The following is a 143,632-nucleotide window of genomic DNA, read 5'->3' as shown; positions in this document are numbered from 1 at the left end:
GGGGAGGCGGGGAGGCGGGGAGGCGGGGAGGCGGGGAGGCGGGGAGGCGGGGAGGCGGGGAGGCGGGGAGGCGGGGAGGCGGGGAGGCGGGGAGGCGGGGAGGCGGGGAGGCGGGGAGGCGGGGAGGCGGGGAGGCGGGGAGGCGGGGAGGCGGGGAGGCGGGGAGGCGGGGAGGCGGGGAGGCGGGGAGGCGGGGAGGCGGGGAGTCGATGCAGAGGGGGCGGAGCCTTAGCCGGACATGACGCATGCGCGGCCAGCTGAGCCGCCGTCAGAGAGGGTGGGCCAAGCTTCGGGAGGTCTCCGGTTCCGGTCAGTCTCCCTCGAAGACCAGCGGAGTCGGATCAGCCAGTGGTTAAGGGTGCCAGGGCTCTTGGGCGAGGGGACCGCGGCAGAGGCGGCGGTGACCCCGCGGGCGGGATGTTCGGAGGGTTGAGCAGTTGGCTGGGCTTGAAGCCGCCCGAGGGGGCGGCGGCGGAGGGAGAAGAGCCTCCCAGCCGGGACGGGGACAAGCTGTCCGCGGGAGCCGCGCCTTCTGAGGAGAGCCCCGAGCGGCCCGTGGAGCCCACTGAGGAGCAGCAGCAGCAGCCGCCGACGGAGGACCCACAGTTCCTCCACCAGGCCAAAGGCCTTGGCAGTGAGTTCTCTCTGGGACCTGAGAGTGGACTGGGAGGGGACGCGGGGATGTTGATGTACGAGGAGGGGGACGGTCCTCTCTGACATGGGCTAGTTGGCTAAGGAGCTGGACAACGCCAAAGTTCACCAAGCAGTCACTTCATCTCCTCGACGTGCCTAAGGACTTGTCGCTTTCCTGCAAAGTTTGTAAACTTGGGAAGCCGGAAAGCGATCAGTGTGCTGCTGTCTTCAGGGTTTTGACAAGGAATTCGGTTTGTTCAACTTGAAAACGTTCATTTGAATCTCCAACTCTGACTCCCAGCTAGAATTGGTTTAGAAAAATGCCTTTTGTCCCAAGAAAGGACTGAAAGGTATTGTCTAAAGTAACTTCGTTAAGTTACTCGAGCCGTGGTGGTGGCTCACGCCTTTAATCCCAGTACTCAGGAGACAGAGGCAGGCAGATTTCTGAGTTCGAGGCCAGCCTGGTCTACAGAGTGAGTTCCAGGACAGCCAGGGCTATACAGAGAAACCCTGTCCAAAAAAAAAGTTACTCGAGCCATAGTCATTCATGCCTTCTTTTGATTTTTTTGAAGCAGGGTCTCAATCAGCCCTAGATGGTTTCGAACTTGCCATAAAGTCAAGGATGACCTTGATCCTCTCACCTCTGCTTCCCTGTCGCTTCGCGATCAGTATTTTTTTTTCTTTTCCCCTTTCAGCAGGACCTTTTTCCCTTAAGGTGGGAAAGAAGGTGCCAATTGTCTGCTATACTCAAGTTCCAGTGCTAGATCTTTGGTGAATAATAAATCCCTCATTTCATCTATTCACAATCCCCAAGGGGTTGGGGAAACAAGTCCAGCGTTTTACTGATAGTAGTACAAGTAGATTTTGAGCCAAAAATCTACCTGATTTCACTTTCCAATTTTATTATCCAGTTGAACAAACAGTAGTTCTTAAGAATATAAATACCTGCTGTATTAATTCTCGAGAGACTTTGGCAGGCTTACATAGTTAAAGAATGTGATTTGGGGGGAGGTGGGCCCTAAGCAGAAGTAAACATAAGAGAATTGCAACAAAAATATCTACTAAATTTTGTGAGGCTTTTTGTTCTTTTTGAGATAGCCAAAGCTGGCTTCAAATTCATATGGCCAAGGCTGGCCTTGAACCCAGCCCTCCTTCCTCTCTCCCGATTACTGGAGCTCACCACCACACAGCCACGAAATTTTGAAAGTTTTAAGGACTTATCAAGTCAATTAAGGGTGTCAAAGAACAAAGACGCACAGACTTCAGCAGGAAAGGTCCTATTGTTCAAAATGTTTGACTGTAAGTTAGAGGCATAGGGGAAATAGCCACAGTATCAAATTTTAACAGTACATTATCTCAGCCAAGACTCCCGAAGACTGGACAAGGAAAATAAAACTTAGTGTGATACCATGAAATCACTAGAAAAAGAGGATGACTATTTGCAGCTTAGAAAATTGGGAAAGAGTAGATTTGGAATATTTAAGGAATGTGAGAAGGGTTCACTGGAGCAGAGGTTGTAGTGTAGTTGGGATAGATTAACGTGGGATAAAAGTCAAGTATGGTGGTGACATAGGCCTGTAACCCCAGTATTTTGGGGTCTTAGGAAGATCAGCAGCAGTTCAAGGCCACATGAGACAAAAAACAAAAAAGCTGGCCAGGTGATAGTGGCTCTTGCCCTTAATCCCAGCACTTGGGAGGCAGATGCTGGCAGATCAGGTCTACAGAGTTGGTTCCAGGACAGCCAGGATTACACAAAGAATCTTCTCCGCCCCTCTGTCACACATACCAAGCCAGCAATCCTAGCTATTTAAGAAGCTGAGGCAGGAGGCTCTCTGGATCTAGACCTGCTTGGAATGTGAGTTCAAGGCCAGCCTTGACAACCTAGACCTTACCTGTAAAAACAAGAAACTTCTGATTCTCCTGTTTGTGCCTCCCAAATGCTAAGGTGGACACCATTATGCCTGGCTAAAATTTCCTTGACTTTTTTTTTTCCAAGACTGAAGAACTTAGGGCCACACATATGCTAGGCCTCTGAGCAGTATCTCCTGCCATCTTTCTTCATAAGTTTCTCCAGGGTTTCTCTTTTGGTAGTGGTTTTTGTTTGTTCTTTACCAGATTGTCTTGATGTTTGAAGAAAGTGAGTTTAGATGGAACTCCCCCACTGCCAGAAGAAATTGTTTGGTAAAGTTCCAGGATAAATGAAAGCTCTTGCTTGCTTCTGTAATATATGTGACTTTAGGAAAATGTCAAAAGTGTTTAGAGAGGCGAGAGAAATTACTAGAGATGTTTTAATTTTCTTCATATTGGCCCTAAAACAAGTTTTTTTTTTCTCTAAGATCTATTTGTGGACTTTTCTTAGTTTGGTTTTACGGTTTTGTTGTTTGGGCTTGGTTCTGGGTTTTGGGGTTTGTTTTTTTGGTTTTGGGGTGTATCCCAAGGCTAGCCTCAAACTTCCTACATAGCTAAGGCGGACTTGAACTCCTGCTTCCACCTCCCAAGAATATTCACTGAACAGCAAATTTAGCCATACCAAGCCTGCTTCCTACCTGTGTTTTAAAAATTGAAGTATCTCTGAACTTGATTCCCAGTAAGTAGTTTCTTTAGACCTTTGAAATCTACTGGAATTCACTGAAAGTTCCATTTGTTAAGCAAACATTTGTTGAATCCTTACCTTCAGGGATGCTAAGTACTTCCTGTTTAGTAGTGTGGTTTGAATGTGCTTGGCCCAGGGAGTGGCACTACTAGGAGGTGTGCCCTTGTTGGAGTAGGTGTGTCACTGTGGATATTGGCTTTAATAACCCTCATCCTAGCTGCCTGGAAGCCAGTCTTCTGCTAGCTGCCTTCTGAACAAGAGGTGGCACTCTTAGCTCCTCCAGCCCCATGTTTGCCTGGTCACTACCATGCTCCTGGCTTGATGATAATAGACCTCTGAACCTGTAAACCAGACCCAATTAGATGGCATCCTTCTAAGAGTTGCCTTGGTAATGGTTTCAATTCACAGCTCTAAAACCCTAAGATTGGTATTGGACAGAGACTGAGGTATTGCTGTGATAGACCTGACCATGCTTTTGTTTAAAGGAATGTGGATTTGGGGACTTTGGAAAGCAGTGAAATGCTTTCAGTGGGGCTTAATGGGCTATCCTAGTAGGTATATGGAAGATTTTGTTGCTGAGGGTGACTTGAACTGTGGAAACCTGACTCCAAAGTTCTCAGTGGTGAATTTTAATAGGTTGCCAAGAGACTGTTCTTGTGATATTTTAGTGAAGAATGTGGCTGGTCTTTGCTCTTTTCTGAAGAGTCTACTGAGGCTAAAGTAAAGAGATTTGTATTAAGTGATTGTATTAAGAAGTCTCAAAAAAAGCCCAACAGAGACTTTGTTCTCTGGTTGTCTCATGAGTGTTTTGAACAAGCATAGCAAGCTTAGAAAGGAAAACTATAAAATATATGGTTCACATATTAAAGAGGTACCAGGAAGTAGAATGGAGATAAGTCCTATGTTCTACAAGATAACAGATTAACGAAGTGGGACTTTGGGGCAAGATCCCACCCAGCATGTGGTACACATTAAGTTTCAGGAGACAAAACCAAGCAGATCTCTGAGTTCAAGGCCAGCCTAGTATAGGACAAGTTCCAAGTAGAGAAAAGCTTAAATCCTGGCATGGTGATACACACCTTTAATCCCAGGAGACAGAGCCATGCAGATAGTTCAAGGACAATCTACAGAACAAGATCCAGGACAGCCAAGCTTAGGGAGTTGAGGGAGTTGAAAACAGAAAGCTGGTAAGATAATAAGGAGGATCATGTTCCAGCCACAGGAAGCAGAAGAACTCCACAGCTTTGACCATATGGCTCTGGCTTTAGAGCCTAGAATAGAAGGGACTACTGGAACAACTAATGCTGGTTAGCTGCAGTTAAGAAATTAGCAGTGATTAAGGAGAGACCATCGTGAAATCTTCTAGGAAGTGTTTTCTGAGCAAAAAGAAGCTATGTTCCAGAGATAGCCAAGGTTGTACCTCATGCTATAGCTGGATTTGGTAATATGTAAGAGTCACCGAGGTGATACTGGTTTTGAGGCTTGGCACTGTGAGAGGCCATGGAAGGCCACTGGTAAAGGTTCAGCCTCATTTGCAGTTGATGGCCCAGGACTGAAGGGGTTATGCAAAGGAGTTGATGTTTGGGACCATGAAGAGAGCCTATGAGAGGTGCAAGTTGGGGTCCAACTTTTAGGAGTTGGGCCCCTCCTACAACCATATGGAAGTCATTGTCTTGGTGACAAGTTTCTTTACCCACTAAGCCATCTAGCCCCCTCCTACTTTTTTTTTTTTGCAGAGGGTGACAGAATCTTAATATGTATCCCTGGCTGGCCTAGGAATAGCTATGTACAGAGGCTAGTCTTGAATTCAAAGGAATCCATCTGCCTCCCAACGGCCAGTTTAAGGGCATGTATCGACATACTGAGCCAGTTTGCCAGTCTCCCCCCCCCCTTGCTCTTGCTCTGTCTGTCTGTCTCTCTGTCTCTGTCCCTTCTGAGATAGTTTAGTTTCTCTGCATGACCCTGGCTGTCCTGGAACTCGCTCTGTAGATCAGGTTGGCCTCAAACAAACCACCTGCCTCTGTCTCTGAAGTACTGGGATTAAAAGCATGTGCCGCCACCACCCAGCTCCAGTTTGCCAGTTTTCAAATGTTTTCCTTAGATTAAAATACGGTGTATGGAGTAAATAGATGGTTCAGTGGTTAAGAGCTATGTAACTATGAGGACCGGAGATTGGGGCCCAGTGAAGATGATTTAACACACACAGGACTATATGGGCAAATAGTCATCGGCTTCGTGTTGTGCCACTATTACAAAAGGGACCTGAGCAAGTATAGATTTTGGTATCCAAGAGGGTGCTTGCATGACCTGGTCATGCGGCTACCACTGTGAGGATGCGTTAACCCATTGGACTTGGATGAAGGAAGCTCAGACCCTTTTTTTCTTTACAGATTATTTGTATAACTTTGCAAGTGCTGCAACAAAGAAGATAACTGAATCTGTTACAGAAACAGCTCAGACAATCAAGAAATCCGTGGAAGAAGGAAAAATAGATGATATCCTTGACAAGGTACACTTCGATAACTTGTAAAAGAAATATATAAAAGTTGTAAGTGGCAACTGTGGTCATCTCTTTAACTCAAGTAAAATCTAATGTCCTGATAGAATTTTTTTAGAATGCTTTTTGATTCTTGGACAATTTCACACATGTACACAATGTATAGTGACTGTAATTCTTACCTAATAGTAAACTTTCAAAGTAATTTGGCTTTTCATGTGTCTTTTTAACAGACTATTTTAGGAGATTTTCAAAAAGAACAGAAAAAATTTGTTGAGGAACAGAATACAAAAAAGTCAGGTATGTTGTAGGTTTGTCCTACTTTCTCACCCAAGAGTGTGTGTGTGTCTGTGTCTGTGTCTGTCTGTTTGTGGTGCTGTGTATCAACTCCAGGTCCTTGCACATGCTAGGCATTCTAGGCAAGCTTCCCTACCAAATTGTATTGAGCATCTACCATGTGCTAGACCTATACTAAGACTGCACTAAGACTATACTAAGAATATAAAAATGTATAATACTTGGGTGGAGCCCAGTGGTGGAACATGTGCACGGTGTATTCAAGGCCCTGGGTTAGATCCTCGACACCAAAGATTGTATACATATGGCCAGGTATAATGGTTCACACCTGTTACCCCAGCATCTGAGAAGATAAAGAAGAATTGCTGTGAGTTTGAGGCTATACCCCAGCCTGAGCTATATAGTAAACCCAGGCCACCTTAGGGTACAAAATGAAAATGAAAAACACTTTTTAAATTAAGAAATAGTCAGATGTGGCAATGCATACCTTTGATCCCAGCACTTGGGAAGCAGAGGCAGATAAATCTACGAGAGTTCAAGGCCACCCTGGTCTACATAGTTGAGTTCCAGAACAACCAAGTTTATGTAGAGAGACCCTATCTCAAAAAAAAAAAAATCAAACACATGTTGCGGGAGAGGGAGAGAAGGAATGAATGAGAATTCAGTCTTTTAGACACGTTAGAGAAGAGGGTCAATCAAAAACCAAAGCCAAGCTAAGCCTTGTGGTGCACACCTGTGATCCAGTACTAAAGAGGCTAAGGCAAAAGGATTGCCAGGAGTTTTGAGACCAGCTCTGTTTAGATTAACAAGGCCTAGTCTAAAAACAAAACAGGAAAATTAGAAATTAAAAAAAAATGAACCTAGCTGGGTCCTATAACTCTAGCATTTGAGAGGCAATGGTAGAAAGATGCATGCGTGGGAACTGCCTCTTTATAGAGTGGATTGGTCTGGGTTGCCACGTGTTGGGAGTTAGTGGAGTTAGAGTCTATTATAAGGAGCAAATGGTTGCTTGAATGGAGGCCTAGGTTCCCTTCCTAATCAGCTAGGTGTATATCATCTTAGTATTTATTTTATTGTTAATTATGTATATGTATGTTAGGGTTTGTTCCTTGGAGCCGAATTATAGGTGGGTGTGAGCCACCTAACAATGGATGCTAGCTAGGAACTTAACCTTGGGTCCTCTGCAAGGGTAGTATGGCACCTGAGGGTGTCAGAATGTATCAGAGTCCCCTGGAACTGCAGTTACAGAAGTTGTGAGTCGCTACTTATGTGCTGACAATCAAACCTGGGTCTTCCCAGAAAAGTAGCAAGTGCTTTAACCACTGAGCCATCATCTTCTACCCCCTAGTCATGAAGTCTAAACCACTAAACTATCTCTTCAGCTTTCTTTTATTTTGAGTTAGGGTTGTACTATGTGTTTTGGGGTGGCCTAGAACTCATTGTGTAGTTCAGGATGGCCTTCATTTGACAGAGGTCTACACAGAGAACTGTTGCTATAAATCTCCAACCCAAATATGCCCTGGCAATGAAAACACAACACAGTTAATATGATTACATGCTGTGTACCTGGATTGGGCAGCTCTACCGCTACACTACCATCTTCCACATCTATGAGACCCCTTATACTTACAGACTCTCCAGACCAGGTGCTTCTCCTCCTTCTCTCCCTCACCTTCAGCTCCACCTTCCCTTTTATCTGCCCAATCCTCAGCTCTCTTTTATTTTACAAGTTAAGGTAGGAAGCAGGTTTAGAGGAAATCACCTGAGTGCTGACTCACTCCTAGTTCACAACCTTTCACAGGAGAACAGAATTAACATCAAATATAATTAGCCCCAGGGCTATCCACAACAGAGAACTGCCTGCCTCTGCCTCCCAAGTGGATTAAAATGGATCCTCATGCCCAGCTTTTTTTAAAACAGCATTTCTCTCTGTAGCCCAGGCTGTCTAGAACTTAAAGCAATTATTTGCCTCGGCTTCCCAAGGATCAAGAATTACAGGCATGTACCACTATGCCCAGAGACATATAATTATAATACATTACTCTAACACTTATTAATTTTGCTAGTTGACCCAGTGATGTCTTTTTATAATATTTTTACCCAGAATCTAGTTAAGTTCAAAAACTAGTTAAGGATATGATACTATATTCTATCATTTCTCTTAGCCTTCTTTAATATGGAATGATTTAACCTTTCTGTAGTGTTCTGAATATGTTTGGCCCAGGGAGTGGCACTATTAGGAGGTGTGGCCTTGTTAGTGGAAGTGTGTCACTATGGGGGTGGGCTTTGAGACCCTCCTTGCCTTAGGGTTTTACTGCTGTAAACAGACATCATGACCAAGGCAATTCTTTTTTTGTTGTTGTTGGTTTTTTGAGACAGGGTTTCTCTGTATAGCTCTGGCTGTCCTGGAACTCACTTTGAAGACCAGGCTAGCCTCAAACTCAGAAATCCACCTGCCTCTGCCTCCCAAGTGCTGGGATTTAAGGCGTGTGCCACCACACCTGGCCTCAAGGCAACTCTTATAAAAACATTTAGTTGGGGCTGGCTAGTTCAGAGGTTCAGTCCAGTATCATCAAGGTTGGAGCATAACAGCATCCAGGTAGGCATGGTACAGGCTGAGCTGAGAGTTCTACATCTTTATATGAAGACTGCTAGCAGAATACTGGCTTCCAGGCCGCTAGAATGAGGGTCTTAAGCTCATGCCCACAGTGACACACCTACTCCAACAAGGCCACACCTCCTAATAGTTCCACTCCCTAGGACAAGCATATAAGAACCATCACACTCTGTTGCAGAATTTTCCCTGTCCAATCACATTAGGGCAGTGGGAGGCTTGTGATTGGACAGGAGAAGGGAGGCAGAGCAAGGAGTTGAGGACACAGAGAGAGAGGTCTGAGGAAGGGAGGGCAAACCAGAATGGAGGCTGACGTGGTGTTATCAAAAGGTTAGAATACAGCCAGGAGGTGGTGGCGTATGCCTTTAATCCCAGCACTTGGGAGGCAGAGGCAGATGGATTTCTGAGTTCAAGGCCAGCCTGGTCTACAGAGTGAGTTCCAGGACAGCCAGGGCTACACAGAGAAACCCTGCCTCGGAAAAAAAAAAAAGGTTAGAATACCTGTGTTAAAGCTTCATCATTATCATTTGGTTCTGAAATTATTGTATTGGCATCTTGTAATTGTGTTGTTACACAATCTGATTGGCTAATTAAGCATTAAAAATCTTGATTCTAAGCCAGGCGATGATGGCGCCCTCATAGACCTCAACACTCCTCATAGCTGCCAGGAAATGGTCTGCTCCTGGCTTCCTTTGGATAAATATGTAGAGCTCTCAGCTCCTTCAGTGCCATGCCTCCCTGGCTCCTGCCATGCATACTGCCATGATGATACTGGACTAAACCAGAACCTGTAAGCCAGCCGCAATTAAGTGTTGTCCTTTATAAGAGTTTCCTTGGTCATTGTGTCTCTTCCCAGCAACGGAAGCCCTAACTAAGACACTTTCTTGGTCTTTTTTGAACAGGCTCTTGGCAGCCCTGACTGGCCTCATATTTGCTATGTAGCTGAGGTCGTCCTTGAATTTCTGGTCTACCTGACTCCACCTCCAAGTACTGAGTGAGGGTGGACTGCTCTTCCCTTAATTTATTTTTGTATATTTGAGCTTTGATATTTCCTCATGGTTAGAATTAGATTGTGTATTCTTGGTATTTTGTCCTTTTCAAAATAACATATTCAGGGATCCTCAGTTTGTTTCTCCCGTACTCTTTGTGTATATGTGTGCATACATACACACATGTGTACCACTTTGTACAAGTGGAGGTCAAAGGATTCTTCCACCATGTGGATCCCAGGCATCAAATTCAGGTCTTTTATGCACTGAGCCCAGTGATATCAAGTTTGATTATCTGATTAAATTGCTGTCAGATTTCTGTACTATGTCATTCAAGTAGATTATTGGCCAAATGCATACATGCCTAAAGTTTACAAAATGAGCGTGGTTATTTATACTAAATAACCATATTTGGATCTTATTGGTAAATTGCAATTGTGGTCTTGTAATAACCTTCCTTGTTTATTGAAATGCAGATTATGATAAAACTATATAGTGCCTGAAGAAGCCAGAAGTGTATATTGGATCCCCTGGAACTGAAATTAATATTGGCATTATGAGCTGCCATGTGGGTGCTGGGAACTGGATCCAGGTTCTCTGCAAGAACAGCAGGTGCTCGCAACCACTGAGCTATTTTTGTAGTCCCTATAAGCTTTGTGCTTTCCTCCTGTGCAGAAGCAGCTGTGCCTCCGTGGGTTGAGAGTCATGATGAAGAGACAATTCAACAGCAGATTTTGGCTTTATCAGCTGTAAGTACCCTGTAAATAACCGTGTACTTAACACTTGTCTCCTGTCATGCTACATCTCTGTCCATAGGACTTTATCTTTAGCTGAATTTGTCTAATATCCAATTTTTACGTGTTCTTGTATGGGTTTGAGTATCTTGTCTTTTGGGACTGGTTTCACTATGTAGCCTAGGCTGGCCTTAAACTCCCACTACATAGACTAGGCTGGCTACAACTATCTGTTTGAGCTACCCCAGTACTAAGGTTACAAATATATATTACCATGCCTAGCTTTTACACTTTGGTTGGTTGGTTTGGTTTGAGACAGGGTCTCTGGCTATCCTAGAATTTACTATGTAGACTAGGCTAGCATGGAACTAAGAGATCTGCCTATCTTTGCCTCCTAAGTGCTGGCTAGAATTAAAGGCATGTACCATTACATCTCACTTTTTTTTTAACATAAATCCCTGAGCACCAAGCTGTATCCCTAGCCTTTGTTGTTGTTGACTCAGTGAGTTTCATTAGGATTGCGAACAGTATCACGGGTGAGACATTATTTACAGGAACATGTCCAACTTACCAATGGCTATACCACTGAAGAAAATGTTTAGATCTTCAGGCAAGAGTGCGGTCATTTGACAGTTTCTCACTGATAACTTTCAGTTAGTGCATGCTTTTCTTTTTTCCTTATGTTAAAGTATAGCCTATTACGCCAAATCATTGTTTTAGCCTTAAAAAGATAGAGGCTGTCCAGGCAGTGGTGGCGCATGCCTTTAATCCCAGCACTTCGGAGGCAGAGGCAGGCGGATTTCTGAGTTCAAGGCCAGCCTGGTCTACAGAGTGAGTTCCAGGACAGCCAGGGCTACATAGAGAATCCCTGTCTCAAAAAACAAACGGAAAACAACAACAAAAAAGATAGAGGCTTATACTTGCAATCCTAGTACTCAGAGACTGGTGAAGGAAGATTGGCACTAGCTTGAGGTTAGGCTGGGCTATATGGTGAGACTGTTTCATAAAAAGAAGAGGTTCTTTTATATGATTTAATAATTTTGAGATATGGTAGCATATGAAGTTTTAGTGCAGTATTATAGTAGCTCTTGTGGATAGAATTATTATATTCCATATTTTCTGTTTACCTACATATGTTTGTTGGCAGTTGACATTGATAAAGACAGAATTCCATTTACTGGCCCACAAAACTTTATCTCATGACTTGAAGAAATATAGCCAAAGCAGCCAGTAATAATGTTGCAGATGATAATAGCTAGTGCTTTTACCCCTCTGGAACACTGAGGGGGCTGAGACTATGATGTTAACCCTTACTTCTCCATGCTGTCTCAGAGAACAAAGGCCAACTTGATCAAAGCTCAGAGCATGGCATATGACTTCATGAATCCATATTTGCTTTGTTTTAATCTATATGTGTATTATACGCCTGCATATATGTCTATGTGCCATATGTGTGCCTGATGTACTTGTAGGCCAAAAAAGGTGTAGGATCCCTGGAATGGAAGTTGCAGGTGATTACAAGCCTCTCTATGGGTGCTGGGAATCAAACCCAGATCCTCTGGAAGAGCAGCCAGTGTTTTTAACTGCTGAGGCAAATGTCCACAACTTCCGTTATTTATTTATTTATTTATTTATTTTGGATTTTTCGAGACAGGGTTCCTCTCTGTAGCCCTGGCTGTCCTGGAACTCACTCTGTAGACCAGGCTGGCCTTGAACTCAGAAGAAATCCACCTGCCTCTGCCTCCCGAGTGCTGGGATTAAAGGCGTGCGCCACCACCGCCCCGCAAACATTCTCCTTTAACCTATCCTCCATCCCTTTTGGGCCTGAGGGAATGAACTCAGGATTGCCTTGTGGATTGTATAGCTTATGCATGCGCTCTGTTATCTCTGAACTGTACCAGCAGCACTCTCGTCTCTATTTTTTTTTCTAGTAAAAATTTGTGAGTCGGGCTGGCGAGATGGCTCAGCAGGTAAGAGCTCTGACTGCTCTTCCAGAGGTCCTGAGTTCAAATCCCAGCAACCACATGGTGGCTCACAACCACCCATAATAAGATCTGACTCCCTCTTCTAGAGAGTCTGAAGACAGCTACATTGTACTTACATATAATAAATAAGTAAAAAAAAATTTGTGAGTCTTCCTTGACTTCTGCCTCCTCCACAGGAAAGCCTGGGCAATGGTCATTGAAATAACTGTACTCATGGAGTCAAAACTCCAGTTCTAGGAATTTCTTCTAAAGATATTATTTTATAAGCCAGCAAGATGTTTCAGTGGGTTAAGAAAATTCTTGACTTAGCCAGGAGAGAAACCCTGTCTCGAAAAAACAAAAACAACAACAAAAACAAAACAAACAAAAAAAACAAAGAAAATTCTTGACTCATACCTGAGTACAATCCTTTGAACCCTCATAAAATGGAGTAAGAACCAAATCCCCTATGTTGTCCTCTCACTTCTACATACAAACTGTGGCACAGGGGTGTGTGCCTCTACCTCCCCCCAACACACACAATAATGATAATAAATATATATTTTTTTAATTTAAAGTTCACTTTACAAAGGAATACAGACTCTCCTTTTTTAAAAAAAATAAGGTCTTATTCTGGAACTCAATGTGTAGCCCAGTCTGGTCTCAAATTCTAAGCAGTCCTCCAGTGTTAGCCTCCCAAGTGACAGATGTATGCCACTATACCCTGCTTTCAGAATTCTTTCAAAAAGTTAGAAACTACTAAAATGACTCTGGAAACAGGTCTGGTTTAGTAAGTTATGGTAAGTTAGTGCTCATTTAATATAGCCATTAGAGCTGGAAAGTTGTTCATGACCTTGAGTGAGAAAAGAAAGTCGGCTTTCATGCTTGTCATCCCAGCAGTCAGGAGGAGCAAGAGTTTAGGGTTATCCTCCAATAGAGGATGTAAGGCTAGTCTTTGCTATAGGAGACTGTTTTTAAAACAAAAACTTAGGACTGGAGAGTTGGTCAGTGGTTCAGAACACTGGGTTCTCTTTCAGAGGATTCAGATTTGATTCCCAACACCCACATGGCTGCTTACAACAATTCATAAGTTCTAGTCTCAGGCTCTGACACCCTGTTCTGACCTCTGTAGTTACTAGCCACACATGTTGTGCACAGGCATAGATGTTGGCAAAACACCCATACACATAAAAACCTACAAAAAAGAAAGAAAATATTTTTTTAAAAAGATTTATTTATTTTTTTATTATATGTAATAAGTACACTGTAGCTGTCTTCAGACACACCAGAAGAGGGAGTCAGATCTCGTTACAGATGGTTGTGAGCCACCATGTGGTTGCCGGGATTTGAACTCAGGACCTTCAGAAGAGCAGTCGGGTGCTCTTACCTGTTGAGCCATCTCACCAGCCCAGAAAATATTTTTAAAAAGTGAATTGTCTTAAGCTGGAGAGATGGCTCAGCAGTTAAGAGCACTGACTGCTCTTCCAGAGGTCCTGAGTTCAATTCTCAGCAACCACATGGTGGCTCACAGCCATCTGTAGTGGGATCCGATGTACTCTTCTACTGTGTGTCTGAAGACAGCTATAGTGTACTCAGATAAAAAAAAGAAATAACTTTTTTTTTAAAGTGAATTGCCTTATGTATCAAACAAGATATTTTTTAAAAAGTGGTAGCTATCACAATGTATGGACTGCCTGCCTTCCTACGTATGGCAAATCTTACCTGCTGGATTCTCTAAAGGCATAGAACTAACAGAATAGGGCTGAAGAGATGGCTCAGTGGTTAAGAACACTGACTGCTCTTCCGGAGGTCCTGAGTTCAAATCCCAGCAACCACATGGCTGGCTTACAACCAGTGTACTCCAATACGTTAAATAAATAAACCTTTAAAAAAACTGACAGAGCTGGGCGTGGTAGCGCACGCCTTTAGTCCCAGCACTTGGGAGGCAGAGGCAGGCAGATTTCTTCTGAGTTCGAGGCCAGCCTGGTCTACAAAGTGAGTTCCAGGACAGCCAGGGCTACACAGAGAAACCCTGTCTCAAAAACACCAAGGAAAAAAAAACTGACAGAGTAAATATGCATATTGAAAGTAGATGTATTAGCCTGGTTCAGATAGTTCAACAACTGTCTGAGTGTAAAGCTTGAAAATCTAGTAGTTATTTACTCCACAAGGCTGGATGTCTCTGCAATCCCTGTCTGGTGCTACAGTCCCAGAAGATTCCTGGATAGCTGCTAGTCTCAGTCTACATGGGAATCCTAAAGCAGTTTTATTTAATACCAGCTGCAGCAACAGAATAGATGAATTTGCCGTAGAGAGTAAGGACAAACAGGCAAAAAGAAGGTTTTTCTTGTGTCTTTATATGTGGGCTGCCAGTTTTAGGGTGGGTCTTTCTGCTTCAAATAGTCTGATTCATAAAATTGCTCACCGAAGTGCCTGCCAGCTTGGGTGTTAGTTGATTCCAGATGTTGTCATGTTGACAACCAAGATTTTTCATCACTAGCAGGGACACCACATATATTAGACATAGGGACCCAAGGGAGTGTTACATTGAACCATAAATTATCTGTAACTAGTAGGATTCTGTGTTGTATTGTGTTGTTTTACTTTGTTGAGGCTGGCCTTGAGCTCATTCTATAGTAGAGGCTGCTGGCCCTAAATTTCTAATCCTCCTTCCAGGTACAGAGATTACAGACATCAATACTATACCCAGATCTTCAATTCCATGCTTTTCTGAATGTTTTGCAGAGGTTCATGTTGCTGGTGATGGCTTTCTTTTTTTTGTTGCTTTGTTTCTGGTATTTATTTATTTATTTTCATTTTTGGTTTTTCGAGACAGGGTTTCTCTGTGTAGCCCTGGCTGTCCTGGAACTCACTCTGTAGACCAGGCTGGCCTCAAACTCAGAAATCCGTCTGCCTCTGCCTCCCAAGTGCTGGGATTAAAGGCGTGCGCCACCACTGCCTGGCCTGGTTTTTAATTTTTATTTTCCGTGTAGGGATGTTTTGCCTGCATGTCTGGATGCAATGCCTGAGGAAGCTGGAAGAAGTTGTCGGATCACCTAGAACTGCAGTTACAGACATTGGGAATTGCCCTGGGGGTGATTTTAGTGGGACCTGGGTCCTCCAGAAGAGCATCCAGTGCTCCTTAACCATTGAGCGATCACTTCAGCCCATATCCTCGCTTTCATTCCAAAGACCCTAGGGATTAAATTCAGATCATCAGGCATGGTGACAAACACCTTTACCCACTGAGTGATCTCACCAGCTTAGGTTTTGTCTTTTTGAGACAGTCTCATGTAACCCAGGCTGACTTCCAAACCTCTGTACAGACGATGCTGACTTTGAAGTCCTAATCCCCCTGGCCTCTACTGCCCAAGTGGTGGGACTACAGGCATGTTCCACACTGTGTTTTGGCCTTGAGTTAGAATGTTTCTAAACCTAAAGGTGTTTATATGATTATTACATGTTTATATGATTTTTAACTATGTTGTTTCAATCAACTGAGTGAACTGTCTGGCTTCCTGGGAGCCTCTGTCCAGGTGAGTGTTAGAAAAAAACATGAAAGGATGGATTGTTCTCCTATCTCATTTAAGTGGGCCAGTCAGTGACAGCTCAGTGGACTTTGTGACTGAAGACTGTTAAAATTCAGTATATCGATCCATGATACTTTGTCATAAAATGCAATTAAGACACCCCCTTTAATGGTTTTTGCCTCCATTTCTCATCACAGGACAAGAGGAATTTCCTCCGTGACCCACCAGCTGGTGTGCAGTTTAACTTTGACTTTGATCAGATGTACCCTGTTGCCCTGGTCATGCTCCAAGAGGATGAGCTACTAAGCAAGATGAGATTTGCCCTTGTTCCTAAACTGTAAGCACCATGTTTTCTAAAGAAACACTGCTCACTCCTGCAGTGGTAATTTCTATTTCACAGTAGTATAGTGATTTCACTTTCCTAAGGGCTCTAGTTATATGCATAATGTTAGGGAAGAGTCACTGAATGAAGGCCAGAACCCTCCCTACACTATCTGTTCATCCAAACAGGCCCTGCAGCCCTTCAGAGGCCCTGTGAGCTTGACTGCGTGCCCAGAATGGAAGGAGAGGGCAGACTTGGCAGGAAAGTCAGGTTGATATGTGCTCTTTTGCCCAGTTAAACAGTAGAACATGTTTCCATCAGAAACAACAAATAGACCCAAATCAAATCGGGTTTGTAAAGGCTTGCCTTTTCCCTGAACTCCCATGGCTTGTATTCATGCTCTGCGACAGCTGTGCTTGCTTGTTTTGTTTTGTTTTGTTTTGTTTTGTTTTGTTTTAAACCAAAGAAAGGCCCATCCCAATTCATAAAATCCCAGGTGCCCTTTAAGCTCCAAAGCAAGCAATATTCTGTGATGCTTTGTCACTGGTCTGCCAGCAGAGGGCAGTCTTCCCTGCTGCAGCGTCCCTGGGGCTTTGTGTCCCTCTGACTTTCCTGGAGGGTTTTTGTTGTGTTTGCAGTACTGGAAATTGAATTTAGGACTTGGCTCATGCCAAGCAATTGTTTTAGCATTGAAGTATAACCCTGGACCTCTTTTTGACTTTTTGACAGAGTCTTACTAGATTGCCTAGCTGGGCCTTGAAGTCACTGTGTATCCTCAGCAGGCCTTGAATTTTCAGTCCTGCTCAGGCTCCTACATGAGTGGGTTTACAGGCCTGAGCTCTCAAGCTTAGTCAGAGGGAAGGGGAAGAAGATGATGATGATTGTCATTGCTATTATTTTGTTTATATTTTTGAAGCCAGCTTTCAAAACAGAGCTTGGCTCAAGACTATAATTTTAGTACTTGGGAGGCAGAGGCAGGAGGGTTGTAAGAGGCCAGCCTAGGTCATAAGTGGGAGAGCCTGTTTCTAAACAAAGCCAAAGACAGGCCATGATGACTTGCACTTGTCATCCCAGTATTTAGAAAGTTGAGACACGAGAATCACTATGAGTTTGAGGACAGCTTGGGCTATACAGTGAAACCCTATCTAGAAAAAGTAAAATTAAAAAACAACGAAATCTGGTATTCTTTATTTTGTGAGTGTCCCCCTTCTAGAGTGTCCTTAATCCTTATTTCATGGTTGCAAAATTTTACCATTCCCCAAGGGTACAATTTATAGTTCTCTCAAATATCTTCTTTCTGTAAACTTTCCTCAGAAACTGGTTGGAGCTCTGCCTTCTGGGTTATGGGCTCCATTCCCTTGCCTTCTGCAGTAATGGCACTGTAATGAGGATACTTAATCACCTTATGTTGAGATGGCCTTTTACAGCTGGAGAGACTTAACTATCTGTGAGTAGGTAGCTTCCCGCTAGAGGATTCTTCAACCTCCTTGCCAGCTGCAGGCAACACCACAAGGGCCTGGCCTGGCCTGGCCTGCCACGAATTCGTGTGTAGGCTGTGCCCCACAGCTTCAGTATGGCATCACAGCCCCAGCCTCAACTGCACCAGGTGAGCCTGTCTCCCACATAGGAAACTGTTAGGCCGATCTCATAGGAAAGGCAGAAGGTAGGAGAGAATAGAGCCATCTCCCCACTCCTCATGAGCACTTGTGGCCTCTGTTCCAGGGCCTGTCCAAACTCCTGCCCAGTAAGCAGACCTGCTTCTTGCAGGTCACTCATCCCATGGGTAGCACAACTCCATAGAATACATTTTTGTTTGCATGTTGACTTTTCAACTTCCTCAGTCCTGCCTTCTCCTATTCCCATCTCTGTAGGATTTATCTGTGCAATTCCTCTTCTGTGATTTCTGGGCTGTTTTCAGAGGGATCATACATTAGCTTATGTTCATTATTTAATGTTTAGCTAACCACATAGGGGTTTTGGCACGTATTTCCTAGTCCTTGGGACCCTATGGCAGCTCGGGTCTGTTGTCTTTATGAGAATACTTCCTTAGCAAAGTTATTCTAGCCTCAGGAAGCCAGTGATATAGAACCTTTTCTTTGTGTTTTCCTCTATAGTGAAACTCTTCTCTCTATAACTATCAGTATACTGGTGGTAAATTAAGTTTTATTGTCACTTGGCAAATTTTGTTGAGCTAGATTGGCCTCAAATGCTGTATGTAGTTGAAGATGACCATGAAGTTCTGATCATCCTACCTTCACCTCCCAAGAGCTTGGTTTACAGGCACATAACCACTAGAGACAGTCTCTTAGCAAGTTGCCCTGGCTTGCCTGAGACTCACTATGTTATTTATTGACCAGTCTAGCAGCCTTAATTTTTTAGGGATCTTCCTGCTTCTGCCTTCCATGTGCTAGCTGCTGAGATTGGAGACATGAGTCATGACAACCAGCCTTTAGACTATGGCTAACATAGCTATTTATAATTAAGGATACAAAGAAATGTGCTGCCAGGCAGAGGCAGGCAGATTTCTGAGTTCAAGGCCAGCCTGGTCTACAGAGTGAGTTCTAGAACAGCTAAGGCTACACAAAGAAACCCTGTCTCGAAAAACAAAAACAAACAAACAAAAAAAAAGAAATGTTCTATCTACTCCTCTGCTGCATATGCTTACAAAACCCTAAGAATTGACTTTTTTATATATTGTTTCAAACAATGCAGGGATGAATAAAACACATATTCTGTCCTGACAGATGGTACCAATTATAATTTCTAACTGGGCATGGTTGTGTACCCTGATCCCAGTATTCAGGAGGCTTAGGATACAGTCGAAAGCCAGCCAGGGAGAGAAAGTGTAAAAGTGTGTGTGTGTGTGTGTGTGTGTTTTCATTGAGGAAACCCTATATAAAAAAGTCTACCTTGAAAGACTGGAGAGAGCGGGGCATGGTGGCACACGCCTTTAATCCCAGCACTTGGGAGGCAGAGGCAGGTTGATTTCTGAGTTCGAGGCCAGCCTAGTCTACAAGATGAGTTCCAGGACAGCCAGGGCTACACAGAGAAACCCTGTCTTGAAAAACCAAAAAAAAGAAAGACTGGAGAGATGACTCAATGGATAAGAGCACTGGCTGCTCTTCCAGGGGACCCAGGTTTGTTTCCCAGTGCCTTACATAGTGACCCACAACCCTCTGTAACTCTAATTTCCAGGGGATCTGATGCTCTTTATGACCTCTGTGGGCACAGGCATTCATGTGCTGCACATAATACATACATGTAGGCAAAATACCCATACACATAAAATATTTTTTAAAAAAATCTACCTCGACCTGGTGCGATGATTCAGTGGCTTAAGGCACTTGCTGCCAAGATTGAGGGCCTGAGTTAAGCCCTTGGGGTTGCATGGTGAAAGAAAACTATGAGACTTGGGAGAACTAAAATTGGCCCTGCTTACCTTTCCCAATGTCTTAAGCCATAATGTGAGAGCCAGGTAAAAGGGGAGTTGCAGCTGAGTGTTTAGGAGCCTGAGGCAAGAAGACTGCTATCGTGTTTGAGGCCAGTTGGGGCCTCATAGTAAGTTCCAGACAAAGCTTGTGTTACAGACTAAAGAAATATTGAAGTTGTGAAGAACTGGGCTGCATATGTATCTTCAAGGCCACTTTTAATTCTGAGCTCTGTGAAATCATCCCACATGAGCTAACCTTGGGTTGTATCAATGTCTCTGTAGTGACTCATGGGCTCTGTTTGCTCTTTTCATGAACAAAACATTTGGGCTGTTTTCTTTGCCAGATTCCCTCCCCCCTGATGGAGAGAGGCAGGCATGTTGCAGAAAACTTCTGCATCGCCCTCTAGGAAAGACTCACTCCAGATGTCATTGTAAAGTTCTAAAAGGTCCTCTGACAACCCTATTGGGCACAGCTGTAGCTCCCAGACTGCTTTTTCTGCTTTTGTGGCAGATCCTACTGCTGAGGCATTAGGAGCCTGTGGCTAGCCCCTGTGAGAAACACTCAGCCTTTGGCTGGAAAACAGGTGGTTTCTCTCCTGCTATCAGAGGACCTCAGGGTGTGTCTGTGATGCAGCCACAGTGCACTGGCTGGGTTCAGACTACCGCAGGGAAGTGCTAACATACTCGTGTGCATTTTGAAATATAGGCCCAATTCTTCATTTTCTAAATGAAGTGACTGTTTTTCTTCAGAAAGAGTATCCCAGATGATCAGTGTGACACCCAGAGAAGAAAAGTCTAGAAGTCCTATATTTGTTTATAATGGCCTGTTTTTGCTTTTATGTTGAGGGTGTCTCTTGCTTTTTTTTCTCTCTTCTTGTGCCTTTGAGGTTTCATGGTTGTGGTGGTTTGGGTTTTCTGTGGTCGGTTGGCAGTAAGGTCTCACATACCCAGTGTTGTTGTTCTGAAATGCTATATATAATGGAGGAGAACCTTGAAATTGTGATTCTCCTGCCTCCACCCTGGAGTTCTAGCATTATAGATTTAGGGCATTATACCCAGTTTACATGATGCTGGAGTTAGAAACCAGAGTTTTGTGTGTGCCAGGGTAAGCAAGTAGTCTAGAGGCTTTGCTCTGTCTGCAGATGTTTACGCTTTCTGATTTGGGTTAGGTTTGTCTTCCAAACTAGAGATTATAATTGGAGAAAACAGTCGTCAATTTTTTTCTTTTGGTTTTTTGTTTGTTTGTTTGTTTTTTGGCTTTTTTTGAGACAGGGTTTCTCTGTGTAGCCCTGGCTGTCCTGGAACTCACTCTATAGACCAGGCTGGCCTCGAACTCAGAAGAAATCCGCCTGCCTCTGCCTCCCAAGTGCTGGGACTAAAGGTGTGCGCCACCACGTCCGGCATCAATTCTTTTAATTAGTATTTTGAAACAATGAAAAGTTAGAAAGATTTGAAGTGCAATACAAAGACCATTTGTAACCCAAATTTATTTGTGTTTGCATGCACACACAATTTGTGTGTGTATATTCGTACTGTACTTCCGTCTTTACATGGGTCCTGGGATCAAACTCAAAGTTTGTATGGCAAGTACCCTTCCTTACCTGAAGGGGGAGTCCAGGAGACGGCGTCAGATCCTTGGGACCTAGAATTACAGGTCTACCCAGTGTGGGTGCTAAGAACCAAACTCAAGCAGCAGTGGTCTTGACCACTGACCCATCTGTCTAGCCTCCTGTTGTTGTTCTTATTGATGCTTTTCTACTAGTTTTGAGACAGTCTCCTATGTAATCCAGGCTGGACTTGAACTCAGGATCCTTCTGCCTCAGCCTCCCAGAGAACATTTTTTGATTTCTCAAGTGAAGACGTTTGTTTTCACCTGATGTCTCATGATCTTAGATTCTTTTTTTGTGGGGAAGGAGTACTGGAGATGGAATCCAAAGCTTTGCACATGATAAGCAACTGCTCCATCACTGAGCCCTCAAGTCCAACCTGTTTGTTTGTTTGTTTGTTTGTTTGTTTGTTTGTTTGTTTTTCAAGACTGCGTTTCTCTGTGCAACCCTGGCTGTCCTGGAACTCACTCTGTAGACCAGGCTGGCCTCGAACTCAGAAGAAATCCGCCTGCCTCTGCCTCCCAAGTGCTGGGATTAAAGGCGTGTGCCACCACCGCCCAGCAAGTCCAACCTTGAATATTTTGTTTCCTATGGACATTCTCTCACAACCTCAGTGTGTCCATCAAATTAGTCCACATGTGACCATCAGATCACCCACATTATTACAATCTAGTTTCCATGCCCTATTTTAATGTTTTATTTGTTCTGGTTATGTTTTTAGCAAAAGAATTCAGTTAATGTCACAGACTGCATTTAGTTCTTCTGTCTCATCAATCTGCTTCCATTCTTTGCACCTGTGTGGGGCACACTGCCATCTGTCCCTGCACAGTTCACACTTTGTTCACTTGAAGGTGGTGTCTGGCAGGCTTTTTAACTATAAAAGTACAGTTCTCCTCTTTGAAGGTAATTGGTGGCAGGCATTATGGTAAGGTCCAAATAGCAAATTCAAGACTAGCCTGGGCTATATTTTGAGACCATGTTTCAAATGACTATAATAATAATAATAATAATTTATTACTACTACTACTATTATTATTATTAGAGATTGGCATAGTTGTGCACATCTGATCCTACTACTGGGGAGGAAGATTACTGTGGGTTGCATAGTGAGTTGAAAGCCAGCTTTGGATACACATCTGTTTTAATAAACAAGCAAAGGCTGGAAAGGTGGCTCAGAGGTTAAGAGAACGTGGTGCTTTTGCAAAGGATTCACATTTGGTTTCTAACAATGTTGTATGGCTCACAATCACCTGCAGCTCCAGCTCCAAAGGATCTGATGCCGTCTTCTGGTCTCTGCAAGTACTGTAAGCACTTGATAAGTTTAAAAGGCTGGGGTTAGTGGTAAATACATTTCATTCTAGCACTTAAGAGACTGAGACAGAAGAAGAGTTCATAGCCAGCTTGGGCTAATAATAGATAAAGGTGAGCTATAGAGTAAGACCTTATCTCAAAGGGAGATGGAGAGAGAGGAAAGAAAAGCTAATTTTTTTGTGAGTAGAGACCTTGATGGGGTGTGTGAGTGTGTGTGTGTGTGTGTGTGTGTGTGTGTGTGTGTGTGTTGAAACGATGTCTCATGTATCCTGCCTGGAACTGGCTGTGTATTCAAGGATAACCTTTGACTTGGGATCCTCCTGAATGCTGTGTTTTATAGCCATGTGCTCCACCATGTCTAGGGATCAAATCCAGGTAGGACTTTATACATATTAGGCAAGTATTCTACCAATTGAGCTATATCTCAGCATTAAAGACTTAATAAAAACATAGTATCTGGGGAGTGAGAGGGACAACTTGTGTGAGTCAGTTCTCCTTCCACCATATGAAGCTCATGGAGCAAACTCAGGTCATTATCAGCAAGTGTGTTTACCCACTGAACTATCTTATGGGCCCTTCAGGGACTTTGAAATTTTATTCTGCTAATCACAGTTCCATATATTCTTGTATTTATATCCATATAAGCACATGCATTTGATGCAGTAGGTTGTTACTTGTTATTTTGATGCTCACATCATCACTTTGATGGGTGGGGACTCAGTGAAACATATTTTTAGCCTTTGGTGATTGCTCTGTTTGAGACAGGGTCATACTATGTATCCCTGGCTGGCCTAAAACTTACTATGTAGATTAGGCTAACCCCAAATTTAGAAATCTGCTTGCCTCTGCTTCCTGGGATTGAAAGCATGTGCCACCATATCAAGCTCCAAGCTCATTTTATTCTTACCTTTCTCTAACCCTATGACCCACCATTTATGCAGAAAGTGCTGGTACCTCTTAGTGGAAAATAAGAGTTATTCTTCTTTATTAGCATATATTAGTTAAACGTAATAATGGGTTTCAGGAAAAGACATGTAGAAAGCAAGAACTGAGCAGCATTGTGATACCTTTTCCAGTAAAGATCACTCTCGTGTTCTTCTGCCATGTTTGTAACTCCCTGCTCTGGCAGATAAAGCCTAGTTCTGTGACCTTTAATGTTTTTATTTTTCAATTTTTTCCATGTAACTAAGTTCTCGTTTCTGACTCCTCCCTCCTCCACTCTCTTTCTGCCTGGTTCTTATTGTCCTTCTAGGCCACCTATTGTGTGTACTCACCATACCCCACTTGGGCACCAATGCCTCATGCCAGGCAAGTCCAATATGCAACCAAGTTTGAAGACCGCTGTGAGTTCTCAAGTTGAATAGAAAGAACTTCAATATTTACCAACCATCTCCCAGATGGTCATAGGTATAATTTGATAGTAGAGTGCTTGGCTAGTTTGTACAAAGCCCGGGTTCTTTCCCCAGATTTGCTCCATACCCAAAGACTTTATAACCATCTCTCATTTTGTTTCTACTAGTTACTAGTTATTTTAGCAAGCTGCCAGCTGATGTATTTTCTGAGGAATAACATCAAGCCATGTATGGTACACCACATGTATGCAAACACCAGTAATCTTGGGTGAAGCAGGAGGATAGTGATCTTGAAGTCAGTCTGTGATAAGTGGGACTCGGTCTTTAAAAACAAGCAAGGGCTAGGGAGATGGCTCACCAATGAAAACACTTACCTGCAAGCATGAGGACTAGACGTCAAATGCTTAGAACCCATGTAGATTTCATGTGGGCGTGATGAGTATGAAAAGGGATACTGGAAAGGATCCTTCGAAAGAGGATGAAGGGGATGCTGGAACCAGCTGAGCAACTAGACTAGCAATATCTATACTGGCTGTATCAATGAGCTCAGGGTTTAATTGTGAGATGCTGCCTCAGTACATAACAAAGTGGAAGGGCAGTTGAGGGTTGTTCCCAGTATTCAACATTGAGCCTCCACCTACACATGTACACATGTGCTCACACATTCAGACATGTATACACAACAAACCCATGACAAGTAGAGAACAAAAAAATGACACCCACAATAGTTTCTTCCCACTGCCTAAAAGCAGATACTCCTTCAGAAAATAGCAAAGGACTCATATTGTCCTGACTCTGCTTCCAGTCCCCCTGGTTAGTCATACTGCCACACAGGAATGCTTTATTTTCTTCTGCCAAGGACCATTTGTGTGTGTGTGTGTGTGTGTGTGTGTGTGTGTGTGTGTGTGTGCGCGCTCGTTCACGTGCAAGAAATAGGCCACCAAGATAGCTCAGCAGGTAAAGCCACTTGATTATCACATGAGTTCATGCCACACCTGGCAGAAAAAGAAAACAGGCTCCTGAGAGCTGTGCTTTGCATGCATGCACATACACATAAAGAAGTAAATATAATTTTTAAAAAAGGACTGGAAAGATGGCTCAGCAGGCAAGAGCACTAGCTGCTCTCCTAGAGGACCCAGGTTCAGTTCCTAACACCCACATGGTAGCTCACAGCAATCTGCAATTCCACTTCCAAGGGATCCAGTGCCTCATTTTGGCCTCATAGGCCTTGCATACATGTGGTGCACAGGTATGCATGCAGGCACAACATCCATACACATAGAATAAAATAAGAAACAAAAGTAACAAGAAATACTGAAATTCCATAAGCATTATATAACCTATCTTTTGCTGCTGTGGAAAATATAGTTTGGTTTATCCTATTATTTAGCTTTCACTTGTAAATGATCATTTCCTTTGGCCCTCACAAGATCTGGAAAGCACTCAAGGAGTGCATGCACCTTTAGCTTGGTAGGAAAATGCCGGCTTGCCTGGCATGCATGTGGAACCCTAAGTATCACCCCTGGAACCAAATAAATAGATGATCTATTCTAGTCTCTGCCATGCTAATGTGTGTACCCTTGACCCTCTCACTCTTCCATGTGTCACTGTCTATCAAAAGTGTGAAGGAAGAAGTATTCTGGAGGAACTACTTCTACCGAATCTCCCTGATTAAGCAGTCGGCCCAACTCACTGCACTGGCCGCTCAGCAGCAAGCCTCTGGAAAGGAGGAAAAAAGCAGCAACAGAGATGATAACTTGCCTCTGACAGGTACATTCTGGGGAGAAGAAATCATGCTGGAAGAAAAGAATATTCCTGACTTAGATATGCTAATGAGCTTGTCATCTTGTATGTATCAAAAATGTTGACATCTGTACAGAAAAATTATTTCCTTTCCAAAGGAAATTTTTTCTTTGGTGCCCTTTCTGACCCAGCTTACATGTGTCTTCCCCAAATGTTCTTTTTCTTTACTATCTCATTGTTGGTTCTTGGGATTTTTTTGTTGTTGGTTTTTAGTAGTAGTGGTAGTAGTAGTAGTAGTTGCACTCTTGAATGACAATCATCTTTTCTATGTCTCTTTTCTTGCCCTTTGGGCTGTTTAATTTTGGGGGTCCCATGCAGTCCAGACTGGCTTTGAGCTCCTGATCCTCCTGCCTTCAAATCTCAAGTGTCAGGGTTACAGGCATGCGCTACCATGTCCAGATGTTTCTCAGACTTCTAGTCATCATAATTTCCTTGGGACTTGTAGTTGTAGAGTCCAGTAGTTCTTATTCCAGTTAAATTATAAGTACCCAGCTCTGAGCTAAGCTCTTACCACCTGGTACTTGCCTCCTATTATATAACCCTGCTCTAGGGAACAAGTTTTATATATAAAAGTATTTGATGATACTGATTAACAGTAGAGACGACTCAGTTAAGAACACTTCCAGAGGACCCAAGTTCAATTCCCAACACCCACATGAATGGTTTACAGTTCCTTGTACTTCCACTTGCAGGGGATCTGACACCCTCTTCTGACATCCATGGGTACTCAGACATACAAATAAAAACAAAGCTGGGGGGCTGGTGAGATGGCTCAGTGGGTAGGAGCACCCGACTGCTCTTCCGAAGGTCCGGAGTTCAAATCCCAGCAACCACATGGTGGCTCACAACCATCCGTAATGAGATCTGACTCCCTCTTCTGGAGTGTCTGAGGACAGCTACAGTGTACTTACATTTAATAAATAAATAAATCTTTAAAAAAAAAAAAAAAAAAAAACAAAGCTGGGTGTGGTGGCACACACCATCAGTCACAGCACCCCAGAGGCAGAGGCAGTCAGATCTGTGTGAGTTAGAGGCCATCTTGGTCTACATAGAGAATTCCAGGCCAGCCTGGGATAGATAGTAAGACCCTGTCTCAAGTAAATAAATAAAAATTAAAATATATATTGTATTTTTATTTTGTGGCACTGAGACTGGGTCCTGGAGCCTTACAAATACTAGGCAAGAACTTTACTGAGCTATATATCCCCAGCCTTTCATACTTCTTCATTTTTCATGAATGCCTGCGATATGTATAGATATGTTCTAATTACAACTAGAACCATCTGACAAGTGGGACAATTTAGTTTGTGAAATTTTAGGTATAAGAAGTTGTACAGACTACTAGCAAAAGCTCTGAAACTACACTCAAGGTCAAGATGTCTCATGAAGCCCAGAGAACATTCATTCTTTATCATATCCTTAAATTATGGTTGGTTTTTGGCTTTAGAGAATAGCTTTTTGAGACAGGGCTTCACTGTGAAGCCACAGCTAGTCTTGAACTCCTAATCCATCCTCCTAGCTCTGTCCCTGAAATGCTAAGATTGTAGGCATGAGCTACCATTCCTTGCTTTCTCAAATTAATGATATTGGAGAATTCTGGACTGGGAATATAGCTGAGTGATAGAGCACTTACCTAGCATAGTGCACTGCCAAAACAGAAAAGAAAGACTTCTTTTCCAAAGACTGCCTGTTTAACAAAATGGACTTAAAATATTCAGTAAAGACAGTTGGCCAGGCGTGGTGGCGCACGCCTTTAATCCCAGTACTCGGGAGGCGGAGACAGAGGCAGGCGGATTTCTGAGTTCGAGGCCAGCCTGGTCTACAAAGTGAGTTCCAGGACAGCCAGGGCTACACAGAGAAACCCTGTCTCGAAGGAAAAAAAAAAAGACTGTTTACACATGGATAATATGATAAGGAACAGTTAAGAGTGAATGTTGCTCTTTACAAAGGACCCAAGTTCGGTCCCCAAAACCCACATTCTTAGGCAGCTCACAATTGCTTGTAACTCCATCAACAGGGGATTCAACACCCTCTTTTGCCCTCTGAGGACACCACATAAAGGTACACATACACACAAACAATTAAATTTTTATAAGCTAACCAGCAGAATGCTGAGATGGGGCACTTTGTTTTCCTTTGTGCTATCTAACCAAGTTGATAACAGGGAAGCTTGAGAAAAAGCTTTATTCTTAGCACCCTAAAGGGAAGAAGAGACTCAGTCTGCTAACCCTGAAGTCCAAAGATGATGGAAAGTGACATAAGGGACATTGAATGTGCTTGCACTTTTGTTTTTTGTTGTTGTTGGGTTTTTTGCTTTGTTTTGTTTTGTTTTGTTTTGATTTTTCGAGACAGGGTTTCTCTGTATAGCCTTGGCTGTCCTGAAACTCACTTTGTAGACCAGGCTGGCCTTGAACTCTGCCCCACCCCCACCCCGAGTGCTGGAATTAAAGGCGTGCGCCACCATGCCTGGCTTGCAGGGTTTTTTTTTAAAGATTTATGTATTTATTATATATAAGTACACCGTAGCTGTCTTCAAACACACCAGAAGAGGCCATCAGATCCCATTACAGATGGCTGTGAGCCACCATGTGGTTGCTGGGATTTGAACTCAGGAACTCTGAAAGAGCAATCAGTGCTCCTAACAGCTGAGCCATCTCTGCAGCCCCTGTGGTTGCAGTTTTAAAGACATTCCTGCCTAGCATGGTGGTGCACACATTTCATCCTAGCACTCAAGAAACAGAGAGGCATGTGGATCTCTCTGAGTTCTAGGGTAGCCAGGGAACATAATCAGATCCTGTATCTAAATAGGCATTCATCAAAGTAGGAGGTTGATACAGTTGTGCCTGGCTGTGCTTGTCATATCTTCAGGAGAGCTAAAAACGCACCATAAAAGCTCATTTCTGAAAATGATTTAATATATTTTAGCTGTTCTTTTTTTATAATTTATTTATTTTTAATTAGGTATTTTCTTCATTTACATTTCAAATGCTATCCCAAAAGTCCCCCAGACCCTCCTCCCTCCCTTTAGCAGTTCTTATAATATGTATTTAGAAGTAAGTCAAGCAATTATTGTCTCTTTTATTCTCACTTCATAGAGGCAGTACGGCCCAAAACACCACCTGTCGTAATCAAATCTCAGCTTAAAAGTCAAGAGGTAATCCAGTTTTATATTATACATGGTAGATGATGTCTGAAAATAAAGTTACTGGGTTAACTATCTTCTTAAGGGTGTCGGTCTTCTGTCTGCTAGATAAGGAGGAGCGCAGGACTTGATTGAATAATGGCTGAGAGCTAAGGTGATTTCCTAGCATAAATAATTCTAGATGTGCTCAGGAGAAATCAGAGAGAATGGTTTGAGTAACTAAACAGTGAGGGAGAATAATAGCCTCAGGTGGTAACTCACTCTGTTACCAAGCAACTGCCAGTTAGAAGGTTGAAGAGCAGTGAGGATTGTCTTACAGCTAGCAGAGAAGAACAAAAAATGAGAATGTGTTAAATTGTGAGACAACTATTAACCATAATTCTAGTACATAGGTGTCACTTTAGAAGCCATTGCAAGAGCTCTTTGGTTGCATTTCAGGATGAAGAGGAAATCTCTACTAGCCCAGGAGTTTCTGAGTTTGTTAGTGATGCCTTCGATACGTGCAGCTTAAATCAGGAGGATTTAAGAAAGGAAATGGAACAACTTGTGCTTGATAAGAAGCAAGAGGAAGCAACTGCACTAGAAGGTAACACATACACACAGAGGTTAACTTTGTTCTTTTAGCTTCAATTCCAAAGTTGGTCGAATAAAAATCTCATTTTAAAACCAGTGGAGCTAGAGACGAAAAGATCAGAAATTTGAGGCCAGTCTTGGCCACATATGACCCTGTCTCAGGGGCTGGAGAGATGGCTCAGTGGTTAAGAGAATTGACTGCTCTTCCAAAGGTCCTGAGTTCAAATCTGAGCAACCACATGGTGGCTCACAACCATCCGTAACGAGATCTGATCCCCTCTTCTGGGGTGTCTGAAGATAGATACAGTGTACTTACCATATAATAAAAAAGTAAATATTTTTAAAAAGACCCTGTCTCAGAAAAATAATAAAGCCAATCAACAAACTATGTGTGATAGTATATACTCCTCTAATCCCAGGGAAAGTCAGAAAAACTGACATGAATTTAAAGCCATCTTGAGTTACATAGTGAGTTTCAGAGCTACATAGCAATATCCTGTCTTCAAAAAACAAACAAAAAACTAAAAATGAAATTTAGCTTTACTTTTTAAACAGTGGCGGGAATTGAACCAGTGACTTTGCAGATTTGCTACACCTCACTCACATTCCCAGCCATGGTTTTGTGTTGTTTGAGACAGGTTGTCATGTAGCCCAGATTTGTCTCATTTTCATTGTGTCGTCTGCTGGCTTTGACCTCCTGTGAGCTGGGATTACAGGTATCCCACCATGCTGCCTAACCTTCCTTTTTAAATAGCAGTGTTTTGTTTTCTCACTCTTCTTTTTCTAACACTTTGCAGTTTCTACATACTGGGTTTAAGGTGCTGGTTTCTATATCAGGCATCAAGTGATCAAGCTGGGTACGGTAGCCGCAACTATAGTAGGAGAACGTGGTGGTAGAAGCAGGAGGATTGGAAGTTCAGGGTTATCTGCCAATAGTGAGTTGGAGGCCAGCCTAGGATATGTGAGACCCTGTCTCAAAGACAAGGGCTAGAGAGATGGCTCAGCAGATAAGTGTGCTCACTGTCAGGCCTGATGGCCTGGATTGGATTCCTAGAACCCACAAGGTAGGAAGCAAAGACCAAATCCTAGAAATCTGGAAATTATCTTCTGACCTTGACTAGCTATGTCTGCTACTACAAAAAGGGCTAGGCCTTTGAACCAGGTCCTCTAGAAGAGCAGTCAGCACTCATAACCACCGAGCCATCTCTCCAGCCCCAGGCTAGGCCTTTGTTAGGTACCTACAAATTGAGTGAATTGTAGTTCAATGAGCACCTTTTTTTGTCTCTCCCTTTGTTTCCTATAGAAGATTCTACTGATTGGGAAAAGGAGCTACAACAGGAGCTTCAGGAATATGAAGTGGTAGCAGAGTCTGAGAAGCGAGATGAAAACTGGGATAAAGAAATTGAGAAGATGCTTCAGGAGAGTTAATAATTGTCTCCGCAAACCAGTTCTTAACATTGTGTGACATGAAATTCTCATGATCGCTGAGTCAGAAGGCACAAAAAAAGGGTGTAACTTTATGCAATTTGAAATGATTCTTTTTCTAGCTAAAACTTGCCTCTTAAATGAACAGCTATTGTAATAATCAGAAACAACAGGATATTGTATGTAACATTTCATACATATAAAATTAGCATTCTTATAAGCAGCAGAACTATCTGTGCCACAGAAACACAGGTAAATACTAGAGTCTTTTTTCTAGAAGGTTGGCAACATAATTTATTCTTTAGTTATGTTTTTCTATATATGCCTTTTTGTTGATAAATGGTTAAAGTACTTACTATCAGAAAGTAATATCTTACTATCAAAATGACCAAATTATACCAAAGAAATCAAAAGAAAGCACTTTCAAAATATTTTCTTGCCGGATATTTTCTAAAATTCTATCTGAAAGACAAAAGCTGAGATATTTCTGTTCACTTGAATGACATAAATATCACCCAGTTTGACATGCTGAAACACTTTCTGTGCAGGACTAGGGAGGGATGTGGTGAACACTTGTTGTTCACAGTGCTCCAGGTTCCATTTCCACTATCTCAGCTAAAAGTGCAAGCCAGATTTGTTTAAATAAAGTTGAACTTCTCCCTAGAGCCTTCTCATTTTGCTTTGTTAAGTATACCACAAATTCAACGTTGTGCTTTTTGTAGGAACTGAGGTCTTCAGTCCTTTTTGTATTAATAACTGTCAAGAAGCCTGTTTACCGTAAGGTTTGTTCTCCTGGTAATAGTCACTATGTATAAATGTCTTAAATAATTATCCTTTATAGAATGGTCTTCCTTGATCTAGAACCTACTAATTAATACTTCTTGTATTCTGCTATGCCATCAGGCAACTGTTCATAGAATGTGATGATTTTAAAAGAGCAAGGTGATTTAATGTTAGAAAACTAACTACCATTCACCTTTCAAGTTTTCACAGCACTTTTATTTCATAAGGGAAATAAAATCAAGACATTTCTTTATAAGAGAATTGTACGTATTTATATTCTTGTACTCGTAAAATTCGTCTCCGGGTCTTCTGGCATAGGTAATCAGTGAGAGAACTGGGTGTGGATGTAAACATCACTTTCATGTTCATTGTTTGAGATATGTACTGGTAAACTGAACCAGACTGCCTCACTTCATGTTACTTCATTTTAGCAGTGAACAGGAGGATTTTCTGAGGCCATTAACCCAATATGAAAGGATTCCCACTTACAACATCAGAAACCACCCTACTAAAGTAAAAACTGCTCCATTGGCTTTGGTTTGGAGACAGGGTCTTCTGTGATCCTGGCTGGCCTCATGGCCTATGACCTCAAACCTAGTTCTCCTGTCTCTGCTTCTGCCTTGAGTGATATCTTGTTGATTTTTTTTATTTTAGAGTTTTTTGTTTTTATTTTTTTTTTCGAGACAGGGTTTCTCTATGTAGCCCTAGCTGTCCTGGAACTCAGGCTGGCCTTGAAGTCAGAAATCTGCCTGCCTCTGCCTCCCAAGCGCTGGGATTAAAGGCGTGTGCGCCATCACTGCCCAGCTATCTCCCACTTTTAGCATTCCTCAGTATTTGGAAGGTAGAAACGGAAAATTCAGGTTCAGGATAACCATAACTTCATAGTGATTCAAGGCCAGCCTAGGCTACATTAAACCCTAACTCAGATTCAAAACAGAAGCAAATGGAAATTCCCTCACAAAGTGGGAAATCTCAGTTAAACTTCCAAGAAGTTGAACTTAAGAAGATGTTGGCTCATTGGATAAAAAGCACTTGACACACAAGCCTGAGGCTATCATCAAATCCCACGGTGGAAAGAGAGAACCAACTCCCAAAAGTTGTTCTTTGACCGCCACCTTCTCACCATGGTGCACATGTCCATACACAAACAGACACACACACACATATATACACATACACACGCATATGTGTGCAGGTACCCACGGAGGGCAAAAGAGGACATCAGATTGCCTGGAGCTGGAGAGATGGCTCAGTGGTTAAGAACACTGACTGCTCTTCCAGAGGTCCTGAGTTCAATTCCCAGCAACCACATGGTGGCTCACAACCATCTGTAATGGGACCCAATGCCCTCTTCTGGTATGTCTGAAGACAGCTACAGTGTACTCACATACATAAAATAAATAAAATCTTTAGCTGGGCAGTGGTGGCGCATGCCTTTAATATCAGCACTTTGGAGGCAGAGCCAGGCAGATCTCCGAGTTCCAGGCCAGCCTGGTCTACAGAGTGAGTTCCAAGACTGCTTGGACTACACAGAGAAACCCTGTCTTGAAAAAAAGAAAAGAAAAAAAAAACATGGAAGGATGGAGTCACCAACCAAAAAAGAAAAATAAATAAAATGGTTTTTTTCCTTTCTATTTAAAAAACAAACAAACACAGCCAGCTACAGAAGGCAAGATTTTCTGTGCTTCTGAAGCCTAGAAAGGCTCAGGAGTTCTGGAGGCACACTGCCTCTGTCCCTACACTTCCATAGCTATGTGATGTCAGAGTAGGCTGACTCTGCTGCAATCCAGAGGGAAGCCAAGGCTGAGGCCAGAGCTAAGAGTTGAAACGGCTCCAGTGGGGCTGGGAATTCCAGGGATGACAATGGTTACAGGATCTCTTGTTTTCAAAACTTTGTATGAAGCCAGACGTGGTGGTGTACGCCTTTAATCCCAGCACTTGGGAGGCAGAGGCAGGTGGATTTCTGACATGTGCACCATGGCCAGCCTAGTCTACAAAGTGAGTCCCAGGACAGCCAGGGCTATATAGAGAAACCCTGTCTCAAAAAAAAAAAAAAAAAACTTTGTATGACTTGACTTCTTTTTTTTTGTTTGTTTGTTTGGTTGGTTTTTTGAGACAGGATTTCTCTGTATAGCCCTGGCTGTCCTGGAACTCACTTTGTAGTTCAGGCTAGCCTGGAACTCAGAAATCTGCCTGCCTCTGCCTCTGCCTCCCGAGTACTGGGATTAAAGGCGTGTGCCACCATGCCCTGCATGACTTGATTTCTAAAACTACGGGTATCATTTTGTTTGTTTGTTTGTTTTTTAAAGAAATCAGTTTTTTCCCTTTTAGACAGGATTTAACTCTTTAGCCCAAATTAGCCTAAACTGCAGTTTTATGTATTTTGCCTGTGTGTATATCTGTACCATATGTGTGCCTTGTGTACAAGAAAGCCAGAAGAGGGCATTGAGTTCTCTGGGACTGGAGTTAAAGATGGTTATGAGCTACCATGTGGGTGCTGGGAACTGAACCTCAGTCCTCTAAACGTTTAAGTATTCTTAACTACTGAGCCACCTCTACTTTTGACAAAGGTAGGAGTGGAGAAAAAAAAAAAACCAAGAGGTCTAGGTGAGGTGACAAATGCTTTTAAGTAACTTAGCACTTAGTGTAGTGATTTGAATAAAAATGGCCCACATAGGCTTATAGGGAATGGCATTAGGAGATGTGGTCTTGTTAGAGGAAATGTGTCACTAGGGGTGAGCTTTGAGGTTTCAGATGCTTAATCCAGTTCCATTGTCACTGTCTTCCTGCTGCCTGCAGATCCACATGTAGAACTCTCAGCCACTTCTCCAGCACCACATCTGCCTACTGCCATGCTTCCCACCGTGATGATGATGGACTAAACCTGAACTATAAGCCAGACCCAATTAAATTGTTTCCCTTTATAAAAGGTGCTGTGATCATGGTGCCTCTGTGCAGCAATAGAAACCTTAACTAAGGTAGCTCAGGTGGAAGGAAAGCAACCTGCCTTACACAGTGAAACACTGTTAAAAAATAAATAGGTTGCCAGGGAGGAGGCTGGAGATGTAGCTCAGTTTGTAAAGTGCTTGCCTGGCAAGTGTGAAGTCTAGGTTTGATACCCAGCATCACAGAAGCAGGGTGTGGTAGCATATGCCTGTAATCCCAGCAAGAAGATCAGAAGTTCAAGATGGTTTTTGACTACTTAGCAAATTGTATTCTAATCTGGGCCACAGGAGAGCCTGTTCAAATGTATTTTTTCAAATTAAAGATTCCCAAGCACTCACAAAGGCAGAAGCAGGCAGATCTCTGTGAGTTCCGGGCCAGCGGGTATGCAGCGGGTTAAAGGACAGCCAGAGCTACATAGACACCCTTACTCAAAAAAAAGTAGAAAAAGGAAATCAAAATTTAAAAACCTATCCATTAAACAAATAAAAGAAGGGCATGTCTGAGAGATATAGTTTAGTTACAAACATGAGGACCTGGACTTAATCCCCAGAACCCACCATTAAAAAAAAAAAAGAAAGAAAGAAAGAAAAAACTCAGCATGAACCAGGTATGGTGGAGCACGCCTTTAATCCTAGCACTCAGAAGGCAGAGGCAGGTGGATCTCTGAGTTTGAGATCAACCTGGACTACTTAGTGAGTTCCAGACGAGCCAGGGCTACATAGTAAGGCCTAGTCTCAAAACAGCAGTGCCCCACCCAACAACACTGAAAACTAAAAAAGTTAGGCATGATGGCACACTCTTTAATGTTACTGCTGTAGACATGGAGACAGGAGGATCCTTAGGGCTCACTGACCCACAGCCTCGCCTCCTTGCCAGCTCCAAGTACAGGAGAGAATGTGTCTCAGATAACAAAGTGAATGACTGTTGCCTGGGGAATGACATTTGAGGTTGAATTCCAGACTCAACATGAATGTACACCTCCCCCTCCCTGCACACACACACACAAATTAAAAAAACTAATTGTGGGCTGGTGAGACGACTCAGTGGGTAAGAGCACCCGACTGCTCTTCCGAAGGTCCGGAGTTCAAATCCCAGCAACCACATGGTGGCTCACAACCATCTATAACAAGATCTGATGCCCTCTTCTGGAGTGTCTGAAGTCAGCTACAGTGTACTTACATATAATAAATAAATAAATCTTAAAAAAAAACTAATTGTAATTGGGAAAGTAAAACTATTCGATGCCTCCAAATGGCAGGAAGGTAATATAGGTGGAAAGGTGAAATGTACAGAATATTTAACTTAGCATGTCCACTTAGAACAAGCACTGCTTCACTTACAAACTAGTCGTGAGTCCTATCCCAGAATGGTGATTTGAACAAGTGGTGACTCAGCCACACCATTATATGCAAATATTTTAAGTAATGGTTTCTACACCCACCATGGACAAAAATATAAGTGGAAAAATGGCAGAAGTTACTAAGTGGGCCAATAGAATGGATCAGAAGATAAAGGCACCTACCACCAAGCCTGATAAACTGAGTCCAACTATCAGGACCCACATGGGAGAAGGAAAGGACCTCTGCTCTCCACAAGCACATCGTAACACAATACACACGATGAATACAATTGTTTGTTTGTTTTTTTTTTTTTTTAAAAAAGGGCTGGTGAGGGCTGGTGAGATGGCTCAGTGGCTAAGAACACTGACTGCTCTTCCAAAAGTCCTGAGTTCAAATCCCAGCAACCACATGGTGGCTCACAACCACCCATAATGAGATCTGGCGCCCTCTTCTGGTGTCTGAAGACAGCTACAGTGTACTTATGTATAACAGTAAATAAACATCTAAAAAAAAAACCTGTTTATAAAAAAAAAAAAAAAAAAAAAAAAAGGGCTGGTGAGATGGCTCACCGGTTAAGAGCACTGACTGCTCTTCCTAAGGTCCTGAGTTCAAATCCCAGCAACCACATGGTGGCTCATAACCATGGGTAATAAGATCTGACGCCCTGTCTGAAGACAGCTACAGTGTACTTACATATAACAATAAATAAATTTTAAAAAAGGTGAAATGACAAGAATGTTTGATATTCTGCCGGTGATAAGAGAGATTGGGGGATTTATCTTTGGGAAATGTTAATACTGGAACTCTTTAAAAGGAAAGTTGACTACATACCTCTCTTGAACCAACAGTTCATCTTTCAGGGACTATAAAGCAGTATAAGAAAATAACTACGTGGTAAAGTTAAAGACAAATCGATTCTGTGGCAAGTACACTGGATGGCATGTGTAGCCATGCTCACAATAGTGGTGTCCTAATGACCTCAGTCTACACCCAAACCCAAAGTCTATCACCAGTAGAATGAAGTCATAATTACAGTATGATTCTACAATGGGTGCCAAAAGCACGAGCAAACAGCTGCACACAGTGATAGGAATAAGCTTAAGTGTCACAAACAGAATCTAGGTAGAACCAGGCATGGTGGCACATGCCTGTAATCCTACCTAACTCAGTAGGCTGAGGTAGGAGCATTGCCTCAGATTGGAAGCCACCCTGTGGTATATAATTCCTGGCCAACTTGAGCTTCAAAAGAACGTCTAACCATACATACACACACACTATATTGTTTGTTTTTTTTTAAGATTTATTTATTATCATACATAAGTACACTGTAGTTGTCTTCAGACACACCAGAAGAGGGTGCCAGATCTCATTACGGATGGTTGGGAGCCACCATGTGGTTGCTGGGATTTGAACTCAGGACCTTCAGAAGAGCAGTCAGTGTTCTTAACCGCTGAACCATCTCTCCAGCCCTGTTTTTTTTTTTCTTTTATAGAATCTCATATAGCTCATTCTGACCTCAAAAACTCTATGTAGCCCAGGCTGTCTTTGAACTTGTAGTCCTCCTGTCTATGCCTCTAAGTGCTACAATTACAGGCATACACCACCAAAGCTCTATTTTGAAAAGAAAAAAGAAAAAACAACAACAACAAAAAAACATGGTACCAAGAATTGTTCGTTTCTGAGATCAAGACCAACATGCTCTCTATAGTGAGTTGCAAGACAGAGCTACGTGATGAGACCTTGTCTCAAAAACACACACACCAAAAAATGTTAAGTAGGACTTGGAAAGACAGAATGCCATCTGTCTTTCTGTCATACATACACAAGCTTCAAATGCAGGCAAAAGCAAGCTGTGTGGTTGGTTTAAAATTGAGATGGCTACTGTAAAACAGCATTCCGTACAGTGCCGGGGGTACACACCTGCAGTCCCAGAAACTTAGAAGGTATAGACTAGAGAATCACAAATTCAAAGGCAGTCTGGGCTCCATAGGGAGTTCAAAACCAGCCAGGACAACTTAGCCAGACAGTCTAAAAACAAAACTTAAGAGTGCTTGTTTAGGGGCTGGTGAGATGGCTCAGCAGTTAAGAGCACTGACTGCTCTTCTGAAGGTCATGAGTTCAAATCCCAGCAACTATATGGTGGCTCACAACCATCTGACTCCCTCTTCTGGAGTGTCTGAAGACAGCTACAGTATACTTACATATAATAAATAAATCTTTTTTTTAAAAGTGCTTGTTTCGCAACACATAAAGATTGGAACAGCCAGGCAGTGGTGGTAGATGCCTTTAATCCCAGCTCTTGGGAGGCAGAGGCAAGTGGATTTCTGAGTTCACGGCCAGCCTGGTCTACAGAGTGAGTTTCAGAACAGCCAGGGCTACACAGAGAAACCCTGTCTCAAAAAACCAAAAAAAAAAAAAAAAAATTGGGCTGGGTGGTGGTGGCACATGCCTTTAATCCCAGCACCTGGGAGACAGAGGCAGGCAGATTTCAGATTTCTGAGTTTGAGGCCAGCCTGGTCTACAGAGTGAGTTCCAGGACAGCCAGGGCTATACGGAGAAACCCTGTCTCGAAAAAAAAAAATTGGAACAACACAGAGAAGAACATGAACATGGTCCCCGCACAAGAATACCACACAGTTCGTGAAGCAGCCCATTTTTTGTTTTGTTGTCTTTTGTGGGTTTTTGTTTTTTTGTTTTTTTTTTTTTTTTTTGTGAGACAGGGTTTCTCTGTGTAGCCCCGGCTATCCTGGCATAATTTTTAAGTAAGATTTTTAGTTCTATTTGTATGTGTGTCTCTATGTCAGTTTGTACATGTGAGTGCAGTGCCCACAGAAACAGAAGAAGGTACTAGGTCTCCTGACAGTGGAGTTGCAGCCAGTTGTGAGCTACATGATGTGATGTGGGTGCTGGGAACTGAACTCCAGTCCTCTGCAAGAGCTAAAAAGTGTTCTTAACTTAACCACTGCACACTGTAGCTACCTTCAGACACAGCAGAAGAGGGCAGCAGATCCCATTACAGATGGTTGTGAGCCACCTTGTGGTTGCTGGGAAATGAATTATTTATTTTGAAAAAAAGGGCCGGGCGTGGTGGCGCACACCTTTAATCCCAGCATTTAGGAGGCAGAGGCAGGCAGATTTCTGAGTTCGAGGTCAGCCTGGTGTACAGAGTGAGCTCCAGGACAGCCAGGACTACACAGAGAAACCCTGTCTCGAAAAACCAAAAGAAAAACGGGGAGAGCTATATCATAGAGAATTAGAAAATCGAGCTGAGAAGTTACTAGTTACCCAAAACAAGGAAAACAATATCTGCCACATTATTCATAAATATTTGGCCAAACACAAATGATCTGTAGGACCTGAGGCGTTAGTAATATCAAAGAACTCTGGAAACACCATAGTCAAGTAGAGCTGTTTCCTCCTGATCCGCTGATGGTGAAGGGAAACGGACCTATGCTTGGGAAATAAACTCAGGACCTCCAGGAAGGGCAGCCAGTGCTCATAACCGCTGAGTCATCTCTCCAGCCCCTAAAATTGAGTTTTGTTTTTTGTTTTGTTTTGTTTCTGTTTTTTTTGAGACAGGGTTTCTCTGTATAGCCCTGGCTGTCCTGGAATTCACTCTGTAGATCAGGCTGGCCTCTAACTCTGTCTCCCAAGTGCTGGGATTAAGGGCGTACACCACCACCGCACGGCTAAAATTGAGTTTTTAAAGGGAGTTTGAGACTTGCTTTGAGTTCAAATCCCAGAGTGCCACCTCCACCTTATTTTTTTTTTCCTTTGTGGGACAGGGTCTGACTATGTAGCCCTGGCTAGCATGAGTTCCCAGCCAAATGTCTATCTTAAAGTTTCATCCTTCCAAAACATACACTGAAGGAAACATACAGCTTTTACTATAAGACCCAACTGTTTGCACTGTCATGATTATGTAAATGGAGAGCTGAGTCATTGCCTTCCCCATTAAAGCTACTGCTCCATGTATGACTGAGGCTAGCCTACCAGAGGAAGGCCCAATACAGAATCTGTCCGGAGAATAATTAAAGTTTGATTTTTTTTGTTGTTCTTTGTTTTTTGTTTTTCAAGACAGGGTTTCTCTGTGTAGCCCTAGCTGTCCTGCCTCTGCCTCCTGAGTGCTGGGATTAAAGGCGTGCGCCACCACGTCCAGCTTGATTTTTTTTTAATTTTAAAGACAAGTACTCTATGTAGCCCTAGCTGTCCTGAAACTCACTAGACCAAACTCACAGAGTTCTGCTTTATCTCTGCCTCCCAAATGCTGGGATTAAAGTCCCGTGTCACCCTGGCAGTGATTTGAGATAAACAATTCTATTGAGTGCTTAAAATGGCAGGGCTGGAGATGTAGCTCAAATGGCCTAGTTGGTGCTAAACCTGCAGAAAGCACTGGGTTTAATCTCCAGCATCAAAACAAAACTCTAGGCCTTTAATCCCAGCACTCAGGAGGCTACAGCAGGATGCTTGCTTCACATTTACATTTATGACTATCAATGGGGCTGGTTAAGAGCACCCTCTGCGCTTGCAGAGGGACCCAGATTCTGTTCCCAGCACTCATAAGGCAGCTTACAAAGGTTGGTCTGTCACTCCAGCTCTGCAGATTCACCAGCTCTCCTGACACCTTTTCTGACCTCTATGGATTCTTGCGTGTACACGGTGTACCTGCATACACTCAAGAACATACACTTAAAATTAGGTATTCTTAAAAAAAAAAAAAACCCATGTGGGGGCTGGCTAGATGGCTCAGCAGGTAAGAGCATTGACTGCTCTTCTGAAGGTCCTGAGTTCAAATCCCAGTATCATATGGTGGCCCACAACTATCCGTAATGAGACCTGACACCCTCTTCTGGCACATCTGAAGACAGCTACAGTGTACTTATTTATAATAATAAATAATTTTTTTAATCCATGTGTATGCATGGACGAATAAATACCATAGTACATGTGTGGAGGTCAGAGGATATCTTGTATACACATAAAATTTTTTTAAATTAATGCTAAAGCTGGGTGTGGTGGCGCACGCCTTTAATCCCAGCACTTGGGAGGCAGAGGCAGGTGGATCTCTGGGTTCGAGGCCAGCCTGGTCTACAGAGTGAGTTCCAGGACAGCCAGGGCTACACAGAGAAACCCTGTCTCGAAACAAAACAGTCCAACTAAGAATCAAAAAAAAAAAAGAAAAGCTCTGTCAGTCACAATGTCACAATAAAGATGAAGAGATAGAATGTTGGACTGGAGAGGTAGATTGTTCGGTAGAATGTTTGCCTAACACTCAGGAAACCCTGAGTGCCGTGTGAAACACAGAAGAGCAGGCTGTGTTGGAACAAGCCTGTAATCCCAATACTTGGGAAGGGGCAGGAAAATCCAAAATTCAAGGTCTTTCTTTGCTACATAGTACATTCCAGGCCAGCCTGAGCTACACGATACCTGGGCTATCGTGAGACTCGGCCTGTCCTAGTTTGATTCTCTTCTTGCTGTGATTAAACCCTGATCAAAAGCAACTTGAATGAGGAAAGGGTTTATTTGGCTTATAGGTTTACAGTCTGCTATTGAGGGCAGCCACGGCAGGAACTCAAACAAGGAGCCTGGAGCAGACACCAATAGAGGAATGCAGCAGTCTTGGTGTTACTATTCCTGTGATGAAATGTCATGGCCAAAAGCAAATTGGGAAGGAGGGGGCTTCTTCACTCACTGTGGGACAGAAAACTTGATAAGGTCAGGTGGAGTCCGAAACCCCTGCAAATTCTCATATACCTGCTCATCACCAGCGGTGGTGGCGCACACCTTTAATCCTAGCACTCAAGAAGCAGATGCAGGCAGATCTCTGAGTTTAAGGCCAGCCTAGACTACAGAGTGATTTCCAGGACAGCCAAGGCTACACAGAGAAACCCTTGTTTAGAAAAACAAAACCAAAATAGCATTTCGTCATCAAAGGCAAAGAGGGCAGGAACTCACAAAGGGTGGCGACCTGGAGGCAGGAACAGATGCCCAGTGTTGTGCCCAGATTACAAAAACCCCAAAGAGACCACCACGAACCACAACTCGGATGCAAGCACACGAGAGTCTTTATTCAAGCTCTTGAGCTTGGGCCACAAACCTTCCTGATGCAACAGGAGAGTTACCCCCAGATCTAGGTGAAGGGTGTTTATAAAGGAAAAAACTGCAAGTGGTGGTGGGAGACAGGCGGTTTCCAACCCTTGGCATTACATGAGAGGGTAAATGAATGTTGGCCTTCAAGCTACACATAATTTTGTTTATAGCACCTGGTTAAATCACAAGGAGGAAGCCTACATCAAGAAAGGACTATCTTGATCTTAGCCCACTCTGTGGTTATCAGCCGGCTACAGCTTCTGTGTCTATTTTGCTATTGCCAGAGGCATTCTGTGATTTTTCTCAGACCTCAAGGGTGGGGGGGCATGCCTCTCTAAGGGCAAGTTAACTTAGAATGGAGTTTTTTGGTTTTGAGTGGCACCATTAAAGCGAGGAGGAGGAAAGAGTGGCCGCTGCTATTCTTTTTTAGTGCAGCCCAGGAGAGTGAGAGTGTGCACTGCGCAAGAGTGGGAGGTGAGGTGGGCAGGCCAGGGATGGGCACAGGAACCTTTGCATCTTACCTTGTGTGAATCTCGAGAGGTAGAGTGGGTGTGCCGGTTGCTCTGCAGCCAGGAGGCACCGAAGGAGGAAGCCCCAAGGCAGAGAGGGCCAAGATCAACCCTAGTAAAAAGGAGGAGGATGAAGGCCATTCAAACTCCTCCCCATAACACACTGAACCAGCGAGAAGAATGGAAAATGTTTATAGGAGGCCTTAGCTGGGACACCACAAAGGAAGATCTGAAGGGCTCCTCTTCCAAATTTGGTGAAGTTGTAGGCTGCACTCTGGAGTTAGATCCTATCACAGGGCAATCAAGGGGTTTTGGCTTTGTGGTGTTTAAAGACTCAGAGAGTGTAGATAATGTCTTGGAACAGAAAGAACATAAATTGAATGGGAAAGTCTTATACAGCCTTGACCTATCCAAAAGGGGCTAGGTCTTCCTACATCAGTTAGCAATTAAGAGAAAGCTTTATCAACATGCCCAGAGTAATGGAGGCAATCCTTGGATTGAGTGTTCCTCTTTTTTTTTTTTTTTTTTTTTTTGGTGTTTGGTTTTTTTTTTTTTCCGACAGGGTTTCTCTGTGTAGCCCTGGCTGTCCTGGAACTTACTCTGTAGACCAGGCTGGCCTTGAACTCAGAAATCGTCTGCCTCTGCCTCCCAAGTGCTGGGATTAAAGGCATGTGCCGGCAAGGATGTCCTCTTTTCACAGCAGCTCCAGGCAGGTTCATTCCCTTCTTGCTGCCCAAGGAGCAGCCATTCTCCACCTCTGTCACCAGGAAATCAGCACCTTTCTCCTTTACCTGCAGCGAAATGAGCCCATCGTCCACATAGAGGAACTCACTCTGTAGACCAGGCTGGCCTCGAACTCAGAAATCTGCCTGCCTCTGCCTCCCAAGTGCTGGGACTAAAGGCGTGCGCCACCACGCCCGGCTGCAGATGTTCTTACAGTCCAGCCACAGAATGTTCTCGTCACACTTCTCCATGTAGGCATTGTCCAGGGTCATCTTCAGAGTGGCTCCCTTCTTCAGCTCCACCTCTGCAGTGCCGCTGCCCTTGATGAGTCCAGTCCCGGATCTCAGGTCTCTTTGTGTCCAGAGCAACCGCAACCAGGCGGTAGAGAATAGAATCAGATACAAAGCTTTCTGTGGGTTGCACAGACATTCTTAATGGTCTCTGCATGGTACGCATGGGTTCCATGAAAGAAAAATCGGCTGAGCACATTCACTCCAGACTTAATCATCTCCTTCAGCATCTCCACAGACCAGGAAGCAGGGCCAATGGTACAAAAGATGCCAGTGTTGCTGGCTGTGTTCCAGGAAGTTGTCAGCCATGACGGCATGGAGCTGCTGGCTCTGAACTTGGCCATGAATGTTGGCAAGGCCCGAGGCTTCTACAAGAAGAAAGATGTGGACGTTGTGTTGACCAGGTGGCGCCCTGGCTCTGGCTTCACCAACACCATGCGTATAGTGCCTGTGCCTTGATGACCCTATGGAGTCCTTCTTCTAGCCCCTGTCCCATTCCCTCCCCTATCCCATCCATTAGGCCAGCAATGCTTGTAGTGCTCACTCTGGGCCATAGTGTGGCGCTGGTGGGCTGGGACACCAGGAAAAATTGATGTCTCTGAAACTTGTACTAGATAGAGCCCAGCTATTTTTCATGGCCCTACCTGAGTGAGGGGTGGAGGAGGAATGCAGGATTGGAAACCCTCTGACTTTATCACAGATGGGCAGCAGCATCTCTGTGCACTTTGCTTCTGTAGAAAGTTGTCAGAGAATTCCCAGCCCTGGCCCGGAGTCAGGAGACAAGCAAGAATAGGTGCTGAGGGTGTGGGGCCTAGGGGCCCAGTGTAGATGACTGACGTTTGCCCCTGGCCCTGACCTGCTTTCTCAAGAGCTTTGGCCTCCCCACTCCTTGTGCATCCACTGCTGTCACTGCACACACTCCACTCTCTACCTTGTATTCTGCAGCATCTCTAGCCTGTTGCTATAGTCCCACCTGAACATCAGTAAACAGCAGCTAAAGCATAAATGAATGAATGGATAGATAGATAGATAGATAGATAGATAGATAGATAAATGGAAAGAGGGAAATGGCTCAGTGGGTAAGAGCCTTTACTGTTTGCAAGTGGACCTGAGTTCAAATCCCCAGCCAGGTATAGCCATACACACACACACACACACACACACACACACACACACACACACAACTTTACTTTTTTCAAAGTCTATTTTTTTTGGTTTTTTTTGTTTTGTTTTGTTTTGTTTTGTTTTTGAGACAGGGTTTCTCTGTATAGCCCTGGCTGTCCTGGAACTCACTCTGTAGACCAGGCTGGCCTCGAACTCAGAGATCCACCTGCCTCTGCCTCCCAAGTGCTGGGATTAAAGTGTGCACCACAATGCCCTGCTTCAAAGTCTACTTTTAATCATCATTAAATACTAAAATTTTTAATATTCTTTTTAAAAATTTATTTATTATATGTAAGTACACTGGAGCTATCTTCAGACACTGCAGAAGACAGTCATATCTCACCATGGATGGTTGTGAGCCACCATGTGAACTCGGGACCTTCGGAAGAGCAGTCAGTGCTCTTAACCTCTGAGCCATCTCACCAGCCCCTAAATATTAAATTCTTAAACACTTTAACCTCCCTTATAGCCCACCACCTACCAGAGGTAGTGGGAAAGCGAGGATGGGCGGGGGGTTGGGGGGAGTGGACCTATTTAGAAAGGTCCTTTGGAGCAACTCCCATCTGTGTTGTCTGGAAATCAGCAGTTCAGTTCACAGGAGTCAGCAGTGGCAGCTCAAACACAAATCAACAGTGGTGGCATGACCTAGCAGGGACAGCCAGAGCTCAGCCTCAGTACAAGTCAGCAGAAGGGATCAGGAGGGACAAGTCCTGGAACTCACTCTGTAGACCAGGCTGGCCTCAAACTCAGAAATCTGCCTGCCACTGCCTCCCGAGTGCTGGGATTAAAGGCATGTGCCACCATGCCCAGCACTTTCAAGTCCTTTTTATATACTCTCTCTAAGCATCTTGTAAACACACTCGTTAAACAAGCCTGATGACCTGAATCTAGTCCCTGAAACCCATGGTGCAAAAAGGGAACCAATCCCCATAAGCTGTCCTTTGACCTCCACATATTTGCTGTGGTAAACACATGACCACACATACACAACACATCATATAGACACATACTAATGTAAGGGTCCATGATTCACCAAAGAATGACACCCCAGACTCAAATAGTATGTAAATGCAAAGAGTGTTTTATTCTGCACAAGTCCAGCATGTTGGGTCTCCCCATTACCGAGAACCAAGTGAACTTGCAGACCTGATTTAAAGCACACTAGGGAATCCCAGGGTACGTGACCTCTATGTTAATTTGCTGGGTCCATCTTCTGGATATCCCATTACTGGGGTGTTGGGGCTGGAAACTTGCTGGGGAGGTCTGGAAACTGTTACTGAGGAAGTAGATGAGGAAGTCTGGAAACTGCTGCTGACCCATTCATTGTTCTTACCTCAGGCCAGGTGACAGGGCAGCTTCTGAGGCCTGAACTTGCCCAGTTCTTTGAAACAGAGATTTAGGCCTAGTCTCCTTAACTATCAATTTGAAGACTATCATGGAATCAGCCTAGCCTTCTCTTTTATTTATTTATTTATTTTTGGTTTTTCGAGACAGGGTTTCTCTGTATAGCTCTGGCTGTCCTGGAATTCACTCTGTAGACCAGGCTGGCCTCGAACTCAGAAATCCACCTGTCTCTGCCTCCCAAGTGCTGGGATTAAAGGCATGTGCCACCACTGCCCGACTCAGCCTAGCCTTTTCATTCCCCCTGAAATGGTCGGCCCAGGGAGTGGCACTATTAAAATGTGTGGATCTGTTGGAGTAGGTGTGTCACTGTGGGCATGGGCTTAAGACCCTCATCCTAGCTCCCTGGAAGCCAGTATTCTACCAGCAGCCTTCAGATGAAGATGTAGAACTCTCAGCTCCTCCTGCACCATGCCTGCCTGGACACTGCCATGCTCCTACCTTGATAATTGACTGAACCTCTGAACCTATAAGCCAGCCCCAATTAAATGTTCTTTTTAAGACTTGCTTTGGTCATGGTGTCTGTTCACAGCAGTAAAACGCTAACCAAGACACCCCCCTTTCAGTAATGGGCCATCTCAAATCCTTAAGATGTTACTGAGGCCTCTACACTAGCAGCTCCAGCCAGCCCTATGTCAAGGAGAGAACATAGTAACACCGAGGAAATGGCCACCCTTTTGATCTGATTGTTTGGAGGTTCTAGCTACTTGATGACATTGTCCCCAGAGTAGTAAGTCATTCATATCTACAAACCAGGCCATAAATGCATGGAGTAAGCCCCAAGGTATAAGCTCACCGAGCATTCTCTGGGGGTAGCATGTATCCTGCAACAGTAAGGGTTACAGTGTGGTCGCAGAGGTGGGAAATAGGCTGGGGGTACCTTATTTCCAATGCAGATTCCCAGTCTGGTAACTAACAGTTCTGTGTTAAGTCCAGGGAAAGAGGAGTGAAGAACCAGCCATCCAATCAGCCTTCTCTCCAGCCACTGTGAACTTGATGACAAGGTTGTTTCATGGCCCCCTTGGGGGCACCCAGATAGTAAGGGGGCTAGTGGCTGGTGCAGCAAAGATGCAAGCAGGATCAGGAGCATGTGAGTCGCAGTTTCAGTGGATAAACAGGGTGTAGGGTGACTTTCCATTGTTCCTGTGGGATCACAACTAATGGTCTTTTTCCTGGTAGACTTAACATGGGAGTGTAGTTTATCCACATTCTGACCCCATCCACCTTAACAGCTATAGACATGGTCAGGATCCTGGTGTGAGGTCCTTTCCAGCAAGGTTCCAGAGTCCTGTGGAACCAGGCTGATTAGAAACCCAAGGTCACCCTATATTACTATATTACTGAGGGTTTCTCTAGAGCAGTGGTTCTCAACCATCCTAATGCTGTGATGTTTTAATACAGTTCCTCATGTTGTGGTGACCACCACCCATAAAATTATTTTCATTGCTACTTCATTACTCTAATTTTGCTATGGTTATGAATGGTGATGTATGTAGTTGTGGAGCTAGAGGTTTGACAACAGGGTGACAACCCACATGTTGAGAGAAGTGCTTCTCTGGAGCAACAGAACTGATAGAATGAGTATATGTTGATAGAATGGATATATGTTGATAGAATGAGAGTATCTGTTGATAGAATGAGTATATGTTGATAGAATGAGTATATGTTGATAGAATGAGTATATGTAGATAGAATGAGTATATGTTGATAGAATGGGTATATGTTGATAGAATGAGTATATGTTGATAGAATGGTATATGTTGCAGGGTGGTCTGGAGGGATGCTTCAGAACCCTAGTTTTTGATTCCCAGCACCCACATGAGGCCTCATAACGATCCATAGCTCTAGTCCCAGGAGATCTGACTCATAGTGCATAGATACACATGTAGGTCCCACATGCCTTTAATCCCAGCACTTGGGAGGCAGAGGCAGGCGGATTTCTGAGTTCAAGGCCAGCCTGGTCTACAGAGTGAGTTCCAGGACAGCCAGGGCTACACAGAGAAACTCTGTCTCCGAAAAAACAAAAAATTAAAAATTAAAAAAAAAAAAGATACACATGCAGGCAAGGCACCTATCCCCATTAATGTTTTTAGATAGGGATGAGTATTAAATTGGCTTACATAACATGGTCTGGGTAGTCCAATACTAGTGGTCTTCACACTGAAGAGACACAATCTACTGCCTTAGCAATTCCAGTCTTGTGCTGAGGAAAAGCCACTGGTCTTTAGTTCATATTGCAAAGCGAAACAAACTGAGTTCCAATGACAGGAGAGAGTGGCAGCAACAGAGACAGAAGCAGAAACAGGACAGATAATCTTGCCAGCAAGACATGAACATGATAGACGAATTCACCAGTAAAAATGGCAACAGTAGTCAGGCAGTGGTGGCACATGCCTTTAATCCCAGCACTTGGGAGGGAGAGGCAGGAGGATTTCTGAGTTTGAGGCCAGCCTGATCTACAGAGTGAGTTCCAGGACAGCCAGGACTGCACAGAGAAACCCTGTCTCAAAAAGAAAAAAAATTTTTTCGAACTGGAGCAAGCCTTGGACTCTGGCTGTCAGTTTCCAGGAAATATCACTGAGCTGTATTTTATTTTATTTTATTTATTTTATTTTTTTGTTTTTTGTTTTTTTGAGACAGGGTTTCTCTGTGCAGTACTGGTTGTCCTGGAACTCACTCTGTAGACCAGGCTGGCCTCAAACTCAGAAATCCACCTGACTCTGCCTCCCGAGTGCTGGGATTAAAGGCATGCGCCACCACGCCCGGCTATTTTATTTTATTTTATTTTTGTTTCTTTTTCTTTTTTTTCTTTTTTTTTTTGTTTGTTTGTTTGTTTGTTTTTTTCAAGACAGGGTTTCTCTGTGTAGCCCTGGCTGTCCTGGAACTCACTCTGTAGACCAGGCTGGCCTCGAACTCAGAAATCCACCTGCCTCTGCCTCCCAAGTGCTGGGATTAAAGGCTGTGCCACCACTGCCCAGCCAACTCACAAATTTTGTCCTTAGGTTTTCCCTTCTTTTTCTATTGGTATGTATTCATTATACATACTCACAGGTTTCATAAACATATATTTAACAAGGCATAGTGGTTCATGCCTGTAATTCTGGCACTTGGGAGGCTGAGGCAGAACGTGTGCCATGACTTTGAGTCTGGCCAGAGCTCCATAGTGAGTTCCAGGTCAGCCTGAGTTACTGAGTACGACCTTGTATCAGAAGAAAATGAAGGAGGTCGGGACTGGCGTCATTATCATTTCAGTTTTTTTAAAGTTATGTTTTACAAAAAGATAAGGAAAACAAGCTGGCCAAGATGGCCCAGCGAGTAAAGGTGCTTGTGGCCAAGCCTGATGGGCCAAGGTTAGTCCCTGGCACCCACATGGTAAGGGAGAGTAGCAACTCCTGAAAGGTTTCTTCTGATGGACACACGAGTGCTCCCCAACCATAAATAAATAAATAAATCATTGTAATGATAAAACTATAAATAATACATTTTCCTAAGTATGTTCTGCATTTTGATCCCATTCATCCCTCTTTTTCTTTCCTTTCCTCTCCTATTAGTTCTTTTCCCAAAGACTCTGTCACAAATATATAAATGATTATACATGCACATAATGCATACAAATATATATGTGTACATGTGTGTGTGCATTTGTATAATATGCTGACTATGATGGCTCAAACCTGTAATCTAAGCATTCAGGAGGCTAAGTGTAAGTCTGAGGTGGATCTGGGCTACATAGTGAGTTAAATACATTAATAAAATATAGGATCTGCATATAGGAGAAAACACAAGAGATCTGTTTAGGTCCAGTTTATTTCCATTAAGATGAGAATTTCCAGTTCAATACATTTCCTGCAGACAACATATTTTCATTCTTTTTTAAATGGCTGGGTGATTCTCCAGTGTGTGCACATGATTGCTGGGACCCAAACACAGGTGGTAGCTGTTTCTCATCAGGACACAGAGAATGCTTACAGGTTTCCTACCCATAGGAACCAGGGTTTTTTTTGATGCTCATATTTATTGACTTATGGGAGGGAGGGCGTGCATTGTGAGGTCCTTTTTCTAAATGATGAGAATAGTAAAATGTGCAATAAAAAAGCCATATCCATGCATGTGTGCTATTTGCTGGTATGTATAAAGGACAAAGAGTAATGATACAAAGTGCTAATAATGGCTATATCTTTCGAGAAGCTTATAGATGATCATGTCTTACTGTATCTGCAATTCTTTTACTTAATAGTTTTATAATAGGGATCAGCAATAAATCAGTTTCATGATGGAGCAAAAAAAAAAAAAGTAGAAAAGAGAAAATAAAAAGGATAGTAGAAACGCATTAATGAAATAAGCCAAAATTAGCCTCAGTGGACGAAGGACAGAAAGCCTTATCAGGAAAGCAAAGAGAGATGGAGAGAGCTGGGTTTAATAATATTAGAGATTAGAAAATGTCACAGTTGCTGCTGGCTGCCTTTCCAGTATCATCAATGTTATATCTGTATATCTGAAAAACATTATGCTAAGTGAAAGAAACCAGACACAAAAGGTCACATATTGCATGATTCCATTTCTATGAAATATTCAGACTCTGTAAATCCATAGAGACAGAATGCAGATTGGTGGTTGCCAAGGACTTGGGGGGGGGGGAAGGGGAGTGGGAGAAACTGCTTAATGGATTTTTATTTTAGAATGATGGAAATGTTCTGGGACTAGTCAGAGGTGGTAGTGACATAAATTCTGAATATAGTAAAGGCACTGAATTGTTCCTAAAACGGTTAATTTTATATTATATAAAATTCATATCTCAATAAATTACAAAAAAGTTATGAGTCTGTATATATATATGTGTATATATATATATATATATATATATATATATATATGCTTTCTCTTTGTATATAAAACACTCTAGATATTCTAGAGACAATAAGCAGTAAGTTTGAAAATGGACTCGTTAGTCAGTATTACCAAGGAATTATTGTATCAGCATTGATGTACACTGTAAGTATGTCCCTCTGTCCTTTGGGCCACTCAGACCCCTTCTCTGAGAAGCCTGCCCAGGTTACCACAAGATCCAGCCATTAAGCTTTGATGGTTGGATGAGGGCTGTCTCTAGGACTCCTTGGTAAGTAACCATGAATGCTGGCTGCTCCTGTTTCGGTTTTCGGGTTTTTTGTTTTTTGTTTTTTTGTTTTCCCGAGACAGGGTTTCTGTGTAGCCCTGGCTGTCCTGGAACTCACTTTGTAGACCAGGCAGGCCTCAAACTCAGCAATCCCCCTGCCTCTGCCTCCCAAGTGCTAGGATTAAAGGCGTGCGCCACCACCGCCCGACTTGGTTTTCGTTTTTTTTTTAATCCAAGACAGGGTTTTACTTTGCAGCTGAGTCTGGCCTGGCCTGGCCTGGCCTGGAACTCACTACACACAGCCCAAGTTGGCCTGGAACTTTTAATCCTCTTGCCTTAGCTTCTCAAGAACTGGGGTTATGGGAATTTGTCACCTTATTGGGATCCCAAGAGCTTCAAAAGGCAGCAGCTTCCATGTGCTATTCTGTAAAGCCAGGTTGGGATTCAGATCTAATGCTGTTTTACTGGCTGGCTTTTTCCCAGGGAAGCTGTGACATCAGGAGACACTAGAGAGAGATGAGAAGGCAGGAAGAAGGCAAGGAGTTCCTTTCTGGGTTTTTGTGAGCATATGGACAACGGTCTTCACCTGGCTTTTTGTTGGGGTTAATTGCTATTTGCAGCTTTCCTCGGATGGAAGGTTCTGGTGCCATTAGAGACTCAGTATTAACAGCACTTCCTTCAGAGAGGTCTGGGTCTCCACTCCTCCCTACCCAGTGCTAAAGTGAACCAAAGATTCTCAGCATGCTAAGCAAAAACACTATGGCAGAGCTACACTTGATCCCCCAAATTTAGCAGTTTTAATTAGTCCACCCTCTTCTTTCCTCCTACAGTTCCATTGATAATACTTGTTTCTAGACATTCTTGCACAGGAGCTAATTAGCCTTGTTGTTTCTTTGCTTTGAGTTTTTTTTTTTCTTTCTTTTATTTTTGTTTTTTTGAGACAGGGTTTCTCTGTGTAGCCCTGGCTGTCCTGGAACTCACTCTGTAGACCAGGCCTTGAACTCAGAAATCCGCCTGCCTCAGCCTCCCAAGTGCTGGGATGAAAAGTGTGTGCCACCGCGTCCGGCTGCTTTGAGTTTTGAGACAGAGTATTACTATGTAGATCAGATTGGCCTAAAACTTGTGGCATTCTACCTAAGTGCTGAGATGAGAGATGTGTGTTACCACACCTGGAGCTGCATATACTGATTTTCATTCAAACCTAAGTCTATTAGCAGTTAGTGGGGATTTTTTCCCATTGTCTTTTTTTATTTGTTTGTTTGGTTGGTTGGTTTCTCTGTGTAGCCCTGGCTGTCCTGGAACTCACTCTGTAGACAGGGCTGGCCTTGAACTCAGAAATCTGCCTGCCTCTGCCTCCCAAGTGCTGGGATTAAAGGCGTGCACCACCAATGCCCCGCTCCATTGTCTTTGAAAAAAAAGATTTATTTATTATATGAAAGTGCACTGTAGCTGTCTGTCTTCAGACACACCAGAAGAGGGCATCAGGTCTCATCACAGGTAGTTGTGAACCACCATGTGGTTGCTGAGATTTGAACTCAGGACCTTTGGAAGAACAGTCAGTGCTCTTAACCTCTGAGCCATCTCTCCAGCCCCTCCATTGTCTTTTTTAAATGCTTGGGTTGGCCTTGGACTTCTTTTGTGATCCTCCTTCCAAGTGCTGGGGTTACAGTATACTAGCCTTTACCACTCTCTTTTCATTTCTTGCTCCACCCCCATCTCTCTCTTCAAGAACAGGATCTCTTTATAGATCCCAGGCTCACTTTGTACTCAAGACAATCCTGCCTAAATCTCCCAAATACTGGGATTACAGGCTTAGTGAGAGATTATTACATTTTGTGTGTGTGTGTGTGTGTGTATAAGTACAGCTGGGCATGTGCCACTATGCAAATATGGAGGTTAGAGGGCAACTTTTAGAAGTCAGTTCAGTCATCCCATCATGGGTTCCAGGGATAGACTTTAGGTCACCAAACTGGCATGGCAGGCCCTTTTACCTGCTGGGCTATCTTATCCTTCTGTCTTCTTCTTTTCTTCTTCTTCTTCTTCTTCTTCTTCTTCTTCTTCTTCTTCTTCTTCTTCTTCTTCTTCTTCTTCTTCTTCTTCTTCTTCTTCTTCTTCTCCTTCTCCTTCTCCTTCTCCTTCTCCTTCTCCTTCTCCTTCTCCTTCTCCTTCTCCTTCTCCTTCTCCTTCTTCTTCTTCAGCAGAGTTTCACAAAGGTCAAGGGTGTCTTGAACTTGAGATACAGGATACAGAAGAAGATAAACTTGAACTCCTGATCCTCCTCTCTCTCTCTCTTTCCTCAACCCAGTGCTGGGATTACAGGTAGACACCCTCATGCCCGGGTTGAGAATTCTTTATTCTACAGAAGGCCATGGTCAGTGCTCACTCAGTGGGAGAGGTGCTCAGCCAGTGTTCAATTGATGAATGTGTAAATACAATGCTGCTACCAACTTCATCCTAGGGAGAGCTTTGAACTCCAGGCTGCCTGGGCTCCTCCCAGTGATAGAGAGGAACATCATTGCCCAAAACAATCCAAGAAGTCCAAAGAAAGGGACTTGAGGAACCCTTTCTGGCCCTCATCTGAACGATTTAGAGAATATATTACCATTGAATTTTACTGATTTAGGGGATCTCTCCTTCCCATATGTGTGAGGGGTGTGTACATGTGTGTATGTGTTTGTAGACCAGAGGACAGCTTTGGAATGCCATTCCTCTTCAGGCATCTTCATCTTGTTGTTTGAGTTAGGATCTCTCACTAGAACCTGGAAGTCATTGATAAGGCTAGGCTGGGCTGCTTAGCCAGCAAGCTCCAGGATTCACCAATCTCTTCCTCTATCCCTCATTTACTGGCATGTGCTGTAAAGCCTGGCTTGCTTTATTTACATTTAGATTATATATACAGGAGTGTTTTGCCTGTGTGTATGTATACCACATGAGTGGCTGGTGCCACTCAGGAGAGAGCATCAGGTCCCCTGGAACTGGAGTTATGGATGATTGTGAGCTGGAAGCCCAACACAATTCCTCTACAACAATAGCAAATGGTTTTAGTGGGTAAGTCATCTCTCCAGCCCAAGCCTAGTTCTTCATATGGGTGCTGGGGATGAAACTTGGGTCTTTGTGTTTGTGTGTTTGCCTACCAAGCACTTTTTTTTTTCCGAGACAGGGTTTCGCTGTATAGCCCTGGCTGTCCTGGAACTCACTTTGTAGATCAGGCTGGCCTGGAACTCAGAAATCCGCCTGCCTCTGCCTCCCAAGATTAAAGGCCTGTGCCACTATGCCTGGCGCCTAGCAAGCACTTTATCAACCGAGCCATCTCCTCAGTTCCTCCTCCTTCTCCTCCTCTTCTTTGAGACAGAGTCTTACTTTGAAGACCAGACTGTCCTCAAATTTTGGGCAATGCTCTTGCTTCTGCCTCCAGAGTACCAGTATTAAAGTCATGAATCACCATGCCTGAGTACAAGGGATCTTATCCTCCCCCTTTTTTCTCAGCAAGTACGTGTTGAGAGCTTTCTCTATGCCTGGCATTTTGTAGGTATCGAGGATACATATATCCCATGCCCCATCCTTGCCCTCACTATCACAGAAGTCCAAAATTTGTAACATGAGCACCTAGGACACTGCCTGGGATTTGGGCTTCCTGGAGGGGAAATCCAAGTTACCCTTTTTCTCTGGGCAGATATCAATTACCCAAGCTCTCAGATCTGACATATAAAGTAAACAAAACCAAAATGAACAAAAATGGTTCCTTATTATCAATGTGTATCACAGAATACAAATATCTCTCTCTCTCTCTCTCTCTCTCTCTCATCAAACCCACACAGCCTGATGCAATTTGATGAGAAGTTTAAAACTAGCTGAATATGGAAGTGCATGCCTTTAAAAACAGTGTTTGGGAGGCAGAAGCAAGTTGGTCTCTATGAGTTTGAAGCCAGCCTGGTTTACATGGACAGGCTAGCCAGCTAGGACTACAAAGGAAGATCCATCTTAAGAAAGAAAGAAAGAAAGAAAGAAAGAAAGAAAGAAAGAAAGAAAGAAAGAAAGAAAGGAAGGAAGGAAGGAAGGAAGGAAGGAAGGAAGAAAGAAAGAAAGAAAGAAAGAAAGAAAGAAAGAAAAGAAAAGAAGAATGAAAGACAAAATAAATGGTAGGAATGGAGGTGTGGTGTGGCTCATAGCTATACTCATAGCACTTGGGAGGGGGAGGTAGAAGTATTGTTGCCAGTTCAAGCTAGCCTGGACTCTAGAGTGAGATGCTATGTATTCAAAAATAGCCTCAAAAGTTAAAATTTTAAACAAAACCAAGGGAAGAAGAATATCACAGTTTAAATATCTTAATAGTCTTGCCTCCAGCTATGAGTTCTGAGGGTGTCCACGTCCTAGATACCTAATGCAGCAGCAGCAGAATTCTCCCTCTGCAGTAGTGATGAGTCTGTCTAGAACGCTTCCTGATTCGCAAAAATGATGGCTAGAACATATGAAAGCTCAGAACTGGGCTTCATAGGCACAGGAGCAGTTTTGTGCCACATGTCCAAGACTAATAAGGTTCTGAATGGGCCTGGAACGTGGCTCAGTCGTTGAGCCCTTGATGGCATGCAGAAGTCCCTCTGGGTTCTGTCCTCATCACTGGAGAAAAAAAGAAAAGAAAAATTCAAGATTTATTTTTATCACGATTAAAACTTTCTTATATGTACTTGTGTGTGTATGTGCCTGTAGTTAGCATGTGCACATGCATGCAGATGCCCTAGGAGGCGATAAGAAGGTGGGTGATGAGCCCGGCATGCTGGCGCACGCCTTTAATCTCAGCACTTGGGAGGCAGAGGCAGGCGGATTTCTGAGTTCAAGGCCAGCCTGGTCTACAAAGTGAGTTCCAGGACAGCCAGGGCTATACAGAGAAACCCTGTCTAGAAAAACCAAAAAAAAAAAAAAAAAAAAAAAAGAAGGTGTGAGATGCCCTGAAATTTTAGTTACAGGTAATTGTGAGCTGCATGGCGCAGGTGCTAGGAACCTAACTGCAGTCCTCTGCAAGAGCCCCAAGCACTCTTAACTGGGAAGCCACCTCTTCAGCTCCTTCCCCCAATGAAAAACAATGCAAATAATAAATAAGGTCCTTTGAATAAACAGACCACTTACCAAGGTCAGAGCTCCAGCCCTCTGTGAGCCCTAGAGAATTCCGGCTTGCTGGGAGCTGTGGTTTGCACGGCCTTTACTCTATTGTCAAGCAAATTTACAAGCACTGTGCTTTAAACAGATACTTCCTGGAACAAAGGTGAAAACAATCACCGAAGACTGTATGGAGTGCCCCTTTAAGACTCAGAAACAAAGACTTGAATCTGTTAGGCCTGGAATCTGAGCTCTCAATAGAATACATTAGCTAGCAGTGGCTGGAGGGCAATGTGGGGTGGTTGGGAAGGTTTGAAGGAAGGGAAGGGAAGGGAAGGGAAGCATTTTGTAATCAAATTATACTTTCAGAAATAGAAAAGGAGCCAAGTGGCAAATGCCTTCAATCTCAGCACTTAGGTTGCAGAGAAAGGCAGATCTTTGTGAGGTCTAGGTTAGCCTGGTCTAGGGAGTTCCGAGACAGTCAGAGCTATGTAAAGAAACCCCTGTCTCAAACAAACAAACAAAAAATCAAAACAAATTGGTTTGATTCATGAAGGGTGTGTGTGTGTGTGTGTGACCTGGCAAAAGCTATCTTTTGTATAGTTTTATAAGTTACATTATCATTGTTGCTACAGTTTATTCTTTGTTTGAGCCCAGGTTTCAAGTACTTTTATCATTTGTGCTACAGTGTATCCCCCGCCCTACCCCCCTTCTCAAGTTACTTTATCATTTGTGCTACAGTGCATTCTTTCTTGAGGTGTGTGTGTGAGAGAGAGACAGGGTCTCACTGTGATAGCTCTGGTTGGCCTGGAACTTGGTATGTAGATATTAAGCAAGACTAGCCTTTTTTTGTTTGTTTGTTTTTCCAGACAGGGTTTCTCTGTATAGCCCTGGCTGTCCTGGAACTCACTTTGTAGACCAGGCTGGCTTGACCGCACTACTCTGCCTGGCCTTGTAACTATGTAGCCAAGATTCTCTTTTCTAGTTGTAATTTTGACTCCCCCAAAGCTGGGATTACAGGCATGCCTAGTTGGCATACTAAACAATCAGAAGTAACTATACTCTCAAATCTCCTGAAAAAATTAACATATTGAGGAGCAATTTTCTTTTCTTTCTCCCTTTTTTTCCCTTTTGTTTTTTTGAAATAGGGTTTTTCTATGTAGTCCAGCTGTCCTGTTATACACCAGTGCCAGGCTTCTTTTCTTTTCTTTCTTTCCTTTTTTTTTTTTTTTTTTTTTTTGAGACGGGGTTATGTAATACTGGCTGGGCCTGAAACTCATTAAGTAGGCCAGACTAGCCTCAAACTCACAGAGATGCACCTGTCTCTGTCTCCTGCATGGGGGTCTCCAAAGGTTGCAACACCACAGCAGGTTAAGGAGTAATTTTCTGACATCTGTTATAAACGTATGAACTGTAAATGAGATTTTCTTTCTAAGTCCAAAAAAACCCCCAAAACTTTGGGCTGGAGAGCACTGACTGCTCTTCCAGATATCCAGATTTCAATTCCTAGCAACTACATGGTAGCTCACAACCATCTGTAATAAGATCTGATGTCCTTCTGGTGTGTCTGAAGACAGCTACAGTGTACATATTTGTTATTATAAATAAATTTTAAAAAGAAGACAGCTACAGGGTACTCATCATATATAATAAGTAAATAAATAAATAAATAAATAAAATCTTAAAAATTTTTTTTCAGCATGGCTGGGTGTGGTTGCACACGCCTTTAATCCCAGCATTTGGGAGGTAGAGGCAGGTGGATTTCTGAGTTCAAGGCCAGCCTGGTCTACAGAGTGACTTCCAGGACAGTCAGAGCTACACAGAGAAACCCTGTCTCAAAAAAACCAAAAAAAAAAAAAAAAAAAAAAAAAAAAAAGAATTTCTTCAACTGAACTGAGCTGGAGTGTAGTTCAGTGGTTGAGTGCAGGTGTTGTATGTATGAGATCCGTGGTTTGATAATGAGCACCACAAAAAAAAAAAATAACAATAAAACCCCCAAACAACATTAATAACAAAACCAACCCTATTTTCTCCTAAGAATTTGCTCATTTGAAATTTTCAGTCCCTCAAGTTATTTAAGTTTTGGCTCCTGGTATCACTGTTTTGTGTTCAACTGTAGGAAAGTATATTTGTACAGATTTTCATAGTGAATTATTTCAATTCCGGATTTTGTGATGGTCAGTGACTTCTAGACACTAGGCCACTAAGGATCTGGTTCCATTAAATAGAAAACAGGGGATATTTCTGAGTGACCTTCTCTAACATATCAAGAAAAAAATAACTGTTTTAGTAAACAGAGTTCGTGATATTTTTAATTAGCAAAACATATGGTGCAAAAAGCAAGACATTTTAAATACGAATTAATCTTGAACTAACATGGAGAACTGTACTTGAAGCCAGATCAGTTGGGCAAAGGTGAATAGGCTTCCAGCCCAAAGGAACTCTGGACAGTTAAACCTTGGGGAGAACTCTGGTAGAGAGGCTGTACTCTGGGCAAGTGTCCAATGTTCCAAATTCTGAGACTGCATCTCCCACCTCGAAAATAGCGAAGTTAAAAGAGTCTCTTATTCTCAAATTATACTTGCACAATTATGAAGAAGAGCAAAAAAAGCAAAACCACAAAGAAGTGTCTCTGATTCTATTCCTTCTCAAACTCTGGAAGATTTTAAAACTTTTCTTGTAGGTTAATAACGACTACTTTCCGGTACCGCGACATTGCCGCTCAGAGACTACAAGCCCCAGAAGGCTGCACACTCAGCACAGCGGGTACTCTTCCCCCAGGACGCTCCTATCCGGATTCATGGCTGGACGCCGGGGCCGCACATTCTTCTGGGACTCGTAGTCTACTCCCTTTCCCGGTCCGCGCAGACTCCAGCGGCCTCTGTCTGCCCTTCGGCCCTAACAGAAGCCCAGCCCAAAATTTTACGCTCCCCACCCCCAACAAACTGCCTTTCCTCAGGAGCCAACCTCCTCCGGTCACGTGAGAAGACTCTCACGCTACGATTGGTTGGGGTGTAAAGGGGGCGGGGCTGAAGCCCCTGAGAGGTTCCGTGCCCCTGGTCCAGCCGCTTGTTTGGCTGCTGCCGTCACCTCATGGCGACTCGGCTTGAGGAGGTAACGCGAGGAAGAGGCGGCGGTACTGAGGAGGCTAGTGAGGGCGGACGGGGCGGACGGCGACGTAGCCCCCCGCAGAAGGTCAGTGGAGGGGACGCCTTCGTTGTGGTTGGGTCGCGGGGATGATTGGGTTACCCTTTTTGGGGTTCACCTCTTCACTTACCCCTTTACCTTTAGCTACGGGACGAACATCCGGCCCGTTCCCCCTTTTCCTTCAGAAGAGTGACGATAGTTGGGGAGCAGGTGCGGGGTGGTTGTGACTGAAATGGATCTGGTGAGAAGGGACGGTGGTTGGGACTTGGGGACACTACGCCTAGTAGGGGGCTGAGGGAGGACATGGTGGACCCCGGTCTGAGAGGGTGAAGGGGTGCTAGGCAGGGGCGCTCCAGGTGTGACAGCCACGTGCGGCGGGTGCTGCCCCGGGTGTTGAGTCTTCAGCCTGTGTGGTCACCGGGCACTGGGACTCCGCTGCCCAAGGAGGTGACGGGGTGGGGGTGGGGGCTTATCGGGGTACGGGGTAGCCCTCTCCGTGTTGGGCAGGTGCGTAGGGCGCGCGCTGCGGGGTGCTCCCCGGCCTCAGAGCTGAGGCTGTTGCGCAGTAAGATAACAGCGCAGAAGCCGGGGCTGCCTTTCGCCCCTTCCCCCCTTCCCCTTGCCCCCCCGCGGTCCCCCGCGACACTGCGCGGGTGGCTACGCGGGGGACGCCGCGGGGCTCCCGGGATCCACAACGGGGCTTGGTCTCTGGGCATCATGGACCTGCCTTGAGTGTGAGGCTGGGGATGAGGTGGTGATGCTGGGGAACCAGCATCATCTTCTGATAGCTGTCTCCGGCTTCCTGCCACTACCCTCTGTTTCTTTTCTTTCTTTTTAATTTGATAAGTGGAAACTTGAGTTTCCTCCTGGGCTTCGGTTTTGGTCTTTCTTAATCTAGGAGAAGAGCTGGACTGTTTGTTTCCCCTTGCCTTACTTGACTCACGTCAAGGAGTTTTCAGTGTCTCCCTGGATACAAGAAAATCGAGATCTCTTTCAGAATGGGAGAAATCCACTTGTTCTGGAGCTCAGTGGGTGGAGTTTTGACAATGATTGCACAACGAGTAGGGTACAGGGCTTTCAGGCCCAGGAACCAAGAACTGGGGTGTATGGTATTGAAAAAGTGTAAATTCCATCCCTTTGCCTTGCAGGAGAACATACTGAAACCGCTTGACTTGTTGGACACCCTGCTTGACCACTGAGAGCTATTTAATATTACTTAATTATGTATTTGACTAATCTTAAAAGCCACTCCTGTATGAAGTTACGAAATAATATTTTTCTAATGCGATTCATGAACTTCAAAAGGGAGAACAAAGGTCTGGTTTACATTTGAGCAGTGTCAAGAATTGGCTTTTTGGGGCCTGTTCCTTTTTTCCCTCACTTTTTTTTTTTTTTTTTTGTGAAATCGGTTACCCTGTAGCAGGCTGGCCTCATTTGACTATGTAGCCCAGGCTTGTCTTGAAAGTACCATTTTCCTCTTGCCTTTGTTTCCTGAGTGCTGAGATTACAGCAGTGAGCCACCACTCTGGCCTGGGGTGCTTTATTTCTAAGGTCCGGTATTTTCATGTTCTATTCTGTCTCATAAAAGAGGGACCTACTGCTTGGGACACTGGAAAAGTTGTGGCCCAACAGTTCTTTAGGGATTCAGCACTGTCACTTTGGACATTTATTCCCTGAGGGTGGGGAGCCAAACTCAGTGTTTGATTTCATAGGTTCCCCAGGGGAAACCTCTGATGATAAAAAGCCACTGCAATTGAGGACATAAGTTCCCTTTTATGCCACTGGAATAAGGACAGAAAGTCACTGAATTAGGAAGTAAGGTTTAATTAACTAGTATTTTAACCTATGAGGCTAAGACTCTCAGAGTTCAGAGCTTTGGTTAATGGCTGTATATGAATAGTCTTGTATGTCTTTTATTTTTACTACCTTTGTATTTCTTTGCTCATGCTCTTTTGGGACTCTTGGTTTCTATCTTACTATAAAATGGAATAGAAGCTAACATTACATTTTGAATCATCAGTTCAAAATTGGGTGAACATCTTGTGTCAGTAAACATTAATTTTTAGTTGCTCATTCATGATCTTCAGTTTATTGATTCTAGGTGAGGAACCTAAGAAAATGCTCCTTTTTCTAACTTAACCTCTATATTTTTGTTTTTCAGGAAGCAGAAATGATGTTAAACAATTTCAGTTGTTTTTAGAGTATTGGAGGAATTGAGAAACGTGATTTCTTGTTATTATTTATATCATAGGACTTGAAGTGAAGAAATGTGGAGATGGGCTCTCTTGGTCCCTGGTTCAAATCATCTGCCTGGTCATTTTTATTTTTCTGAGGCAGAGTTTGGTCTGGCCTCCCAAGTGCTATGCAAGTAAAAATACTACACCCACTTTTTTAAAAAGAGAAAGAATCTTGCTTTGTTCATCTGGCTGGCCTTGAACTCCTGGGCTTAAGTGCCTAGTCACTCTTGACCTCCTCAGTTAATTATAGCATGGTTTCATAACTATATTCACTTGAACAGGCTCTTGAGGTGACTTTTCTCTTCTAAAGGTAATATTGCAGTATATTTTTAGGTGTCATTTGAGAAATTGCCTTAAAACTGCTGGTATTATAGGCACTAACCACATGTAGCGATCTAATTTGCCTATTTTTTAATACTAGGGATTGGGTGGTGGGGATTACAGGTTTGTACCATTAGGCCCAGCTTCAATTTGTTAAAGTTAAGTAAAGTTTTAAACTTTCTTTTTCAATTATACTAGCCTAACTTCAAGAAGGCAGGCAGATCTCTGAGTTCAAGGCCTGCCTAGTCTACAAAGTGAGTTCTAGGATAGCCAGGGCTGCTACACAAGAAAAACTCTGTCTTGAAAAACTAAACCAACCAACCAACCAAACTAGTTATAAGCATAAAGTACAGAGTTCTCCTCTTCCTGTTTACAAATACCCCTTCCCCTTATTTACATGTTGCAGTAATGTGTTACAATTTGTTATAGTTGTTTAGACAGGACAGATACATTATTACTGACTAAACCCATGGCTTACAGGGTTTGTTATATAATGTATGAATTTTGGCAAGTATATAACATGTGTCTAGGGTAGCCTATGCTCCAACTAGTCATCCTTCCCATTGCTGGCACCAACTGATTTTTTTTTCTTACTTCGCTGATATTTGTGTGTGTGTGTGTGTGTGTGTATCTGTATCTGTCTGTCTGTGTCTGTGCCAGTCATGACATGTGTATGGTGGTCAGAAAACAACATTTACCATATGTGTCCCTATAGATCAAACTCAGGTTGGCAGCGAGTGCCTTTACCCTCTGAGCTATTTTTGCCAGCCTGTGGTATGTTGTTTTTTGAGATCGTATTTCACCATGTAGTCCAGGCTGGGCTCAAAATTCTCATTCTTCCACCTTAGCCTTCTGAATGCAGGGATTACAGGCATGTGCCATCATATCATGTCAAGTTGCCACTGTATGTATGTGTTTATTAGCAGACAGTTTCACTATGTAGTCCAGAGTGTCTGCCAAATTGGTCATTTAACTGTCTCCCTAGTTTAGTCTTAAATGTCTCTGTTTTTGTTTTTAACTAAAGTTCTGCTTGGGAGTGTTTTGGTTTTTCCAGACAGGGTTTCTCTGTGTAGCTCTGGCTGTCCTGGAACTCATTCTGGAGACCAGGCTGGCCTTGAACTTAGAGGCCTGCCTCTTGCCTCCCAAGTGCTGGGATTAAAGGCCTGGGCCACCACTACCCAGTGGGAATGTTAAAAGATGATTTATCATCATTGAATAAAACTATTTGGACAGACCTTGGAAAGATGTCTCAGCCATTAAGCTCTTTTAGAGGACCAGAGTTCAATTCCTAGCACCCATATCACCTGGCCGACAACTTCAGCTTCAGGGAACTCTTAATGCCTCTGGCCTCTATGGGTATCTGCACATACCCTCACACATACAGATAATTAAAAATAAAAGTCTTGAAACATATGTAACGATTACTAAATTTGATTTTAGGTCTACAAACCATTTTGATACTTGGATTCACCTTAACAAAAGCTTTTATATAGTGTCCTATCATTTTTATAGCATATTTGCAAATGCATTCATTCTTTTAGCATCACTCAGATGCTGTAGAGAAGGTTGGGCAGCTGACATTGCCCTCATTTACTGATGACACACTGCTATGTAAGGTCAGGTGATTTGCCCAAGGGATGAAGCTAAGTCTGGAACCCAGTGCCCTTTCATCTATCTTATGGTAATAAGTAGTGTAGCAGTGGGTAAATAGTATGGGTTTTAGAGTCAAGACTCTTGGCTCTCTGCCACATAATAGCTCTGTAACCTTGGGCATATTTCTCAGGGTACAAGCCTCAATTGGATTGTTGGGCAAGTGGGGTTGCTGGTTTTTTTACACCATATTAGCATTATTGTGAGGAATGAGTTGGTTGATGTGACCTTTTGCATAGTGTGGGGTATATAAAATTTTATCTACTTTGGAAGGGATAACATATGGTAGATCAGATTCTCTTGCTCTTATGGGTGCTATTAATTTTGTAATCTGTCTTCCAGGCTTTGTATGTTCTTCCATTCCCAGAATCTATAATAAAGCAGTCAGGGCTAGGCAAGAGGAAGGAATCATTTTTGTTATTTTTTTTCTATTTGCCAAGTTGATGAAATTCCACTTTTCTGGCATAGATAGTATTAAGTAAAGTGAGCTAGTTACATTATTTTAAGGATTGCTGAGGTTTCATTTAAATTTTTTTTTTCAACACAGGGTTTCTATGTATAGCCCTGGCTGTCCTGGAACTCACTTTGTAGACCAGGCTGGCCTCGAACTCAGAGATCACCTGCCTCTGCCTCCCAAGTGCTGGGATTAAAGGCGTGCGCCACCACTGCCTGGTGGTTGCTTTTTGTTTTAAAGGAAGATCATTTGAGCTCAGCAATTTCACAAATTGAGACCAACCTTTATAAGACTGCAGGACTCTTGTCAAGAAGGGGCAGAGTGAAGCTAGGTGTGGTGGTGCACGTCTTTAAATCCCAGCACTCGGAGGCAGAGGCAGGTGAATTTCTGAGTTCCAAGGCCAGCCTGGTCTACAGAGTGAGTTCCAGGACAGCCAGGGCGATACAGAGAAACCCTGTCTCGAAAACCAAAAAAAAAAAAGAAAAAAAAAAAAAGCAGGGCAGAGTGGGAAACTGAAGGAGTGTAACTTCTAGATTACAAGACTGCCTTCTCTCTCAGGTTGGCACTCCTTGGCTCATGCTGAAGAAGCTGGCTATCATGTTTTTAAGAGGTTGATGGAAAGACCTAAATGGCAGGCAACCAAGGAAGGTCTTGGCCAACTGCTCATGAGGAACTGAGGCCTCAGTCCAACAGCCCATATGGAATTGAACCCTGGCAACAATCATAAGAGTAAGCTAGGAAATGACTCCTTCCCAGCCAAGACTTCAGATAATTTCAGCCTATGGAACCCTGTCAAGGACCCAGTCAGGCCACACCCAAATTGCCAAACTAAAGAAATTGAGATCATAAATAATTTAAGCTACCAAAGTTTTGTGGCAGTTGTCACAAAATCCATTTTCTTTTTTTTTTTAAATCTTTTTTTTAAAAATTTTATTTATTTATTATATGTAAGTACACTGTAGCTGTTTTCAGACACTCTAGAAGAGGGAGTCAGATCTCGTTACAGATGATTGTGAGCCACCATGTGCTTGCTGGGATTTGAACTCCGGACCTTTGGAAGAGCAGTCGGGTGCTCTTAGCCACTGAGCCATCTCAACAGCCCCAAAATCCATTTTCTTTTTGAGTGAATTAGATTTAATTTAAATTTTTCTGGTATAATTTATAATATGGTAAATATTATTAGATATAGCCTATGGCAACAAATGTTTCTTGAAATTCTCAATCACCTACTGCCTCCGACCTTCTCCAATTTCCCCCACTCCCCCTCCAGTTCTGGTATTAAAGGTATGCTATACAATAACTTTTTGTTTTGTTTTTCCAGACACGGTTTCTCTGTATAGCCCTGGCTGTCCTGGAACTCAATTTGTAGACCAGGCTGGCCTCGAACTCAGAAATCTGCCTGCCTCTGCCTCCCGAGTGCTGGGATCAAAGGCGTGCGCCACCACGCCCAGCTTGGATGCCCAGTTTAAAAAATATTATTTATTATTTATATTAGTACACAATAGCTGTCTTCAGACACACCAGAAGAGGGCATTGGATCCCATTACAGATGGTTGTGAGCCATGTGGTTGCTGGGAATTGAACTCAGGACCTTTGGAAGAGCAGTCAGTGCTCTTAACCATTGTGCCATCTCTCTACCTTCCCCCATTGACATTTTTATTCATGTTTCTTTTATTATGAGCAAAGTTGAAATGTTTTTTCTCTGTTGGGCATTTTTAGTTCTTTAGTGGTGATATACCTATTCACAACCCCTTGAAAACAAGGGCTTCCTGTGGCTTTTGGGTTAGTCCAAGTTTTTCAGTTACTATTTAGTGACTTGGTTATATACCCCTCCTCCTCCCTGGGGTTGTGGTTTTCACTCTTCTCTTCTCTTCTCTTCTCTTCTCTTCTCTTCTCTTCTCTTCTCTTCTCTTCTCTTCTCTTCTCTTCTCTTCTCTTCTCTTCTCTTGGTTTTCACTCTTCATGGTTCAGTTTTGCTTCACCCACTGGTGCATGAACACCACTTTGTCTCCCTCCCTCCATCCCCTCCCAATATGGTTTAGGATATGGTGTAAATTATTTGTTTTCTTTACAAATTTAAAGTGACACCATTTTTTAAAAATATGTCAATATTTTTATTTCTGCTAATTCAATTATTTTTAATTTCTTTTTTTTAACGATTTATTTATTTATTATATGTAAGTACACTGTAGCTGTCTTTAGACACTCCAGAAGAGGGCGTCAGAACTTGTTACAGATGGTTGTGAGCCACCATGTGGTTGCTGGGATTTGAACTCCGGACCTTCGGAAGAGCTGTCGGGTGCTCTTACCCACTGAGCCATCTCACCAGCCCCTTTAATTTCTTTTTCTTTCTTTTTTTTTAAATTAGGTATTTTCCTCATTTACATTTCTAATGCTATCCCCAAAGTCCCTCATACCCTCCCCCCCACTCCCCTACCCACCCACTCCCACTTTTTGGCCCTGGCTTTCCCCTGTACTGGGGCATATAAAGTTTGCAAGTCCAATGGGCCTCTCTTTCCAGTGATGGCCGACTAGGCCATCTTTTGATACATATGCAGCTAGAGACACGAGCTCCAGGGTACTGGTTAGTTCAGAATGTTGTTCCACCTGTAGGGTTACATATCCCTTTAGCTCCTTGGGTACTTTCTCTAGCTCCTCCATTGGGGGCCCAGTGACACCATTTTTAATGTTTGTGTGGTTTATACTGAATATTGTGAATATTGTGCAATATAATTAGGAACTCTCAGATAAGCATCTCATGAGTGAAATATAAATTCAATATCACATGTCGTTTTATATTTTGAGACATGAATAATTTTTTAAAATTTATTTTGTGTCTAGAAGTTGACATCAGGTAACATTTGATAATTCTTCAAACTGGGATTAAAGGGATGGTGGCGCACGCCTTTAATCTCAGCACTCGGAGAGGCAGAGGCAGGCAGATTTCTGAGTTGGAGGCCAGCCTGGTCTACAAAGTGAGTGCCAGGACAGCCAGGGCTATACAGAGAAACCCTGTCTCAACCCCCACAAAAAAAAAAAAAAAAGATTTGAACTTTGAACCCAGGGCCTTGGACATGGTAAACCAAGTGCTCTACCACCAAGCTGTACCATGCCCGTCTTTTAAGTAGTAGTTTCAGATCATTTCTTTCCATTATTAATGGTTTTTGATTTTTCGAGACAGGGTTTCTCTGTGTAGCCCTGGCTATCCTGGAACTCACTCTGTAGACCAGGCTGGCCTCGAACTCCCAAGTGCTGGGATTAAAGGCGTGCACCAAGCACCCAGCCTTTTCCATTATTTTTTATTTTTGTTGTTTGTTTTGAGTCAAGGTTTCTTTGTGTGCCTTCTACGTGCTGAGATTACAGATATGTCAAGTTTCTCCTTATTACTAAGACAGTTAGGATACAGTACAAAGATGTTTGTATAGAAGTGGATAGAGGATAATTATAAAGCAGTCAATTGTTGAGGTTACCAGCATGAACTGAGAAAACCTTGTCTCAAAAAAAATTTTTTTTTTTTTGCTAGGGTTCAAATCTTTGACCTGCAATATACAGTGACCTTTGACCATATACTTTGCTAGGCTACAGTTTGTTTATCTGTACAAGAAAGTGATAAAACTTTCTTCATGACCTTGTCTAGATGAAGTTAGTTAATAATAGGAGGTGCTTACCATGGTCCCTGGTGGTCCTATTCACTATGTTAGCTGCTATAGCTACTGTTCATAGAATAGACAGTGTGAACGAAACAAACCTAGAATGCCTAGGAGACAGGAAGAAAGCAAGTTTCTTTTTTGTTTTAAAGTTGAGGTCTAATATATCCAAGTTAACCTTGAACTTCTGATCTTCCTGCCTCCAACAAAAGTGTTAAGTGGCAGGCATGCATTGCACCTTCGAGCCAGGTTTAAAACTGTCCCGGGAACCTAACCCAGGACTTCCTACAACCCCAGCCTCTGAAGTAAGAAAATTCATTGACTGCATGATATAGAATACTCTTGAAAAATAAGGACTAGAAAATCATTCACATGTTGGCATAAAAATTTGTTTCCTCCTTAATGATCCAGTATAGAAGTTGAAGAACATTGGTAAGTTAGAAAATGCACTTGCTAGTTTAGTAACATTTGTTGATTTCAACCTTGGTGGAACTAGGCTTATTCAAAACCAGAAAGTCTTTCATTAGCAATTAGAAAAAAAACCCACAATACTACTGCATCAAAATTAGTTACTAGGAGACAGGGGAGAGGTAATCCTGCCTTGTTTAAAGATAAAAAAATAATAGTGGCATGTTTTTGATACATGACAGGAATTCGAGGTAGAAGTAGCTACAAAGATTGAAAAATCACCAGACAGTGGTAGCCTACCTCATTAAACCCAGCACTCAGGTGGCAGAGGCAGGTAGATCTCTGAGTTTGATACCAACCTAGTCTACAGAGTAAGTTTCAAGACACATAGAGAACCCTGTCTCAATAAAACTGAGTTCGAAGCCAGTCTGGTCTGCAGAGTGAGTTCCAGGACTATACAGAGAAACCCTGTCTCAGAAAAACCAAAAAAAGAAAAAATAATAAAAAGAAAAAAATTGAAACAATAATTGGAAGTATTAAGTACATAGGTAATGACAGCATGAAATTAGAAGTGAAACAAGATGTGATGGTGCTCTGTAGGACATCCTTTTGCTGAGTGCCACTGGCCATTTTGGTTAGGTGATTGTTTATAGCATTTTAAAGTTTATTTTTATTGTGTTTGTGTATGTATGTGGATGTGTCATGTGGATGTAGAGGTCAGAAGAGAGTGTTGTGGAGTTGATTCTCTCCTTGTGCTTTGGTGACATTAAACTCAGATTGTGAGGCTTATGCACCAAGCACTTTTTACCTTCTGAGCTATCCTCCTTGGGTTTGTTTGGCCCTTTTTGAGGCTTTTTATTTTTATTTTTTTGAGACAGGTCTCATGTAGGCTTGTCTAGCCCGGGACTTGCTATGGAGACCATGCTGGCCTTAAACTCCTAAGAGGTCTGCCTGCCTCTTGTCTCCTGAGTGCTGAGATTACTAGTGTGTGGCACCATTTACCGCTTTTCTTAAGTACTACTATTTTTTAAGAAGGTTTTCTCAAGACAGGGTTTCTTGTGTAGCCCTGGCTGTCCTGGACTGGCTTTGTAGATCAGGCAGGCTGGCCTTGAACTCACATAGATCCACTTGACTCTTCCTCTTGAGTGCTGGGATTATAGGCATGTGATACCATACTCAGCTAAATCTTTTAAATTACCTTTTCTATATATAGTAATATAAGTTTTATATACACACACACTATTAGTCTGAAAAATAATAGCTGTATGTGGGTATATATATATCTACATACACACATATATATGTGTGTGTGTATTTTTATGTGCAAGCATGTGCTGAGGCAGGGGCCAATATTGGATATCTTCCTCAATCATTCCTCGGATCCTTCTATCTCTGCCTCTCCAGTGCTGAAATTACAGGCAAGCTGTGGCCAGTTCTCTCTCTCTCTCTCTCTCTCTCTCTCTCTCTCTTTCTCTCTCTCTTTCTCTCTCTCTCTCTCTCTCTCTCTCTCTCTCTCTCTCTCTCTCTCTCTCTCTCTCTCTCTCTGTGTGTCTTCCCCTCCCCCCGTGTGTGTGTATGTAGAGGTCAGAGGCTGTGAGATGATCTGTTATAGCATCTTCCACTTATTCATCTGAGATGGGGTCTCTCACTCAACCTGGAGTTACACACCAGTGATTCTTCTGTCCCTACTCTCACAGCTCTAAGCTTCCTGGTGTAAGTCCGTGCCTATCTTTCTTATGTGGTTGCTGGATTCCTAGCTCAGGTTCTCATAATTTCAGCAAGGACTTTACCCACTAAGCCATCTTCCTTCAAGTGTAACTTAAATTTATTTGTGTATTCAGTTAGTTTTCAGGTTTCTTTCTTTTTTTTTTTTTTTTTTTGGTTTTCCGAGACAGGATTTCTCTGTATAGCCGTGGCTGTCCTGGAACTCACTCTCTAGACCAGGCTGGCCTCAAACTCAGAAATCCGCCTGCCTCTGCCTCCCGAGTGCTGGGATTAAAGGCGTGCACCACCACACCTGGCTTGGTTTCTTTTTTCTTTTCTGGTTTTTTTATAGCCCTTAGCTGTCTTGGAATTCACTCTGTCAACTGACCCTGCTGGAACTCCCAAAGATCCTTTGCCTTCCACCCTGATTAAAGGCATGTGCCACCATCACTGCTTTAATTTTCAAGGTTTTGAGACAGGGCCTGCTCTGTAGACCAAACTCACCTGGACCTTGCTTTGTAGACCAAATTGGTCTAGAATTTGTAGCAGTTCTGCCTCTGCCTTCTGAGTGCTTGTATTACAGACATGTACCACTATACCTGATAAAATTGATTAGATATATTTATTTAGTGTTTCTCTATATGGGCATGGAACATGTGTGGAGGTCAGAGGACAACGTTCAGGACTCAGCCCTTTCCTTCTCTGGGACCTGGAGATTGAACTTGTGTCACCAGGCTTGTGATTGATTCCTTTTACTTGCTGATTGAATAACTTTTAATTCATTCTCCTTTGGCATTTTGAAATAGCCAAGATTGGCCAGACATGGTGGCACACACCTTTAATCCCAGCACTTGGGAGGCAGAGGCAGGCGGATTTCTGAGTTCGAGGCCAGCCTGGTCTACAAAGTGAGTTCCAGGACAGCCAGGGCTGTACAGAGAAACCCTGTCTCAAAAACAAAACAAAAAAAAGAAATAGTCAAGATTGTGCCCTTTGTTCAAATTATGGCAATTAAAAAAATCAGAAATGGGTGCTGGTGAGATGGTTCAGCGGTTAAGAGCACTGACTGCGCTTCCAAAGGTCCTGAGTTCAAGTCCCAGCAACCACATGATGGCTTACAACCATCCGTAACAAAAATCTGATGTCCTCTTCTGGAGTGTCTGAAGACAGCTACAGTGTACACACATATAATAAATAAATAAATCTTTAAAAAAATCAGAAATGGGTGAAAATATTTGGCAATCATATATCTGATAAGGGACTTATATCTATATAAAGTATAATAAAGTAAAAGGTAACTAGATTACAAATGGGTAAGGGATCTGAATAAACTTTTTTCTAAAGAAGGCGTACAAATGCTTTAATAAGTAGTAGATACAAAACATTCTTAGTCCTCAGAGAATGCAAACCCAAATTACAGTTGATTACTATCATAGCACTCTTGATGTGCCGGGTCAAAAAGACAGATAGTAAGGCAAAGCTGTAGAGGAATGAGAACACTTACACATGGCTGGCAAATTGAAATTTTACAGTGGGCTTGGGAACCAGTTCATTAACTCCTCAGTGGTTAAGTGGAATGGCTATGGCCCTCACAGCCTTTCTGTTATATATTCTCAGGAGATGTAAATGCATGTCCACGAAAATAGACATCTCATAGCAAAATTAGTCATAGACAAAAATTGGAAATATTTAAATGCCCATTAATTGGCAGTGGATAAATAAAAAATGTTTTGTGCGTCTGCAGTGAAGTAGTTGTGCTCAGTCCACATAAGTGAAGTACTAGTAGTTGCTGCAGAGTGGAATACATACATGTTAAATGAAAGAGGTCAGAAAGGCCGCAGACTTAGACTACTTATAGAAAATGTCCAGAATAGACAAATGCATAGAAAGTATATAGGAAAGAGGATTGGTTACCTAGGCCTGGGGTTAGTGGGGGAAGATAGAAGACTGATAGCTAAAAAGTACAGGGGTTTGTTGTTGCTGCTGCTTGCTTTTGGTCTTTGAGGAAGCGTCTCTCAAAGTTCAGGGTGGCCTTCTACTTCCTTTTTTCTTTTTTTTTATTTGTTTGTTTTTTGTTTTATTTATTTATTTATTTATTTATTTATTTATTTATTTATTTATTATAAGTACACTATAGCTGTCTTCAGACACTCCAGAAGAGGGGGTCAGATCTTGTTACGGATGGTTGTGAGCCACCATGTGGTTGCTGGGATTTGAACTCTGGACCTTCGGAAGAGCAGTCGGGAGCTCTAACCCACTGAGCCATCTCACCAGCCCCTACTTCCATTTTTCTAAGACTGGGATCATACATTTGTGCTACCACACTGGGTTCAATGTTTCTTTTCTTTTCTTTTTTTTTTTTCTTTTTGGTTTTTTGAGACAGGGTTTCTCTGTGTAACCCTGGCTGTCCTGGAACTCACTCTCTAGACCAGGCTGGCCTCAAACTCAGAAATCCACCTGCCTCTGCCTCCCAAGTGCTGGGATTATAGGCATGCGCCACCACTGCCCAACCGAACTCAGTGTTTCTTTAAGTGACAAAAGTCCATCTCACCCACCTGCTACAGATTGAAAAAGAATAACAACACCGCAGCATGCTTAAAAAGATACTTTGAATTGTGCTTATATTTTCCTATATGCTGTTCCCAGAGATGCTCAAGCCTCTACTCAGTTGGAATTGCTGGGAAGGGATAGAAGACATGGCAAAAAGAAAGAGGCTCCTCAGAGCAAGCCTCTGACTCTAGGCCAGCTTTGGAGCTAGCTTCAGATGGAGTCAAGATCAGAGGGAGGAATCCAGTAATGGGAAGGCAAGGCATCTATCTCATTAGGGTCAGGCAGAGTCAAAGACCGCATTAGGAGAATCTGCTGTTGCAGAGGACTAGGTTTGGTTCCCAGAACCGACATGGCAGCTCACAACCATCTGGTCTGATATTCTCACCCAACTTGTCAGTGGGACTCTGCCAGCTCAGCTTGTTCCACTGTTCATTCCACATCTCCTTCAATAAGCAGCAGCATACACGCCACCTCTCCATACTTCATATTTGGCTCTCCTGCAGTAGGCTTACTTTCTTGGGCCAGATTTCTTGAAGTTCCATTGTCTTAGGGTTTCGTTGCTATGCAGAGATACCATGACTAAGGCAACTCTTATAAAGTGACAAACATTTAATTGGGGCTGGCTGACAGGGTTAGAAGTTTAGTCTATTTTATCTATTATTGAGGCTGGAAGCATGGCAGCATGCAGGCAGGTATGGTGTTAGAGAAAGCTGAGAGAATAGGATAGCTCAAAGCCTACTCCAACCAGGCTATACCTCCTAATAGTGCCACTCCCTATGGCTAAGCATTCAAACAGATGTTTCTATAGGGGCCATACCTATTCAAACTACCATACCATGGAACCTAGGTCTAGTGCTAAGTCTCAGCCATGGTGCCCACCATGGCTGACTCTTATACTCAGGTACCTGCTTCCTTCAGCACTATAACTGCTTTTCATAGGAACTTATTTTTAATTTCCTTAGGGAAAAAGATTTATTTTGTTCCTTATAACTCTTAAGTAAGATCGGCATGGTGACACACGCCTTTAATCCCAGCACTCAGGTGGCAGGGGCAGGCAGATCTCTTGAGTTCAAGGTCAGCCTGGTTTATGTAGTGAGTTGCAGGATAGCCAGGCTATATAACGAGACAATTGTTAATGTGTGTGTGTGTGTGTGTGTGTGTGTGTGTGTGTGTGTGTGTGTGTGTGTGTGTGAGTGTGAGTGAGAGAGAGAGAGAGAGAGAGAGAGAGTGAAGGAGAACGCACATACCCACAGAAGCCAGAAGAGGGTAAGAGCTCCCCTGTAGGTACAGTAGCAGATCGTTGTGAACTATCTGACATGGGTTCTGGAGGCAGAACTCAGGTCATTCGAAAGAGCAGCATATAATTGCTAAGCCCTATCTCCAGCTCCCCATTGTGAAACTCCCTGCTCATCCCCAAGCAGGATCTCATCTGACTCCAGAGTGCTGGGGTTAAAGGGGAGTACTACCACAACCAGCTTCCCTGTGCAGCTTTTAACTAACTTTGAAGTTAAGAGTACGCCTGGCCGGCCGTGGTGGTGCACGCCTTTGATCCCAGTACTTGGGAGGCAGAGGCAGGCGAATTTCTGAGTTCGAGGCCAGCCTGGTCTACAAAGTGAGTTCCAGGACAGCCAGGGCTACACAGAGAAACCCTGTCTCGAAAAAACAAAAAAGCAAAAAAAAAAAAAAAAGAGAAAAGTACACCAATTATTATGAATGTTTTTAGGACGTGAACATGTGTGTTATCTCACCTACGTCAAGAAATATTACCAAACACTAGGAAGCCCATCCAGTGGCTCATTTCTTTTTTTTTTTTTAAAGATTTATTTATTTATTTGATGTGTATGAGTACACTGTAGCTGTCTTCAGACACACCAGAGAGGGCATCAGATCTCATTACAGATGGTTGTGAGCCACCATGTGGTTACTGGGAATTGAACTCAGGACCTCTAGAAGAACAATCAGTGCTCTTAACCTCTGAGCCATCTCATCAGCCCCCCAGTGGATCATTTCTAGTACCATCTATTCACCTAGCTTCTTTTTATACATAAATTGTTCTCTTCAGTATATATATATAGGTTTTTAGAGATAGGGTTTCTCTATATAGCCCTGGCTGTCCTGGAAATTACTCTGTAGACCAGGCTGGCCTCAAACTCAGAAATCCGCCTGCCTCTGCCTCCCGAGTGCTGGGATTAAAGGCATGCGCCACCACTGCCCGGCCAGTAAATATTTTTTGAAGCCTTCCTCTTGATGTTAGGTCTGTGAAAGCCGTGCTGCTGTGTTTGCACTGTGTTCATTTTCATGGCTCAGTGCTCTGAACATATTGCAACTGATAATTCTTCTGTTGAGTTGATTTAGTTTTAGGACCGTTCCAAGTAGTGCTGCTTTAAACATTTTTTTTTTTTTTGGCCTTTCAGTGCACCTATGTACACACTTGGGTGAAATCCTAGCAGTGGAATTAAGTGGGTTAGAAGCTATCCATATTGCCAAAGAATTGCAGTGCCAATTTGTTCTCCAGAAAGTAGTGTCACTAGCCTGTAATTCCAACACTTGGGACATAGTATCTGGAAGACCAGGAGTTCAAGGCCTTTTTGGAGATACAGTCTATGCTAGGCTAGTTTGGGTTACAAATGACCGTGTCCTAAAAAGAGGAAGATAACACCCTAAAAGCATAGTAATGGATTTATATCAACCTTAGATCATATAAGATAAGTAGTAGTGGCCTTAATGTCTTCATTTCCTTGTACACTGATCCTTCAATTATTTTTAGCTCTTCAGTTTGGATATGTTACAGTTTGAAAACTTTTTTTTAAAGACTTATTTATTTATTATATGTAAGTACACTGTAGCTGTCTTCAAACACTCCACAAGACAGAGTCAGATCTCGATCTCGTTACCGATGGTTGTGAACCACCATGTGGTTGCTGGGATTTGAACTCCAGACCGAAGAGCAGTCGGTGCTCTTACACACTGAGCCATCTCACCAGCCCTTGAAATACTTTTTATTTTAAGTTGTGTGTGTGTGTCTGTGTGTGTAGGTGGGTGCATGTAAGAGTATTGCCTCTATAGGATAGAGGTGATCCCTCTAAAGCTAGAGTTCTAGGCAGGTGTGAGCTGCATACATTACATGGCTTTTAGGAAGCAAACTTGGGTCATTTAGAGCAGTAGTATACTCTTAACTGCTGAGCTGTTTCTCCAGCCCTGGTTTGTTATAACTAGAAATAACAGGTGGCACAGGGGATTAAGGCAGTTGCCACCAAGCTTGAAAACCCAGGTTCAATGCTTGGGACCCACAAGGTGGAAGGAGAGAACCAACTCCTACAAGTTGTCCTCTAATAACTTGTCACATGGATTGTGGCATGCTTATTCAGACACACACATGCACTCACGCTTGCACAATGCACATACTCAAAAAAAAAATTGGTGTAATGAAAGAGTTAGGAAGCAGCTCTTGTTAATTGCTGTTCTTGTCTTTGCTCAGGATGCCATCAGACTCAGACGCCTCTACCTTAGTTTTCTAAGTGTCTGACTCCCACTAATTTTGTTTTATTTATCTTTTTGAAGATTTTATTGGGTTAGAGAGATGGTTCAGTGGTTAAGAGCTCTGATTGTTCTTCCGAAGGTCCTAAGTTCAAATCCCAGCAACTACATGGTGCCTCACAACCATCTGTAATGGGACCTGATGCCCTCTTCTGGTGTGTTCGAAGACAGATACAGTATACTTTTTTGTTGTTTTTTTTTTTTTTTTTTTGGCCTCGAACTGAGAAATCGGCCTGCCTCTCTGCCTCCCGAGTGCTGAGATTAAAGGAAGGAATGTGCCACCACGCCCGGCTAGGGTTTTTTTTTTTTTTTTTGGTTTTTTTTTTGGGGGGGTATGGATGCCTTCCATATTACTGATGTAACCGTTTAACATACCAGTCTCAATTCTTATGGTTTAACATGATAGAGGTTTATTATTCACCTACCTAATATTCTAGTATGTGTTTTCTTTGCAGGTAGAGTGCCATTCCTGTGTGTGTACATGGATTTTGGGCCAGGCTGCTTTTGTCCTCTGGCCCTGCCATCTTACAGCACCTGGTGACCTCTGTATTTAACCAGAATGGGGAAGAGATGGAGGACAAAGACTACATGTCCTTCTAAGAATAACAATCTGGTTCCTAAAGTGACACTCGTAGCCTGGTCTAACATGGGGGTCAATGGGCTGGAAAATATAGTGTGCTACTACTTGCACTAGATACTTTGGGAGATCATTTTTGGTGGATAGCCACCTAGCTAGCTAGCTGTACTGTCTTATCATCCTTAAGATAACAACAGGATAGTTAACATTTAATCAACTTGGGACAGTTTACTGTTTAAAAGATAGTAATTATTTTTAAATATTGAATTTGTATAGGGAACTAAGTTTAGATTTATTACTAACTGGCATTTTTGTCTCCTTTGGTTGCATATAATCAGGCTTTATTTTAACTATCTTTTGGCAGTGCTATGTATAAGACCCAAGGGCTCTTGAAGCAAGGCACTGTTACCTCAGAGCTATACCCCAGCTGTTTGACTTTAATAGCTTTATGTTCAACAGTTTAGATCATGTCCAGTGAAACCTAAAAGCTCCCTTGTTTACATTGAACACACAAACCACTAAGTAAAAGAACTGTTAAGCTATGGCATGCCATTGGTTATAAATATTGATTCCATTCAATTTAACTCTTTCCATCTTTCTCCCCTCTAGTTTGAAATTGGCACAATGGAAGAAGCTAGAATTTGTGGGTTAGGAGTAAAAGCAGACATGGTATGTAACTCTCAAGCAAATGATATTCTTCAACATCAAGACCCCAGTTGTGGTGGCACAACTAAGAAACATTCACTGGAAGGGGATGAAGGCAGTGACTTTATTACAAAGAACAGAAATTTGGTGAGCTCAGTATTCTGTACACAGGAGAAAAGAGAAGAAATTCCTGGACGAGAAGCTCGAACAGGTCCTCCTGATGGCCAGCAAGATTCAGAGTGCAGCAGGAACAAAGAGAAGACCTTAGGTAATAACTGTTCATTAGTTGCATGTTTTCATCTATTGCTCATTTGATTCACATTGTGTCCAACACAGGTGACCATGAACAGTGCTAGGTTGGATATGCTTAACTATAACACTTGTTATGGACCAGTGAGGTGGCTCAGTGGGTAAAGGTACTTGGTGCTAAGCCTGAGTCTGATCCCTGGGGACCCACAATTGTCATGTACTCTGGCGCGCGCGCGCGCGCGCACACACACACACACACACACACACACACACACACACACACACTAAAATAAATACCTATTACCTCAGGTTAGTCAATTTGTTTGCTGTAGTTATGTACAGGAGGTGGGAAGAACAGAAGGAAGCTTAGTTAGCTCTCTATATAATCAAGAATTAACTTGATAAAATTTGAGGATGGAGTAGCATTTGACTGGCATTATTTGCATCTTTACTAGGCTAATCAAAATGTATATGAAAACTATGTAATCTGTTTAAGACTGGACATTCAAGCACTCAAGAGACCGAGGCCAGCCTGGTTTAAAGAGTTCCAGGACAGCCAGGGCTACACATAGAAACCCTGTCTTGAAAAATAAAATAACAACAAAAAAAGACTAGACATAAAATTCTTTTTTTTTTTTTTTTTTTTTTAAATTTATTTATTGATTATATGTAAGTACACTGTAGCTGTCTTCAGACACTCCAGAAGAGGGAGTCAGATCTCGTTACGGATGGTTGTGAGCCACCATGTGGTTGCTGGGATTTGAACTCTGGACCTTCAGAAGAGCAGTCAGGTGCTCTAACCCACTGAGCCATCTCACCAGCCCTAGACATAAAATTCTATAGACAGTATGTTAACTGTACTTCAGAAAGTGGGTTTTTTTTTTTTTTTAGGTTTCAGAGGTATTTTTGCTTTCTTCTACATAGCTTGTGATTTAGATAAAAAATGTGATATGCTTAATCTTTTTTGCTTTTTTGAGACAAGGTCTCAAATAGTTCAAGCTTCTTGTTTCACTGAGGCTAGCCTTTAATAAATCCTGACCCTCTTGACTTCGCTCCCAAGTGCATCAAGGCCTGCATGCCTGGCAAACCATTAAACTGTGTTGTTGTGTATTGTTTCATTGACCTCCATGCCAAGGATTGAACCTGTGGCCTCAGGAATGCTAGACAATATCTGGTGATATGCTGAAGCTCATGATTGAAATCTCCTTTTAGTCTCATTGGTTGGCCCTTGATTTTTTTTGTTTTTTAATTTTTGAAGGTCTATGTAGACCGGGCTGGCCTGTAATTTGCTATGTAGACCAGGCTTCCTCAAACTTATAACCACCTATCTCTGTCTAAGTGCTACAGTTAAGTTTACCACCACATAATTTCCATCTATGATTGGTAAGGGGTATTTTTTTCTTTGCTTTTGTTGTGAGATGGCCTCACTATGCAGCCCTGGCTGTCAGGAAATTCAATATGTAAAGTAAGCTGGCCTTGATTTTTAGCTAGGATTAAAGGTGTTTGCCACAGACCCTGCTCTATAGGGGTTGTACATATGCCTAGAGTTACCTTTCTTTTGGAAGGGGTTTTCTTTTTTGAGACAAGGTCTTCAATGTAGCCCAGGCTGACCTTGAAATCAATATGCAACCAAAGATGACTCTGACCTGAACCTTTTGTCTTCACCTCTCAAGTCAAATTGGTTTGATTTAGAGATAATTAAAAACACTCAAGCCGGGCGTGGTGGCGCACGCCTTTAATCCCAGCACTCAGAAAGCAGAGGCAGGCAGATTTCTGAGTTTAAGGCCAGCCTGGTCTACAAAGTGAGTTCCAGGACAGCCAGGGCTACACAGAGAAACCCTGTCTCGAAAAAACAAACAAAAAACCAAAAACCAACCAACCAAACAAACAAACAAAAAAACCACTCCTGGGTTGGGGATTTAGCTCAGTGGTAGAGCTCTTGCCTAGCAAACACAAGGCACTCAGCTTGTCCTCAGCTCCGAACCAAAACAAACAAACAAAAAACCCAAAATTCTCAATTAAATAGTTGTCATGATTGTACAACCTTGTGAATATACTAAATTGTGTATTTTTCCTTTTCTTAGCCTTTTTCTAGACAAAAATTATGTATTTTAAAAATGAATTTTATTCAGGTAAATAGTATATATTTATAATCCCAGCTACTCCTCAGGCTGAGGCAGGAGGATTATTTGAGTCTAGGAATTCAAAGCTAACCTGGGCAGAGTTTCTCTAAAAACAAATAAATTAAAAATAAATTAAAAGTGAATTGTAGCGTGCAAACTCTGTTTCACACAAAAAAGTCCTAGCACTGAAAACAAACATATAACAATATGTGTTTGAGTTTATAAATTCTCACCGTGTAATTATTAGTCTTAGGCCAAATGGCTTTTGGGCTATACTAGTAAAATCTTATGTAACTAGAAAAGTGGCACACATCTTTAGTATCAGCACTCAGGAGGCAGAGGCAGGTCAGTTCATGGCCAACCTGGTCTACTACATAATGAGTTCCAGGACAGCCAGGGCTGCTGAGAAACCATCTCCAAAAAATTAAAAGAAAAAAGAAAAAAAATGACCTATTTTGAAGTACAGTCCTTACCTGATTTTCCCTGTCAGAGTCCTTAAAATACTGTTATGCCTTCCTTCCATCCCACCACAGGGAGCCGTCGTCTTGCTCTTCTTTTGCTTTTGATAGCATTGGCTAACACAGGAGTAGCAGAGTCAATTACTAGACAGTAAGTTCCTTAATTGCACATAGGAGAGTATGTACATTTGAGATAGGCAAAGCATATGTCCAACTGAAACCAACTGAAAGTCTGTCTAAATTTATACTTGGTCAGATTGAAGCTTTTAAAAATATTCTTTGCTGGGCTGGTGAGATGAGATGGCTCAGCGGATGAGAGCACTGGCTGCTCTTCCGAAGGTCCTGAGTTCAAATCCCAGCAACCACATGGTGGTTCACAACCATCTGTACAGCTACAGGATACTCATATACATAAAATAAATAAATAAATCTTTAAAAAATATTCTTTGCCGTTTTTTAAAGGAGTTATTTATTATATGTAAGTACACTGTAGCTGTCTTCAGACACCCCAGAAGAGGGTCTCAGATTTCATTATAGATGGTTGTGAGACACCATGTGGTTGCTGGGATTTGAACTCAGGACCTTCGGAAGAGCAGCCAGTGCTCTCATCCGCTGAGCCATCTCACCAGCCCCTCTTTGCCGTTTTTTAATTTGCCATTTGACTTAACATAGACATCTAATGGTTAGACAAGGGAATATTTACTTCTTCCATAAGAATTCTTAGCAGTGTTAGTGTAGAAATCTAAGATGGGAATGGGTGAGAAACAGAGGAGGGTCTGTTAATCCAGAAAGTAAAAGTAGCTCCTCACCTTCCTGAGAATCAAGCCCAGGACATGGTAAGCAATTGTTCTTCCCCTTAGCCGTATCATTAAATAGTTTGTTTGATTTGGCTATGGTCTTCTGATACAGGGTCTTACTCTGTGGCACAGGATGGTCTTGAACTTGAAGATCCTTTTGCATGTTGCAGCTAGTGGTTTGAGACAACACACCCAGGTCAAAATACTTACAAAATTGAACTGACAAATACCATATTTCTTGTTGTAGGTAGAAATTACTTTGTTATGAGATTAGAACATGGGAAGTATTGGTAGACTTCACAGGTCATATTTGATCTTATCATTCAGGACTTATTTCTTACCTTGTTAATCATTAGGAAAAGAAGTTTTATTACTGATGCAAGCGCTAAACACCCTTTCAACCCCAGAGGAGAAGCTGGCAGCTCTCTGTAAGAAATATGCTGATCTCGTGAGTATTCAATCACAACCATGAGGGCCATAAAATATAACAATATGTTGTGTGTGCTTGATAAGCTTTTTAAAATACAATTTTGGTGTAGCTTAAAATGTAAAATACTTTATTCAAAAAAAGAGAATCTGATCTTTTAGTCTTTTGTGATTTTCATTATTTTATTTTATTCATTGCGTGAGTGGTTGATTGGTTTTTAGAGGCAAATTCTTGCTGTGTAGCCTAGGCAGGCCTAGAACTTGCTATGTAGACCATGTTAGAAGTAAATAATTCCTAGAAGTTAGCCTGCCTCTTTCTCTGCCTTTCCAGTGCTGGGATCAAAAGTATATGCCAGCACACTCAGCTGATTTTTCTAGCACATAGTGAACACCACAGTGCTAAGCTGTGGTATAGACTGTTTCCTTTCCTTTGTATTTGAAACAGGGTCCGGTTTTATTGTGGATGCAATGCAGTCTTCAGCTTCTGCCTGAGTCTTTTTTTTTTTTTTTTTTTTTTTTTGAGACAGGGTTTCTCTGTGTAGCCCTGGCTGTCCTAGAACTCAGAAATGCCTGCCTCTGCCTCCCAAGTGCTGGAATTAAAGACACGCGCCACCACTACCCAGCTCTGCCTGAGTCTTTTTTGGTTTTTTGAGACAGGGTTTCTCTGTGTAGTCCTGGCTGTCCTGGACTCACTTTGTAGACCAGGCTGGCCTCGAACTCAGAAATCCACCTGCCTCTGCCTCCCCAGTTCTGGGATTAAAGGCGTGCGCCACCACGCCCGGCCTTTTTTTTTTTTTAAAGATTTATTTGTTTTTATTTATATGAGTAACTGTCTTTAGACACACACCAGAAGAGTGCACCAGATCCCATTACAGATGGTTGTGAGTCATCATGTGGTTGCTGGGAATTGAACTAAGGACCTCTGGAAGAGCAGTCAATGCTCTTAACCGCTAATCCAACTCTCCAACCCCCCTGCCTGAGTCTTAATAGTTAAAATTAAGCTTGTGCCATTGTACCTGGCTAGCATAGATTTTTCTAAAATTCAGTGTTAGGAGTTGTTTATTTTATTTATGGAGAGAGAGGGAGAGGGAAGAAGAGAGAAAGAGAAAGAATATGTTTGCGTGCGTGTTCCCATGTGGTGTGTGCCATGTGCCTATAGTACACCTGTATGCATGAAGCTCTGGGTTCCATCCCCAGCACTGCATAAAATAATGGTTTGGTGCACGCTTGTAATCCCAGGGGCAAAAGGCAAGCTTAGCAGCAGTTCAATGTCATAGTGTCATAGGCAGTTTGAGACCAGCCAGCCTGGGATATAAGACCTTGTTTAAAAAAAAAATCTTTGAGATAGTATTTAGATTTGTTAGTAGTTAAATATTTTCCTAACTTTGGAAGAAAAGATCTATTTTTCTTTTGTTTTTGTTATTTTTGAGATAGAGTCTTATGTAGCCTTGGTTGTTGTGTCACTTACTATATGGACTAAGCTGGCCTTGGACAACTCCTTCTGTAACCCATTTGTTGAGATAGTAAGTGGTAAAGGCTCTTGACCTTCCCCCTTATGTGTGGGGGGCATGACAAAAGTTAGTGGAAGGACATTGGGTCTTTCTATCTTACTTTTTTAAAAGATTTATTTATTATGCATATAGTCTGCTTACATGTATGCCTGCTGGCCAGGAGATGGCAATGGATCCCATTACAGATGGTTGTGAGCCACCATGTGGATGCTGGGAATTGAACTCAGGACCTCTGGAAGAGCAGCCAGTGCCCTGAGCCATCCCTCCAGCTCCATCTTACTGTCTTGAAAGGGTTTTTTTTTTTTACTAAAGCTGGAACTAGTGATCCTCATAGCACACACCCCTCCCTCAAATGACACAGGGATAACAGGTATTTATGTAACTATGCCTGGCTTTTTATATGGGTACTGGGGATTTGAACTCATATACTCAAGCTTGTCCAGAAAAGCAATCTTACCCACTGAGTACCTTTGGGATGGGTTTCTTAGGCCATGAAAAGCATTATCAAAATGGACAAGTTGAGCTCAACAGTAGAATGTGTACTGATCTGGCAGAGGACATGGCTTGGAATCTCAATACAGGTCTCTCACAACCACCTGGAACTCCAGTTCTAGTATCAGGAGGTCCAAGTGCTGGGATTAAAGGCATGCACCACCACTGCCTGGCTAATTAAATAGTTTTAAAAGCATTTATACAAATCATCTACATAGCCGGTCTACAAAGTGAGTGCCAGGACAGCCAGGGCTACACAGAGAAACCCTGTCTCCAAAAACAAAAACAAAAACAAAACAGAAAACAAAAAACAAATCTAGGTATGGCAGTTCACATTTGTAATTCCAACACTTGGGGGGCTGAGGCCAGAGGATTTCTATGAGTTTGAGGTCAGTTGGGCTATACAACAAGACTTTATCTTAACAAAACAAAACAAACAACAAAAAACAGTGGGCCAGCAAGATGACTGAGTTAGGGGCTGGAGAGATGGTTACGTAGTCTCTGCTGCTCTTCCAGAGGTCCTGAGTTCAAGTCTCAGCAACCACATGGTAGCTCACAACAATCTGTAATGAGATGCAGTGCCCTCTCCTGGTGTGTCTGAAGACAGCTACAGTGTAATCATGTAAATATACAAGAAATAAATCTTAAAAAAAAAGGCTAGTTGGTAAAGGTACTGCCAAGCCTGATGACCTGGGCTGGGTGCCTAGGACTCACATGGGAGAAGGTGTGAGCTATCTCCTAACTCCACAGTCATATCACGGTACATAGACATGCAATAAGTAAGCAAAGAAATACAAATTGTGCAAATCAATATGTGCCTCCAGTAAATACCTTAAACACTGGGACCTGTTAGTGCGGGCCTATAATGCAAGCTATTGAGGAGGCCGAGGCAAGAACATTACTAGTTCGAGGGCTATATGGGCAATTTAGTGAGAGAGACCCTGCTTTAAAATAAAAAAGGGCTAGAGATATATCTCAGTGGTAATATGCTTGCCTAGCATGTGCCAGCCCCAGATTGAGTGTATACCAGGAAAATAGGGATTCAAAGTACCTTGAAAGATAACATTACAAGCCTGGGACCTTTTCAACACAGGTAGATTTAGTATCAAGAATATGTGAAGGGGGCTAGACATGGTTTAGTGGTTAAGAGTGCCTAGCTACTTGTCCAAAAGACTCAGGATTAGAGTCCCAGCACCCACATGGCAGCTAACAACCTACTATAATTCCAGTTCCAGGGGATCTGATACCCTCTCTGGCCTTTGGACTAGGAAAGTACCATAAATGTGGTACACATGCAGGCAAGATGCCCACACACATAACATTTTTAAAAGATACCCATGAAAGAACACCTAGGACTGGGGATGTATATATATCTCAGTCAGAGCATTTGTCTTATATGTATATACAAGGTCTTAGATTCAATTCCTAGCACAAGAGAATAATAATAATATGGAAAAATAAAATAATATCTACAAATATGAAAGGAACAACCAACCAGTGGAAAACAGGGCAGAAGATAGGAAAGAGGCATTCCATAGAAGTAGAAAACCAGAGATAACTTGCCCTAACGACCCATAAAGATAGATAGAGAGAGGTATTAACTTCATGTAGTGGTCAGAAAAGAAGATCACAATGAGATGTCATTTTCCATCCCTCTCTCTTAAAGACTGGCTTTCACTCTGTAGCCCTGGCTGTCCTGGAATTCAGCAAGGATCACCAGTGTTTGCCACTGCCTCCTGAGTGCTGGGAGTAAAGGATTGGACCATCATGCCTGGTCCTTTGTTGTTGTTGTTTTGTTTGTTTTTGAGACAGTGTTTCTCTATGTAGCCCTGGCTTTCCTGGAAAGTTTCTCTATGTAGATCGTGGCTGTGTAGATCAAGCTTGCCATGTACTCACGGACTTGCACTTACTTACCTTTGCCTCCTGAGTACTGGGATTAAAGGCTTACACCATCACCACCAGGCTGGCTCACAAGGTAGCACTGGTACAACTACAAAATCTTCTTGAAATTTTATTTATTTAAATATAGGAATGCTCTGTCTGCATATACACCTACATGCCAGAAGAGGGTATCAGATACTTTATAGATGGTCATGAGCCACTTTGTAGTTGCTGGGAATTGAACTCAGGACCTCTAGAAGAGTAGCCAGTGTTCTTAACCACTGACTCACCTAACGAACCCACATGCCTGGTCCATTTTATATCTTTTATGTGGCATAAATTAAGAAATATAATCTTTGCAGGGCGTGGTGGCGCACGCCTTTCATCCCAGCACTCGGGAGGCAGAGGCAGGCGGATTTCTGAGTTCGAGGCCAGCCTGGTCTACAGAGTGAGTTCCAGGACAGCTGGGGCTACACAGAGAAACCCTGTCTTGAAAAGCCAAAAAAAAAAAAAATCTTCATATACTTAAAAAGAGTAGATTTGCATGGTCTCTTGTCTTTATTTCCCACTTTTTTTTTTTATTTTCAGTGTTGGTTTTTTTCGAGATAAGGTTTCTCTGTATTTCCCACTTTTTAAAGAAATTACTGTTAATTACATATGTATCTGTGAGTCTTTGCGCATTCATATTCAGAAGCCAGAAGGAGGGTTCAGATCCTCTGGAGCTGGAATTATAGGCAGTTTTAAGCTTCTCTACATGGGTGTTGGGAACAGAACTTGTGTACAGTGCTGTTGGGTATACAGATTTGCCAGCAACTCTGGAAAAAGTTTAGTAATATCATATGAATTGAACATCTAGAAGCCAGTACCTTGGAGAATTTCATTTATGTGTATACCAGGAAAATACACGTATTATGTACCCTGTGGGCTAAATCCAACTAAAACCTGTTTTTTTCTGAACTGCCCACAAGTAATAGTGGGTTTCTCTCTCTCTTTTTATTTTTTAAAATTTTAAAAAATATTTACTTATATGAGAACTCTGTAGCTGTCTTCAGACACACCAGAAGAGAGCATCAGATTTTATTCCAGATGGTTGTGAGCTACCACGTGGTTGCCGGAATTTGAACTCAGAACCTCTGGAAGAGCAGCCAGTGCTCTCAACCACTGAGCCATCTTTCTAGCCCTGGGTTTCTTTTTTGTTTTTTCTTTCTTTTGGGGGGATGGGGGGGGGGAGTTGGTTACAAGACAGTTTGGTTTCTCTGTGTAGCCCTGGCTATCCTGGAACTCATTTTATAGGCCAGATTGCCCTCAAATTCAGTCCTCTGTCGTCTTCTGCCTTCTGAGTCCTGGGTCTAAAGGCTTGCACCACCACACCTAGTTAAGAGTGGGTTTTTTTTAATGCATTCCAAAAATACACAATGGCTGGTGTGGCAGCATATACCTTTAATCCCAGCACTTGGCAGGCAGGTGGGTCTCTGAGTTTGAGGTCAGCCTGGGCTACATACTAAGACTCTGCTCAAAACAAAACAACAAAAAAACCAACAAAAACATGGCAAGCTTTGAAAATGGGGGGGTAACGGGGGCTCGTGAGATGGCTCAGTGGTTAAGAGTGCAGACTGCTCTTCCAAAGGTCCTGAGTTCAAATCCCAGCAACCACATGGTGGCTCACAACCATCCATAACGAAATCTGATGCTCTCTTCTGGAGTGTCTGAAGACAGCTACAGTGCACTTACATAAGATAGATAGATAGATAGATAGATAGATAGATAGATAGATAGATAGATAGATAGAAAATGGGGGGTATCTTGTCATTGGCACTCAGTAATTCTGATACTTTCCAAAACCTATACATAAACCTATACATATTTGACCAGACATGGAGCATGTCTTTTGTACTATGGTGAGTGCAAGAAGCAATCAGAGATTTCCACAGAGGAAGAATACAGGCTGATGTGTGGGATGCACTTCTGATTCATTTGTCAGTGTCTCTGCTAGACATGAAGCTAACTAGCCGCTAGAATCTCGGTTACTATGACATTGCCATGAATACTGCCAACGTAGATGTGGGTTCCATCTGAGATGTGCTGTACTACATGTACAGTGTGTTATATGTGGAGCTGGTCCTGAAGAACCCTCTGTGCTGGGACTAACTCTGAGCTCTTTTGTTCCTGGCTAGCTTCTTTTGTCTGTTCTTTCCCCCTTCTCAGTTGGAGCCAGTTGAAACAACTAAATCTCTCCCAGAAGAATCTCTGTCTACCTGGGCCCTTCTTGGCTTGTGGCATTATACCTACCTGCCTGCCTCCCCAAATTTTCAACCTGAAGGTCCCCACTTCTTACCTTCAAATTGTTAAAATGAAGTCCATAGGAGCCTTTTTCCAGTTTTATCTCCATGTGACTCTGAGAGAAGCATAGAATAACCTTTTTATATGACAAAGCCTGTGGCCCACAGTGTCCCAAATAAAACCTCAACAATATTGATGAGTTGTAGCAATATAATCTAGAATCTGACATCCTGGAGTCACAATGTAGCTACTTAATTAATGTAGTGTAAATTATGGAAATTATTAAAGTAATACCAATTCCTTGGTTGTACTAGTCCATCCTAAAGTCACAACAATGAAAAACAAAAGGGTGTTTGCTTTTTAAGAATTTTAGGACTATACAGATGAAATAACATAAAAGGGGCAGCAAAGGATTAGTGAGCACAGGATTGTGGGAACCCTGGAGCAGGGATAGTTGCAGTAGTTCAGTCTGACTTCAGCTTCTCAAGTTGTAGTACCATGCCTAGTCCACACTTCACATATGCCAAAGCAGCAATTCTTCCCATAGGAATTCGAATTCCTACAAGTAGTGCCTGTAAATAGTTTGGAAAGTTTTTGTTTGGTTGGTTTGGTCTTTTACAGACAGCCTTATTTATCCAAGGTCACTCTGGAACTCATTGTCAGGTATGACCTTGACCCCCTGATCTTGCCTTTATGACCTTCCCAAGTATTGGGATTGCAGACTTGACCTACCATATCCTGCAGTGATACTTTTGGTGGGTTTTGATGGGCCACAAGGTGGCACTCTTGCTCTTTGTGACTCCACATCAATGTCTTCAGTAAAAGCTGTTCAGAAAGGTTAGGAAGGTAGCCATCTTATCTGTTAGTATAGATGTTACCTTGAAAGGGATTCATTTGCTTCTAACCTAAAATTGCAGGATTCCTGAGTCCTAGTTAGTTAAAAAAAAAGTTCTATATTTAGTTCAGTGGTCTGTGAGTATTTTTAGAAAAATAAAGTTGAGTATTAATTTCTAAATAACATACACATTAATTCCAGCTTTTATATGTATGTATGTGTGTGTTTGTGTGTGTGAGAGTGCTGACACTTGAGTGCCACAGTGTGCGTGTGGATGTCAGAGGACAGGGTACAACTTTTCAGAGTGAGTTCTGGGGATTTGAACTCAAGCCATAAGGTTTGTATGGCAAGCTTCCCCATAAGCCATCTGATCTTGTTAACACAACATCAGCTTCTTTTATAATAAAAATAAAGACAAAAGCACAGTAATCCCATTTTTTTTAGATTTATTTATTTATTATATGTAAGTACACTGTAGCTGTCTTGAGGGAGTCAGATCTCATTACGGATGGTTGTGAGCCACCATGTGGTTGCTGGGACTTGAACTCGAGACCTTTGGAAGAGCAGTCGGGTGCTCTTACCCACTGAGCCATCTCACCAGCCCGGTAATCCCATTTTTTAATTACAGTGTTTTTATTTTATGTATGTGGGTATTTTGTCTACAAGTATTCCTGTGTACCATATGTGTGCTGGTGTTCGGAGACCAGAAGAGGGTGTTGGACTCCCTGGAAGTAGATAGAGTTACAGACTGTTGTAAGCTGCTTCTACATGCTAGAAATTGAACCAGGGAGTTACAGAAGATTATGAGAATCATGTGGATGCCAAGAATTGCACCCAGGTCCCCTAGAGGAATAGCCAGTGATCTTAATGACTGAGCCTTCTCTTTAGTCCCAGTAATCCTGTATTTTATGTTTGGGTTTCAGCAACTTGTTTTTTTTTTTTTTTTTTGGTTTTTCAAGACAGGGTTTCTCTGTATAGCCCTGGCTGTCCTGGAGCTCACTTTGTAGACCAGGCTGGCCTCCAACTCAGAAATCCGCCTGCCTCTGCCTCCCGAGTGCTGGGATTAAAGGCGTTTTTTTTTTTTAAAGATTTATTTATTTTATGTATACAAGTACACTATAGCTGTCTTCAGACACACCAGAGGAGGGCATCAGATTCCACTACAGATGGTTGTGGACCACCATGTGATTGTGTGGTTGCTGAGAATTGAACTCAGGACCTCTAGAAGAGCAGTCGGTGCTCTTAACCTCTGAGCCATCTCTCCAGCCCTTCAGCAGCTCTTAATAGCTAGGAAGTAGTCTATAGACAGCTAACTAACAAACAGAAATTCAAGAGATATTGGCCTTACCAGTTCTGGCCAGGATAGGGGTTAGCACATTTTGCAAAGGGTTAAACTCAAAAGATGAAACTCTGACAGAAGAAATGGATTACAGACAGGCATGGTGGCGCATGCCTTTAGTTCCAGCATTTGGGAGGCAGAGGCAGGCGGATTTCTGAGTTTGAGGCCAGCCTGGTCTACAAAGTGAGTTCCAGGACAGCCAGGGCTATACAGAAAAACCCTGTCTTGAAAAAAACAAAAAAAAAAAGAAAAGAAATAGATTACAACTGGAAAATGAAAAGCCTAAATTGCCCATGAATCACTGACTTGAAATCAGGAATAGCTATAATTAATCTCTGAAGTCAGGCAAAGGTGACAAATCAAGGTCCCCAGGTCAATGTGGAAGGTTTCAAGATTCTAATCTCCATCTCACTCTGTACTCTTGGGCAACTTGTGGCCTGATAATAGTTGTACAAAATTTGGATATTAAAGTCGAATGTGAATAATTAAAAGTTGTTCTGAAGATGTATATCTTGGGGGCTGAAGAAAGATTAAGGTCTTGTCTTCCTTCCACACTAAATTGCTTACTTCCTTTACAACTAGAACAGGGAGGAGGTCAGTGGTTTCAATAGCATGAAACAGTTGGAATACAGTTATACAGTGCAGTATTGGGCTCTCCCTGCCGCCCTGTAGTCATGCTAAGGATGGGATCCTCACCCCAAGTGTTACTTGTGGGAGGCAAGTATTCTACCACTGGGTTGGGGTGATGTGCATATAAATGCATTATCTAAAGAGGCTAGAAGAGGGCATCAGATCTCCTAGAGCTGCAGTTACAGACTTCTCCTGGGATCTGAACTCTGGTTCTCTGCTTAAGCCTGCTCTCTAGCTTAGTAGTTGGCTTGTTTTGTTTTGTATGTAAAGATAGGGGCTAATATTATAACCCAGGCAGGCCATCGTACTCATATAGCTCTAGACTGACCTTGAAATAGTGACAATCCTCCTGCTGTAGCCTCCTGAGTGCTGTGATTACAGTCTGATGCCATGCCATCTGAATGTTCATCCTGATTGAATGAAATGTTCCTGATGCTCACATTTTTACAGGTCCCTCTCTCTGGGTGATGAGCCAGTTATTTTTTTTAAGACTTGTGTGTGGGTGTGTGAGAGGTGGGGGGGGGCAGGTATTGAATCCTTTGTAATTCCACCCGAAGGTTGAGGGGAGGATTGAGGATTGTAGGCCAACCAGGCTACATGGCAAGACTCTGTCTTAAAAAAAGAAAAGAAAATCACATAGTGGTAACTGAGTGTTCTAGCCTTCACTGAGGGAATGAGGGCTTTCACTATGCTTTCTGAATGTAAAAAAAAGTACTTGTTCATTTTAGCTGGAAGAAAGCAGGAATGTTCAGAAACAAATGAAGATTCTGCAGAAGAAGCAAGCCCAGATTGTGAAAGAGAAAGTTCACCTTCAGAGTGAACACAGCAAGGCCATCTTGGCAAGAAGCAAACTGGAATCTCTTTGCAGGGAACTTCAGCGTCATAATAAGACCTTAAAGGTTAGTTGATTTGTTGTTTTGAAGTGATGTCACAAAAGGTTATCTTATGTCTGTTTGAAATCTGTGCCTTCGCAGGCAGTGGTGGTGCATGGCTTCAATCCCAGCACTTGGGAGGCAGAGGCAGGTGGATCTCTGAGTTCCAGGACAGCCAGGACTATACATAGAAACCCTGTCTCAGAAAAATTCTAAAAAAGAAAAGAAAAGAAAAGAAAAGAAAAGAAAAGAAAAGACGGAAGGGAGAAAGAAAGACAGACAGACAGACAGACAGAAAGAAAGAAAGAAAGAAAGGTAGATAGATGCGCCTATCTACACAGCAGCTATGACCGTGTTTTTGTTTTCCTTAGACTGATTTTGTAAATGACTGATAGAACACTCTTTTAAATTTGGGTTTCCTGTTCAAAAAAGGGATTCCCTCATTCATATTTGGTCACATGGAGTAAACAAGGAACTCCCAGGTAACTGTCTATTTTTTTTTCCATTTTTTATTAGGTATTTAGCTCATTTACATTTCCAATGCTATACCAAAAGTCCCCCATACCCACCCACCCACTCCCCTACCCACCCACTCCCCCTTTTTGGCCCTGGCGTTCCCCTGTACTGGGGCATATAAAGTTTGCAAGTCCAATGGGCCTCTCTTTCCAGTGATGGCCGACTAGGCCATCTTTTGACACATATGCAGCTAGAGTCAAGAGCTCCGGGATACTGGTTAGTTCATAATGTTGTTCCACCTATAGGGTTGCAGATCCCTTTAGCTCCTTGGGTACTTTCTCTAGCTCCTCCATTGGGAGCCCTGTGATCCATCCATTAGCTGACTGTGAGCATCCACTTCTGTGTTTGCTAGGCCCCGGCCTAGTCTCACAAGAGAGAGCTATATCTGGGTCCTTTCAGCAAAATCTTGCTAGTGTATGCAATGGTGTCAGCGTTTGGAAGCTGATTATGGGATGGATCCCTGGATATGGCAGTCTCTACATGGTTCATCCTTTCATCTCAGCTCCAAACTTTGTCTCTGTAACTCCTTCCAAGGGTGTTTTGTTCCCAATTCTAAGGAGGGGCATAGTATCCACACTTCAGTCTTCATTTTTCTTGAGTTTCATGTGTATAGGAAATTGTACTTTATATCTTGGGTGTCCTAGGTTTTGGGCTAATATCCACTTATCAGTGAGTACATATTGTATGAGTTCCTTTGTGAATGTGTTACCTCACTCAGGATGATGCCCTCCAGGTCCATCCATTTGCCTAGGAATTTCATAAATTCATTCTTTTTAATAGCTGAGTAGTACTCCATTGTGTAGATGTACCACATTTTCTGTATCCATTCCTCTGTTGAGGGGCATCTGGGTTCTTTCCAGCTTCTGGCTATTATAAATAAGGCTGCTATGAACATAGTGGAGCATGTGTCCTTCTTACCAGTTGGGGCATCTTCTGGATATATGCCCAGGAGAGGTATTGCTGGATCCTCTGGTAGTACTATGTCCAATTTTCTGAGGAACCGCCAGACTGATTTCCAGAGTGGTTGTACAAGCCTGCAATCCCACCAACAATGGAGGAGTGTTCCTCTTTCTCCACATCCACGCCAGCATCTGCTGTCACCTGAATTTTTGATCTTAGCCATTCTGACTGGTGTGAGATGGAATCTCAGGGTTGTTTTGATTTGCATTTCCCTGATGATTAAGGATGCTGAACATTTTTTCAGGTGCTTCTCTGCCATTCGTTATTCCTCAGGTGAGAATTCTTTGTTCAGTTCTGAGCCCCCTGTCTATTTTTTTTATTAGGTATTTTCTTCATTTACATTTCCAATGCTATCCCAAAAGTCCTCCATGCTTTTCCCCCCACCCACCCACTCCCACTTCTTGGCCCTGGCATTCCCCTGTACTGGGGCATATAAAGTTTGCAAGACCAAGGGGCATCTCTTCCCAATGATTGCCATCTAGGCCATCTTCTGATACATATGCAGCTAGAGACACGAGCTCTGGGGCTACTGGTAAGTTCATATTGTTGTTCCACCTATAAGGTTGTATACCCCTTCAGCTCCTTGGGTACTTTCTCTAGCTCCTCCATAGGGGGCCCTGTGATCCATCCAATAGCTGACTGTGAGCATCCACTTCTGTGTTTGTTAGGCCCCAGCATAGCCTCACAAGAGACAGCTATATCTGGGTCCTTTCAGCAAAATCTTGCTAGTGTATGCAATGGTGTCAGCATTTGGAGGCTGATTATGGGATGGATCCCTGGGTATTGCAGTCTCTAGATGGTCCATCCTTTTGACACAGCTCCAAACTTTGTCTCTGTAACTCCTTCCATGGGTGTTTTGTTCCCAATTCTAACAAGGGGCAAAGTGTCCGCACTTTGGTCTTCGTTCTTCTTAAGTTTCATGTGTTTCACAAATTGTATCTTATATCTTGTGTATCCTAAGTTTCTGGGCTAATATCCACTTATCAGTGAGTACATGTTGTGTGAGTTCCTTTGTGATTGGGTTACCTCACTCAGGATGATGCCCTCTAGGTCCATCCATTTGCCTAGGAATTTCATAAATTCATTGTTTTTTTAGCTGAGTAGTACTCCATTGTGTAAATGTACCACATTTTCTGTATCCATTCCTCTGTTGAGGAACATCTGGTATGAGGTTGAATCTCAGGGTTGTTTTGATTTGCATTTCCCTGATGATTAAGGATGCTGAACATTTTTTAGGGTGCTTCTCAGACATTCGGTATTCCTCAGGTGAGAATTCTTTGTTTAGCTCTGAGCCCCATTTTTTAATGGGGTTATTTGATTTTCTGGAGTCCACCTTCTTGAGTTCTTTATATATATTGGATATTAGTCCCCTATCTGATTTAGGATAGGTAAAGATCCTTTCCCAATCTGTTGGTGGTCTTTTTGTCTTATTGACGGTGTCTTTTGCCTTGCAGAAACTTTGGAGTTTCATTAGGTCCCATTTGTCAATTCTCGATCTTACAGCACAAGCCATTGCTGTTCTGTTCAGAAATTTTCCCCCTGTGCCCATATCTTCAAGGCTTTTCCCCACTTTCTCCGCTATAAGTTTCAGTGTCTCTGGTTTTATGTGAAGTTCCTTGATCCACTTAGATTTGACCTTAGTACAAGGAGATAGGAATGGATTGATTCACATTCTTCTGCATGATAACCGCCAGTTGTGCCAGCACCATTTGTTGAAAATGCTGTCTTTCTTCCACTGGATGGTTTTAGCTCCCTTATCGAAGATCAAGTGACCATAGGTGTGTGGGTTCATTTCTGGGTCTTCAATTCTATTCCATTGGTCTACTTGTCTGTCTCTATACCAGTACCATGCAGTTTTTATCACAATTGCTCTGTAGTAAAGCTTTAGGTCAGGCATGGTGATTCCACCAGAGGTTCTTTTATCCTTGAGAAGACTTTTTGTTATCCTAGGTTTTTTGTTATTCCAGATGAATTTGAAGATTGCACTTTCTAATTCGTTGAAGAAAAATGAGTTGGAATTTTGATGGGGATTGCATTGAATCTGTAGATTGCTTTTGGCAAGATAGCCATTTTTACTATATTGATCCTGCCAATCCATGAGCATGGGAGATCTTTCCATCTTCTGAGATCTTCTTTAATTTCTTTCTTCAGAGACTTGAAGTTCTTATACAGATCTTTTACTTCCTTAGTTAGAGTCATGCCAAGGTATTTTATATTATTTGTGACTATTGAGAAGGGTGTTGTTTCCCTAATTTCTTTCTCAGCCTGTTTGTCCTTTGTGTAGAGAAAGGCCATTGACTTGAGTTAATTTTATATCCAACTATTTCACTGAAGCTGTTTATCAGGCTTAGGAGTTCTCTGGTGGAATTTTTAAGGTCACTTATATATACTGTCATATCATCTGCAAAAAGTGATATTTTGACTTCTTCCTTTCCAATTTGTATCCCCTTGATCTCCTTTTGTTATTGAATTGCTCTGGCTAGGACTTCAAGTAGTATATTGAATAGGTAGGGAGAAAGTGGGCAGCCTTGTCCCTGATTTTAGTGGGAATGCTTCGAGACAGGGTTAGTCTATATAGCCCTGGCTGTCCTGGAACTTGCTCTGTAGACCAGGCTGGTTTCAGAGATCCACCTACCTCTGCCACCTGAGTGCTGGGATTAAAGGTGTGTGCCACCACCGCCTGGCCCAGCTAACTTTCTTTTTATTGTGTGTACCGTGTACATGTCTACTGCTTGAGGAGGCCAGAAGAGTGTGTCAGGTCTCCTGGAATTGAAGTCACTGATGGTTATGATCACCATCTGCTGGGTGCTGGGGACTGAAAGTGGGTTCTCTCCAACAGTAGCAGTGCTCATAAAACTACTGACCTCTCTCTCTCTAATCCTTTCTCCCTCCGTCCCCTACCACTCAAAGCCATGGCTTAAAAAAGTTCAGAGTCACCAGTTTTGGGTTTTGTTTTGTTTTTTGTTTGCAGACTCCTAAAGTAGCTGCCAGAAAATAAGAAAGTAGTAAATTTAGAGTCGGTGAGAAAGGAGCAGTGCTGCACACGTAGGTGGATGTTGGCACTGCGCTGCCCAAGTTTCCTGGCTCACTCCTAGTACTTTTAGCAGTAGCATTTAGATCTTGGCAAATTTATGTAGGAAAAGTAAGCAGGTATGAATTGGTGTCCATGGAGGATGAGAGAAAAAAAAAGAGCCATGAAAAGAATCTGCCTCTTAACATTGTAACTGGCCTGTCCTTGTGGATAATAGGGTAGGGCACTGAGCTGGAACTCTGAGCAAATGCCCTCTCTCCCAGCTTCATTCTAAGGACCTAGGTACAGCAGCATTTACTAAGGTACATGGATTAGGACATGGATTTTTCACCAGATGGGAGTTATCATTTGCTTCCATTAAAAAACACAAAACGAATTATTTATTTTATGTATGTGAGTACACTGTAGTTGTATTCAGACACACCAGAAGAGGACAGCAGATCCCATTGCAGGTGGTTGTGAGCCACCATGTGGTTGCTGGGCCTTGAACTCAGGAACTCTGGAAGAGTGGTCAGTGCTCTCAACCACTGAGCCATCTCTCCAGCACGCCCTCCTCTTTTAAAAGATTTATTATTTATACAGCTTTCTGCCTGTATGTATGCCTGTAGGCACCAGATCTCATCATAGATTGTTATGAGCCACCATGTGGTTGCTGAGATTTCAAATTAGGTCCTCTGCTAGAGCAGTCAGTGCTCTTAACCTCTGAGCCATCGTTCCAGCCCCCTTGCTTTTTTTTTATTAAAAAAAAAAATAAATGGATTGTATTTATGGTGTGTGTCTCATTGCATGCTCTTGATGGGAACCTCCATCCCTTATAGTTACAGACGGTTCTAAGCCAACTGATTTGGATGTGGGGACTGAACTGGCTCCTATGGAAAAACAGTAAATGATCTTAAGCTCTGAACCATCTTCTCAATTCCTTCCTTACTCTTGATCATTCCTGTTTATTAATTTATTTAAAAAGATGTATTTACTGTATGAATGGTTTGCCTGCATATATATCTGTGCACCAATACAAAGCTGCTGGCTGTAGAGGTCAGAAGCAGGCATCAGCAATTGGAATTACCCTCAACTTGGAACTAATGGATGGTTGTGAGTTACCTTGTGGATGCTGGGAGTCAAACCTAGGTCCTTTGCAAGAACAACTGAGGTATCTTTCCTGCCCTGAATCTTTATAATTTGATCTTAAGGTAGATGGTACCTAGGTTAGGGGCACAGGTGTATAACCATAGCTAGTTAAAAGAATGAGATAGGAGTATTGCAAGTTCAAGACCTGCCTATGCTATAGAGCAAGTTCACTGTCACCCTGGACAACTTAATGAGATCTAGTGTGCTCAAGGCCCTTGTTTTTGGTTTAAGATTTATTTATTTATTTACTTACTTACTTACTGTAATGGGTACACTGTAGCTGTAGTTGGTTGCGAGCCTTCATGTGGTTATTGGGAACTGTTTTTAGGACCTCTGCTCGCTCGGGTCAGCAACTCTGTGTCCCTCTCACTCTGGTCAACCTTGCTTCAGCCCAAAGATTTATTATAAATAAATACAATGTAGCTCTCTTCAGATGCACCAGAAGAGGGCGCCAGATCTCATTAAGGATGGTTGTGAGCCACCATGTGGTTGCTGGAATTTGAACTCAGGACCTTTGGAAGAGCAGTCAGTGCTCTTACCCGCTGAGCCATCTTGCCAGCCCAAGGCCCTTGTTTCAATCCCACTTAACTTACTCCCATCCCAACCCAACTAGTCATTTTGAATGGATTAATAAAATATACTTGAAGGTAAGCTTGTCAAAATAAGGATGCTATTGGTCTCTTGACCCTCTCAAACTAGGCAAGCAATTTTTTTAAAAGGTATCAAATTTATTTCAATATTTAGTTTCATTTTTTTAACTTAATTCAGAGGTGCAGAAAACAGTAATAAGCACTTCAATACTGCAGTGAATGGGCAAATAATTTTTTACTTGAGCTGCATCTCCAACCTTTTTTTTATTTTGGTGTATGTGTCCATTCGTGTGTTGGCTGCGGTAGTGTATGTGTGCATGTGGACCCCCCACCCCCAATGTGAGGATTAAAGGCACAGGCTGCCATGCTCTACTTTTTATGTGGGTATTAGTTTGAACTCACGTCTTTAGGCTGGGGCAGCTACACCAATTGAACCATTTTTCCTTCATTTTCTTTTTGCATAAGACAGGGTCTCACTAAGTTGGCCAGACTGTTCTTTAACTCATTCTGTAAGCCCAGGCAGGCCTTGAACTTGGGATCTCCTTCTCAGCCTCCTGAGTAGCCTGGGCACAACAGCTTCTGTGAGCATTGTGCCCATACACCTCCTAGTAACAGAAATTCTTTTGGATACTCAGGAGGAGAATATGCAGCAGGCACGAGAGGAGGAAGAACGACGTAAAGAAGCAACAGCACATTTCCAGATAACTCTAAATGAAATCCAAGCTCAGTTGGAACAACATGACATCCACAATGCCAAACTGCGACAGGAGAACATTGAACTGGGAGAGAAGTTGAAGAAGCTTATTGAGCAGTATGCACTAAGGGAAGAGGTAATATAGCACTAGATTGTTTTATACTGCTTCTCACTGCTAGTAGCAACTTGTGTTCACTACTATAGGAAAAGTATTACTGCAGGATGTTTTAGAACTTCTGTCTATGTGTAACACAAGCGGGCTTATTAGAATAGGGAAAGAATCAAACCATTGCATATAACCAACCAGGAAGATTGAGAATCTGTCTGCACAAATAGGTAAGATAATTTCCAGGAGTCTTAAGTACTAGTTGCATGTGATACTAGAAAATGGCAATTCTCACAACACAGACTGTTTTCTTATCTTGACTAATAATGGCTAAATTTAGCCCCAGAATGCCCTGCATCTATAGCCATTTCATTATATCTGTGTTTCAGGGTTTGCTTTGGTTTAGTTTTATTTATTTTGTCATTCAGATTGGGTTTTGCTTATCACCATGAGTGGCTTCCACCTAGGTTTTTCGTTAATTGTGCTCTTGGTTAAATACAGAGCCTTGGCCATACTCTGAAGCCTTTCTGCTACTGAGCTAGCTATCTTCAACCCTATTTTTTTATCTTTTTCATGTCAAAATCAATCCCAAGAACCTTGTGTATGCTACGTATGTTTTATCATTTAACTTACATCCCAGGCCTGTCTTTTGTGAGTCTTTTTTGTTTCTGTTGTTTTTCGGGGGTAGGGGTTGTCCTAGAACTTGCTCTGTAGACCAGGCTGACCTCAAACTCAAGATCTGCCTGCCTCTGAGTGCTGAGATAAAAGGTGTGTACCACCACCCCTGGCCTTTTGTGAGTTTTGTTTTTGTTTGTCCTTTATCTGTGGCCCAGGCTGACTTGAAACTCACTGTATTCCTGGCTTGCCTGGAACTTGAGGCAGGTGTAGTCTTTGCTTCTTGAGTGGTAAGAGTTCAGGTGTTTTGTTTTGTTTTGTTTCTTTTTTCCAGACAGTGTCTGAAAAAAGACACTGCCTTGAACAGTTTTTAAGTTTTTCAGTCTATTTTAAATTATATGTATATATGTTTGTCTTTGTCTGGGTATGAATTTACACATGAGTGCAGTGGCTACAGTGGCCTGAAAACGGTATTAGATCCCTTGCAACTGAAATTACAGGTGACTGAGAGATGCCCAAGGTGGGTGCTGGGGACCAAGCTCAGAACATTATTTGTATTTAATTGCTAAGTCATGTTCATAGCTCTGTCTTGAACTCAGTGAAACACTGTAAATTATCTTCTGTGTATGGATCTTCTGTACGCATGTGTCTGCACATGTGCCTGGTGCCCAAGGAGGCTAGAAGGGTGTCAGATCCCCTGAAACTGGAGTCAACACATGCTTGCAAGCCACCGTGTGTGCTGGAATTCAACCCAGATTCTCTGGAAGAACAGCCAGTGATCTTAACCACTAAACCATCTTTCAAGCCCCATTTGTAGATACTGAGTGTATAAATCAAAGTTCTTTTGGACCATATCATTTGACCATAAATTTAATCACTGCTAGAATGTATTTGCTTTTCTTCTAAAATTCTTTGTGTGTGGGTGCTCCAAGAGGTCAGAAGAGGATATTGGGAGTCCCTGGTGCTGGAATTACATGCAGTGTGAGCTGCCCAATGTTGGGTCCTCTGCAAGAGCAACAAGAAGAGCAGCAAGAGCTCTTAACCATTCCTATTTTTCTGTTAATAGCAACATCCTGAATTAAGAACCAAATAAAGCCTATCTGTTTTACTAGTTTATGTCTCATCTCCAAAATACAAGATTTCTTTGTCCTGTTTTATTATTGAAGAACTTATTAAATAGTTTTGTGGTTTGGTTGTCATATAGGATAAAATTTATGATTAAATTATTAAAGACCTGATTTTCTTTGTTGGTTTTGTCTGTAATCCTGGCTGTCCTGGAGCTTGCCATATAGTCTAGACTGCCCTTGAGTTTACAAAGATCTTCCTACTGGGATTAAGGCAGGGGCCTAGCCCTAATTTTCTTTTCTTTTTTTCAAATTCATGTGCATTATTGCTTGCCTCCATATGTGTCTGTATGAGGGTGTCAGAGCCTCTGGAACTGGAGTTACAAGACAGTTGCAAGCTGCCACGTGGGTACTGGGAATTGAACATGGGTCCTCTGGAAGAGCAGCCATGTGTTCTTAACTGCTGAGCCATCTGTCTAGGCCCCCCCCCCATTTTCTTATGATGCTTTTGGTTTTATTAATAGGCTGTCTGCTTCCTCATAGATGTAGGAAGTTATAAAACCCTATTTGAATCCTGTTATTTGTGACTAATACCATGACATGTTCATATTCATATGTGAAGAAATCATTGCCATGTTCTTAATACCTAGGCTCATCGCCCATTAGGATTCTCCCTGTCACATATCATACCGTAACTGGAAGAATCCTAATCCTCTAGGTCCAAGAAGGCATGCATGTTTTGATGGCTTTAGTGTATATAGATAGCCACTTACCAGTTCTTAGAAATGCAAGCTTTTGCCAAATGTCTGTATGGCACCAAGCACCTTATGAGTGAAGTTGAACTACTTAGAGCTCAGCAAATCTGGGTATGATTATATCACATATTGGCATTGAGATTTAGCAGGACAGAAATTTACCTAGTGTCACACATTAGCTTGGCTTTGACTCATGTCATTTAAGTTGTCAGATGCTGCCTTCAACTGATGAATTTAGCAAAATTTAATGGTAGGGAATGGGCAGAAAAAGTGCTGTGTATGTACAGATCTGTTAGTTTGAGCTCTTCTTTGTCTTGAGATGATGCCCAGCTCCAACGAGGCTGACCAGAGGGCAGTACTCTTGCAGGTGATGTCAAACTACTTTAGGTGCAGAGACAGAAAGACCTAATGTTCTTAGCTATGTGCTATGAATAGGAACGCAGGATAAGCAGAGTGTTGTGTTCTTATATTTCCTCTCCCATTGTGTTCCTGTCTTCATGAAGTGATGGAAGGAATTCTTTTTCCATAGCATATTGATAAAGTATTCAAACACAAGGAATTGCAACAACAGCTTGTGGATGCCAAACTTCAGCAAACAACACAGCTGATAAAAGAAGCTGATGAAAAACATCAGAGAGAGAGAGAGTTTGTAAGTTCTGTTCCTTTAAAAAAAAGGAAAAGGTATTGCCAGTATTTTAACTAATTCCATGTCACTCCTGAGGTATGATAGAAAAGCCCTGGAAGGCTTTTGGCTACTTATTTCTATTCAGAGATCCACATGCCTGCTTGAGTGCTAGGATTAAAAAGGCATGCATTACCATTCCCTGCCCTTGTTTAGTTTTTGAACAAGTTAACACTAGGGAAATGATTTTCATTGGTGAAATTTTAATTTTATTGAGTCATATTCTCCCCTTTATTTTTGTTGAGTCAGGGTCTCATATTGTAGCTCTGGCTGGGGGATGACCTTGAACTCCTTGAAGCACCATCCCAAATTTAGGAAGTCCTGGGGATTAAACCCTGGGCTTTCTACTTACATATAAAGCAAGCACATCTCCAGTCTCACACCCATTTTGTTTTGTTCTCTAGACTTTACTACTTTCCTCCATAGCCTTTCGCCCCATCTTCTCTTGTTCCTTAGGTAGTAGAGAAGGTTTCTCAGTCATGTAGGAGGTACTTAGCCATGTTTTCTGCTAATATCAGACATGTGATTATTTTCACCTGAAACCACCCAAACACCATCTTTAAAACCTCAACTTTGTAAATTGTTTTAGGCCTCCACTATACCTTTCTACTTAAGCAGTAAAAATAATATAAGTATTCAAACATTTCTACTTCCTAATGATGGAAGGTATTTGTAAATGGTAACTGGTGGAAATAAGGTGTTCCATTTTGGAGGGTAGTCATTCTTGCTAAAATAGTGAGCTGAAGGATGTGGAGTAACTATGGTACTTGACATAATTATGTTCCTATTTGTAATTGCTATTAGTACTTTTGCAAGGATGTTTCTATTTTTTAGTTATTAAAAGAAGCAACAGAATCCAGGCACAAATATGAACAAATGAAACAGCAAGAAGTACAACTAAAACAGCAGGTAACTTGATAGTTGGGGATAGCAGAATTTGTAAGAACAATGACCCATTTAATACATACCTGGAAATTCCTCTAATGTGGTTTTTGCTTCTTCACAGCAAGAGCTGACACAATGCTGAGGGAGCAGTCTTGAATATTTTAGATATAGTGTCTTTTCATTTAGGGTAACCATCCAAATTTGACTGTCCCTGGTTTTAGTACTAAAAGACAGAAGTGTCTTAGTAGTAGTAGCTCCCACTCTCAAATCTCAACCAAAGTGGGTGGATGGCTAGTTATCCATCTTTAATGGTTCTCCTTTTCAAGGTCCCAGATACTTCTTCCCTGTCTCCATACCCTTTCACTTTCACTCCATCTTATCCTGTTCCTCAGGTCAGAGCAGCTTTCTCAACCACACTTAAGGTATATTACCCAAAACACTATCCTCAAAACATCAAGTTTGTGAATTGTTAAGCAGTAAAATAAGTATTCAACCATGTCTATTTCCTATGATGGAAGGTATGTATGAATGGGCCTGACAAGTATATTCTGTTCCAGTATATTCTGAAGTGTCTCGTATCTCACACTAAGGGAAAACAGGCAAGCTTCCAGATCTAAAGAGTCTTACAGTTTCACATACCTTAACCTAGTTATACTTTTGTGCTAATTTGTCACCACTTGAAGGTATTTTTGTGAAATACTTTTAGCCAAGGCTTTCCCTCCCTTTTCATCCCACACTATGCTATGGTACACACTATGGTTCCACACTATGTTCTGGTACAACCCTTTTTCGAAAACGTGTAGTGTGTACCATCCATGTCCTTACTTGAGAAGGTACAAGAAAGATTTCATCTTTGTACGTGAGATAAGGTGCTTTTTAGCTAGCTAGTTTGAGTCTCTTAAAAGTTAAGATCCTAAATATACTAATACATTAAAGCTGGTATGAATCTTTATAAGTACCACTTAGGGATATTGTTTGGGCAGGGTGTTCATTTTACTGTACTGGTGATACTAACTTCCCAGTCTCTGGAACTTTCCCAGTAGGTTATGATCAATGCCAGGCTAGTAGGAAATTCAAATCCATGACCTGTCAGTCCTATACATTCAGTTGTCCAAGTGGAGACAAGACTCAATTTGGGTATCTAAGGTATATAAGTCTGTGGCTTTCTGCAGGTTCTGTCTGGGACCAGTGTCATTGTTTTATTTGCTGTCATTTCTTTTTCTATTACCTGAACATTACCATCCTTTCCAAGAGCTGATTTCATATTAGTTGCCAGTACACTTGTCTTATGGGTAGTTGGCATCTATCTGTTCACTACTTTGGGACAGCATTCAGCTCTGATACTGCTACTGGAGTATCTTATTACAAGTGCAAAAGTGCTCTTTGAGTAGCACCATTGCCTGACTTCATGCCAGCAGCACGGCTTTTGCTCAATCCTGCATACTATTGCAGCTTTGTTCTGCTACACTTTTCTGCAGGTACTGCCTGTTGCCTTCGTCCCAGTGATTACTTGATGCCTGATGAACTGTCTGCTATAATATATCCCACCCCAGCCTCCTACATTTCATTTGATGCTGTTTTTTTCCTATCTGGGGATTGAACTTTTTACACTAAGCAAACATTCTGCTGTTAAACTGCAGCCCTGTGTAGCTTTGCCTGCCTGCCTGCGCCTGTTGCAGAGATCAGGAGTAGTTACAGATAGTTGTGAGCCTCTATTCGGGCTCTGGGAACCAAAACCCAGGTCCTCTGCAAAAACAGCACGCACTCTTTACAGCCTTCCCCTTTATAAAAAATTCTGTGATGAATGGCATTAGACCATTTCTGAAGGGCACCCACCCTCCTGGAACTTAGGGCTCATCCTTTCCTTTCTCTCACACTGTTATTTTTAAATCTGTCTTGAATACAAATTCCTAAAGTTTCCTGCCATTTTCTAGTTTCTTTCCTTAAGCATCTATCTCACTGTTGCCACCTCCCTCCACACCTTTCCTCAGAAGTTAGCCTCTTTCAAATGTAAGCAGGGGGCAGGTGTGAGAAATTTCTAACTACCATGTCCATTGGATTTTAATTAATGAAGCTATAATTAATACTGTTTTACAATAAGCTTCCCAAATACTAGATCAATCTCTGAGTTATTAGAACTTTAGCTATCACATTTTCCCCTCATAATGTAGCGTTTGAGTTTGAATTGTTTACTCAGAATAACTGACTTTCTATTTTGTTCTGTAGCTTTCTCTTTATATGGATAAATTTGAAGAATTCCAGACTACTATGGCAAAAAGCAATGAACTTTTTACAACCTTCAGGCAGGAAATGGAAAAGGTATTTATATATTTTAGTAGACTGAAACATAAAAGGGATCTTTTGAGTTCTTTATTACTAATTGGGTATGTTTATTGTTAATGTGTCCCCAAAGAGCTAATCTTTTAGGATTCTGTTTTAATTGCTTACTTCCATTCATTTCACAAAATCCTTTTCTTGCCTGCATTAAAAAAATAAAACAGATCTTGGGGGCTGGAGAGATGGCTCAGTGGTTAAGAGCACTGGCTGCTCTTCCAGAGGTCCCAGCAAGTACATGGTGGCTCTCAACAATCTATATGGGATCATATGGTGAGTCAGAAAACAGTGACAGCATACTCACATATATAAAATGAATTAATTTTTAAAAAACAAAAACAGAGCTTGTAGCCCAGACTGGTACAAGCTGATGACATTGAACATCTGATGCTCTATTGCACCACTGCACTTTGATGCCAAGGCTGGTCTTGTATTCTAGGGCTCAAGCAGCCCTCTTGCCTCAATCCTCAGTCTTCCCAGCTACAGGTACACAGTCAGACTACAATGGAGTATTATTAAAAGTGCTGCTGAAAAGTACCTAATGTATGGTAGCCAAGAATGCATGCTCTGGATCAGCACACTGCTTGCTGTTGCAGAGGTACCCATGTTGAGTGGCTCACAACAGTCTGTAATTCAAGGTGATCTGCCCCCCCCCCTAAACACTAATAAAAATAAATCTGTACGGTAAGGAGATGGCTCAGTGGTGAATAGTGCCTGCTACTCTTCCAGTTCAGTTCCAACACCCGTGTCAAGTCGCTCATAAATACCTGTAATTCCAGCTTCAGGAAATCCATGACTGTGTACACGTAGACAAACACAGAAATAAAATATAAATCTTTAAAAACTGTGATTGTAGTCAAGTTGCTGACTTTGTGCACCCCCCACCCCCATTTACTTATTGTGTAGTATACATATGTGCAGGACAGAGGACTACTTCTCTGAGTAGGTTCTCCTCTTACAACATGTAGGTTCCTTCCAGGGATCAACCTAAGGTCTGTTAGGCTTGGTGGCCTTCTGTCCCTTTAAAATAGTAAAGAAGACCCACCAATTTCTGGTAGTGTTTGGCACATTAAAGTTCAGATACTACGAACTAAACAGTGCTCAGATTACCACCTTGAGGTATTTTTAGACCTAGTAATCTGGAGAATTCCATGAGCAGCAGGTTTGTTTTGCCTACCAGTTCTTTGAGTTGATAATCTGATCAAGGGGTAACTTTTAGGCATATGCTCACTGTTGAAGCAAAACACAGTTCAAGACAGAGACTCCCCAAATTTGCTATCCTTCTGGAGCATCCTGTGAGATGGAAAAATACAGATCACTGCGGGTCAGTATTCAACTGAGTTCTTTCCTTTGTCCTAGTTTCTTTTAGCCACACAGCAAAAGGTGTCCGGTCTGTCTTGTTCTGTTTCGCTTAACAGGACCTGGCTCGGTGTCTTGACTTCAATCATAGCCAGCATGAACTCAATAAACAAAGCAATACTGAGAATGACTAATTGATTAATTTTTCAACTTCTAAAAATTGAATTCTTAACACTTCAAAGGCATAGGCAGGCATATCTCTGCATTCTAGATCAGCCTGGTCATAAAAAATTCCAAAACATAGCTTTAATTTCTCTAGAACCTCTAGTTCTCAAATGGATATTGTGGCAGGACATCAATATTTAGTTTTTTTGGAAGTCAGAGACAAATGCAATGATAGAGAGAAGAGCAACATTAATCCTCTATGGGAATGGAGTTCAAGAGTCAGATCGTTCAGCAGTTAAGCTAACGAGGACTGGAGTTCAGTTCCCAGCACCCACACATTTGGCACAACTATCTGTTTTGTCACTCCAGTTTCAGGGGATCTGATTGTCTCACCCCGAGGGGCACCAGACACACATGTTATATATACACACATACATGCAGCCAAAACTTCAACACACATAAATAAAATTTAAAATGGTAACTTAGGATTTTAAAGTTGTAATTATGTTCATTCACAGATGACAAAGAAAATTAAAAAACTGGAAAAAGAAACAATAATATGGCGTACCAAATGGGAAAACAATAATAAAGCACTTCTGCAGATGGCCGAAGAGGTAAGATTAGGGTCTGTCATTAGCTATGCATAGAGTATGCAAGTTACTGAATAGATAGCCTTTTCTCACAGTTGGATAGAGGTAGAAGGCCTTGAATGAAGGATTCTCTTCTGTAAGATACCAGCCACTAGGCCTGCGGTTGTGTAAGTGCCTACATCTAAGATATGGCTGGACTTGGTGTCACTCGAGACAGAAACAGGACTTCTAGGAGTTCAAATTTGGTCTGAGCTACACAGTTCCAGGCCAGCTAAGGCTACATGGTGAGCCCCTGCCTTTAAACAACCAAGAGATGCTAAGTCCAAGCCTAGGAACATGCATTCATTAGACTTCCTAATGTGACTACCAACAAACCACCTCAATGACTTTTTACCTGGAAAAAGTAACAAAATACATTTACAAGGGAAAATGTATTGCTTGCACTCACTACACAACTATTTTGACATGATTGCAAAATATTGGACCACACGTGCCTAAAAATCTTGTTTTGCCCAGCAGTGGTAGTACCCACTCAAATCCTAGTACTTGGGAGGCAGTGGCAGGTAGATTTGTGAGTTTCAGGATAGCCAAAGCTACACAGAGAAATCCTATTTTACCTATTTTTAAGAATCAGAGGATTTAAACCAGCAGTCAAGGTAAACTAGATTGGGTGTTAGGTTTCTGAGGAAACTAAACATGTATAGTAGAAAATAACAGGTTTCCAATATGGTTCAGCTCAGCTATTTTGTTTAAAAACAATACATGATTGTATTTAATGAGGTTATGGAATTCTCGACTCGTTTTGTTTTTCCATTTTAAAAAAACACACAACAGAAAACTGTCCGTGATAAAGAGTACAAGGCTTTTCAAATAAAACTGGAACGGTTAGAGAAGCTGTGCAGGGCTCTTCAGACAGAGAGAAATGAGCTCAACGAGAAGGTCGAAGTCCTGAAAGAGCAGGTCTCTATCAAAGCAGCAGATGGGGACTTGGTGTCACCTGCAACGCAGCCCTGTGCTGTCCTGGATTCCTTCAAAGAGACTTCAAGAAGAACCCTGGGAATGCACTTGGAGGCTAGAGCCAAGTCAGTGTGTGAGAAAAGTGCTGCACAAAAGCCCTCATCTTCAGGTTCTCCTGCTCAAGGCATTGAGTCAGTTGACTAGGGTGAAGTATGATCACTGTATTGAGAGATATATTTTGTGTATAACTTCCTCTGTTAGTAGTAACTATTGGTTTTGTGGTGAAGATTTTCTTACTTTTTCTACCATATCTGTATTTTCTTAGAACTACTGGACTTATGTGGTACAGGAGGCTGCTTAGCAGTTTGGAATAGTTTTACTCTATAAATTTCCCTCAACTATGTTGCACATCTGCCTCATTTTCCCCCTTTGGAGTGCATGCCTTCAGCACATAATTTTCATAACTAAAAAACAAGGCCATTAGAGGAATTATATTCTCCCGATGGTTCCTTGATGTGAAAACAATATCCCACTAATATTAGTGAAAGGAAAATACCTTTAATAACCCATTTAAATACGGGATTAGAATTCGGGAACTGGTCAGAAACATTTTTCATTTGAATCAGCTTTTCTTGATTCACTTGACAAAGTAAAATAACCTTGAAGTTCTGACAAAACTAACTTAGTACTCATAAAGTAGTCCTAATATATTGATTTGAGGATAGATGACATAAAAAGGTGATTATTCCTTGAAAAGTGCTTTTTTGCAGTTTCCAGCAAAAACATAAAAGCTCCCTTCCTCACCATACATTCTGGCTTTGTTGAAGTTTTGTGTTCATTTGCATTAAGACTCAACAAGCAGGGCTGTACATGTGTGTAGCTCAGTGGCAAGCATTTGCCTATCATAAGAGGCTCTGGGTTGACAAGTTTCATCAGCAAAGAACACTAGTTATTTTGTTTCCTAATAGAGAATTTAAATTATAGATCAGATAACATAAGATAACATTTCCAAAGTAAAAACACTGGAACCAGCTTGGGAAAACTTGGCAGATTGTTTACATAGTCAAAAAGACGCCTAGCTTTCTAGTCTATTTCTCCGTTTTTTGATGCTATCACTTTAAAACAATAAAAACCAGTATTAATGTTTGACACTTTGATATTTATGGCTCAGCCATGCAAATTACTAGGTCTTTGGTAAAGTAAATTTATTAAAGGTTCTAGTAAAGCACCATATTCAGAGACTGACTTGTTCAATTGGCTAAAAATTTCATTTATACTCCTTAGCACATTTTATTTTTATGGTCAAATCTAGGTTCAAATAATTGAAAAAATGGCCAAAAGCCAGAAAACAGTCCCTGTAGATGGTTATTTTTCTAAACTAATCAAGGGGTCAAAAGTAAAAGAAGTGAAAAAAGTGAAGTCAGAAACAACAAAAAAACCCTTTCAGTAGCCTCTTATCAAATACTGGACTTTTTCCCCATGAACGTGTCAGAAATATTGAAATTACTACTAATGATTACATTTCACAAGTCTGCTGGATACACAGCTCTTAACATTTGATTAAGCCATGTGTGTAGCCTGCCACATTTTTGTGGTACTTGTCCTGTGTGGAATATTGCATATTTTCAAGGGCTTTATAAAGCAATGCGATTAACAGTCCTGGCCTGCTGCTTTCGGCTTACATGCATTTTCAGCTAGATCTTTAGAGGACAGAGATTCTGTATGAAATATGCATATGCAAAATCTCTCCTCCTGTGAATGAAAACAGATGGGACCTCAAAGAAGGATGCCCTCCCTCCCTCCCTTAAAGTGATCACCTCAGCAGCCCAGTGTTGTGGCTTTGTAGCACGCCCTGTACTACCGTATTCTAGAACACTGTAATGCTACTGTGCTGGCCCAGAAAAGATTTCTATGTTGAATTCACTTACTGCATATGGTGCACTACCATGCAATCTTGATGTATATTTTTAGTGTCAGTAGACCCCAAAATGTAGCGAAACTTGGGTATCAGGCCATTTCATCCTCAGACTTGTAGAAGTACATTTTCTGGTCTTGAGACCTGTATTTTTTAGTTATGTATGCAACTGCCTTTATTACACACCTGGTTATCACAATTCAACTCTCAGGTGTTGCAGAAAAAAAAATCTACCTCTTTCAGACTGTAGATGGAAATAACTGTGAAAAAATGATGCAGATATAGTTTGTGCTAAACACACTGCTTTATTTTTACAGCCCACGTCTTTCATGAGGATATGAATTGTTAAGAGGCAGTCTTGTTTTGCTTTTCAAAGACATTTTGTAGAGATTTTTCACTACCGTAAATCTGATTTTATCTACTCAATTCTGTAGAGATTAAGTAAATATGTATGATGAAATTAACAGCTTCTGTGTATTATTCTTTGGTTGCTCATGTGGCTCATACAAATCTATATATACTATGAGAGATGGGAGCATGCACACCCACCCACCCTTCCACATCTTCTAAAAGAACAAAACAAACTTTATTTTAAAACTTTATTTCTGCAAAGCCAATCAAGAAGTGTTGGAAGGAAAAAGTGTAAAAGTTATCCTCGCATATTTGGGAACTTGAGCAAGCACTTTAAAAGTTTGAGAAAATGACAGTTGAATCAAAGGCAATACCCAGCAATGTGTGTCTTAAAACAATGATGTCCGTTCTTAAGCAACATTCCTTTTTATCCCCTAATAGCTACAATATGATACAGTACGCAACAGCTCACTTGAAAGTGCTAGAATCAGAGGGTAAAGAATGCCAGAAGCCGTCCCACTTACATTTCCTACTATACAATGCCTTTTTGGCGCTTGACAAATCAAGCATTCATGTAGCAATACATTCAATAAAAACAACTCATACTTTGGGTTTAAGATCCTTGCCCCTCCAGTTCCGATGCCGTGACATCTGACTCTTCATCATTGTAAATATTTTCAGCCTGGAGATAACAACCAAATAGGTAAAAACAGAATTTACTATCAATTAAAGGGTGTTTCAGTGACTCTAAATTATTTGCCATGCACTGTTTAGTCACTTCCTTCAGTCATCAAGTGTGTAGCACAATATCAAGATCCCAGCTGACAGTGCAATGTCAATTGATATAGTGCATGTGTTTTATTATTATATGAGTGTGGGTAAATTTTACTAGGTTGTTAAAATGTTAAGAAAATTTTGTGCATGGTTGGGGAGTTGGTTCTTTCCTCTCCCTTTTACATGAGTTCCAGGCATGTAATCTTAGATCATATGGTGGTTTATAAAACAAGTGAGCCTGTTGAGCCATCTTGCAGGCTCAGAAAAGGTTTCTTTAAACTGCTTCCACCCTACAAATTATAAGTCACCTAAATAATGAATATCATTAGTGAAATGGTTTTACAGGAGTTATGAAAAAAATATTTCAACTCACCATCTGCCATATCTGCATGATGTTATCTTCAGACACAGAGCAAATGACCCAAGGTTCATTGGGATTCCAGCTGAAGTCAGAAATCTTGGCAGTGTGCCCTCCATGAATAAACTTAATAAAAACAAAGGTCTTGATTTCATATCCTTTCTTATTCTAAATACAACAGTTGTCTTAAGTAGCCTGCCCCGTAATTTAGAGGTAGAGTGACATGAGCTCTATATAATTCATTACCACTCCAATATTCTGAAGGACTAGAATTCTGTCCATACATTCAAATGTCTCAGTACATTATTCATATGTTAAGTTCCAGGAAATATTTATTTCATCCCTAACAATTCTAGCCTCTGCCCATTTCTTATAACTGTGCCACCACTTCCAAGTGAATAACCACCAAGCATTTCCAACATGTCTGCTCATATGCTCTTTCATATGCCTGACAGAGGAGTCTTCCTGGTTCTTCTCTAGCTGTCTTTCACAGTAGCCTTTTCTCAATATTCCCAAGGCACAATATAACAGGGTTGCAAAAATAAATACTTTAAGGTCCAGACTTGCAGCATAGGCCAATGAAACTTTCCCCAAAAATGTAAAAGGGTGGGATCTTGTTTTCTACAAGGCACTATGCCTAACAAACCTTGTAGTACAGCTTTATCAGTTTTAAAAAAACTGAGATAAACAAACCAAGATGGGGGGGGGGTGTCACACATATCTCAGAGCACACATATCTCTGTGAGTGAGGCCTTGGCTACAGAAAAAACTAAAAGCAACAATTTCACATAAGTGAAATGGTATGGTAAACAGCTTTACAAATAAATAACTTCGTGTTTTTCTCTCCTTGGGGGGGGGGGGGGCAAGCTTGCTTCTATCAGTTGAACCGTTTCTCTTCACTGACAACTTACTAGTCTTAAATTTAAATGTCCTTTGATTTCAAGCTTTCTTATGAGTACCATAATAGACTTTTTAAAAGTTTCAATTATATGGGCATGTATGCCTATATATATATATATGAGTACAGTGCCTATGGAAGCCAGATATGTCTGATCTCTCTGGAGCTAGAATTATAGGGCATTGTGTGCCACCTGGCATGAGTACTGAGGACTGAATTCTGGTCCCCTTGCCAAGAACAGTAGGTATTTAAATGCTGAGCTGCCTCACTAGCCCCATAATGGTGTTCCTTAAGGACTATAAAACTATTGCAAATTCATAATATATACACAGAGAAAACTAGCTGTAGACAAAAGGCCTTTGTGAAAAAAAAATCATGAAGGCTAAGAGTCAGGCACAATAAAGTATTTTGGACACTACCATCTGTATACCACACACTCAATGTCTCATCCCCCTACCCCACCACCGCCATGGCCTCAAAGCTCATGGCCTTCCTGCTTGAGCCTCCTGGGTTATAGAATTATTTTTTAAAGCAGCAATGATATAAATGTCAAACACACTGGTCTAAAAATCCCCTATCCTTCTCTTGCTCATTTCTGCCTGGCGCTACTGTGCACAGAAGCCAAAGAGACAAGGGAGCTTGCACAAGGTTAGCACTAGTGAACACCTTCTGTGTCTTGGACTTACTCTCAAAGGGTTTTTTTCACCTTAAAATTCATGCACCATAAATTCTCACCTATGTTAGAGACAATGACCAAATGTTTGGAGGAGACACATGGTGAACAATTCAGAAAAGGGACAAAGAGCTACTACTAAGCCTGTCAGTATTTCACAGAAAAGTGTTAACTTCCATATGGTTAGAGAAAACCATGCTGGTAATCAAACAGCAGTGATACTACCTCCCAATCCCCCTCCCAGCAGAAAAACAAAAACAAAACAAGCCTCAAAAAACACCATACCTGAAATCAATAGGAACTTAAAGTTACCCTCACTGAAACATTTCCAGAAACTTCTGGGGCTCCATTTACCATTTGTAATAAATGTCAGAGCCTACAGAGCCTAATCACAAAAACTTCCTGGATTTCCTTTTTTTTTTTTTTTTTTTGAAATCACTGGCAAGCTAAAATTTGAAGCTCTGACTGACCTAAAATAGTCTAGTAAAAAAGTACTCAAGTGTGCATAATATGACATTTAATCTAATGCATACCAGGAGCTCTGGAGGCCCATCTTCTGCATCTTCTGCTGATTGTTCTTCTCCAATTTTACTATTAAGAAAATAAAGCTTTCATTACTGCAAAGTCTTATAGCATGCATGTGTGTTTTATTAACCCAGAAAGTATTTCTCTATGAGAAGTACTTAAGACAGGTTTCTCAACCCATGGGTTGCCACTCTGTGTGGGCTAAACGACATTTTCACAGGTGCGTGAAAACACACATTTATATTATGATTCATAACAGTAGCAAAATTACAGTTATGGAGTAGCCAGAAAAATAACTTTATGGTTGGGGGGGTTCACCACAACAAGAGGAACTGAACTTTAAAGGGTGGCAGCATCAAGAATGCTGAGAACAGACTTAAGTATTCTTTATTATTGTGAGTTGTTCATTTGGAGCCACTAATAAATTAAAGCTGCACAATGAAGAAATATTGCTCATAATAAACATTAGTTCAATTTCTTTTTTAACTGTGGTTTTAATGAAGTATAAGCCAAAGAAAGATTTGTTAGGAAAAGTCAAGAATATCATGAGTTTGAGGCCAGTCTGATCTGAGCTACACAATGCCCTGTGTCACAAAAAATGAAAGCGAAAACACTCAATCCAACAATTCTCTTTTCTATGCTACATGCAAGGAGACACTGACAGTATTTTAATGCTTGTGGTACTAGAGACTGAACCCACAACCTTGTGTATGCTAGCTCTATCATTGAGCTACAACCCTAGTGAACTGTAGCAAAAGGTATTTTAATTTGCTAAGCACACATAACAAAGACTTGAGCAACAAAGAAATAGGGCTGGAGTGGTAGTGGCTCAGCAGTTAAGGCCACTTGTTGCTGATGCACAACAGGGTTTATGTCCCAGCCCCCACATTGTACTATCCCTATACAACTACTCATAGTCCCTGTTCTGGGGATCTGATATGAGTACCTGGCACACATGTGTTACACACACAGGCAAAACACTCATACAAAATACATGACCAATTTATGTTAATTGCTGATTTACTTTTCTATCACAGAACAGAAACTCTTAAGGTAGTTAGGAGTTTATTGAAGTTGGATCAGCAAATTGCTTTCCTGGTTTATGAGTTCTATTATGTAATCTGTTAGATTGACACATTTATGCAGTTCCTTGTCACCAGATCCTAAATTACCTTAAATCCCACACATTCAGGCGGCGATCAGTACCACTTGAGGCCAGAATAGTTTCATTATGTGGAGACCAGTGGACCTAGCAATACAGATTTTGAAAACTTATTTAAAGAGCCTTGGTACCTTGGTCTGTAAGTATCATTCTAATCTGTATTTCCTTACCTCACATTCTGTATCCGCTTAGCCTAGAGACTTGACTGTCCAAGGCTTTAAAGTGAGCCCTACCAATCCACCTTGATGGCAGCACTGAACCCAACACTTTGTGCTTGCTCTACCACTGAGCTACGTACCCAAATCCTTAGCTACTCCCAGCTCCCCAAGCCTGCAGGCAGGAAGTCATGTTTCTAGTACTGAAGAAGTCAGGAATCCCAGAAATCTTTAGACCCATAACCATCCATAAAACCTTTAAAATTAGCCTATAATCTCTAATCCAAAACTATGTATAGGACCATTTTTACAGTGCACCCACCATATTGTCACTCTTAATTGAAAAATCCTTGAAAATGTACTTCAAACTGATTCCATTGAAGAATTTTTTCTTACTTCTGGATGGGAGGGGACTCTCAAAAACAATGACAGCAACAACAAAAATATCCATCACCTTGATTTATATAGAATTATGAGGAGCTTTATCAAAAACAAAATGTCCAAATTCCACCAAATAAAAAAAACTTCAGCCGGGCAGTGGTGGCACAGGCCTTTAATCCCAGCACTTGGGAGGCAGAGGCAGGTGGATTTCTGAGTTCGAGGCCAGCCTGGTCTACAGAGTGAGTTCCGGGACAGCCAGGGCTACACAGAGAAACCCTGTCTCGAGAAAACAAAACCAACCAACCAAACAACCAAAAAACTTCAAATATTTGCCCCTCACATGAAGTCCTTGACATAAAGCTATCTGAAAACCAGGCCAGCAAGACACCTTAATGAATAAAGCTGCTTGCCATAACAAAACCTGACAAGTGGAGTTTAGTCACTAATCCCCTCAAGGTAGCAGGATAAACTTATTCCCAGAAAGTGTCCTTCAACCTCCCTCTACATGCCTGTTTCAGCATGCCCATACATATACACACAATTATAAATAAAACAATTAAAAGTTACCCTCAAACTCTCACATACCTGGAAAATTTCATCCTTATGCGATTCAAAGGTGTGGAGTTTTAGTTTCAGATTACGCAGGTCCCATAAAGCTACAGTCTGTAGAGAAGAAACCCAATGAAAATGATTTCTATACTTTATGTGTGATCTTTAAAATGCTTATTAAAGTACAAAACAGGACTTGGTTAACACCAAAACCAAAAGAAAGCTATGAAACCTTATCTGCAGAGCCAGTTGCCAGAATGAACTCGCTGTAGGGATTGAATGAGAGGCAGTTGACCTCAGCGGTGTGTGCATCCACCAAATGGCTCGGCTTAGAAGTGGTATTGGATCTGGTGTCCCATCTGAAACACACAAAAAGACAAGTCATACAGCTCCAAACACTTGGCTCAGTCGAGGTTATTTATTTCTGTACAAAGCTCTGATATGCTTACCCATTCACAAATATACAAACCATACATAGCTAGCAATTTGGGCTTTTGTCTATTAAATGACATATTTTAAACCTCCAAATAACTAGGACCACTACTCTAATTCCTTTTTGATTTTTATCTTAATTACATACCATCTTAAATGTACACAAAATACAGATTATAGGATCTAACATTTACTTTACCTATAATTAGCCTTGCCAAATTCTAGTATATTCTTCTCCTACTCTTAGTAGTACAATAGTTACTTATGAAACATGAGTTACCAGGCTGGAGAGATGGCTCAGTGGTTAAGAGCACTGACTGCTCTTCCAGAGGTTCTGAGTTTAAATCCCAGCAACCACATGGTGGCTCACAACCATCTGTAATGGGATGTAACATTGTACTCATAAAAAAAAAAAAGAAAGAAAAAAAGAGTTACCAAGTGATTTTAATGCAGCTCCATGGCCACACCCTGATGGAAACAACTCTTCCTCCCTGAGCTTTACTCAGTTAACTCTAGATCACAAATTTATAAATTATTCAAGCCTTTTTCTTCATATTTCTGTAGCAATTTTTAACAAAATAAACTGTTCACTATCCACATGCAGGTAATTATTTATCAAGTATAACCCACAAAAAGCTATTTGTCATCTTAAAACAACAACATAACTTTCAAGAAACAGAACACAATCAGTCTACCAATCACTGCTGGTTACCCATCCAGATTACCCATCAAGGTTCCACTCAACCTTCCATCTTACATCATAAGTTTCTGATCATCAGCAACAGATCCAAACAAGGACTCATGCAGCAGATGCCAGGCCACATCCTCTACAACAGCTGAGTGGCCAGTAAAGATTGCTTTAGCATCCACAATTTTGCCTTCCTTTGGTCCTGCATTTATATCCCACAGGCAGACAGTCTAAGGAAGAACAAAAAAGAACAAAAGCTATGAAAACGCCAGTTTTAAAAGGTAACAGGTTATTTAGGAACATATTCATCTCCTTAAAGCAAAATAGACAGTTGTTACTGTGGATGCCCACCAGAACTAGATGTTCGTATCCTATTGTTGAAGACAATACATAGATCTTATGGTTGCAGGATGGAGAAATCAAGCTAGAACTGAGTTACATGTTTTTACTACTTGCTGGATAGCCATCCTGGTGCCAGAAGGTGCAATGCTGGTAGCTGTGGTAGAGAGGTCATTAACAATTTATTCCGCTTTAAACTCTACATACCAAGGCAAACCAAGCCAAGATGTGCACACTGGTGCAAAAGTGGCAAGACTGTTACAGAAAAGACTGATCCCTTTCTTGTTTGGATGTGAGAGGCACACCCAAAGCAGAGAATCTGGAGATATAAGCCTGTGTAAGTCCAGTTTAGGATGCCATAGGCCAATATTCAACTACAGCTTTTGTTAGATGGAGAGCAAGGAGTAATTGCATAACATCTATGGAATATGAAAATAAAAATAGTGGTAACACATGTACAACTTTTGAAAATAGAACCTGTTAAATTTTACACAAATAGTAGAAAGGTAAATTTGTCAGTCTTCTTTTAAATGATGGTAACCCTCCAATCTTCAAAAGAGCTTTGTGAAATTCTAAAGCTCTAACAGTAGTCTCATGAAACCATTGTTTTAAAACCTAGGAAAGTGGTGGCTCACGCCTTTAATTCTAGCACTTGGTGGGCAGAGGCTGGCGGATTTCTGAGTTCGGGGCCAGCCTGGTCTACAGAGTGAGTTCCAGGATAGCCAGAGCTATACAGAGAAACCCTGTCTCGAAAAACCAAAAAAAAAAAAAAAAAAAAAAAACCAAAACCTAGGAAAATGTTAACACAACAATCTATGTATGATGTTATCTTTTAAAAAAAATTTCAATCTATGCAGAGATCCTATAGCTTAGATTTAGGACTTTCACGAATAACATACAACAGATTAAGAAAAACTCGGCTCTTACATGGTCATCAGATGCACTCAGGAGATGCCCACTCAGATTAGAATTCCAGGAAAGACCATAGCCTTCCTTTTGGTGACCTCTTAATCTAAGATCAGGATTACATTCTCCACTTGGATCTAAGAAGAAAAAAGAAACACATTGACCACTAAGTTACCTGTTTATCAGAATTGTAAAGAGCCAAGCTTCAAATTCCTTTCATTGAGTGAACCAAAAGAGCAATTCTACAAGAACAAAGACTTCATCTGCTGGGCGTGGTGGCACACTCCTTTAATTCCAGCACTTGGGAGGCTAGAGGCAGGTGGATTTCTGAGTTCAAGGCCAGCCTGGTCTACTGAGCTACTTCCAGTATAGCCAGGGCTACACAGAGAAGAAACCCTGTCTCAAACAAACAAACAAACAAACCAACCAACCAAGAGTACATATAACCCACAAGTGCTTTGACTGGTTTTGGGGAAAAAAAACAACAGTATTATCACTATTACAGAAATGTTGACAAGTACAGCTATTCCATCTGTGTAGTAGCTACCCCATCATTCTCATCCCAAGGCAATTTTTAGAAATATATCTAACATGTCTGGTTACTCATTTAGTCCTTGCATACCCAGGGTATCTTGAAACCATGAATGACCTTTGGCCAACCTTTCAGAATGTGACATGCTCAGAGCAGTGAAAACATGCTGCAGCAACTTGTAGTACAGTTTATCAAGTATTCATCTAACTTCATTGTTGAAGCTGCTGGTTTTCATTACCATGAGTGTACACAGAGCCTGTAACCAAATTTACCTTAGAAGCCCCAGACCTTGGGCCTCAAACAGGCTCCTCTGGACAGTCACTTAGCAAAAATTCCTGTACTTTTCTGCTACAGAAAAAGCATGTCCTGTTTGATCCCAGAAAGGAAATACTCAGAAGCCTGTCTGGGTCCCCGATCTACCTGATTCATCTTTTTTTCTTCTGCTTTTGCCCTGGATCCACACCTGCAAGTATAATCTGCTATCAGGTTCTAGCAAATCACCAAACTTGCAGGTGGTTATGAGATTCCTCACTTTGAAAGTTATAAAATAACTGCCATGTGGGTGCTGGGAATTGAATGCACATCCTCTGAAGAGCAGCCAGAGTTTCTAACTGCTGTTGAGCCATCTCTCCAGCCTACACAGTACAGTACTTTATTTTTAAAATATTATCGTCTCCAATCAACAAAGATGTGTACTGGCCTGGCTTTATTATTACATACCTGGTTTTGCAGGGTGTTTTGTATAGTCAAAAACCAAAACATCAGAAGATGGTGTTTTTGTGGCAATGATGTGAGGATTCTGTGGCATATAACGAGCACGATTCACTTCTCCTTCATGGTTAATTTTAATTTCACATTCAATTTTCCCTGTTACAGAACCAAAGCCACCGAATTCTAATGTGAGGAGACATAAAACATATACATTCAGGATTATTACTCACAAGTCATTTAACTCAATCAACTCAACCAAATTTACAGTCCGAATAGAAAACAGATAGTGGAGAAAAAGAAAATCTCCAAAATACAAGTTATCTGCTATATGAAATTGATCTCAAAGCCCATCTGCATTATATGGATTGCTACCTCATGTTAATACAGTTGGTTCTACCTTGGATATAAAAAAATTTAAAAACTGGCCTTTCTAGTTAAGATCTGATTATTTATAAAAATCTCACCTTACATACCAGTTTTTCTTTTCATTCTTAGTTGCAGAGTAATATTTTAAACACACTATAATGTACTTAATCAATGTCCCATGACCCTCTTATTTTGCTACACTGATCCTAATTTCTTGGTACTGTATATGTTACTGTGAAAAAACCTCAACACATATGTGTGACTACTTCTTTTAAGTTACCCCCCCCCCAAAAAAACCAACAAAGAACAAAAGCCAGGCAGTGGTGTCGCATACCTTTAATCCCAGCACTTGGGTGGCAAAGGCAGACAGATTTGAGTTCAAGGTCAGCCTAGTCTACAGAGTGAGTTCCAGGATAGATAGCCGGAGCTACACAGAGAAACCCTGTGTCGACCCCCACCCAAAAAAAAAAAAAAACCAAATAAAAGTTACATGGCTAAGCCAAAAGCTGACTACAAATTTTAATCTACATGCTAAGATGACTCCTCCCTTTGACGTTAATGTTGAAATATGTAGTATACCCACCTCCCTTGTCACTGTCACAGTGGGAAGCATCAAACTGTGCATCATCATTGGGAATATGAACTCGAGCAACCACCAGATGGTTCTGCTCATCAGATGTATGAGTGCCCAGCACTAGCCAATGAAGGGCATAATCCTTTCCTTCTGGTCTGTTTAGGAGAAAAAAAAAGTGAAACTAATCCTATACAATTTTCAGCTGCTAACAAATTTAGTCTGGTTCCCTCAAAATTAGCATGAACATTTCTTCAGCAAATATATAGAGAACACCAACAAAACCCTGCTTCCCATCTAATTACCAACTTTATTATCCCCATACTTTCAAATGTAAGAAAACATTCTATTTGAAGAGTTTAGTTTTTCTTTCCTGCCTGGAGAGTCATCTTCCTTGCCTTCAATTATCATTGTGAATGCTACCTTTCTTAGAACAGCATTAAGGACAGTAGATTCAACTCACCAAACATACCAACATCTATCTACATAGAAGTTCATCACTGATCCAATACTCTAGACTTCTCAAATTGTACATTTAGCCTATAGCTGATGTTTATTATGCTAGATGTTTCTGTTTTCCCAATGAGATAAAACAGAATGAGTGAAGTGGTAAGGGAAAAAAGGGGGGTTTATATACTGGTTCAAACTAAATCTAGCTATATATGCAACCTATAAAAATAGCTGTATGTACAACCTCTCTCCAGTCTCATTCTCTTCACCTGAAAAATAGGTTAAGTGAAATGGCATGATATAAAATCATTTCTTTTTGTTTATGATACCTATGCAATGCACATTCTCAAGTGTTTCTGTCACCTTACTCTATGGAGATTCACTTTCAGGCTGAAGAACTTGCCAGTGTCTTTTGCCACCATCGACCAAACAGCAATTTTTGCACTGCTATTAAGTATCAACAATGCTTTCCCATTGTCTTATCCAGAAGAATTTCAACTGCGCCCCACTGTCCCACAAAGAAGTCCCAAAACCAGACAAGTTAGGTCACATATCTGTTTGTTCCTAAATTTCTCCTGTACAAAGGAAGCAGTAACGTTTAAAAATAACAACCAAGAGTTGGAAATTATGTCCATGCATGTCCTTTAGTAATAACTTACAAAATTAAGTGCTATCAAATTAAAATTTGGCTTATGGTAAAACAACACACAACTCCTGAAAATAGGTAGGAGTTACTAAGCAATACGAAGTTTAGAGAGGAGGGTAGCTATTGGTTGATGCATACATAGTAAGCCAAAAATATGGCTTTGGGTGAGGGCAGGCATATGTATATTTATTTTTACTCAGAAAAGTTATTGTGGAAATTTTAGGCTTTTGCTGGGTGTCCTACATCTATAATCTTAATTATTCAGGCTGCGAAAGCAAGAAGATCACAAACTAAGGCCTGCCAAAACCATGCAGTGAGTTCAGGTTCACAGCCAGTGTGCACAACTAAGCAGAGGCCCTGACTCAAAAAAAAAAAAAGAGAGTGAGTTGGGAATATAGCTTGGTAGTAGTATAGCATTCAACTCTCATGCGTGAAATCCTGGGTTCAATTTCTAGTGTTAGAGACGGGGAAAGGCCTTCAATAATGTAATTTAGAACATGGACAAACTAAAACCTTTATAGGGATCTTAAATATATCTCAAAAGAGACCTGTTATGGAGGAGAAACAAAAGGTTATTTTTTAGTGGAGCTATGCAGGAAAATGAAGACCATTAAGTATATATAATAAAAGCAGTCAGATAGACAGTTTATCTATCATCTATGACCTTTGGAAGAAGTATTGTTCCAGCTAAACTGGGGGAAATCTTAAAAATTTGATTCAAATTCAAATATTCCAGTTTCACATGACTTGTTTCTCTCACATAAAGATTTATTTTTATGTTTTACTAATAAGTCCTTCATTAGATCAAACCTACTTCAGATCATGGTGGTACACACCTTTAACCTCCAGCACTTGGGAGGCAGAGGTAGGTGGATCTCTAACTTTGAGGCCAGACTGGTCAACAGAAACAACCTACTTTCCTTTAAAAAAAAATTTATTATTTATATGTAAGTACACTGTAGCCATCTTAAGACACACCAGTAGAGGGCGTCAAATCTCATTACAGATGGTTGTGAGCCACCACATGGTTGCTGGGATTTAAACTCAGGGCCTTCGGAAGAGAAGTCAGTGCTCTTAACCGCTAAGCCATCTCTCCAGCCCCCAACAACCTGCTTTCCTGAACTCATTATTTTTCTCAATATTGGACACACTCAAAGGTACCAATGACAAAACATCTATGCTACGCATGGTGGTACACACCTTTAATTTCAGTACTCTGAGGTTGAGGCAGGTGGTGGATCTCTAAGAGCAGACCTCATCCCTGGTCTACACAATAAGCTTCAGGTCAGGCAAAGCTACACAGTGAGATAGACCCTATCTCAAGTTTATAAAGATCCTATCTAGCTTTAGTACCAAAATCCTTGCAATACTAAGAAATTGACCCAACAATCACAAAAATATGCTGTATTACAAGACTATTTCCAGTAGCACTGTTTATAGCAGCAAAGGACCAAAAACAACCTAAATAAATACCCATCAACAAACAAGTTAATAGTGACATAAACTGTATTCGTAAGTAGAATTGTGTGGCATCTTCATAAAGAATGGGTGTGTGTCAGCATATTGAATAGTAAAGTCTCCAATATATTCTTTTTGTTTTGAGAGATGGGGCCTATGCAACCCTGGCTGCCCTAGAACTTTGTATGTAGACCAGGTCCTGCTGTCTCTGTCTCCCAAGTACTGAGATTAATTAAAGTTATGTGCCACCACAATTGGCTTTCCAATACACTTTTATTAAGTTAAGTCAACCAGAGGTCCTGAGTTCAATTCCCAGCAATAAATAGTGGCTTCCAACTATTTGTAATAGGGTCTGATGCCCTCTTCTGGTATCTGAAGACAGCTACAGTGTACTCATAAAAAATAAAAGAGTACTTTAAAAAGAAAAAGGTAAATCAACAACTTGCTATCATAAAAAATAAATCCCAGGAACTGAAAGGTAGAGGTCAGTTGGTATCAAACAAACAAACACCTAAGGAGTCCAGGTCTGGTGATATAGTGTTGTTATCAGAGCTACTCAAAAGCTGAGGTAGGAGGATTCATGTTCAAGGCCACTCCCAGTAGCTGACACTTTATTTCAAATTTTAAAAAAGTGTTTGGGACTAATGCTTGGTGGGAGAGTGCTTGACCAGCAATTATGAAGCCCTGGATTCAATCTTCAGGACAAAAAAAAATTAATGTACTTCTATATTCTCTTAATTAAGATGGACGAAAAATGTAAGGCAGAGGGAGTACTCGCAATGGAAAAACTTCTTCATACCATATACTTCTTTTTTTTTTTTAAAGATTCATTTATTTATTATATGTAAGTACACTGTAGCTGTCTTCAGACAATCCAGAAGAGGAAGTCAGATCTTGTTACGGATGGTTGTGAGCCACCATGTGGTTGCTGGGATTTGAACTCCTAACCTTTGGAAGAGCAGTCGGGTGCTCTTACCCACTGAGCCATCTCACCAGCCCATACCATATACTTCTGTACTGTCTGTCACTTCAATTATTTAATAAGGAACAGGAATATAATCCAGTTGTAGAGTGCATGCCCTGAATGCAGCTGAGTTCACTTTCCAATTTATAAAACTTTTCAAAAACCTAAATCAATTGTTCAGACAAGTCCAAATAATCATTAGAAAGTATATTAAATATAAGCAGGACATGAAGGAGAGTATGGTCTTGTTACTCAAAGAAGGCAGGCATTTTGTAAAAATCAGCCAATATTTCCACCCCCAAGATAACACGTAAAATATATGCAAATAAAACTCTCCAAAAATGCAGATTCTGCTTCCAAGCACATAAGGGATACTCAATCTTCATTATTTTTTTAAACTTTTATGTAAAATACAAAGGTAACATTAAAAATACTTTTTACTGGGTATGATAACACAGGTCTTTCAGAAGGCAGAGGGACAGGCACATCTCTGAGTTTTGGGGTAGTGAAGGATACATAAGAAGTGGTATTTTAATCCTTAAAATTACTTCTGAACAGGCCTGGCATGATGGCACACACTTTTAATCCCAGTACTTTAGAAGCTGAGTCAGGAGTGAAACAGTTCTAGGCTAGCCTTAGGTACAGGGTGAGCTCCAGTCCAGCCAGGGCTATATAGTAAGACCCTTTCTTTAAAATAAAAAAGGGCTAGAGATGGCTTAATGGTTAAGAGCACTGGCTGGTCTTCCAGAGGTCCTGAGTTGTATGTAGTCCCAGCAACCACATTGGTGGCTCACAACCATCTGTAATGTGATCTGATGCCCTCTTCTGGCCTAAAGGCATATATCCAAACAACACTGTATACATAATAAAGCCTTGTTTTAGGTAGATAGGTAGAGATTGAAATCAGGGTCAAGTAGGAATCAGTAAGTCATCACTTAACTGTGTTTTTACTCCACACAAGACACTTACCACGCAGGAGATAATTTAGTAATTTCCCCACATGTAAGACAGTACTACTAACATCTTCAGGTATCTGTAAATGAAATAACTAAAAAAGACAAGAGTGTACAACCTGCACACAAAGCTAATAAGCAAAGGCAATACTGGCAAAACCTAAGTCTCTGACATCCAAGTTCCCACTCTTGGGCTGGTGATATGGCTCAGTGGTTAAGATCACTGACTGCTGTGTTCAATTCCCAGCAACCACATGGTGGCTCACAGCCATCTGTATTGGGATCAGATGCCCTCTTCTGGTGTGTCTGAAGACAGCAACAGTGTACTCATATGCATAAAGTAAATAAAGCTAGGCAGTGGTGACACACGCCTTTAATCCCAGCAGAGACAGAGACAGGTGGATCTCTTGAGTTCTAGGCCAGCCTGGTCTACATAGTGAGTTCCAGGACAGCCAGGGCTATACAGAGAAACCCTGTCTCGGAAAAACCAAAAAAAAATTTTTAAATGTAAATAAAAATAAGTCTTTTAAAAAATTCAAAAAAGCCTCTATCATGCTTCAGTTAAGTAAAAAGGTTAAAAAAAAAAAAACCAAACTGTTCATAATTGTTAATTAACAGAAAAACAAAAAGACAAATGCAGCAAAATTCCAAAGAACCTGAATACCCTTGTTAATAGATAGGTTGATGTTTTTGTTGTTATTCTTTAATTTTTTTCAAGATTTGAAGTATAGCAGTGTTTTCTCTGCCTCAGGCCTGTGTAAGTGAGAGAAGAGCATCATCTCTTAGGACCTGGATTACAGAAGGCTGACATACCAGCTGGGCGCTGGGAATCAGAAACCCAAGTACTTTGTAAGAGCAGCTAGTGCTCTTAACCACTTAACTTATTCCTTTGCCCTTTGGATTTTTTTGTCTTCCTGAGAAACACAGTCTTGCTAGGTGGTGGTAGGGTACATCTTTAATACTAGCACTTGGGAGGCAGGTGGATCTTTGTGAGCTAGTGGACAACCTGGTGTCTGTGTGTGTGTATGTGTATTTGTTTATTTCCAGGGCAGCCAAGGCTACAGAAAAAACAATGTCTCAAAAAAGAGGGGGGGGGAATATGGTCTTGGGGCTGGAGATGGCTCAGTGGTTAAGAGCACTGGCTGCTCTTTCAAAGGTCCTGAGTTCAATCCCCCAGCAACCACATGGTGGCTCACACCATCTGTAATGGGATCTAATGCCGCCTTCTGGTGTGTGTCTAAAGACAGCTACAGTGTACTCATATAAATAAATCTTAAAAAAACAAAAACAAAAATCCATGGTCTTATGAGTATACCTCAGGCAGGCCTATAACTTAGAATTATACCCATGTGCCATCACACCCAGCTCATTCTATTTTTATTCTATTTACTTATTTATTTATTGTGTGTGGATATGCATGTCTACAACAGTGTACATGTGTAGATCAAAAGACAACTTGCAGGAGTCAATGCTTTCTAGTTCTGGAGACTGAATTCATGTTCTTAGGCTTGGAAGCAAGTGCCTTACCATGCGAAGCCACCTTGCCAACCCTCAGTCTATTTTAGAATCTGTTCAAAACACCTTAGCCACAGAGCACATGCCTACTATGCTGAGGCCCTGGGTTTGAACCACCTCCAGTGCTGAAAAAATTAAAATCAATGCCTATAAGCCCCCATTATGTAGCAATTCAAGACTCTTCTCACTGGACATTTAGATTTTTAAAATGGAATTTTAACATAAAAAAACCTGCAAATAAAAAACATGAGATTTTGAGACAGCAAGCCCACATCTGGAAGGTCAATATTCATATATGGAACCTAGCCCTTTCAAGTGATTTTAAAACTAGCTTCTTTTTACCACTGGTCACAAATTCTTCCTTGTATATTAGTTTCATTTGACCCTAATTATAGGCTCACTATACAAAAAAAAGACAAAAAAAAAAAATCAATATACTTTTAAGGTATGTGCCCATATTCCTATAGAAAAAGTACATGCCAGGCTGGTGAGATGGCTCACTTGGTAAGAGCACCCGACTGCTCTTCCAAAGGTCTGAAGTTCAAATCCCAGCAACCACATGGTGGCTCACAACCGTCCGTAATGAGATCTGATTCCCTCTTCTGGAGTGTTTGAAGACAGCTACAGTGTACTTACATATAATAAAAATAAATAAATCTTTTAAAAAAATTACAAAAAAAAGGTACATGCCTACCTAAAGGTAGTCTAGTGAAGGAAGTGCCTTGATTCTGGAGCCAACCGGTTTTGGTTGGTTGAGCCCTAGTTTGTAAGCTATGAGATCGCCAGTAGTGAGCGCTTGAGCACCGTGCTTAAAATTCTCATCCCCTTTCCTCACTGGTAAATCTCTGAATCGCAACAGTAGTTCTGTTATGAGGCTTAAACTCTTCAGATGTGTCAGGTTCTATTATTCTAAGTGCTCCATAAATATCAGTAATTATGCCAAATCTTACAAATATTCAAGAAAATCACTTAATGCATCAAGCCATAATAGCTTTTAATTTGTTATGTATGTAATCTTTCCTATTAAGTTTGAAAATAATGTATTGATCTAGAGTCCAGAGATGTTGGTCATGGAATGGCAAAATAGTCATCGTTTCCTATACACAGTATTACACAATATTCTCTCCTCTCAACACACCTCTACGATAGAAACCATCTTAAGTTTTGAACAACCACTTGCCGCCTCACCCTCGGCCTAACCAATTAGGTATTTATGTTCTGTGTGTAAAATAACATTAACAATACCTAGAAATTTAACATGGTACTTAAATCTACACAAAATAGAAGTTGGCAGAAACCCTTACTTAGTCACTTCAGGAAGCCACTGAACGGTAAGACTGGGCCACTGAAGAGCATGGGTCATAACCAGGTCATACAGAAACGGTGTATTCTTCTTCCAGATTTTATACTCTTCGTTGATGACACGCTCCTCCACAGTATCTTCAAACACTGAAATTTGGAGAAAGCCCACAATTAAGTGGCTGAGAAGGCTCGGAGTCAAAGGCATGGCTACGGATCCTGGAGGTCACCTCGAGACGGCCACACCTTATCTATTCTTTCCTTTTACCTATCCTGCTCACACGAACTGCTCTCCCACAAAGTGAGAAGATCAACATCAGGAAGCGTTTTCGCCTCCACTTCCAAGATCGGGATTCCGGCGCTTACCCGAATTGGGTCATTAATTGCCCTACCACCGAGCTCGTCAGCCTTTTTATAGCCGCTCGCACCTGTTCTACGATGATCCGCATTGTAAACCGGTGCCCCGACCCACTCGAATAGATCCAATCCACGTGGAACAGCAGCAGCCCACAGGCCTGCTCCCTCCACCCCCCACCCTCGCAGGAGGCCCCAGCTCCCCACCAAGCCACGATCGGCAGCCATAGTCCGGCGGGATCCAGCTCCTCCCCCCCCTCCCGACACGGACACGGGCCGCGACCCCAGACGGACGACGACCACGCGCACGGAAGAATCCGCGCCCGCCGCTGACTTCTCGGGCCGCGAGCGCCTGCGCCCCCGAGCCAAGGGCGTCGGAGGGAGCTAGGCCGCGGGGTGGGGGTGGGGGTGGGGGAAGGGGGGCCTCTCTCTCGGCCCCCGCGCCCGGCTCCGGAAATGCTCCCGGCCCTCGGCGGCGACCAGGCCCCGTGTCGCGCAGGCCCCCTTGCAGGCGCGCGGCGAGTCTCGCGCCCAGCCCCGCCCCCTGCTCCTCACGCCAATTCGCGCCTTTCGTCAGCGCGTGCCGAGGCCTCGGGAGCCCGCCAGCCCCCCGGAGTCCCGGCGCCCGCACGCCCGCCCGCCCCACAGGGCAGGCATCCTTACTCTCTTTACTCGCCATCTTGCGTCGGGTCGTTTCGCCCCCCTTGGCCGCCTCGGACTTCTCTCTCGCTAGTCAAGAGCAGCCCGGCAGGCGCTCCTTGCCTCTCCCAGGCACGTCACGCAGTCCTCGCTCGGAAAAGCCTGAGTTCGGTCTGGCCGTCTGGGTTCTCCCCCCAGACGCCGCGATCTCCTCTTCTGCCTCCTCCCCGCTGGCGGGTAGCGAGGTCTGAGCCGCTCTCCTCTCTCTCCCTCTCGCCAAACTTGGAACGAGACTTTTCAACCCGCGCCTCTCAGCCCGCCCAGGCAGCTGAGCGCAGGCGCAGCCGCCCTGGGAAATTGGAGAGGCGGAGAAGAGGCGGGCCTGGGAGCCAACGGCTCGGCGGCTTGGACCAATAGCGTGCGACGGGAGGGTCTGACGCGCTCTCCGGGGGTGGGCTTCTCGAGAGTGGGTGGGGCGTTCCGCGGCAGGAAGTCGGCGAGGCGCAGGCGCGAGGCGTCACTCCCCAGGCTGGCCGCGGGGGCGGCTGGGCCCGCGCGGGGGTGGGGCGGATGCGAGCGCGGTGTGCAGGCTGCGCGGGGGCTGCGAGCCCCAGGGCCAAGAAGCCTGGGGCCCGCGGGGCGTGGTTGCTTAAAGCAGCAGCCGCGGCGGCGGCGGCGGCGGCGGGGGTGTGCGAGGGGGGCAGGGAAGCTGCAGCCGCCTTAGCAAAGCAAAATCTCAGAGCCAGTGAGGAAAATGGTTTCCTGGTCTCGAGAGATTACACTGCCCGCAAAGTCTCCCAGATAATCACGGCCACGCAGTTTTCTGCACCCCTCAAAGGCTCCCCCATTCAACTGTATCGAGGGCCCAGTCGAGCTCTGGTGACATTTGTCATAAGCGAAAGGGACCTTTAGGAGAGACCTTGGGCGGGTTTTTCTTTTTTCTCCCAGAAGCTGGGCAGACCTTTATTTAAGGCCTGCGATGGCGCAGGCCTTCAATCCGCCCCTCGTCGAAAGTTGACTTAAATGACTTTTTGTATGTTCACCTTTGTGCGTCCTTAACCTACTGGTTCTTTAGCTTCCTGCTGCTGCAGGGGATTTTGTGCCTGCCACTGCTTCCCTATCTCAGTTCCTGCCTAGGCCCCTGCTGAGTCATTCTTGTCACCTGAAGGGGTCCCATTTTGACCCTGCAGCTGGCTGCTGAACTGGAGAGAGCTGGGCTGGGCTAATCTAGGCCTGCATACCTGAGCTCTGCATTTCTCTGAAGCTTTTTAGCCTTGGGGGGGGGGGTGAAGAGAAAGCCACATGATCCCAGGGAGAAAAAGAGGGCCAGAGCAGAGGGGCCCAGGCGCCTACGCTTAAAGGGAACCACAGTCTACATCTAAACTCAGAGGCTCTCCTTGCAGAAACACCCCCGGAACATTTGTTCCCTTGATAGCTTTCCAAGTGCCTTCATGCTTAAACGCAACCATGCAGAGGCCTCGAGGATGCTCTCTTTTCTGATCGAGAAACCAACTCAGACGTTACTCTAGTATGTGACAGAAACAGTCACGTTCCCTTATATAGAAATTTACTGTCTTGGGTCTCTTGTTTTCCCATGTGGTACAATTCATTATTATAACGCCCTCCCTCCATGTCAGCTCCAAGAATCTTGCTGGTGACTAACGCTGAAGAGGTGGCTGGAGGCGGGAGGGGGGCGGTTAGAAGAGTGGAGTAGCATGGGTCCTCCGAGTTCTAGAACACTGGTGGTCAAACTTTTTTTTTTTGACAGGGGTCAGGCAGCCTTCGGTGTTGTAACACAACAGCCATAGAAAATATGGATAAGCCTGGCCATCTTCCAGCAAAACTATAGACACTGAAATCTGAACTCTGTGTACTTTTCACAGGTCACAAAATATTCTCTCTCTGTGTTTTTTTTTTCAATCACTTGGAAATGAAAAAAATCATGCTTTGCTTCAGGGCCATGCAAAAGCCCCTTGGTGGGCGAGATTTAAAGGACTGGAGCTTGTCCACCTTGTTCTAGAATAATTGTGTCCTACAGCTCTGCTTCAGCAGGAACTATGTGTACTCAGAGAAGACTTGAGAGGTGATTTCCTGTCAGTAATATAATTTGCTCATTTTGATGAGTAGTTATGATTTCTAAAATAAACGTTTAAAGGACTGAGCGAACCTGGTGTGTAATCCCAGTCCGTGGAAACTGGAGGTAGGTAGGTAGGAGGATCTTTGTTCAAAAGCCAGCCTGGAATGCCTAGGAACCTTGTCACAAAAAACAAGTAACTCTTCCCAGACAATATGAATTTAGTTTAAACTGTGTACACACAGAGGTGGGGGGGGGGTCGAGTAGAGGACGAGTGTGTGTGTGTGTGTGTGTGTGTGTGTGTGTGTGTGTGTGTTAGTCAGTCCTGGATATCTAATCCAGGGCCTTGCACATGGTAGGCAAATGTGCTTCACCTGAGTTTCCCAGCTAACTAAATTCTTTTATTTGGGGGGGGGGGGGCTGTTCCAAGACAGGGCTTCTCTATGTAGCCCTGGCTGTCCTGGAACTCACTCTGTAGACCAGGCTGGCCTCGAACTCAGAAATTTGCCTGCCTCTGCCTCCCAATGTGCTGGGATTAAAGGCGTGCGCCACCACTGCCCAACTAAATTCTTTATACTCTTTAGTTTACCTTCAAGACGTTGAGAAGAAAGCTTGGAGGGACAGACATTTCAGGAATTTTGAGATTATTCACATGCTATTGTACACTTAATCTGAAAGGTTCATAGAAACCATGTTTCATTAACTTTGGAATTTGTTTTTTTTTTTTTTTTGGCCTCTTTTTTAGGATAGGTTGTCCACAAACTTACTTTGTAGCCAAGGTTAGCCTTGAATTCCTGAATTCATTGTCCCCCAGATGCTGCAATTACAAGTGTCCATCACCACTTCCTGCTGGAACTGTTTTTTTTTACTGTTTTTGTTAAATTGAATACATTGGTACTAATCTATTTTTGTGTGTTTTTTTCCCCCCATAAAAATCTAACACCAGTCTTCTGTTTTGAGTTGCTTAACTGTTCGGTTTTGTTTTGCCTGTCTCCCCAGGCTCTTAGCCGTGCTCTTGGTCTTCCTTGGCGCTTTTTCTGTGGTTATTTCCTTGTTTTTCCTCTGTAGGTTAAGTCCTAGTGGAAAGAAAGTACAACTCGTTTTAGGCGTGAGACGTGGGTTTTGTTAACTAAGACAGGTCCTGTTTACGGATCTTTGAAGATGCCTCAGTGGATAAGAGTGTTTGCTGTGCGAGAGGACTTTGAGTTTTAGTCCCCGGCACTCAGCAGGCTCAGGACGTGTCTTCACTTGCCGTGTCACAACAATGCGGGGTGGGGGACTGCAGTGACAGATAAATCCTGGGAGCTCCCTAGCCAGCAAGCCAGCCTAGCTGAAACAGCAAGCTTCAGTTTGGTGAGAGTCCCTGCCTTAAAAAAAATGTGAAGAACAATAGAGAAAGACACCAAGGCCTCTGGGTGCACGTTTGTGCACGAGTGCCTACCACAAACACTACGAGTGTTTAGGTACCAGTTCTCGGTACTCAAAGTTGCCATAGCGTTCAGTCCCATTTTCTTTAAGCTTGACTGACAGTAAATTTTGTAGACTGGTCCATGCGTATATAAACCGAAACAAATGACGGGAAACAAGTGCTGATCTTTGGTATTGTGATGCACTCTGGTATTTTATTTCATGTTTTAAAAAGGCAGCTCACCTTCTACATTGATTGTGCCACTGCGTTGAGTCATTGAGTCAGAAGTTGAAGTATGAAAGACATTCCCATAGGTTTTGAACCTTTCGCTGTCCCTGATTACCCTTTATAAAACAGCAACAAGGCCTAATGTGTCTCCACGGGGAATTGTTTTTCTCTATCCAGTTTAGCTGTTTCTTTTGTTTCTCCCCACCTGACAAATGTTGGCTCGTGCTTGTGCTCTACACAGGATCATAAATTTGAGAACTTGGTTCCGTTAGAGCCTAGCTCCCGGATGAGAGCTTACCAGATGAAGAAGGAGAAGCAGAGCGAGCAGAAGGGTTTGGGGTTTTTTTTTTGGGGGGGTGCAGGGTTGTTTGTTTGTTTTTGGTTTGCTACAGTAAACAGTAATAGCACTTGAGGATAGATACGACTTGAGATTTGAATTTAATCAATCTTCCATCAAAACAACATGTATGTTAGGATGAAGTGCTTCCTGGAAACATGAAAGAGCAACAATAGCAGAAGTGATTTTATGTTTATCAGAAACACTGTCACACTAGCTGAGGGCCTAAGTATCAGGCATGCAGAAATGACTTTGGAATCCCTACTGTGTGCCAAACTTTGCTGTAGGAATTTGAGCCAGAGAAGAAGAGGAAGTCCTGGGATCCCACTCTTTGTTCTGTTGGTAATTGCTTGTTTTTCTGGGGCTCTAAGGCTGCAGGGGAGCGATTACTTAGCATGTCAAAGGCTCCGAGTGGTAGCTCCAGCCCTGAGGAACAATACAACAAAGGAGCAAAGCTCCTTTGCCGAAAACTCTACAAATCACAAAACCAAAAGAACACCTATTTTAATTCAAGCTAAATTGTTTTCATTGGGTTCAAAGTCGGCTCAAGCGTTAAGCTGTTCTTTCCGAGGACCCAGGTTTGATTCCCAGCGCCATAAGGTGTGGCTCAAAACTGTCTGTAGCTCCAGCTCCAGGGAATCTGGCCTCCAAAAAACACCAGGCATGCTTGTGCTGCACATACAAATACATGTAGGCAAAGCACCCATGCACATTGTAGTGGCTATTCCTGGTTGTCAGCTTGACTCTATCTGAAATGAACTACAATCCAGAATTGGAGAGCTCACCTGTGATCCAGATCTTGAGGCTGGAAGACACAAGTTCCTGACCTGGTCTTCTTGGAATGGAGATCTTGAGGTATAATGGCTATGAAAAGCTTAGGTTCGGGGCTGGTGAGATGGCTCAGCAGGTAAGAGCACCCGACTGCTCTTCCGAAGGTCCAGAGTTCAAATCCCAGCAACCACATGGTGGCTCACAACCATCCGTAACAAGACCTGACTCCCTCTTCTGGTGTGTCTGAAGATAGCTACAGTGTACTTATATATAATAATAAATAAATCTTTAAAAAAAAAAAGCTTAGGTTCAGGCAAGGTAGTATATGCCTTGAATCCCAAGAGTTTGAGGCAAGGAGATCTCTGAGTTCAAGGTCAGCCTGGGATTAAAGCAAGTCCTAGGTCCAAGCATGGTGGAACACATCTTTAATCTGAGCCATACCTTCTCCTGGACATAAAGACATTGGAAGAAGGAAGATTCGATCTTCTTCACCTGCTTGCACTTACTTGCCAGCACACCTGCTGGCAACCTACTTCTACAGAAGAGCAGCTGAAACAACTAGCTTCGTGGGTCTGAGCAACTACTAGATTCTTGGACTTGCCATTCACAGCTGCCCATTGCTGGGGAGTTGTAAGTCATCATCATAGCAAATTCCCTTACTATATAAAGACTATACATAAGTTATGTAACTCTAGAGAACCCTGACTAATACATAAAAATTTTATCTTTTTTTTTTTATGGTTTTTCCAGACAGGGTTTCTCTGTGTAGCTCTGACTGTCCTGGAGCTCACTCTGTAGACCAGGCTGGCTTCGAACTCAGAGATCCACCTGCCTCTGCCTCCCAAGTGCTGGGATTAAAGGTGTGCGCCACCACCGCCCAGCCTATCTCTCTTACCTCTTAAAGTTTAAAAATTTTGCCAGGCAGTGGCAAAGAAGAAGTGGCTAAGCAAGAACTCTATTTACCACTGAGCTCCATCTGTAGCCCAGAATGATGCTTATTTTCTCCTTCATATACATTGACCTATTTTTCACATTTCCTCCAGTGGACACATTGCCCTTCTGAAAGCAGAAACATAACGCTATGCTCTTTGGAAAAGCTGTAGAAGGGAATGGCAGAGAAGTAATACAAATGAGAAGAATTGTCTTCGTGTGACAGAATTCCAAGTAATTATCTTCAATATTGTTTAATGTAATTATGCAAGAGAGTTGGAGGAAAATGATTATGATTGAAAATGCATTGTGCTTGTTTGAACTTTATACTCTTTCATTTACTGTTATGATCTTAGTTAAAGTAATTGTTTTCTATGCATACATGCATTAATATTTAACTTGTGGGGCTTCCTTGTGGGTTCTAAAAGGCCAGCTTATCCCTTTGTACTAGCTGTTAATGTTAAGCAACCCAGAGCTTCACACTGGTTCACTGGTGACAGCAAATAAAGGAAATGACCTAGATGGCAATCATTGGGCCTTACACTTAGAACCATTGGGGCGTAGTAAATAAATATTTGTCAAACGAAAAATAATGAATAAGAAACTCCTTCGGGGTTTGTCCTATCCAGTAAGCAACAATAATACGATATCACATGAGAAATGCTTTGGGTTTATTTTATTTCATTTTTGAGATGTGGCCCTGACTAGCCTGCCACCCGTATAGACCAGGCTAGCCTCAGACTTTTGGAACTCTTCCAGCTTTATCTCCCAGTATGGGATCATAGCCATGTGCCACCATGTCCAGCCCCATCTTCCTTTCCTTTCCTTTCCTTTCCTTTCCTTTCCTTTCCTTTCCTTTCCTTTCCTTTCCTTTCCTTCCTTTCTTTCTTTCTTTCTTTCTTCAGACAAGGTCTCACTATAGCCCAGGCTGGCCTTTGAGTCTGTGATTCTCCTTCCTTAACCTCCTGAGTGTTGCTGGGATTACAGGCCTGCATCAGTTCCAGATAAAACTTTATTTCCCTTTTAATTTTAATTGTCAGATGATATGATAATTATATATATATATATATATATATATATATATATATGGTATAATGTGATGTTTATGTTATGGAATGATTAAATCAAACCAATTAACAAATCTGTTGCATCAGATACCATTTTTGTGATGAAAACATTAAAAATCTACTCTTTTTGAAATTTTGAAATTCACAATGAATTGATGTTTTGTTTAGTTTAGTAGGGTTTTTTTGTGCCATTTCAATTACTGCAGTTTATTTCTCCCATTCAACTAGAGAATGTTTTATAGCATGAGTCTGAACTTTCTAACATGAGCAGATTGTATACAACACATTCTTTTTTTTTCCAGCACTGGAAACTGAACCCAGCGTTACACATGGCAAGTGAGTGTTCTATTCCTGAGCTAAGACATTCTCAACAAAAAGGCATTCTTCAGCCGGGCAGTGGTGGCACATGCCTTTAATCCCAGCACTTGGGAGGCAGAGGCAGGCAGATTTCTGAGTTCAAGGCCAGCCTGGTCTACAAAGTGAGTTCCAGGACAGCCAGGGATACACAGAGAAACCCTGTCTTGAAACCCCCGACCACCATCAAAAAAAGGGGATTCTTCTTTACAACTGAAGACCTCTTCTAAAGTTCACTGAAGGGCAAGTTTATTGTTGCCAGCTATCATCCAGTTCTTCCTACATGATATAGTTCTTTCAGGTGAACTAGTCTTCTAGAACCAGTCCCAGTGTATTTAAGAGGACTTGTCTATCAGGATGTTCAGCTCCCCACCAGCCAAGGTGTAGGCATCTGACCCCAGCAGGTCCCACCCTTCCTGGAATGTGTATTTGATGGATGTGAAAAGAAGAAGGACCCTCCAGCCTGTGGGACCCTCTTTCTCCCACCCTTTCCAGATTAACACTTTCAGTCCTGTGAGTTGCCCACCTCCTTCCAGAGATCCCTCCTTTTCCTGAAGGCAGCCCAAGTCTCCTTTTCTTGCTTATTGATGAAAAGAACTCCAGTATTTGCCTAGACTTGTCCCTTTCTGAATTCAAGCACATACCATCCCGCATAAGGATCATGACCCTGCGAGGTAAAGAGACCAACCTGGGCTACCTGTGTGAAAAAGTCGTATTAAATGAGAAATGTGCAAATTTTGTTTGTAATTGTATAGAACAGTTAACATTCTGGAAAAACAAAAGTCATGTTGAATATTTTAAATGGTCCCGATTCCATACAAACAGTTGGGGGTACACAACCTTCTAATAAAGGCTTAAAGCAGGAACAGAAAGACAACCCAGTTATTTATCACCACTTTCAATTCCCCTAGGACTGATATTAAGTTCAGGAAGCAGCTACCTTGCCTGGCTGTCTGCTGCAAAGCCTCACTGGAGACACTCCCATGGTCATACCTCAGATGTCCATAGCAGCTAGTAGTCAGCTTGGGTTCTGAGCGCATAAGGCATGGGGAAAACAACAGAAAGAAGACAGAGTCTTGAGCCATGAGGATTGAGAACCTGGCAAGGAGTAGTGCTTTTTCTTTCTCTTATATCCCAACAAAACCTTGTGTTAATGGCACCTAATGAGAGGACAATCTGCATGGGAATTTGGAGAAAGCAATTCATAGCACCAACATCTCTGAATGAAATAAACAATCTGTGAGCTGATGGGAGAGAGGCAAAAAAAATCTACCATAAATGCTCATCTCATTTTTAGGATCAGTAATAGATTTGAAAATACAATCCTCCAGCTAATTGGAAATTTTCAATGTGACCCTGACTGGATGTAAATTATGCTGTTATTGGACTATGCTTAAAGACCTAAGGGCACAAATTTGGAACCCATACATTTTCTAGCATTTAGTAATGGCATATGAACATATCAGTTGGGAAAATTGTCTCTCCATGCATACATATGAGGTGCAGGAGGTTCAGCAAGATTGTTCTGGTTATTTCAACGAGGAAACTGGCATTGATGTAAAGCTATCATAGCCATCAAAAGGTCTGTAATTGTAAGATCGTTTACAAATTCCTGTTGAAATTGCTTTCAAAATTCATTAGAAAAGTTCTGGGGATGTAACTTAGTAGTCACAACTGCCTAGTTTGAGCAGGTTCTAGGTTTAATTCCCAGCAACAAAATGGAGCTCTTGGAAGAAAAATAGATAAATTCATTATGATCATTGGAAAAAAATATGTTGAAAGGGAACTTATGCATATATCAGATGTATAAATCTATCAAACTAACAGACTTTCTTTGGAAAATTTGCAAAATTACTAAAAATGCTGAGATTAATCAATATAAGGTTAATTTTTGTTGTGGTTTTCTTTTTTAATTGTGTGTGTGTGTGTGTGTGTGTAGTTTTGCCCACATGAATCTCTGTACTATTTGCATGCCTGGTATCCTTGGAGATTAAAGGGGGTCTCAGATCCCCTAGAACCAAAGCTACAGAAGGTGGTAGTTGTCATGTGGTTTCATGGTAATGGAACCCAGGTCCTCTGGAAGAGCAAGCAGCCAGGGTTTTAACCACTGAACCTGAGCCATCTCTCCAGTTTCTTTGTTTGTTTGTTTGCTTCTTCCCTCTCCTTTTCCTTCCCTCCATCTTTCTTTCCTTCCCCTCTTCCTCTTTTTTGTTTTTTGTTTTTGTTTTTTTTTTGAGACAGGCTCTCTCTATGTAGCCCTGGCTCCCCTGGAACTTTAGACCAGACCAGGCTGGCCTCCAACTTACAGAGATTCACCTTCCTCTGCTTCCCAAGTCCTGGGATTAAAGGTGTGAGGCCTATGCCCAGGCTGCTTGGTTTCTTTTACAATGGGGACAAAACAAAACCTGGGATGAAAAATGTCTCTTTAAACTGGTGTGGTGGCGCACGCCTTTAATTCCAGCACTTGGAAGATAGAGGCAGGCGGATTTCTGAGTTCGAGGCCAGCCTGGTCTACAAAGTGAGTTCCTGGACAGCCAGGGCTATACATAGAAACCCTGTCTCGAAAAACCCCGAAAAAAAAAGAGAGAAAGAAAGAAAGAAAGAGAGAAAGAAAGAGAGAGAGAGAAAGAAAGAAAGATGTCTCTCTAGGCTCTGTGAAAGAACTTGTTGCCCAAGCATTATGGCCTGATTTCAATCTCTGGGACCCGTGGTAGAAGCAGAAATCCAACTCTCGAAAGTTGTCCTCAGACTTCCACACACCTAACATGCACATGTCTGCACTTGCTCCTGTGTGTGAGCTTTATTTATGATAGCCCCAAATTGAAATCAGCTTACAGTTGAGCTGGTGAAGAGTGAAACTAAATGGGACACATGCATGCCACCTATGCTACTGAGCAAGAACCAGGAGAAAACTGTGCTGGAGATGTGGTTCAGTTGGTAGAGCGCTGGCCTAGTAAATCAAAATCAGATAAGTGCATTTTATAGTTTTGTTCTGTTTTCCCACTGTATGTGCCAAGCTAGCCTAGGCTCTCCAGCTTCAGTGATTATCTTTTTCCCATTCCCATCTCCCAGGAGTGCTGAGACTAAGGAGTTCTACTTCAAATTCGGGCCCTCATGTTTTCGTGCCAAGTTCCTTACCCCCAGCCCTAAATACCTATTTTAAAACAAATTACAAGCCTTTCACCTCAGCTGTTGGCAGGCAGAGGCAGGCAGCTTTCAAGGCCGGCCTTGTATACAGAGTGAGTTCCAGGACAGCCAGGACTACACAGAGAAACCCTGCCTTGAAACTAAACAAGCAAACACCAAACCCCAGCTCCAAACAGTAAAAATCTCTGAGCTGAACTGGATGTGGTTGTATAAACCTGTGATCCCTGCACTGGAGATGTTTAGGGCAAGACGAAGAAGTTTTCAACACTAGCCAGGGCTACATAGCAAGACCATGTTTAAACAAATAAATAAGAACAAGATCAATGCTTGCCAGAGATGCAGAAAAAGGAAGAGGGTTGAATAGATGAGTCATGGAGGGCTTGGGGAAGCAGTAAAACTATTGTGCATGATCTTATAATTAGTGATGGGTACATGGCATGCATTTGCCAAAAGCTTTATCATACACAACCCAGAGATTGAGCCTTAATACAATGAATAGACATTAATGTAGCCTTACTGGCTCATTGGTTATAACCATTGTATCATATAAATGCAAGCTTAACTCGAGTATAGTTGAATTATTAGAGTGATTAACATGTGAATTAACATGAGCACCATTTTTGAGATGAGGGACAATTTGAGGACTTTATTTTTCCACTTAAATTGCACTGTAAACCTAAAACAACTATCCCATTAAAGACTATTAAAAATGTCTTAGTCTTTCCAGGTCTTAGTTTTTTCATCTCTGAAGTGGATACTTGAACCTGATTTCACGTTGGCTTTGAACTCCCATCTCAGTCCTCTGAGTGCTAGAATTACAAGCAAAGGCCACTATGCCTGGCTAAATTTAGTGTGTGTGTGTGTGTGTGTGTGTGTGTGTGTGTGTGTGTGTGTGTAAAGGCTCTCAGCCTTGGAGGCATGAGACTTCTTGCTCACGAGACAGACTAGGGGAATGCTGGCTGGTACAGCTTCTGCTAACTTTTCTTTGAATTTTCAAAACTCCGTTTTATTCAGAGATTTGGCAATCTAAGAAGACAGTGTCCTAACCTCCTGAAAATCTTGTCTTATCTACTCTGGGGAGGCAAGGGGTGGGGAGCAGGGGCAGGCCATCAATCATTCGACAGCTCTGTTTTGTCCCTCTGGTTAGGTGGTCAGTCACGTAGCCGAAACTTGTGATGCCTGTGCCTTTTCTGTTATCAACCCTTGGACTCTTCCCCGGGGCTCTTGAAACTTCAGTTTCTGCTGGTATCAGCCTTGCTGAGCTGGGAGAGGAGATAGCGCAGAACAAACAAACCATTAAAAGTGTTTACTGCTAAGCTAAGGAATAACATGTACGGGCTGATTCTTTTCTACAATATGGAGTACAAATATGTCTTTATAATAGAGAATGTAATAGTGTTCCCATGCATCCTGTCCCCCATCAAAGGGAAAAAGACACTGGAGCTCAGAGGGCAAGGGAGTTCTGGGAAGTATCGTCTGTGATTTGCAGCACTGACAGACAGGGCTGTGGGGTCAAGAAAGGGAAGAAAGGCCCTCTTCTGAGCTGAGGCATCCCAGCAATGCGGGTTTACTGTATAGTCTTGGGTAGCCAGGGCACAGCCTGGCAGATGTGTGATGCTGGGAGAGACATTTAGTTCACCAAGGATGGAACATAGCATGGGAAAGCCCTTTTGGTGGTGGTGGTGGTGGTGGTTTTTGTTTTTGTTTTTGTTTTGCTTTGTTTTGGTTTGGTTTGGTTTTTGCCTGTAGCTAGGTTAAAAGGGCCGCCTGGGAAAGACAGGCGGCCCCAGTTATGCGCCTGCAAAGTGCTATGGCGCCGCAGCTTAATCCCCGGCACTACAGGGGGCTCAAAGGCAGCACGTTGTTTGTTTGTGTGTGTTTTAAAGACAAGGTCTTACTATGTAGCCCTGGCTGTCCTGGAATTTAGTATGTAGACTAGGCTGGCCTCTTCCTTTCTCAAGTTCTGGGATTAAAGGGCACACACTACCATACCTGGTAGTAAGATAGTAAGAGAGCACTTTTGATTCATGCAGACCCACAAATGCTAATGTCACAGAGCTAAGCAGACTAGTTGGCAGTGGGCAAGGGTAGGCTATAAACATTCTCAACATAGTTCCCCCAAACCTCTCTCTCTTTTCAAGAGAAAAGTCATCATGGTGCTAATCTAGCTTTTCACTTGGGGGAATGGTTTAGCCCCTTACCGTCAATTTCTCATATCTATAATGTGAGGCTAGTGGCATGATCTTTGGATACCAGTATTTCTTCAGGTTATCTTTTTTTATTAGCTATTTATTTTAAAATATTTATTTTATTTTATTTATTTACATTTCAAATATTATCTCCCCTTTCCGGGTTTCCCCTCTGCAAACCCCCATCCCATCTCCCCTTTACCTTGCTTCTATGAGGGTGCTCCCCACCCACCTATCCACTCCCACCTCACTGCCCTAGCATTCCTTTACACTGGGGCATCAAGCCTTCACAGGACCAAGGGCCTCCCCTCCCATTGATGCCACATAAGGCCCCTTCAGCTCCTTCAGTCCCTTCCCCTAACTCCTCCATTGGGGTCCCTGTGCTCAGTCTGAGGGTTGGCTGTGAGTATCCACATCTGTACTGGTTAGGATCCAGCAGAGCCTCTCAGGAGACAGCTGTATCAGGCTCCTGTCAGCAAGCACTTCTTGGCATCAGTAATAGTGTCTGGGTTTAGTGTCTGCATGTGAGATGGATCCCCAGGTGGGGCAGTCTCTGGATGGTCTTTTCTTCAGTCTCTGCTCCACTCTTTCCTGTGTTTCCTTTAGACAGGAACAATTCTGGGTTAAAATTTTGGAGATAGGTAGGTGGCCCCATTCCTCAACTGGGGCAGGGAGGGCATGCCTAACCTCTGGATATGGTCTCTACAGGTTCTTCCTCCCCTTTGTGGGGTACTTCAGCTAATGTCATCCCTGTGGGGTCCTGGGAGGCTCTTGCTTTCCTGGCATCTGGGACTTTCTGGTTGCTACCCCCAGTTCCCCATCCCCCATTGCTACACACCTCTGTTCAATTTCCTGACCCTCTCTGTACATCTCCTCCATCTCCTCCCATTTAAAAATATTTCTATATATACAATGCAACATGCTCATGTCTACCTCCCCCTCCCTTCTTTACTTCGCCCACACCCTCCAACATTCCTCCCCCCACTGTCATAGCTAGTGCTATCTGCTAGAATGTTGGCTGCTTGGGATGGCTTGATCTTACAGTGAGTTCCTGAGTACAATAACCAGTTAAGTCCAGACGGCAGGCAGCATTTCACCTATACTGCAGCCCTTACCCTCTTTCCGCCCCTTCTTCTCCAGGGTCTCCAGAGCCTTTGGGGAAGGGGAGGTTGATGGAAGTGTCCCATTTAGGGCTGAGCATGTGACAGTCACTTAGGTACAAACCAAGATTTCGAAGGCAATTTGACAAGTCCATGTCGAGAAACGACAGTAGTAGGTGCCCCGAGGGCCCATGACCTCCCAAGCTATGAGCTTCTGACCAGGTTTATGGTACTAGGCATACATTTCCCTGTGGAGCATGCCTCAAATCCAATTGGCAGGTACTTGGTTACACTCAAAACATCCATGGCCACTACTTCACCAGTGTCACTATTTCACAGCTCACCTGGCAGGCCAGCACGGTAACATTCAGGGGTCATTGCTGTGTCATACTATCATACTAGGTCTGTCTTTTCTTCCCCCAGCAGCCTACGTAGCACCTTCTGGCACCAGGGGGGTTATTCGGCTGAGTGGAAGTTTTCAGGCCAATGCCAACTTGATACTTTATTTTCTAAGTATCACAACCTAAATATATAGTGTTTCTACCAGTGGGATCTTACCACCTTGTAGTTATGGTGGGCAAGCAAGAACAATGGCAGTAAGGTGTGCTATTTTGGAATCTCCCTGATAACTTTGAAAATAAAACTTTGGGCCTGGGATGATGAGATGGCTCAGTGAGTAAAGGTGTTTGCTATCAAGCCTGAAGGCCTGACTGTGATGCCCAGGACTCTCATGGTAGAAGGAGCGAACCAACTCCTGCAAGCTGTCCTCTGACTTCTGCACACACACTGCAGGACACATGGGCACATGCACACATGTACGTGCACACACACATACATACACACTAAATAAATAAACGTATTTTTGAAAATCTTTTTATAAGCTTTGAGGAAAATCTTGTTTCTTATGTATATCGGATGTTTTCTGTTTATATTATTTTAGTTTGAAAGTCATTTTGTGTATTTTTCCTTAATTTTGGCTTCAGTGATCTGGAAATAAAAGTATGATTTCAAGTCAAATTAAATATTGTAAATTCTTTTAGATTATGATTTCAGTGAAATCCTCTGTTAACCATGATTTAGGTTTTAGGGAATGCTGAGGATTGAGCCCAGGGTCGTATACATGTCACACATGTTCAGTGATGATTTTAATGAGTGAATCTGACTGAAGAGAGAGATACACAGGAGTTAGTTTCAGGGCCATCAAGAGCCACTGTAACCATGTCTAATAGTCAGTTATCGTAGCAGCTGAATCTTCTGTGAACATACAGACTCACATAAAAAGTCAGGCACCCACAGACTATGGTAGTGCACCACTTGGATCTCAGCACCCAGAAGGCAGAGGCAAGCAGATCTCTGTGAGCTCCAGGCCAGACAGGTCTATATAGTGAGGCATTGCCCCCCAAATATATATATATATATATATATATAAGCACAGTGGTACATACCTGAAAATGCCTGAAATCCTGGCACTCAGGCGGGTGAGACAGGAAGATCGTGAGTTCAAGGCCTGCCTGGGCTCCATAGAGTTTCAGCCCATCCAGCTTAGGATACATTGTAAGACTTTGTCTCAACCAAACAACCAAAAGATTAAATAGTAATGTAAAATTCTATTATTCTGACATGAAATAAAGACAACCAAGAATGTCATCGTTGTATTCATTGGGTGAGGTTAATTTCTTGCTGGGGGAGGTACAACACCTAGAAACAACTGTGTCCTGTCTTCCTTATAGGCAGTAATCATGATTTAGGTTTTAGGCAATGCTGAGGATTGAGCCCAGGGTCTTATACATGTCACACATGTTCAGTGATGATTTTAATGAGTGAATCTGACTGAAGAGAGAGATACACAGGAGTTAGTTTCAGGGCCATCAAGAGCCACTGTAACGTATACATAAGGTTTAAGTTGTAAATGTAGAAAAGTATTGTGATTTATTTATTTTTCTGTCCTTCCTTTCCATCTTCGCTCATTGCCTCCTTCCTTCCTTCCTTTCTTCCTTTTGAGACAGAGTTTCTCTGTGTAGCCCTGGCTGGCCTAGAATGGGCTCTGTTGACCAGG

The 143,632-nt window shown here is 42.3% G+C and overlaps 3 protein-coding genes, 3 non-coding genes and 1 pseudogene across 11 annotated transcripts; 4 read left to right on the top strand and 3 right to left on the bottom strand.

Moving 5' to 3' along the window:
* The first annotated feature begins 240 nt into the window (after positions 1–240).
* Positions 241–31,860, top strand: Syap1 (synapse associated protein 1). Its single transcript, NM_025932.2, has 9 exons — positions 241–634; positions 5,617–5,735; positions 5,957–6,023; positions 10,299–10,372; positions 16,049–16,188; positions 25,495–25,643; positions 28,772–28,830; positions 29,257–29,404; positions 30,695–31,860. The coding sequence occupies exons 1-9, from the start codon at positions 418–420 to the stop codon at positions 30,817–30,819; spliced, it is 1,098 nt and encodes a 365-aa protein (NP_080208.2). The 5' UTR covers positions 241–417; the 3' UTR covers positions 30,820–31,860.
* Positions 13,708–13,785, top strand: Mir3473a (microRNA 3473a). Its single transcript, NR_037311.1, has one exon. It is a non-coding gene; the product is annotated as a microRNA 3473a (primary transcript).
* Positions 31,861–38,438: 6,578 nt separating the features above from the next.
* On the top strand, positions 38,439–38,545 carry Gm23901. Its single transcript, XR_003953163.1, has one exon. It is a non-coding gene; the product is annotated as a U6 spliceosomal RNA (small nuclear RNA).
* Gm16459 (predicted gene 16459) lies at positions 43,180–43,833 on the bottom strand (annotated as a pseudogene).
* Txlng (taxilin gamma) lies at positions 59,249–109,786 on the top strand. Of its 5 annotated transcripts, NM_001290776.1 has the most exons (11): positions 59,249–59,464; positions 77,108–77,167; positions 77,315–77,411; positions 81,127–81,218; positions 90,893–91,063; positions 97,897–98,091; positions 101,025–101,144; positions 102,012–102,086; positions 104,289–104,381; positions 106,379–106,474; positions 107,285–109,786. In NM_001290776.1, exons 1-11 carry the CDS (start codon positions 59,363–59,365, stop codon positions 107,609–107,611), a joined length of 1,428 nt encoding a protein of 475 aa, NP_001277705.1. In that variant the 5' UTR covers positions 59,249–59,362; the 3' UTR covers positions 107,612–109,786. The 5 variants fall into 5 exon arrangements, with proteins under 5 accessions (NP_001277705.1, NP_849266.1, NP_001277706.1 ...); NM_178935.5 differs by having other exon boundaries at positions 77,108–77,411; XM_006528892.3 differs by lacking the exons at positions 101,025–101,144; positions 102,012–102,086; positions 104,289–104,381 and having other exon boundaries at positions 59,279–59,464; positions 77,108–77,411; positions 107,285–109,782.
* On the bottom strand, positions 109,613–128,331 carry Rbbp7 (retinoblastoma binding protein 7, chromatin remodeling factor). 2 transcript variants are annotated; one of them, NM_009031.3, is made up of 12 exons: positions 127,996–128,331; positions 126,984–127,128; positions 119,706–119,851; positions 118,766–118,939; positions 117,535–117,650; positions 116,338–116,498; positions 115,381–115,507; positions 115,185–115,262; positions 114,074–114,150; positions 112,910–112,967; positions 110,821–110,931; positions 109,613–110,355 (listed from the first exon to the last, which is right to left on the bottom strand). In NM_009031.3, the coding sequence occupies exons 1-12, from the start codon at positions 128,009–128,011 to the stop codon at positions 110,287–110,289; spliced, it is 1,278 nt and encodes a 425-aa protein (NP_033057.3). In that variant the 5' UTR covers positions 128,012–128,331; the 3' UTR covers positions 109,613–110,286. The 2 variants fall into 2 exon arrangements, with proteins under 2 accessions (NP_033057.3, XP_030107213.1); XM_030251353.1 differs by lacking the exon at positions 127,996–128,331 and adding an exon at positions 127,540–127,854 and having other exon boundaries at positions 109,908–110,355.
* An 11,697-nt stretch (positions 128,332–140,028) lies between these two features.
* On the bottom strand, positions 140,029–140,147 carry Gm23786. Its single transcript, XR_003953221.1, has one exon. It is a non-coding gene; the product is annotated as a small nucleolar RNA SNORA76 (small nucleolar RNA).
* Positions 140,148–143,632: the final 3,485 nt, after the last annotated feature.

Source organism: Mus musculus, chromosome X (assembly GCF_000001635.26).
Source record: "Mus musculus strain C57BL/6J chromosome X, GRCm38.p6 C57BL/6J".
NCBI classification, from domain to species: Eukaryota; Metazoa; Chordata; class Mammalia; order Rodentia; family Muridae; genus Mus; species Mus musculus.
Note: the sequence above shows the minus strand (reverse complement) of the source record. Positions and strands in the feature narration are given on the sequence as shown.

Bases quoted from the DNA above. Each gene is read 5' to 3' on its own strand.
- Syap1 (NM_025932.2), top strand. From the start codon at position 418: ATGTTCGGAGGGTTGAGCAGTTGGCTGGGCTTGAAGCCGCCCGAGGGG. The intron at 6,024-10,298 runs GTATGTTGTAGG...CCTCCTGTGCAG, and splicing joins ACAGAATACAAAAAAGTCAG to AAGCAGCTGTGCCTCCGTGG. The intron at 29,405-30,694 runs GTAACACATACA...TGTTTCCTATAG, and splicing joins GGAAGCAACTGCACTAGAAG to AAGATTCTACTGATTGGGAA.
- Txlng (NM_178935.5), top strand. From the start codon at position 59,363: ATGGCGACTCGGCTTGAGGAGGTAACGCGAGGAAGAGGCGGCGGTACT. The intron at 101,145-102,011 runs GTAAGTTCTGTT...TCTATTTTTTAG, and splicing joins ATCAGAGAGAGAGAGAGTTT to TTATTAAAAGAAGCAACAGA. The intron at 102,087-104,288 runs GTAACTTGATAG...TTTGTTCTGTAG, and splicing joins AAGTACAACTAAAACAGCAG to CTTTCTCTTTATATGGATAA.
- Rbbp7 (NM_009031.3), bottom strand. The intron at 116,499-117,534 runs GTAAGAGCCGAG...GTTCTTCCTTAG, and splicing joins TGAGTGCATCTGATGACCAT to ACTGTCTGCCTGTGGGATAT. The intron at 114,151-115,184 runs GTATGTGAGAGT...CTGTATTGCTAG, and splicing joins ATAAGGATGAAATTTTCCAG to GTCCACTGGTCTCCACATAA.